Genomic DNA, 120,379 nt, shown 5'->3' with positions numbered 1-120,379 from the left:
GTTTGCTGCAGAATAACCTTTCTGTTGTCACCAAAGAAAATCTCGTTTCACTGACATTGTTAGAGAGACAGTGTGACATTATACTCTTGGTTTGTGGCAGTGTTGTTTTTATGTTGATAGCGCCATTCTCCAATTGAGAGGAAAAATAAAAACTGCATTTACTTAAGCACAGCCAGATAATACCTCTTTTACCATTTTTCCCCACTTTTTATGGACATCACTACTTAGGGTGTATCATATTCTGTGGAAACAAAATTCCATGCAACTATTTGTTATGGCGATAAAGTATTGAACTGGGGACTGTATTGATACTGAACAGTCACTAATAAGTTAAATCAGCCTCTTTCTTTTTGTGAACCCTTTGAAATTATCTGGATTTCTGCATTAATTACTCATAAAAATGTAGTCTGATCTTCAACTAAGTCACAATAATAGACGAACACAATCTGCTTAAACTAATAACACACAAACAATTATACTTCTTGTCAATATTGAACACCTCATTTAAACATTCACAGTCCAGGCTGGAAAAAGTATGTGAACCCTTGTATTTAGTAACTGGTAGAACCTCTTTTAGCAGCAATAACCCCTGCCAAATGTTTCCTGTAGCTGCTGATGAGACTTGCACAACGGTTAGGAGGAATTTTAGATGATTCCTCTTTACAAAATTGTTGCAGTTCATTAATATTTCTAGGATTCCTTGCGTGAACAGCTCTCTTCATCTCAATTGGGTTGAGGCAGGGACTCTGACTTGGCCATTCCAGAACACAAATTTTCATCTGTTTAAGCCATTCTGTTGTTGATTTACTCCTACTGTATATTTTGGGTCATTGTCATGATAATCAATGTCTCAATGTCTCTATGATAGCAATCTGTCCAGGCCCTGAGGCAGCAAAGCAGCCCCAAACCATGATGCTCCCACCACCAGGGAAAAAAAGCACAGCACACCACCATGCTTCACGGTTGGGATGAGGTTTTTTGTGGTGTGCTGTGCTTTTTTTCCCTCCAAACATAGCGTTGCGTGTTTCTGCCAAAGAGTTCAACTTTTGTCTCATCCGTCCACAGAACATTGTCCCAGAAGCGTTGTGAAACATCCAGGTGGTCTTTTGCAAACTTGAGACGTGCAGCAGTGTTTTTTCTGGAGAGCAGTGGTTTCCTCTGTAGTGTCCTTCCATTAACACCATTCGTGTTCAGTGTTTTTCTGATAGTGGACACATGAAGCAGAGACTTTGGCAAGTTCAAGAGATTTCTGGAGGTCCTTTGCTGTTACCCTGGGGTTCTTTTTCACCTCCTTCAGCATTGTACGCTGCGCTCTTGCCGTGATCTTTGCAGGACGCCAACTCCTAGGGAGAGGAGCAACAGCACTGAATTTCCTCCATTTATAGACAATTTGTCTTACTGTGGAATGATGAACGCTCGGGCCTTTAGAAATGCATTTGTAGCCTTTTCCAGCTTTATGCACCTTTACAATTCTTCTAAGGTCCTCTGATATTTCTTTTGATAAGGAAATGGTTCACATGACCAGCTCTCTTGAGAAGAGCTGACTCTGTCAGTAACTAACCTTTGTGTGCCTTTTTTATAGGGCAGGGCATCTACAATCTCATCTCGTTGATTGGAACACCTGACTCCAGTTAGCTTTTGGAGAAGTCATTAGCCTAGAGGTACACATACTTTTTCCAACCTAGACTGTGAATGTTTAAACGATGTGTTCAATACTGACAAGAAGTACAATTGTTTGTGTGTTATTAGTTTAAGCAGATTGTGTTTGTCTATTATTGTGACTTAGCTGACGATCAGACCACATTTTTATGAGTAATTAATACAGAAATCCAGGTAATTCTAAAGGGTTCATGAACTTTTTCTTGCAACTGTAATATGCCTACCTTCAGTCAAGGGAAAGCATGTAATGCTACTGATCCTATTTAAGAGAAGGGTCAAACATTTTTGACTAAATGGGGATTCCTACAGTAAGTGAGCAAACCTAGATGCTCACTCATTTTTACACTCTTGTTGAGACGGATTTGTTCAACATGAAGATTAGGCTGTTTGGGCTTTCTGTTGTGAGAGTGTTGTTGAATCAGGTGCCCAATGACATCTTCAGACGAAGCTGGGAAAACAAGTTTGGGATGAGCTGGACAAAGATGACTCAACTAAATGGGCTACGGCAATGTATAAAAAGCCAAACAGCATTCTTCACTATTTACTGTTTCAGTACAAGCTACACAGGTTTTGTTTAATGGTTTGACTGATGAAAACACAAACATCTCCAGAATAACAGACTTACCTGGAGATCAGTTGAGAGGCTCAAATTGAAATGCCAGAAGACCTTAACAGATGACAGGTGGTGGCATTCAAAATATACAGTGGTATTTTAGTGTTGCAATTGAGATTGTGGATATAAATGACATACTGTGGTTAGCAGTTCTTGCAAGATCCTGTGACTCAGAGCCATGCCATGGAAGAGTATGATGTCTGGAAGCCAAGCATGGGACAACAACAAGTGAAGGTAGAGTCAAAGTTTGTTCATCATTTTCTGGAAAGAGGAATTGACATCGCAATATTATTTTCCGTAACAATGGATGGTGCCCTTGCTATAATCGGAAAACGGAAGAGATTAGTAAAGATCATTGAGGATCAAACTGGTCAGGTGATGTTAGTTTCATTGTGTTATTCACCAAGAAAATCTTTTTGCTTCATTATGTGATGAGTACAGAGGTGAAGATTGTGCTTCAGGAGATGGACCATACATCTTCAAAAACATAACCTGTTACAAGTCCCTGCTTGTGAAATTTGAGTCTTTGAAGAAAGTAGCATTTTCACTGCTTTTAGCCTTTACACCTACATGCCTCTGTGATATTTGAACATACTGTTTGAAATCTGTTTTTTGTCTGTCCCAGGGCTGGTTAAGGACTGAATACTAAGGTTTGTGTGCTGTTTAAAGTATCTAACTTGCAAACCCAAGATTGGAGATCTCAGCAAGGGCAAGAATTACACTAAGCGGTAAGATCAACAACTTTATTAATGAAGCTGCTAAAATGTAAGTAGGACTATTATTGATGTTTAAAAAAGTACTGTATGAATGGCATACAGATTGGGAAATGGGAGTGAATACGTTTACTCTTGGTAAACCACTTCTGAGATGTTGCCAATTCCAGGTCTAGGTTCAAAGGCTGCAGTATTCAATTGATGTACCTCATCTACTTTGCTAAAAAGTAGTACCAACAACATAATCAAGCAAGTAAATATAATAAGTCTGAAGACAGAAGGGAAAGTCTGACTTCACTGGTGTGTGGGAAAAGGTTAAGGAGCTGTACAAGGCATAGATACTGAAACTGATGTGTCATACACAGGAATTTACATTGATCTATGACAGCTATCTGCTTGAACCACATAAATGTCAAACAATATTGTTCAAGCTTCCGAGAGTTAAGTAGTGGTATAATGAAATTACAGATTTGCCTGTAGCAATACACTATTGCATCACACTTGTGGTTTTACTTTCAGTTTCACCTTTGGCATTTAGAAAAATGTGCCTTCTGTTTTGACAGCCATTCAAATAACTTTCACAAGGACATTATTTTCTTAGTCAAGACTAAGCATATTCCGGTATCTAGTGAATACAGAACACTTCCAATCAAGTTAAAGGATTTTCTTCCAACTATATTGGCAAAGTCATACCTTTTTCCTTTAAAACAAGCTTGCTGTAGCTTAGTATTTATTTAAAAATATCTACATCTGAGTCTTGAAAAAGACAGGAAATGCGTCCTAATTTGAGAAAGGGACATTCTATAACATTAAAACTCTATATGGAAAAAGACCATCATTCTAGTTGTTAAAAAATACCCTTTCATTCATAGTACTTTTACATAGTACAGAACAATTACACTTGAGTGTGTGTACAGAAAAGTAAAATAAGTTAATTTTTACATAAATTAACACTAGTAGTCCTGGTGTTTCACACATACTCTACTAGATGAGTATCTGAACAAATGAATCTGAGCATTTATTACTTGTAATGAACAGACAAGGCACTTGCACAATTAACATTTTATTATCATAGATGTTATAAATACAGTACAAAAATAAATAGTTCAAGTTAAGACACAGGTGAAATGTATGTCTGATGATCTTAACATGTTTCATACACAAGTTAGTGCTTTGCTATTACTATAGGTTTTAATTAAATAATTCAATAAATAACAGATTCCATTTGGAAAAACACACACAAGTATCATCTTATAAATAAACAGCAATGATTTCTTTAGCTTATTTTCCTTGACAGCATATGAAAAATAGATGTAAACCGTTGGGAGCAGTCCTGGCCTGTAGTAAGCAGAGCGACTAAGACATTCTGCTCGACTTAATATAACTGAGAACTCGGCTGATAGTCACAATGCGAACTCGGAATGCCTTCAGAACTTTACAGAGCCTCTCTCTGTTCTCAAAGTTATTCTCCAGAGTTGCAGTCTGGGGGGCTGGGGTAAGGGTGAAAGAGTCCTAGAAGAAAAAGAAGTGAAAATAATTTGATATGGTTCTGCTGTTTTCCAGGGTTTGGATTATAGTTCTCATGGAATGAGTATTGTATGTTCTTTGTCTTCTGCCCTGTGCTGCACTTACAATTTGGAATATCAAAATATTTCCAGATGTATTTTACTATCTATACAAAAACATTTAATTTTTCCAAATACCCAATCGACACATCTGTTTGCTGAATGCTATTAAATATTTAGTTTGTGGGGACTTTAAAGTAATCTCAATCTATGAAACACTGAACACTTGACAAATGCATATAAGACTCATTGGATTATAATAAATTAAACAGTAGTAAAGAATTTGTACACATTTTATAGTCATAGAAGCAGACATCTCAGCAAATTCACTTTCATTGCAAAGTAGGCATGAAAAATTAACTTACGTTTGGTGTGGGAGCTGCTGAGGACAAGCACTGTTGTGTAAAAAAGTAAGAGACAGTTGAGCATCTTAGGTTTTCATTTGTAGATTTTAGGGCAAATTGAAGTAATATACATTACAATTATATCCGTAACACATATTGGTCATGTTTATCAGCTTGCTAATTGATATTAAGTTATTTTATTCATCCATACTCTGTACAAAAGAATATGAAAGACCACACAAGCTACTGCACCATCTTCATAGTTGAAAATGATCAAAATTGTATGTGAATCAGGTACCATGCAGACAAGTCTAAATTGAGACCTTTAGGATAGCTCTCTTTCATGCTGTTGAATAGGAACAGTCATTCCTAATGCAGTAATCAAGCAGGATTTATCAATCACTCTCAGATCATCCTTGTCTAAACTCTTGAAACACTTTTGTTTTACCCTTTAAGCAACTAAGCAGTTTAGATGGAACAAGACATGAAAATCCCCACATGCAGTATCACTCAAGGAACACAGTTGGTCACCTTTGACACAAATGGATCAAAATTCTAAGTGGATTAAAACTCACAGGTCTTCCAAGTCATTACAAATTGATGAGCTAAAGGTGATTTAGAAAACAACCTACATGTACAGTGCACAGTCAACAAGCATCTGCTCTGTACTGTTGAGGTACCTCCTACCACAACGGTACCGCCTACTGTATGTTGGGGGCTGAGGTTCAGCTCAGTGAAACTGTCCTGATCAGACATTTTGTTGTTTGTGCAGTGCTGGCCGATGTGCTGCTTTTCGTTTTCCTTTGCAATTTGGTAAACAAAAACTCCCCCTTCGGAAGGGATATTCCTAGAAGTGTATCTGTCTGGCTTCTGTCTGCCTCTGTGCGTGTTTTTAGGGTGTGTGCTGCTTCCCAATCTTTCCATATCTGATGTTTAGTGTGCTTGAGTATTTTATATTACCTTTATCTCTTTACTATACATCCCAAGGAAGACAAAAGTAGCAACAGTGAAAGATTCTAGAAATTGTGTGATTATGCATATGTACTGTATGAGTATATAGCATATGCGCTTTGCAGTACTGTAGGATCTACTGAAGGACCACACTACAAAACCAGTGGGATTGTCCTCTGTGTGTATACATATGCAGTTTTTTGTTTTATGCAGAAAAAAATCTTCTTACCTCCAGTAGTTCATCTACTCTCTTTATTAGGGTGCCCTCCAGGTTTGCATGTTTGTAACTCAGCAACTCATTCTTGTAATCCCATAAATCTATGCTGATATTCCCCAAGCAGGCAGACTGAAGAAAGAAAAAAAAATACTTTACAGTGAGTATCTAACGAGCTGTAAAACCGACAAGTTAATGAATAGACCGATATCTATTAAGGTTACCTTATTAAATGGTGTTTTCCGATGTCCAGAGCATCCTGTGTTCTGTAACAGAAATAACAGTACAAACTATAAAGATGCACAAAGCTATAAAGATTTACACAAGTTTTAAAGTGTAAAGGATTCTGTTGGTCTATTCTTCTGTGTGGCTAGTAGCAGGTTGTATTTGGGACTACCTCACCTCCTCCAGAACACTATACAGTAGTTCAGTATTTTGTATCCTTGGACTTGAAAGAACACTGCATTTATCTGTTTTTTGTTCCAGCTGAGCTCTTAATCACAGGCTTATTAATTTCAGTTTTCACTTTGGGCCTTATCTGTAAATTTGCTTTCAGCTCTTTAAAGGTTAAGTGGAATTTGAATATAATTGTACCATTTTATGAATTTCAGAAGTGCCCTTATACAAGTACAGTATGTTGATTGAACAGTAACCAGTTCAACTTCTGCAGAAGGCACAAAAATGCTAGCTGTGAAAGTGTCATTCCAACCTGTGTCTATTCAGTGTATACTGATTAACTAGCAAGAGCCTTTCAGACAGCAGACTGTTCCTCCAGTAGTAGTTGGGAATCACTCATTGACGAGCGAGCGCTAGTCCTCGTCTTTTTACACAGCAGGTGCTTTGGGTTTAGTTTGCGAGCTAAACAAATAAAAGCATGTGAGCATTTCAGTTAAAAAAGATAAAAAAACAACGCTTTAACAGATCGGCTGTAAGTCACGAACGCGTTCGTACCTCTTCGGTGTCGGGTTCACAGGCTTTCACCGTCATGCCGTTGGTGATATCCAGCGACAGAATTATTTGAGAGCAGTTGAACCCCTCGTAGTTGTCTTTCTACGTGTGGGGTAATTGAAAAGAGTCGAGAATTAAAATATTGTAAAAAACCAACCCAAAACAAGTAAGACATTCTACAAACCCCTTCCGAAAAGAACTGTCGCACGGTACAGACCTGCCCCAGGGCGTTTGTGACGTTGGCCAGCAGTGTTCTGGAGCGCTCCAGGCAGCTCCTCAGGACGTCAGGGCTGCTGGCTCTGTGCTGCTGTCCTCCGGCGCTCCCCTCGCACACAGCGGCTAAGTGAGTCGAGAGCAGCGCCAGAACCAGCCATGCGCTGAAGCCTGGGAATAAAATCAACGTCGAAAATCAAATACTGTAAATGTGCGTTAGGGTTAGGTCGGCTCTCACAGCGCGGGCTATTTCTTAGACGCGAATCGGTGAAACCCGTTGGAGTCACTGAAGATGCACAGCCGATCTGCCCTTACATCATGATAAACCACAACAGCTTTTTGTGATTAGCCTGATTTGCGTATAATAACTTAACGACTGAATGCAGTGGTAGTATATCTAGATTTTAAAACTACTAGACATGTTGCATACCGCAAAAAAAAAAGGACAGGACATTTAAGACTTCTCAGGAATTCTAAGGAAAAGGAGAATATCCCGGTGTTAAAAACTTTACCACACCTCAGTTATTCTTTAAAAACACTTGTTCACTTATTCTTGGACTATTTTTAAACAGATAACTACTAAACCAAATGTTTTTTTATTCTTAGCCAGTTAAACGAAAGCTGACCGTTTGCCTTCTTTCTTTTTCAACAGTAAAGTGGTAAAAGGTGAAAGAAAACTGTATTTATGAACGGAATAAGTTCTGAACAAATGTAACTCCGGAATAAATATAGTTATATATATATATAAAACACAAAATAATAACCATACTGTAGGTGACTGTCAGTAAGTCAGACCACTGATGTGCGGAAACTGATGTGTAAAGAGATGTTGAAAAAATACTCACAGAAATCGAGCTTCTGCAGAGACATTTTTCCTGTGTTGTGTTCAAATATCTCAGACTTTGCCTCTCCTTCCAAAATCTTGGACGATGCATGTTTGCCTTCTGATCGTTGCGCTTTTAAAGAGTGCTCAGGGATTTCCCTGCAGTAAGTTAAACACAAATTGAAACTATAAAACCATTTTATCCCCGTGTAATTTCCTAATCCGATACCATGTCAATAATTAAGAGCGCACTATCCATTTTTTTTGCATAGTTAACAGGAGTGCCCTCATTTTTTAACTTACCTGTACCTGTGGCGCAATATTAGCTCGTGATTTTTGCGATCTTTGCTTCAAAAGACGTAACAAATACAGGTACATAAGTATTCATAAAATTGCACAGCATTTCTTACATAAAATTGATCGAAAATTGTTAGTTTTAGGCATACTGTTAGGGTAAGGATAAAAGGTTCTGTTAGGATCAGGGTCATCATGAATATAAATGTAACATTTACGTGCGTTGAACGAAATAGCCATACTGTAAATGATTGTGTTAATCCGGTGTAGTTACAGAATCCATGTGAATGCGAATAAACTCATAGGACAGCAATCAGAGAAAACTAGATTGTTTTAAATAAAATTAAAGTTTAACTTTATTAGATTGAAGGTAACACGCTTAATAACTAGCCTGTTTTCTACATGAAGAGATTTAAAAAGCGATCATTTTTTGACCATGTCAACATATCGCATTTCGAATTGCAGCTTATTTACCTAATACAGGGATATTTCAAAACTCTGTAACCAGTCTTTTTGACCCTAAGGTGATGCATATAACTGGTTCGTCTAAATAATAGGTGTTGAAAAAATAACAACGCAGAGAAAGCTCTTATTTTAAAAGGTGCTCTTAACAAATCTCAAACTTTTTTTCTAGGAGTAAACGTTTGCTAAAAGGCTAAACTACGGGCTAAAAACTTCACTCATTATAAAGGCTTAAACTCGTGATCACATTTTTTCATTTTTCATTTAAAATATAAGTAAATCCCTAAAAACCATCAGAGCAGGATCAGATGAACTCCAATAATTTGTTCACAGGGAGAGACTTGTCTATTTAAACTAAACTTTATTGTTATACTGAGCATACCCCTAAAGAAATAATAAAATCCAAGAACAGATAATTATTGATAACCACACAGCATTCTAATAAAGTATCAAGTCAGTGCTTGTCAACAATTTCTATAGTTTGCTTAAACCTTTTTATGTACTTGAGGTGTCTTTATAGTATTATTAGAATAGTAAACTGGAAGAAATCATAGTGTTAGTTATCTAATAAACTTCGAAATAGTAGACTATTTTTTCTGATACTTTTTTTTAGAAAATAACTAAAAATCTGTAATATGCAACTCGTTTGTCACATTATCTGAATGTCTGCTTCAAAAGTAGCGTGTTTTAGTTCTTAACTGGGAAGAATAAATGTTTCCCTTCCTTGGTATTTACAAATGTGATGATGCTGTTACACACCACAAGACAAAATCAGTATTAGAATTAGTAATGTTCTCGCAAGGGGAATTTCTACAGTACACATTTCTATTAATTCAAATGTAAAAAGTGATTTTTTTGTGCCTTATTCTCAATACTCAAATTAAGTGAATGTCTATTTTTCTTTACAAACAACCACAGGATGATGGTAAATGTCCATGTAGTCTGAAGTTAAAATGTTTCTTTTTATTTTCTATACTGTAATAAGATCTAATAAGATATTTTTTGATTGAAACCAGAAAGGTTTTAAATAACCATAGGACAGTATGTCTTGGCATCCAGAGTGATTCTTTAGCCAAAGGTACCAGATGATACTCAGAGCAATCACCTCCTGCTTTTCCTATTTAGCAAGCAGCCTTTTCATGGATTATAATTTGCTAATGCTTTACTAATGTACCAATGTTTTATGAAATGACAAAGATTTGGTGTACTGCTGACTTTTTTCAATTTCATTTGAAATGTAAAGGAATCTGGCTTGTATTCTAGTGAAAACAAACGTGAGTTTGTAATTTAAATCTATGAAGACTTTAAAAAAATATTTATTGTAGACTTCTGTGTGATCCTTTATTATTTTTTTTCAATATTTCCTTTTTTAATGCGTTGAATCACAGGAGAGCCCTGAAAGGGACCGAATACCTTACAGAACATGGTTTTTTAGAAATTTCACAGAGGTTGTAGGTTTTTACTATTGAAAATGCACCTGCAAGAGCGTGGGGAATTGCCCAGAAAAGTGAAAAAGAACACCATAACAGAAAAAAAAGATTTTTTAAAGCAAGCCACATTTGTATTTGCACTCTAACTGGGAACAGCCTGAAGACTTTCTCTTCATGGGCCTCTTCTGTTCCTACTGTACATGCAGCTACAACACATGAAATTCAGATTTTTAATATATTGTTATTCCTGATATATTCTTTCCTATTGTGTGTCTTTGGAAGGTGAATATGTTAACTTTATTTTTACTCATGTAAAAACAACAATGAAGAAAAATATACATACAGAAAGGTCATCCAGAAAAAACAAAAACATTAAGGTCAGTGAGGGCTTGATGTTATGACAAATGAAACCCAAAACAAGTCAAATTGCTTCATGACTATGAATACACTTGCAAAATGTCTTCTTGTGTCATATTTAAAGTGTATAATCTGTCCCTAAATGCTATTCTTGCTAATAAATACTTTTTACAAAAATAGAACAGAGCTAAAAATGACTCCTATCATGAAATGGTAAAATGACATTTCAGTCCCCCTTGACTTCTTTCTGTACATCCTGGAGGGTTTAAATTTTTATTACAAGTATGTCTCAGCCTCAAAAAAGATTAATAACACTGCAATTTATTATGTTATTTTTTATTTCTACTGCTCTCTTACACCTCACATTCAGGCTATCCCCAAGGCTGAGGAACTGTAGTTAATACATTGTCCACCACAAAGTAAACTAACTTCAGTCCCTAGTTAAGATCTTACGAGATCTAAAAATTCAAATAAAAACCTAAAACCAATTTTACAAGCATTCAAGACGCATTTTGGTTTTCTGAATTTTATGATGACAGGAGGTGATTTACCCCATCTAGCTGTTAATCTGGCTGTTAATATTTGATCCAAGCATTTAAAAAAAAAGGGCGGAGTGGTGGCCCTGTGGCTAGGGATCTGCGCCTGTGGCTGGGAGGCTCCCGGTTTGTATCCTGTGGCCGGCAGAGGAATCCAACTCCGTTGGGCCCCTGAGCAAGGCCCTTAACCCCAACTGCTCCAGGGGTGCTGTATAAATGGCTGAGCCTGCGCTCTGACCCCAAGCTTCTCTCTCCCTGTCTATGTGTCTCATGGAGAGCAAGCTGGGGTATGCGAAAAGACAAATTCCTAATGCAAGAAATTGTATGTGGCCAATAACGTGATCTTATCTTATCTTGTTTCACCCAGCTGTTTCTTGAAATAAAAGTCAGGATTCCACAACAAGAAAGGGTAGCTTTTTCCAGGCTCTTGCAACCCTTTGAGTAAAGAAGTGCATGCTGTTCTCTGTTTTAAATGGTCTTACTGTTTGTCATCTGGTTTGTGTATCACATTTGATTCTGAAGAAGTCCATGGAATTGATTTTGGCAGTACCTTTGTGGATGCTGGATACTTTAATTGGGATCCTTCATGTATATGACACAACATTTCCTGGTTTAAATTATGCACTTTTAAATATAAATCCAAGCATTGTTTGCTTGTGCATTGTTTTTAAATGTTTTTTTATAAGTCTTTTTTATAAGCATTTTGAATTTTTTCTAGATCTGAAACTACTTTGCCCACTTATAAAATGTTTGTTGATCTTGCAATTTTGGTATCATCTGAGAACTTGTCTAGTTTATTCACTGTACCAGAATCTAGATCATAGATGTATATAAGGAAGAACGGCAGTCTTAATAAAGTCATCACAATTTGAGTATTCACTACTTATCTGTAACCAACAGCAACTGCAGTAGTTAATCTAAATGCATTTCCTTAAATGCATATTGCCAGCAGTATGGCAATTAACCTTTTATGAGGAACTTTACTGAAAGCCTTAGAAATATACCATATGATATGCTCTGTTTGTATCCTTTACAGCTAGTTCTTGTTCAGAGACATCTAATAAATTAGGCAAGGCAGACCTTCAGTAACCTTTTCTTAACGCATGTTGATTATCGTCTAGAATCCCATTGTCCTATTTTAGTTCTAGTTATCATTTCCATATGCTTATGAGCGATGCGGGTAAGACTTTTTGGCTTAAAATCACTTGATTTTGTTATGGTCTTCTGTCTGGGCACTAAATTAGCCATTCTCTTGTCAATGACCTTTGAAAAAAAACCTATTGAGTTCTTAAATATAAGTGGTAGAACACCATCAGGCCCTGGATATCTGTTTACTTTGCTTTCAGTAACTGTAATGCTCATACCTCTTCTGTGTCAATATTAATGAATGTAGAAGATTATGGTTGCTTAACCTGAGACATATTGTTATTTCTTTCTTGGTAAACGTGAAATATTTGTTGTGGAAATTTTGTGGTTTTCATCATCTAAAGGTTTCCTATTTTTCTTCCTATTTTTATACCTGTGACTCTCTACTGTTCTTTTTCTGTTGTAATACTGAAAAATAACTTTCATTTTAGTCCCCATTGCAACATTCTTTCCTCTTGCTGCCTGCTTAATAGCCTACTTGCACATGCTAGTAATTCATTATACTCATTTACTTTAAGAGCATGCTGGACTTTTTTAACCATTTTGTAGAGTGCTTTCTCTGAACACTGATTGAGGAAACAGTTTGTGCCACTGCTTTTTACCCTCTGTGTTCTGTGTTTCTTTATGCCCAATTTTTGTTGCTGTTTGCCTTTGCTCCTCAGCAACACTAACCATGATCAGAAAGGAAAGCCACTTATACCTGGTAGAGACTTCAACAACTTGAAGCGTGCAGTGGACCATTCCAGCACAGGGCAGAGATGCCAACTAATCTAGGAGACACTGCCAGAGCCTTGACCTGAGAAAAACATGCAAACAGTACCAAAAGCACTGTTTCAATTTAATTACCCCAGTTTCTTAAAATCCTTAAAGTGTTTGTATTAGAACACCACTCTGGTTGCACGGAATGATGCCTTTTAACATGGTGGTTTGTGGTTTTCATGTATTTTGCTTTATCTATGCAGTAAAAACCAAGAAATGAATGGCACAGATTGACCTTTTAAACTTCTTTGAATATATGCTTACTGTATGCCCTGCTCAGAAGCACAACTGACAATAATTCCACCTGATTCTCTCAAGTGTACAGGGGCTGTTGAACTGTATGGTTCTGACAGAATTCATAGAAATAAGGTTTCTAGCTAAAAAACAGGGGAACCCATATCAATGTACTTAAAAGTGAAACTAGGTTAAAAGAGCAGTATTATTATGTACAATCTTTTGTACTGGACCTCAAAATCACATTCAATTTAAAGAACTATGTTAAAAAATCTATATTGTAAAGACGATTGTGAATAAACCCAAATTATTAGGGAAAAATAACTAAGTTTCAAATATATTATTTATCATGAGAAAAATTCAATATCATGCCTTCAAGTAAAAAAAGAGGAAACTGAAATACTATGGGTCCAAGCTGCTTGCTTCAAAGAATTTCACTGGACGGATGCCAGCAATTCACCCAAAACCACACAAAAGACACAGCAGAAGCCAGACAAAGACATTCAATGGAGTAAGTAATGTGAGTGTATGAATACTTTTGTTCATTCTTGAAATCAGTCATTGTATTGCACCCATCCATCAGTAGAATGTCACTTCTCCTAGAAAGGCTAGTGGGAAACTGGGCACAAGGCAGGGCTACATACAGGATGGGTTGTAAATTGATTTCTGGGTGCACAGGGACAATTTAGAGATTCCAGTTAACCTCGCCAGCATGTCTTTGGAAGATGAGAAAGGTCAGCTCCTAGTCTTGCCCAGTTCCACTTTTCTACATAATTTATACTGTCTCGTCTCTTGAGCCTGAGCATCCCTTTGCACAACTGTCTTGCATCTCTCCCATTACCCCATCTTCACCCTTGCAGCAGCTCCCTGGTTCATTCCTAGTGAAACTAAAGGGAGGTTCATTCAGCCTCATCCTTCCGGTCAGGCTGCTGTTACCTCAGCCAGGTGAGTTATGCCAAATAACTTCATTTAGTTTCTATATTGCATTAGACACTGCTTGGAGTACTGATTTACTCAATGCAGCAACAACCCAAAAACAGCATAACAACATCTGAAAGGGAGAGTTATTTAACCAGGCAGCAACATCTATACAAATGAGCAATTTGTATACAGTTAGTATATGTGACTGCACCCTTCATGCATTAAACAAATGTTTTTAAAAAATTATCTTAAGGGGACACTGAAACACAATCACTCTTTTTACTGAAAGAAGAAAGCCCAAGGCATGGAATATGAAACAAGGTTTTATTTTTTATTTTACATATCTGTACACAAAATTCCCCCAAATAATATTCGGAATACAATTGGATGAAATGATATTAACACACTTATTGAAAATGACTCGTGTCAGAAAATCAACATTCACAAAATGTTGAGAACTGAGTAAAGTGAACAGATTACCAAAAGCTACAACTTTACTACAAGGCAGGCATGTATCCTTTTGACTCATTTAGCACCTTCAAATAAAAGTTTCTCAGTTGAAAACTACCATTTGTGCAGAATATAAAGAGGCCACCTGTAAAATACTGTCCAACCTTAAATCCAGAAGTTAATTTATTTTTTTACAATGCTTTTATTTACTATCTCACTATTATCGTATAGTCTCCACCAATTTAATATATATATATTTCTCTTATTAAAATGACCATTATTATTTAGTGGCAAATGTAAAAAGTTAAAAAGAAGTTATGAAGAAGCAAGGCCAATCACTGGACAGAAAGCTTCGGACGGTATTGATGACTAACACTGACTTTTTGTTTAACCCCCTCAGGAAGTGCTCCATCTCCAGAACTTGTACAACCACAGAAGCAAAATAAAATCTAGCCTTGTTCTTCCTTGTGTCTCGGTGGTAGTTTTTACTTTGGGGTTTTCTCTGCCATGTGCTTTTGCTGACTTTCAGCGTGCCTGTGACAACAAAATAAAAACAAATGCATCTTTCAGTCAGGTTTTAATATCCCAAACTTTAACAATCCCTTCCCCTCAGGAGAAAGAATTGATAGTACAGTGAAGCAATTACATTTTGAATTGTATTTTTTTTTTAACAAGCACTTTGTGATTTTTTTTTATGTCGCCATTTATAGGTACTAATACTGACACAAACTCAACTTCTTGAAGGTTAAAAGTGTAAGAGGAATGTGGTAGAAATAATTTTCTTAACCATTTGTGTAAATACTACATAAACAGGTTTAACATGAGGTTTTAGGACCACATTTAACCAGATCATGCTCCTAGCTCCTGAGGAAATGCAGGTTCTGTACGTAATGTCCTTGAACAGAGTTACTAGGATGATGAAACATTCAGTGAAACACAAAACAGGGATTAAATAACTGTTACTACCACCTGCTTTCCAAGTATTTATTTCAACAGAACACAAGCAACAATTCAGAAATATTATTTCTGCTCTGTTAAAAGTAAAGTGGACTGCAACATGTCCTAAGAAGCAAAGGAATCAGGGTTCTGCGCAGTGTGGCTGTACCTAGTCAAGTCTTCAATGTCTACCAGCATGGCGTCCTGCTCCATATGTAACTCGTCCCTTATTAGAAGAAGCTGCACAAGTTCTTCATTCAAACCTGCAGTGACAGAAGGAAGGGAAGGTCAGTACATTCTAAAAGGCTGGATTACAGGTATACACTGTAGGTATTCATTAAATAGTAGCCCAATCAAAAAAAAAAATTCATGTCATATTTATCTGCTAATATAGGCAATATAAATAACATAAAAAAAACAATCCCCACAGTTTTGACTGATCTTAATTATGTCTTTGAAGTCTGTGTTTACAGAAGAAAGGAAGGAGAACAACTGATAAAACTCAATAACTTCAATAATACAGAGTTCTTTGGAAGAATGGCAATTCATATCTGTCAATTATGTATTGGTATTAATGAGCCACAGTCGTTTTTCAGAATGCCTTGCCTGCCACGTCTGATAGTTGTTTCCAGTGCACTAATAATCTTAACAAATCAAATTTAGACGGAGTATTAGTCAATAACTCATTCTATATTTAATATGAAATCTTCACTTCTCTAGAAATGAGATATGTTTTTTTTTTCCTTAAGAGTACAAACCAGTTTCTTCTGTTTGTGATAAGAAATAAAACATTTTCCCTGAATTACATAAGTTTGCTCTTATGGTTTCAATTCCAGGCCCAAGGTGCTATCTGTGTGGAATTTGTTATGTTCTTCCCGTGTTCATGTGGGTTTTCACTGTCTGCTCTGGTTTTCTCCCATAGTCCAAAGATAATGTGGTTAGTTAAGAATAGGGATAGATGTTCTTCAGGTTTCATGTCATTTTCAGAAGTCATTAAAGTTTGCTTAGTAAGTACAGTGGTGAACTTGTGTCAGTTACATTGTTCTACAATTGATTATTGCAATAAAATAGTCCATTGTTCTGTATAATTTAACAGGGGAAACAGCCACTGTATCATGAATACTGATCTTAGCTAAATAAATTACACTGTAATTTACAAAATACGACAGAAGATCTTTGTCATTGTTAGATAGCTTCTGGTACCCTGCTGATCTTTGACAAAAATTTAGTGAAATGCATCATGCAGATCGAGAAGAGCTTCAGGCTCTCAGAAGACAGGAGTAACCTCAGCCTGTGTGACTACAGCGGCTCGGCTCGGAGTGTGCTGTTTGACATCCTGTCAGCTGCTCCTCTGTTTCACTGTCTGTTCTCCGTCAGACACATGCCAGCTCTTCAAAAAATACATCACCCAGAAATGGAATATTCTGACTTGCAATTTACTTTGATATCCCACCTCCCCCCACAACCCCCGTTCTTCTATTGATGGAGATGTCAACATAGAGCTTGTCTTCAAACTGATGCTATCAAGGCCTCTTGTCAGTAGACACACATCACTGGTAAGTACCACTGTTTTTAAATTACAAATGTGACAGCTATACGATTTCTGTGCACCTGCGTCTTTTTGTGGAGTAATGCACCTGGTCTTCCAGATAAAGCACATGAAGAGGGGTAACTGAGCGAGTTAGAGAGCTCGACATAAAAAAAGATACCCAGCCATATGCTGGATTTCACTTTTTGTTTTCCAGAAACTGAAAAAAGAAAGGCACGAGATGACTTTTGTGGACTGAGCTACAGTAATCAAACACATGACTACACAGATATGTTGGCAGTCTAGCTTAAATATCAAGGATATTGAGCCAAGACTGCCTCACAAATTACTTAGCGTTACAAAGAACATTGGCTTTTTTACTGCTGGAGGGATGGAAGGAGGAAATTATGCTAGATAGCAGGTTGGAATCAATTATTTTCTCAACGTATGTTCTTTTACAGAGACTTATAGAGTTTCAAATGCACGTTCAGGAGAAGTTCAAAACTTAACCTGGCTCACTTTCACTGACCAATATATAAATATCACACATCACGTCATTCGTCAGATAATGTTGTACCTGTAGTGTACTTACTTTCAATCTGGGAGTGGAGGTCATTGACTATAACTTGTAACTGACCCAGTGTCATATCCCTCAGGTCTGTGGGCTTTAAACTCCGCTTCATGAGGCATTCGCTGATGTGGGGCATGTGAGGCAGCTAGAAAAGAGGAATCCAAAACATTTAATCCAACTGGGATACAAAGACAATTCTACAATGAAGTGTCACATCCTTAGATACATTTAAATGTTTTTTTCCCCTTTCATACAGCAATGTACAAATGCACACAGAGCTGTAGATCTATATCTTGGAGGTTTCTTTTGCAGTGTCTGCCAGGTCCATTTCAACGTGTCATTGTTGTTTTCATGAGCTCCTGGGTTATGATTTCTGGTCTGTGGTCATTGGTCTTTGCACAGATATGTCTAGGTGTGAAGTTGAGCTGATGAATCTAAGTAAATACTACAGTCAAAGTAAAGGATCAAAACTTACAGAAACAAATATATACCTGAAGACTTCTTTATTCATTTAATGATAAGACGTGCTAACGAACCTGACAAATCATGCTGACGCACTACCTACTTGAATATGTTAAACCCAGTTCACTACCTGTATTTCACTCCTGATAATGTCAAATGGATTAAAGACCAGCACCACAGTGTCTCACCAGTAGGTGGCAGACATACAGTACAATACTGTACCTACATATAGCAATCTCCATTATATTCTACAGCAAAAAAACAACAACATTCTACAACATGAAGCAAAAAAAGAGGGGAATAATACACTGGTATTATGTGTATTCATGTACACTGAATACTTACAGAAAAATCCTGAATTAATTCACTTACATTTCTTCAGTGTAGTATTTCATTAGAGTAGATATTTAGATATGAGATTTCTAGAAATTCTAGCTACAGCACAGGCTATTATAAATATCTATACCATATATAGCATTTTTGTTTTTTTCCAGATAACGTCAGGCACCACCACTGTGCTTTGACTTAAGAAAATAATACCTTGTATCTCACTTTAGGGAGACAACAAATATTTAACTTGTATATTTACTGGTGATTTGCTGCGAAAAGGTACAGTACTATTTGTGTCTCAGGAACGATCAATATGAAATACATTTAAAAAATGCATGCAAATATATGTAACAGGGTAAACATAGAAAGTAATATACAATAAATATTTCAGAAACAATAGCTTGAAAAATAAAACATATTCACATCATTAGTTTCTCTGGGCCTTTCTCATCCACAAACTCCAAGAACAAAAAGTGCCTTTTCCAGCTCTGCAGTCTTTAGATGTATTTCTGCTCATTTGATATCATCGTGAGAATTTCTATTTGTCATCATCCAATTGAACTGACTTCTTGGTATTTTTAAGACTTTAAAAGAATTCCCCTGATGTTGCCTGGTTACTGCTCGGATCTGTGCCCGAATGTTGTGCCAAGTTACCGTGGCATCCTTTCCTAGGTCTGTGATTTCCTGTTATTGTTCTAACCATTTTTTTAAAAAAATTTTGCACCTTCAATCAACGGGTTAAGGCAAACACGCCGTAAATTTAGACTGAAGTTGACTGCGCAACTTCCACTTTCATCTTCTGATGTCATCTGACATACAGTTTCTGTTTCAAAAGCCTGTGAAGACTAATAGGCAGCCTTACACTGTGTAATTGTTGTCACGTTCAGGCGAAAGGAGTATCGCACTTTGTGGGCTTTTCTTGTCTCATTGTTAGTCACTCAAAGTTTCTTCAGGTAAGCACAAACGTGGCTTAGTTTCAGAAACCTGGGCCTCAGAGTCACTAAACTCTCTTCTGTTAGTTTCTTTTCCTTTTTTCGGGGAAACGGGGATGCAGCTATGACCAGAGTTTGGAAATCTTCCTTTATATTAAAGCCTGAAACTTATTGGAAAGCCACATGGTTTTGTGAACTAAAACTCGGAGGTTTGCTCCCCACACATTTCTTCGAATGTCTTCTGTACTAGGAATTTCATACCTAACACAATACGAAAATCCATAGTACTTGAAGCGAAAGCCTCGATCAAGTTTGAAGGGTGAAAAAAATCATGTCATGATGATGTCATGTCATGATCATGTCATTGAAAAACAGTAGGAAAATACAAGGACGAGAGAGGGTAGTATTATTTCAGAAAACAGCAGCATTCATTTATTTATATAGCATACACTAACTTCCAGAAGACCTTGGAAATAATTACTCCTCCTTTATGTAAAAGACTTGAAGCTTAGCTATCTGAGCACTTGACGTTTTCATGAGATTCAACTGCTCCTTATCCCTATTTGTTTGCTTTGCTATAATAACCACAATGTTGGAATTATATCATCCTGAATGCTAAAAAAGGTCAGTCTCCTTAAAGTGCGCATATGAACTTCATTATTTTTGACAGCTGGGCACAGCTGCATTTGAAAAGAATTGGCAAAGGCATTGCAGGACCTAAATTATATATTACTTCATCCTGAATAAATAAAGACTTTACCAGGTGAAAATGGAGTTGGTGAGACATGTTCCTGAGCACTGATGTGGATAATTGCATTTTAAAAAACACACACAAGCGGGCACAGGAACCACACAGCTTAAATGTTTATTTTAATGCAATACTGTGGTCGGCTGCTACGCTTCTAAGTTGTGTTGTATCATCAAAGACCCACTCATGTGCACGACAGGAATTTCAAGATGGTCAAGTATTACCGCGCTATGTCACATTAGGGAAAAACAGGTACAGGAACAGAAAACACAGCATTTATCAAAAAAGATTGGTCTGACAAGAAAACCATTTTTAGGAAGCATTTAGATTTGTAAAGCTACAGGACTGCCTATATATCAAACATGAATAACTGGCACACAAGGCGTTTGTGAAATGAACTTCATAGTTTCCATCTTTGCTCAAAGCTCGTTATGCAGGCAGATAGCTATCATGCCTCCCACATAGTTCCATTTTTTAAAGCTCATTTAGCCTGCCATTAGTTATATTGTCAGTAACAAAGATAGGGAAAAGATTAAGGTTTTCTTCTTTTGCCTGAAAAAAAAAACGTACTAGCAAATTGTTTTTGTGGGCAGTCAACCAGTAAAGACTGAAAGTCCATCACAGGGTTATGTTCTGTTATGTACAGTCATTCGGAGTTCAAAAGTTGAAAATACACGATGGGCCAAAGGTGCTACCACAGTGACGTGACCTCAGGTGAAAAGAAGAGGGATGTTTATGAGACCACACCAAACACTCACCAGGTCAGCCACTGGGGACTTCTTTCTATTTTGTTTTTCTACCTCCACCTGCATCTTGGCCATGGGCTTAGCCATTGCTAAAGCCATCTTGGCCTCAGCCTGGAGTTTCTTCTGCCTGCTGAGGAAATCCATGTCCTCCAGGGACTCCGAGTCCTCTTCGGTGGTGTCCCGGTCCGAGTAGGAAGAGCTCTGCTTGCTCTGCAAAACAATCACAACTTTCTTCACTACGCTAGTCTCATGTCAAAGACAGAGCCCGAAATGCCCTTCTTGGCCCTCCCAAGGCCCAGTGATGAATGGTTGGCCTGAATTCTTTGCTTGGATGGACAGTTTCAGAACAGGGATGACAAATATCATGGTACACCATCGCTTAGTTAATAGCAAACCTCTGTCAGTCTTTAAATTGGTTCCATAATTCTTGGGAAGGAGAAAATAGAGTCGGTTCAATAAACCATTGAATTTCAAAACTCATTATTCATATCTCCCAGTCTGGTATTGCCTGAGGAGAGATTACATAAAATTGTATATACTGAAGTTGATTGAACAACATGCTTGAAGAGCATTTTTGAAAGAGGCAGGTATTTTCCAGATTCAAGCCACAACGGTTCATGGGGCCAGAGCTTATTCTGGTTCTCTTGGCATCAAGTGAACAGAGAGCATGTGACTCCCTGGATGGGATGCTAGTCTATCACAGAGCTTACCCCCCAAAAAATGTTGGTCCCCATTCAGACAGCTGGGTGGACAGGAGCAGCTGGGGTAAACTCCCTCACTCTGTCTGCAGTCGTGTCTCGAACCCACACATGATTCCAGAGACTTATCCACTATGTCATGCTGCCCCCACTTTCAAAACTGAGTAAGAATGTTATTTATTTGAAGTAGAGGTTAATTCCATGCTGAAAAGAAACAAAATGACATTTCGGCTGAGAAGTCTGCTTCAGGTGTGTGACACAGGCATGTGAGAAAGATCCACACCTGCACTGTTGTTTTTTCTTCTTTCTACTTTTCAGCGTGGAATGAAACCCCACTTAGTTCTTTGTTGCTTGCACACCAGGGGCAGTTCCACGCTCAAATCCAACGATTGTACTAGCTTTGCACATTAGGGGTAAATGGTTGTACATGTTCTTTTCGGTGGTTTCCTGTTAAGGTGGCTTAGTGGAGTTTGCCTTTGAAGTCTTGTTTTTGTGATGTGATGAAAAATGTCACATACTGTACCTTGTGTGGGTCCACAAACACAAATGTGTGTTTCAGAATCAGGAATATATAAAATGTGGGTCACAGGAGGAGTCTGACTATATTATTTTCCCCCCTATATTATTTACTAATAGCATCAGGGCCAATTATACCCACAATTCTCCTCCAGGATTATTGATAATGGTAAAACACATAAGGTACTACATAAGCACTCTTCCCTCCTGCTGTATGAGTGGCATAAAGGCCGAATTTTAAAGAATAAAACTATTTTTAAGCTCTCATTAGATTTTGTTGAATTTTCTTGAAGATAAGTAGATTTTTAGTTCCGTTTAGCTCAATCTGGTTTATTAAGAATAATATCTGGGCTCATTCAAGTTAGCTGGTGCTGTGTTTTTTTTTTCCTTCAAAAATTCTGATAAGAAGTGGAAAGTATCTCTCCTCACAGCAGAAATACCTGATAAAGCATGATATAAAGTTCTAATTTAAGTCTCAGAGTATCTGACCATATTGAGCATTGTAATTGTCCACACCGAGCAATTTCAGTTTCAAAATGATGGAGTAAGTAGGTAAATATACACTTTTTCATCATTACAACAATTTTTTTTTCAGTTTGAGATGTACCATTGGGGACAGCGGGGTGTCCAGGCTTGTTTCAGTCTTGCTGTCATCTGCATCACTGTCTTTGTCACTGCCGCTGTCGTTCACAAAGCAGATCTGCAGGTTCATCCCACTCTGAAGGCTGTCAAATTAATCAGATTAATTAAAGTCAGCATAATCACATTGATCCCCCATTTTTGTAGAGTCAGTCAGCAAACACCTTAGTAATAAGGAAAAACACATGCAGTGACTCCTAAAACTTAGTAATCAATAAACGTGTGAAGGAGCAGCACAACTTCCTACAGAGTAGTCCTTCCTAACCCTTATCCTAACAATACTTCCATGTCTTCTGTTATTTTTCTGCTCAGTTTTTCATGATGGGCTAATTGATATGAATCGATGCATTTGAGGTGGGTTTTTAAATTTGATTTTGTCCATCTCTCAGAACAGCACAGGATTTGTAAATGGCATCAATCTTGCAACTGGACCTCAGCAGAAAGAAAACAAAGAGCTCATTGAGGGACCGTGTGAGACATTATCATTCCTACTTGTAAATCCTGGATTGGTCATCTATTAAGGATCAAACTCAATTATGAAAATAATTGGAACAGAGACTGGGTGCATTGTTTTTCAATAAGGACTGAGGGCAGAGACAAAAAAAAAAGTGGAAACAAGCAGGTTGATCAATTAAAGGCATCAACAAGTACCAGCGATGAACAAATACAACTCATTTGGAATGAAAACCAACAGACACAAGGCAACCTTTAGATTAAGATGGGGGAACTGCTGTGTAACACGGTGATTGATAAAAATCAATAATTCGACTCTATTTATTATTAATTTTATTTTAAAAAGCTTTGAAATAACTTAGAAATAAGTGGATAACTCATCGGCAGCTATTTTTCTACATCATCAGCTCCACAACACCTTGGTCCTTACATGTCCTGCTGCTTAAACTATGCACGGCCAAGACCACAGCCCAGATTTTCTTTGAAGTTTGCAAAGTAATGTTAAACCTACCACTGTTAAAAGGTGATCTCACCACTATTGAAATGTTATGTATTTTTTTACCATGATTTATTTAACCTCCTACGATTTGCTCCATATGGCTTCATCAAGAAAGACAAAATGATTGATCCCATTCGTTTTGGTGCCAAACTGAGGCAAATACAAGTCTGGTTTATTGGCATACATTCTAATTCAGTGCTCTTGATCCACCTTCAGCCTAGATAGGTAAATGTGAACAGGAACTGAGAAATAATTTTTGAAAATTAGCCAAAGAAACAAGGCAATTGTTCTTCCTGTGATCTTTGCACAAGTCACTGGTAGATGCTTTCTTTCTTTCCTGGAAGATGCAATCGTAAGGTTAGACAATGGATTAACGGGTGCTGTGTTGTCATGGCAGAGGAAATTAAGTCAGTAATTAATCTGCAGTTCTCACCCATGGGATCAACACAGCATTATATATGACAGCCAGAGACTCAGCTGGTACAGACGCTCCTCCAGGCAGTCTGCACGTTAGGGCCTGTAATTAGGAGTGGGCTATTCTGAGGCTGTGTCTGCCATAGATGCAGGCCCATGGCCAGCGGTCTGATGGGTTTTTTTGCCCTACTGCTGGTTAGGGAGAAAAACCAGCTGGGGATGGCTCCCGTCAATTCATCACTGCATCCTGGACTAAACTCAAATTTCCGTGAGCTGTAATCCATCAGGAAAAGCTCAGCTGCATTAAGTGGGGGTTGGGGGGAGGGGTTTGTACAGATAAGAAGGCTTATGTCCTATCATTTTTATAAAGCATCAGAAAGGTTATGAAGCAGGGGAGGACATTTGGCCCATCTGGTCGGTTTGGTAGTTAGTAGCTAACTGACGCAAAAATCTCATCCAGCTGTTTCTTGACGAAGCCAGGGTACTGACAGCGTGTTCCATTCTTCCATTCTTATGTACGGGTGTAAATTTTTTACAAAAAAAAAACCCAACAACAAAAAAGCCCTGACTGTTAAAACAGATTAATGTATTAAACACTGAATTGAATTACACACTGAAAGAACTATAGGTCTCGGAACAGGAGGCTTTTGATCTCCTTTTTAGCCTTTTTTAGTGCAGATCATTGTAAAGGCTTTTGGTAGTAGAATTAGCTCAAGGTTAAGTTAAGAGCAGGTATCGAATTTGGCTTATATATGGGAGTGAATCGAAAACATAATATAACACCAATTTTATCATAAAAACAAGTATGGGGCAGCATGTTGGTTTGTGTCGCTGTCTTGCAGTTCTTGGTGCCTGGGTTCAGATTTGGCCTGGGTTGCCTTCTGTGTGGTGTTTACATGTACCTCATGGCTGCATAGGTTTTTTTCCAAGACCTCTGGTATTTTCCCACAATCCAAAGACCTGCTGTCTAGGTTAAATGAATCAATTTAGAAATCATTGTCACTATATTGTCTCATGTGTGTGTAACTTGTGATGGAATGATTTCCTGAGTGTATCTTGCCTTTCTGGGTTAGTCTCTAGGCCAGTATAATTTACCTGTAATTTACCTGCAGTGCAAGCAATTACTGAAACTGGAGGGTTTAAAAAATATTTGATTTTCGAGGGTCGACTTCCACAAACTTCCTTTCACATTATTTTAAAATAACAGATACAGTAGATTATTTCTATTCTGAAGGTTTCATTTTTTTAGCACCCACTACTATAAAACAATGGTACTATTAAACCCACAGCTAAAAACAACACACTCAAAAAAGAGTAAAAAGATCTAGATCCAATTTCAGAATTTTTCCAAATGAAAGAGGAAAAAAATCACAGCTACTCCAGGTCAAGATCTTGTATCAACATCTCTTTCTCTTCTACATTTAATTTAAAATTCTTAAGGTTCACATTATTCTGCAGAATGAAATTGCTTCAAGTGAAGATACTTCATGTAGGACAGAAACTATTTAGACTGCTTGCGATGTGGAATTAACATGGAGAACTTCCCTAAAAAGCATGGTGTGTTGTTCTCAGTTTAAAATAATCTCCCTGTTTCTCCGAAGCAGAGTCCTGTCTCCAAAAGTTTCTTCCTCATCAGGAGAAACTAACAGGGAGAGCCCTGTGCATGACAGTGATACAATCCATCCAACTGTCTCTCTTACCGTAATTGCTAGACTTTCTTGTAGTAAGACTAAACTGAATAACTGGATTTTTTTATATTATTAAGGCAGAGGGCCCTTTCCAAGATAAACTACCACACGAGCTTGAAAATTAACACAACCATAAAACTAGAAAAGAAAAGCCCCCTATTTCAGGTATATTTTTGTCTTATTTCTAAATTTCCGAAGACGCAGTTTAATGATTTACAGGAAATGACAAACCATAGACTAGATGTAAGCTTTTGTGCCTAACAAAACACAATTGCAAATTTATCATGTTTGGCATACATAAATATTCAAATACTGTATTTGTTCTTTATAAGCTAAAATGCCTTTTTATAGCTGCTTTATTATTCAAATGTTTGTGCAAAGATGTTAGTACATAACCAGGATAAATTTAATAATGCTTGTCATTCTGAACCTTAAGTACAACAAGTTCTATGGGCAAGTCATTAAAGTTAACATTTCTATGGTAATAGTTGTATAGAATATAATCTAAAAAATCTAGATATCACTAAATAAAGATAAAATACCCACAAAGTGTTAAAAACATTGTGGCAATTACTGATACAATAACATTATTCTTAGAAAAGACTGAAATAACAGGAGAGCAAAAGCCATTTTAATGATTTATACCACCTATTACCGTGGTCATTTAACCAGAAAGTACCATTCTGTTCACATATCTTGGGTGACACATCTGTTTCAGCAAAAACGTCCCCATATTCTAAATGTTTTTGTAGCATTACCGCATTTTAAAAGGATACAGGATAAAGCAATAATATTATAATTAACTAAAATATATTTTCTATGTACTATGTCTATTGATACATATATTAAGACTAAAATAAACACATCATTCTTTCTTGTATTGACTGACATACACTTTCACAAATTTAATAAAATATCACATCTACCTAAAAACAAAAGAATTACAATTTGACTGTTAAAGTAGATTTGTTATGAGTGAATTTATTATTATAGTTTTTAAAAATGTTATGGTTCTCCCACATGATTTTGTGCTACATGACAGATACCTTATTAATGTTTAATCAAATTCGAAGTCCTTTTTTTAAATGTCTTACACATAATACAATTTATAAATCATTGTCAATTATTGTTATAAGGGTTAATAAAGTCTAAAGTTTGTCCCTGCTTTAAATGACTGTTTTAGGTAAGACAATCTAGTCAGATGAAATACACTACCTGAAGACGTAAGCTTAGAAAATAATTAACTTACTTCTTGAAAGCAGAATTAAAAAAAAAAGCCTTCTGACAGGCAACAACAGAAACTGTTTTAACTTGTAGTGACATCTACTGTATGTTTTAGGAACTAACAAACCGAACTAAGGGCAGCTGGATTTTTAACAGAATTCCTCAGCTGTGTAAAAATGTTGGAATATTTTATTTTTTTATTTCGCTTACCCTCCTAAAACAATTGCCTGGCAACACATTAGCTTTAATTTCCATGGCAAGCCCAACGGACTTCCGTCTGTTTTTGGGCCTGCACCGAGACGACGTGTGCCCTGCTCTTACCGTGCCGACAGACTTGGCTTCCCACTCTTGCTGCAGCTGGTATAAATGCCAGGGCCATCGTCAAAAAAGCTGCCCAGCGCCAGCTTCTGCCGAATGGATTCTCTCTCATTCTTTTGGGCCTGAAAGAAAGGGAAAGCTATCATAATGTGTGGAATAAAGACACAGAACCCTTTATCTGCTTATGAAAAACAAACAAACAAACAAACAAACAAACAGATGTAAAGCATTCTACTTTTCAGGTTTGAGCGCAAGCAAAGGAACAAGGAAGATATCAACTAGTCAGAGCCTGGTGAGCAAGGCCTGGTGCCTTCTTCTCGACCTAAAGTACAGTAGATGTTCACAGCAGAGATCTGATCATCATATCATAGGTGTGTCAGGGTGGAAAGAAAGCTAGGTTTGAATAAGGCAAAGTTCTCTATGTTTCTGACTCATCATTCCAGGCTGTTTGAAATGCTGCAACTAGTCATTGACCAGTCCAAGTATGACTAGTATGAGGCTGAAAATAGATTTTAAACAGGACTAGTTGTAAAATTAGCCTGACCTCCTAGCCATCTCTGAAGGCTCTAATTATTGGTTTACAGCAGAAAATTATGCTGAAATTTCTGTGCAGGTTATTTTCATAGTCGATGAAGCTTTTTATGAATTCTAAAAAATTAGCATTAGCCTCATAATGTAGTCATAAATCTATTAAATGGATTTTAAAATGCTGCATAAAATATCGTAATGTCTTTTGTGTTTCTGAATTAAGAAGAATTCAAAAACAGCACCCTGCTTCCAAACAATAAGGGCTACATTTGAACACATCAATATGATAGTAAATTATATTGAAATGTGGTCTTGTAATACACTTAATGAAAGGCCAAGGCCAAATTCATGCCTTTTCTCCAAATGACCTTTAACCTCTTCTTTCCTGCTTTTGGTCACATGGTTGAAATCGACTGTTTCAGCGCCTCACCTCTTAAATCAATGCATTAGTCACGTTCCACAGACACAGAGGTAAAAGCAACATTTAGAAACAACTGGATGTTATTCAGCTGTATTTTTTCCCACTGGAGCTTAAAAACAAAAAATTTAGAAATACAAACCTTACAATTGATTTTTAGATTTTTGGCAGAGAAATATTTGGATTAACGCTGCCGCTTTATCCTATTCAGAATGAATAAAGAACCCAGCTGTAATGTGCTGTGCTGAATGCCTAGTGGGAAAAGGAACTAAAAGCCTGTCTTGACCCTGACCTGTGGTGATTCCTGGAGGCAGACACTAATTCAATTGCTTGCTTTCAATCCTTTATTTTAAGAGCTTAGGAAATGAATAGGTCCAAATTGTCTCCATGAGGTGTCTTTTGCCACAGGACATATGAAGTTTAATGTTTCCCCTTTTGCAGATTTATTTTCAGATTCCATTAAGATATGGATTGATAGACCGCTACAAGGTAACCTAATCTTTTTTATTTATTTTTAGTACCTCGAAACCTGATGTACAATTTAGCAGCACAAATCTCTTTTCCGTCTGTAAGGCCGACCAATCTGGAGTCTAAACCCTGTATTCAGCTGAAATAAAAATATTTATATGGGGATAACTTTCTTTTCTAAATTTGCAGTTAGCACCTGACCTGAATTCAGTGGATAAGTTCTTTATATCTTAGGATTAACTAGTAAGTGTGAGTAAATATCAATATTTAATAGTGCTAAATGAGTGAGAGCACATCTTTTAAGATTAACAAAGCATTTTGTGTAACAAAATTTAAAAGTGTTTTGGAGAAACTACGATCATATATACTGTATAACTATGTTTTTGTAAAATATACCATCACAGTCATGTTTAACAACCAAGAGCTGTCACATGATGAAAAACAACTCCTTTGAAATAGCCCAGGATATCATTAGCATAGCTGGGTACATTTAGAATGGAGTTTTCCATCCATATGTCAAGACTATAAATAACATCATATATTCGTTTAACAGGAAATACTGAATTGCTTTCTTCTGATAACATAATTAATGTGCAAAGTGAATGATAATTCAGCACCAGCAGATGGAGATCTCCCAAAAGATCCAAAGTATAAAGATCATGGCATAGGGTGAGGAGAAAAATGATCTCCTGGTCTGAAAGGAAGGCCAGGAGCAGACAGCTCCACTCTGCTGAGACCCACACATTGGAGACCAGGGCAGTGACTGTCTGCAGGAGGTGCCAGCTGTTTCTGCCACGCAAGCCTTCACCGAGATTCAGAAATGATAGTCAACAGACTGAAATGTAACCAAGGTAATCACTGGAGCTCGCTCAGCAACGAACAGCCGTGTCTCACAGTCAAACAGAAAATATTGCTAACATTTTCAGTCCAGAAGTAGTTTATCACTTAAGCAATCTTGCCATCGAGTTCAATGTGTTCATTGATGTGGTCATACATTTAGTCTTTAAAGCTCCAAGAAAAAAGGAGATTACCTGGAAAACGATCAATTTAACTGGGTATTTTAGTGACTGCACTTGCCTACATTCCAGTAAAATAACTACTGGACTAGACCTTCAAAGCTTTTTAAAGCCACAGTTTAAAAAAAAAATCATAGGAAAAAGAATACAGCCTTTAATGGGTAACATCAGTTACATGCAATTATTTCTTGTGTGGTTTACTCAAAACACGGACAGAGACTAAGTTTCAGCTACCTCTGGTGTTGCAAATGTCACAGACAGAATATGAAAACCAATGTCACTGGAATTTTAAAATAGAGCAAACTTAACTGTGTATGTTTATATAATTTAACGTTTGCAAAATTAATGACAAGAGGATCCCTCGATCTGAGGTATACTGAACATCTAGTGAAGCTAATTACTACTTCAAGGCAAAAACAGCTTGCAGGAATATTCAGCTCAATCACCATTTCATGCTCTTCCATACTGCATGTGAAACAGTCTACTCACTTAAGAGAGAACATCAACAGCTGACAAAAATATCTTGATACTGTGGTAGCGCTTGCGTATATTTTTTAACCCTGGTGAACTGGGCTTGTTATTTCTTTCACTGCAGGCACAAATTCCAGAATGAGATTTAGGTGCACATCGATTTTCGGACTGCAAAACTGGAGCATGCCACAGACACAATTACTCAAGACAAATGACTCCGTCCAGAGATTTTAAGGCCATGGTTAAAATATTGACACTCTTTCTGCTTTAATAAAGTGATAATGACCACACACACACATCCATACACACACAGAATCCCACCACTGAACTCTAATTCAGAAGCGCAGATAACAGGCCTTTGGATCAGCTGGACTAGATTGACTACTGGCTGATAAACAATATTTTAAAAAAAATAGGATTACAATTCTGTAGTTGCCTGTAGTGTTTAAAATATTTTATTTAATTTTGCTCTCAACCAATTACCATAATTCTCCCTTCATAAATTAAGTGACATGCAGCTTGCTTATTGATTCCTGTTGGCAAAGTGAGTGGTAACAGTTCACCAGGGAACTGTAGCTTGGCACAGAGCTCTGTGGGTCCCATTTTTACTGCGCAGGCACAGCCTTGGTACTAAGAACACCGACAGCTTCAATCAAACTCTCAGCTCAGCCAGAGTCAATTAACAGTCATATTAATAAGGCACTTCAGGAATACACTAAAAACTCATTCACCACAATTGAAGACAACTAAAATTCTATCAAACTGCTTTCAAATGTTTTTGGTGCTGGCTTGTAACCATGTCTGAATGACCAAGGTGTGTTTTTTTTTCTCCTCCCAGAACAGAAATCTCTAGCATTTTATGATAGATCAATACATTTAAATATGCAGAAAAACAACTGAATTTTTTTTTGAAAAAAAAAGTACTGTACAGTATATGTGGGTGAGTATGTATATAGAAAAAATAAATCATAATAAAAGACTTCACTAGATACCACAAGATATTATAATGCTGTATCACTGAAATTGTCCAGAGTTAACTGGTAATTTCTGTGTTCCTAACTACACCAAGCTCTCAAACATGGAAAGTGTCTTGAGCAAATTTCTACAACACAGAGGAGACCAGGGAACCATAGTTTCCTATCAGTGCTGGGAAGGAAAAGGAGGAGTCAGGAGACAGGTCCCATGTGCTTTCAGATGAACAATTGCTATTCATTTGGTCTCTGTCACTGACTTTCCTACTTGAACACAGTTCTGTGTTTTGTCTATTTTGGTGAAAACATGACTGATCTTTGCAGGTAATTCCTTATATATTCCCTATAAACATTTATGATTTTTTATGAAGGTTAACCTTCAAGGTATTTTTGAACATGCCTTAAATCTTAAATTTGTTTTAAATGATCTCTTTATACATCACCTTATTTTTGTCATGATAGCACTGAGACATACTACACTTTTACCACAGTAAAACCCAGGAAACCACTGTGAGGCGAGGCAAAAGCATGAATCACAAACTGGGACTAGGACTGGGATCATATGGTATCATATAAAATAAATTATCTTAAAATGATCTGAAAACAAATGACACACCTGCAAAATTACAAACAACAACTAAAAGACCAGACAACTGTTAAAATGGAAACTACATTTCAACAAAAGTGCAGCAAGTTAGAACAAATCTTCGTGCTTATGAACTGTGTGCTAACTTCTTGAGTACAAGACATTCAATGGAAGTACAATAAGTTAAATGAAAGAGCTCAGGGACGCTATTAAAATAAAACATAGCTAAGAATATTTTAGGCATACAGCACAAATGCATTTCTGCTACAAATAAGAATAATTGCTTATTATTATTTGTAGCATAGTGCACTAGTATGCTCACCACACACCAACTATTAATGGGGAGGAGAACAGAGTGATGAGCCACGTTCAGACATGGGGATTATTAAGAGGCCATGACTGTTAAAGGCCAATGGGAAATTTGGCCAGGACACTGGGGTAACACCCCTACTCTTTTCGATGAACACCCTGGGATTTTTAATGACCACAGAGTGTCAGGACATTGGTTTTACGTCTCACCCGAAGCACAGCGCCTTTTTACAGTATATTGTCCCCGTCACTATACTGGGGCATTAGGACCCACACAGGCTGCAGGGGGAGCGCCCCCTACTGGCCCCACTAACACCAGTTCCAATAGCAATCTTAGCTTTCAAAGGAAGTCTCCCAACCAGGTACTGACCAGGCTCACACCTGCTTCGTTTCAGTGGGTAGCCAGTTGTGAGTTGCAGGGTGATATGGCTGCTGGCTAATGCATATTGCAGCCAAATGCATATTTCCTGTGATAACTGAAACTCCTCCTTGAAGTCCAACTGTAAATCATCCATGTGTGGTTGACTTGTGCATGACAAGGTGGCCAGTAAGTAGTGGTGACATTGGAATACATGAACATAGAGTCTGTGGGTTTTACTGCAAGATGAATTGTTGGTTTTGTGCATCCTGCTGTACTGTTCTATCGGAAGCCCTCCATGACTCTGAAGATTTCGAGCACACACAAACTTGATGACCCTGTGTGACAGGAAAGTCCCTCAGTAACATTCAGCCCTGCTGCATTTAGCACTTCCTCGGACAGCGTAAGAGTGATACCACTACTTTGAAGGACCAGTTCAGAATTTACTGAAAGTTTACACGAATTATAAAGAAGGAATAAAAAAAATAAACTTTTTTGCCCCTTGGCCAATAACGTCGAATATGTTTATGTCTCATAATTTGAACTACTATTTTGAGAAGTGACACTGATGAGAACAAAAGTTCTCGGTATTACAGTATGTCATTCTCTGTCTAGATCAGTCTGTCTTGCGAAATTTTTGATCCATACTGGACATTGAAAATGAGGCAAGATTCTTTCTAACTCTCTTTGTTGTCTCTCATTAATGCTTGAAATGTACACCTCTAGGCAGACTTAATTGTATATTTATAAACCATTCATAACTAAGCTCAGGAATGTGTAAACCATTTCAACTAATGTGGCATTAAGAAAGCAAAGGAGAAATCTGGAATGTAACGAACGAAATTTAAGTGTGACTAAGTCTTTTTTGTACGTTTATTCAATGTGTGTTAAAACTATTTTCATCTGATGTTTCCAAGTTGCAATGTGCTTCCTAAGCCCAAGATACAATTCCATGTGATGTTTTAAAAATTTCATTTATTATTTTTTATGCATTAGAACTTATCTTTCAAATGGAGGGTCACGAAGACTCTTGTTCTTTTAAAAAAGTTGCTCTGTGAATTATAAACTCAAAAAGACAGTGAATGATATATTCCATCCATTGGAAGCGTGTTCAAAAGCATCAGCACTCATGATGATACACTGACTTTATTAATGTAGGTTATTCTTTCAATGATGCAGATTGTGTCACCTTTCTCAAACATGAAAGCCCACAGCTCTAGATGTTTTCATTTACTGCTCAACAGAAAACTAAATTAAATTCAATGCTACAAGGCCTAATATGAAGAACACAGAGCTACATTACAGATAAATACCTGAGAACAATTGAGTATTGCATTGCTTTTTTTTAGATATGAGAAGCTCTTTCTCTTAATGAAAACAAGCATTCATCTTTTTCTTTTTTCAGCCCCCACGATCTACAAAAGAACCCTTTCAGTGACTTCAAATTTTCATCAGCCCCTCACACTAAGCAGTGAAGAGTCTCAGACAGACTCCAGTGTCTTAGGAGAATGGTGTGATATTATGTCATTACGCTGATAAGTCAGAGTGCCAGGGAAATGAACCGCAGCACGCTTTTCCCCTTGGCGGATCAGAAGGGGGAAAGCAGGTCAAATTGTAAGTCTTCAGACTTTTCAATCCCGATGACAATTTACAGAAAACAATTGTACTGTCCTCTGCAGGAAATCAGATAATCTACAAGTCTACAAATCATTTCTTGTCTACAAGTTGCCTGCCTGTTCTTTTCTTTTGTGCAAAATATTCTTATACAATATATACATTTCCTATGGGGTTCAACTGGGTTCAGCTTTTTAAAGACAAGGAATGGGGAAGGGCCTGGCTTCCTGGTAAGGATGTTGACTTTTGACCCCAGGAGTTTAAATAAAGCTCAGAGAGGAATGTACTGCAAGATGGATCTGTGGCTTTCCCTGGGCCTTCAGTGACAGTCGTCAATGAGCAATCCCACTTAAAAAAAACCAAAATCTAGGACTATGAACTACCAACTGATCATTTTATGTTTATGAATTTTTTCTGCAATTTGCTACTATCTGGTCTTTTTAAACTTGTTATTATTTACAATACTGTAGACCTTTCACTTGCATTGCCTTGTTCTAAATGTATTTTGAATTCATGATGCAGGCTGGGCCAGGAAATGGAGATCATTCTTCTTTGTGAAATAAATAGAATTATCACTACTTACTATTCTACCAGTGGTTGAAATGCCACTTATCTACTTCCAACAGTGGCTAGACAAAGCAATTACTCTCTTTTTGGATCTGATATGCATAATTAAATGTTGTACCTTACCTATAACACTGAGGTGGATTTATTGCTGTTGAACACAAATTTAAATGTCATCCTTATAAAGAAGTGTGGCTATTCTTCTGACATTCCCATATTAGTTAATAATAATAATCATCATCATCATCATCATCATCTCAAGGCACTATACAGTAAAACTGTTAAACAGAAGAGACAAGGATGCACAAATTGAAAAACTAAATAAAACAGAATTAATTGCTTGTGTACAAAAATGAGTTTTAGGACAGGATTTAGAAGTGCTGACTGACCTGCAAGATCTGAAATGGGCTAGGACATTATATACTGTATGACAACGTTACAAATCATGCATGTGTACTGTGTCCACACACGCAGGAAAAACTACTGATATGTGTTTTGATGTCCCTGTCTTAAAAAAAACAGACTGTAAAATACATATCTTGTTATTTATTTTTCATCTAGCTTGATCCAAATGTGTTGAGAAATATGATTTGGAAAAGTTTATAGCAGACAAAAGGTCTTCTGTATATAAACGGTATTTTTGTATATATGCAAAAAAAAAAAGGAAATGTCCTGAGCTCTCTCCTAAGCAATGAACTATTGCTTAAAAATCGTTCTGTGAATCATACTGAAATGAAAAAAATGTTAGCAAATCTGCACAGCGAAATGAGAATTTACCACTCTCACAGTCATTAGGTAATTTAACATAATGGTTATACTGAGGACAAAAAGGCATTTTAATCCCGTCCCCCACAAACAACTAAATCACACAGAATTAAAAATGAAAAGAATGAATTTTGGTTTGCTTTCTCGCTTACCTCTTTGTAATTATCCACTAGGTAGAGGGAAGATGCCTTACTGATGACATCACTTATCCCATCACAGTCCATATTCACAATCCGGCTCTGCACTACGCCACATGAAATCTGGGCTCACGTGGGTGTGAGAGGCAACTCCTCCAGCACGATTTTTTAAAAAAACAAGAGCTCCTTCACATATTCCCAGGTCCTTGCTGACTCGGGCAGTTTGGGGAGCCTTTCTGTGAAAAGCGGAGCGCTCAGACCCTCCACTGACACTCGGGAACTGGCCCCGAGCCTGCTGTGCCGAGTGGGAGAGCGCCCTTCCACTCTCTGCTCTCCTGATTTTTCTCACACCCCAACGTGAGGACAGCTGCTTCTCCGGCCAGTTAGAGAAGGACGCCCCCCAGGTCGGGCTCGTCGGGGCCTGTCTTCTTGCTGTCACCTCACGGCTCCGCTGTGACAAAATCAGTCAAAATCTCTGCCTCAACCCACTCCAAGGAATGCTCTTTTTTCCTAATAAAGGAAAAAGACTCTTCTTGAGCCCCTGCCAGCTGATTACACCCAAAATTCATTGCTAGGGGCTGGCAGGCTGGGCAGGCAAGCAGTTTATGAGTTTCTGCTACACGAGAAAGGGCTGTTTTTCCTTTCTGTGTCACTGTAGCTGGGGCTGGGGAGTAAAAATAGACCAACAACTGTTTAATACTCAGCCAGGTGGCACAGACCTGTCTCATATGACCGAGGGGAAAAATAAATGACCGGATGACAAAGACAAAGCAGCCTAAATGTAAAGCACCTGCCTATGTGACCAAAAGGAAGCTGCTGCACAAATAGCACTGACATTTCACAATGCGCGAAATGACTGCTTTTCCCAAGGGGTCCAGAAAGAACATAATCACGTCTGGAGCCATGCTGCCTTATCTCAAACAGACCACGCCACATTTCCTTCAGAGGAAAAGACGCCTTACAATAAAATCAGAATAGTTTTGTCTGTTTTCCTTGGAAAACTACTTGACACAGGCTCTAGGTTTAGCACATTTATTTGAAACAATCAAAGCAGAGCATATGCTTGCTTGTCTTATTGCTTTTGCTCAAAGAGAAAGTCTGCAACCCTGCACAACACAAGCAGTCATGGGATGATGGATAGATTATATTTTTGCAATGCAAAATGGTTTAATCATTTCTGCTGGAATTCCCAGGATAATTAAAAAAAGAAAGTAGGTGACATGCTTCTTGTGTTAATTTTACTTAATTTGTCTGTACATGGATCAGGTATGAGGCGGTGCCACATTTATTAAAGATGATTTGAAGAGACAGATTAAATCTGCTGGACTGCAAATTTGAGGACATCATTTTACATGCTATTACATTACTGGGTCTAAATTTCCTTAACATAGTGCCCTAAACCTTTTTGTTCTAAAGATTTTTGAATTTTTTAAATTACAGTAAATGGATGGCCCCCAAAAAACTGTGCAGTGCTGTTGAATGAATACCGAGCACTGTGTCCATCAAGTCATCTTTTTTACCGTATAGTCTACTTCAACAGAATTCCAGTTTTTAAACAGTGGTATATAGTGTATTTATAACCTGTCCCACCAGAAATGTGTAATTTGGCTGCTTGATGTGTGATGTGTGCCACTACTGTCATCATCTTAGAAATATAAATGACCTCAAGCTTCTTTTTTAAGATACAGTAAGTGGGTGATAGGAAACGTGTACCATTGTGTACTGTCTAACATACACTGCTTATGTGCAGAAAAGCACTTTTACATACAACCAAATGTACTTATATTTCCATAAACAGGGACCACTGCATACTGAAATTTTTGGGGTAACACCCAAAGAACAAATTGCAGCATTACATTCACTTGAAGCTGAAAAGACAATCCAGTCTTCAAGTTAAATGAAAAGATTTGATATTCTTAATCATGAATTAATTGTCAATGTATCACAAGCAGGGATCTTGGCTTAGGGAGACAGGATACATTCTACTTAAGACATTGGTTTTGTATTATGCTAATACAATTGTGCAGTGTTTGGCAGCAAAGCAATGAAAGCTTTCAACTAATATTACTTTATAAAGGATTTAAAGGTTCTTGCTGTCCATACAGTATCCCTTTGATATTTTTGTTTGATAATTTTAATTTTTTAATAACAGCATTTGGAGAAGCACAGAGTTTTGCTGTCGGACGGATGTACAGTACCTGAATATATTCTGTGAGACAGCAATAAGAGTGCTTTGGGCATTTTTAGAGGCTTTCTGCTGGGCTTCCTCAACTGAATGTCAATGCCCCAGTCTAGTCTCTAAACTGCACATGCACTTCATATACTATTGAAAAAAATCACTGTTCCTGCTGTTTTAAATATTATAGTTAGTGAATTATGATTTTATTCATCTTGTTATCTCCACAGAACTGCAGCTAATAAAATAAGAGGCAAAGTAGATATCAGAATGAAAAATACACCATTAATTAAAACAAAGGAAGTCCTAAAAAAACATTGACATAACCTTGCACTACAAAACTTAAGAGGAGCAAAATCTGTCCTTTTCATCTGAGTTTGTTTAAACTAGTGGAACGACAAACAAATCACAGCCAATGACTGTTTTAATATAATGCATTCATTGACTGAAATTACTCTTTTGTAACTAATGGCTTGGTTTTTGGCTCACTGTGGCTGCTCTGAGCTGCCCTCAGGGAAGTAAAACTTTTCAGTGGGGACCAGAGCAGAAAGACAAAGGCCAACAGTGGGGGGAAACAGGTGAAAAAACCCAAAGGAGGACTAATGAACGGCAGCAAAAAGCTAGGATGCAGTAAACCGATTCTGGTGAGGAGTCCTTTCAGCAGCGTCTTAAAAAACATCTTAGAAAACCTTCACGTATGGGTGGGAAATGATGGATCCACTTCCTATTAAATTAAACACGAGAGGCAGTAGATAATGAAGAAAGAAAAAGAAAAAAAATGTGAATATTTGGAAATACAGCTCTGTAAATCAAAACATAAAACAATTCTGGTTTTAAAAATTGTTTGGGATAAACCGTTGTATTAACCACAGAATGCGAAGCAAGGTACAACTGTCCGAAGTTTTTTTGAAAGAAACAAAAAAAAGGCTTTGTTAGCCGAAAATAAACAACCCACAGATACGCAAGGACTAGGACGTCCAGCTGTATTTACAGCTGATCCCAGCGGATTATTCGGAATGCAGATGGACTTATCTGTCCATCGACACTCCGACAGTGCAAGCCAGGACTCTGTAAATGAAAGGCACAGAGGAGATTGGCACTGACAGGCTGGCAGAATGGGGGCTGATGCATCACAACAAATTCCGCTTCAGATTATCAGATCAGACCTTAACAGATTTGCCGTCTGCAGAGGAAAAGATGAGAGTCTCTGGAATCGATTCGAAATTTAGGATGCTGTCATTATGTGCCGTTCAATTAATATGCATCTCCATGACCAGGCCGCGCCGTGTGCGAAGTTTTGGTGGCGACATTGCCCACACACACCAGTGAGCAAGCACCACTTTGCCCTGTCAGAATGTATTTCCACCCCACCAGGTTGAAGACCTATTTTCCTTTTCCCATCGGAAAAACGTACGTTGGTACAGTATAATGAAGTCTGACTTCATCTTAAGGTGAAATCATTGGTGACTCAATGAGCAGGGGCGTAGGAAGAAGAGCCACCTGTGAACTGCATTAGTCACTCGAAACACAACAAAAAAAAGAATCGTACTGCCAGGGTTTGTCAGTCCTGCGAGTAAAAAGGCAAAAGGCTTATTCCTTTGTACATACTGTACAGCAGAGCTCCTTCAACAGTTACCAAACAATACAGAACACTACTGGAGCTTTCCACATGAGGTTCTTAATTTGCAATGAAACAATAGATAAAGTAACGCATCTACAAGAATAAAAATGCCATTTCTGAAGCACTTCTAGAATGCCCCAAAAATAAAATCAAGAAAGATTCAAGACAATAGCAGCACCAATATATCAGCTTCTACACTTACAGTATTAATCGACTAGCTAAATGCTGTGTGCACAAACACTACAATGAAAGAGTTGTCTGTAATGCCATAATTATTAAAGGTAAAAGAAATGTAAAGAGTCCTGGTCTACTCTTCAGTCCTGGTCTAAGGAGAAATGTTTTCTGACATCGAGTACAGAATGTTTTTCAATCTATTACACAGAACATTGTTCGATGCACAAAATAAAATCAGCACAAAATCAGTCTTAACTCCCATGTCACATGACATAGAGTAAATGCAAAGATGGGTATCAATTTCTCAAAATGTATGCAGCTACCAAACATACTGTGCTCTTTTTAACACCACTGGTAATTCTGCAATACAAACGTTTCAGACAAAACAGCAGAGAGAACAGAATATTTGAAAACGTTAAAAAAAATCTATTTACAGATAGATTACTACTCTGTATGTTGACAATTTCCACTTCTTTCACCAACATTTAACAATAATAGTCATACATTTTTATTTACAAAATCAAGTTGGAAGGACAGGACAATCTCTGACAGATCTCCATCCAGAACACACTGTGCTGAATTCTGTCTCTCCTAAGAGTTACATACTGTATATTTTATTTGAATCCATACCCGAAGTTTTAATTCAAAATAAATCTGAGCCACAAATACAGCATAAAGATAGATTAAATCCTAATGCTTTCTATTTTACCCATTTGCATAATTTAAAAAAAACGTTTCAGTCTTAAACACTAGAATCTCTTTTCTAGCCCACAGTTGTGTACACAATGAACCAGCTGTAGCCTGAAATAATGTCTCTCTGTGCCTTACAAGTCAGTAGTGTTCTCTGTTATAAAATGTTACTGGCACCCTCATACTTTCAAGGTTCCAGGTTCAGAACAGGCAATAAAAAAGCCAAGCAGTGTGTTTTATTTTGAACCCCCTATATGAGACTGAAATAAAACAAAAACCAGCAAGTATAAAAATGGACTTGTCATTTCAGCTTTATTTTAGTGAAACAGCAGTCAAAAAGCAAAATAACGACAAAACTAAAAATAACAATTGTTGCTGACAGCCTGGATGGCAGCCAAATTACCTCAAGAACTCAAAAATGCCTGTTATTTTCGGTTGCCTGGATAAGAAACAAATGAATTACTTTTCTGTGCAACTAGGTGTGCTCTGCTGTGATAACTCCTTCTGACTCATACATTCAAACACATGAGGTCACAGCTTTGCAGCAGGACATCTGAGGTTAAATGTGGCACAATACACTCCCAAGCCCAGCCTTCACTGTGAACAACAGACTATGATGTGAGCTGACAGCCACAGTCCACAACAGGTTGAATGTGGCTCATTGGGAAAAAAAGACACAACAATGGGATTTCAAACATCAAAGATAAAAGATGCTGCCAGAAAATCCGCTCCGGTCTTACAGAATACCATCGAAGCACTGAAGATCGATTGACATGGCTGAAGCAATTACAAATATCTCTGATTGCCGTTTACAAAGCACACAATGCTTAAACCTTCTATATAACGTCTGATAACTTGAATACTGCTGTCTTAATAGCAACTGTTCTAACGCATCTTTTGACAGGTGAAGTGTTTTTTAGCTAGCAATCTGAAATCCATCTACAGTAGCTAGAAAAATGTATACTACAGCTCTAGCTAGCCCCACTGAGACAAACGTTTTTTTTCATGCCTCCTGCAGGATTATATATCCCTCCCATAAGTCATAAGGACTATTAAACATATTGATCAAAGGGCTATGTCTCGAATAATCACTCACGTGGCTTATTCTGCCCCTGCTGAACAAACCAGGGGTGTATTTAGTTACACAAAGTGGACAGGATTCTAGCTTCATGATGCTAATGGCGGGACAGGTGATAAATTTCCCATTACCCTTCCCCTCCAGCCTCATGAAATATGGCGTGTGCTCAGGCAATCCATTTTCCCAGTATCTAGAGACTTCTACTGTATTGTACATTTTGCCTTCACTGTGATCTGAGGAAGATTAGGACTGGCTTCTTTTAAATAATTAAAATCCAGAGAATGATCTGTCTTCTACTGAGACCTGTAGTGCAGCAGTAGAACTGCAATCATTTCTGCTTGGTTGGCTATAAAAGAGTCTCTTAATGGATACCTGAAGTCCATTATGTTATTACACCAGCAGAACCGTTGGATGTGAACCTTGGTGTCATAAGAGCCAATAATAGATATAGAAATAACTGAGAGGTAACGTTGTCATGATGAGACTGTCTCTTCCACACGCAGCAACATCTGAAATTTAAAGACTCTAGTCTCTAGGTGTTTGTTAAAGGACCAAAAAGCAAGTCTGTCTGCAAACAACCTGACACCAACTCGGTGGATTAAAATAGTATTAAACTCAATTGCTGTTGCCTGGATACCAGCCTAATTGAAGGGGCCCTTAGAGAGTTACAGTTATCTGGCAGTGGCCTTCTTTTTCACTTGTTTTCTCCCCCCTGTCATCCCTTTCAGATGCTTTCTTTCCCAAAGTAACCTGGCAACAGCAAACATTTTGTGTTTCACTGTCTCCCACAGAGAGGAAATCTACATCCAATTATGCCATTTCTTTCCTGCAAAGTTGTCACAAGGTAAGAAGAAAGACAGATGAAGAACAGGCAGAGAAAAATGATAAATCGGCATCGGAATAACCAAAATACAGTTCAAACTCGTTTTATTGTTTCCCTGCAACATTTTCAAAGTCCATTAAAAATTTAGCCAAATACCCCTGTATTATTAAAAAAAACTTTCAGCAGCAAAAGTGATTTATGTAATTGGAATTCTTGCCAAAACTAATCCCAAAGAAAAGGTCTAATCCTTTTCTTGAGGCATAAAAGTGGCATACATAATTTAAATCTTTTATATAATTGTTTTTTTTTACATTCCCAGTCCCTGTATTATAAAATACTGTAAAATATGACCTCTATGATGCTTTTTTAATATGGCACTGATCCTAAGTCAGACTCATTAGAACACCACGGCTGTCACCTGACAGAATGCCCTTTTCATCACCATTCCCCTTCAGTGCCACTTCTCTGTCCCATTTTTCAAGGTGTTCCAAGCGCAGACACCTGTATTGCAGTTTACTATATTCGTTTTCAACCCGGATTGTAAAGGTTTGTGGGTAACGCTCAACAGTTCTTTAACTTACTGAAGCCTGACTGCGAGACAGCAGACACTTGTCAACAGTCCCGATCCTCTGTCTAGCTTACGTAAAAGACAGACACGCACGAGAAACCAACAGGAAATGGCAACCACCAGACCCAGTCAGGTCTGGGGCTGTAATAAAATAAAGCACAGACGCCTATCTTTGGAGAAAAAAGAACACCGATCAAGTTGTCATGCAGAGATTCCTTACCTGATATGCACAGTTTTCCTGGTGTACCATCTCAGTGCATCATAGAGGGAGTAGACAGCCCTGTCTGAAATTATTAGAGACACTGCTCAATGCTGCGATTTACTGAGTCTAAAGAGAGAAGCAGTGAGAAGGACGCAGGCAGGCAGGCTGGCTGTAAGGCAAGATTCTCTGCAGATTAAAATGGATGCTGCTACTGCTGCTGCTCCTGCTTTTGCTGTTACAACCTGCGCAATGGCACTTCGTCTGCGAGGGGAGAAGCTCTAAAGCAATCGTTCTCGGGCAGCCAGCAGTAAGAGAGAGAGGGAGGGAAGGAGGGGGCGAGAGAGGGAAAAAAAGAGCGAGGGAGAGATGAGAGGAGAGTGGTTCAACATCTATTTGGCCCAGTGAAGGGGGGGAGGGGGAGACCAGCTCATCGCAAACACAATCAGCCAATTATATTATAGTCAGTGAGGGAGTGCATGGCGATCAAGTCTGAGGCGGGTGTGACCTTCTGGTGCTCAAAAGAGGCAGCCCGCGGTGGAAATATCCCACTGCAAGTGAAAGAGGGTGAGGGGGGAGGTTGGGAATGGCTTGTCAGGGGAAGAAACACCAGTCAATTTTACACAGCCGAGGAAGTTCTGGCTTCTGATTCCCAGGAATCAAAAAACTGATTATTTACTATCTATCTGCCAAGTTTAATACACCACACCCCGCCTGCGTGACCCCAAAACCTGATGCTTATATTGTATTTTGCCTTCAAGGTATAGAATTTCTGCAGAACAGAACTTCAATTTCATAACGGATACCCTAGCAGTTTTAAACTAATGGGAATTGTTTTTGGTGTCTTGGGCTTTTACGTACCATATATTCTAATATGACATTATTATAAATTACAAAACGGGTAAGTAAAGTCAGTTTGATTTAGCAAAGACCGAAGGTTGCAGATTGTACTACATGAGCCTGCCTTAATGTCCCCCTTTCTTTCAGCTTTCACCCAGAGAGTAATAATCTAACAGGTGGCATCGCACTCAGCCAGTTCTGGTCTACCCTCTTCTGGATTACAATTTATTAGTCTCCCAGTTTATTTCAGTTTGCTCCACACTTCCAGACCACAATCCTGCATATGCCTCGGTTTATGGAAGGGGGCAAAACACATTCTAGCTTGCCCAAACAATTGTTTTGCAAGGAAGAAGGAACCAAAGATCAGTCACTTCACTGTAATTATGGGAAATAACTGATTCCTTAGAGCACTGGCTGTAGATGGGCATCTCCATTTGGTATTAGGTAAGCAGAGGCCTTCTAAAGGCCCCTTTTATGTGAGTGAGTGCCCCATCCACCCACCCGTAACATTTACTCAACCTGACCATTTCAAAAGAGCCAACTCTTTTGTATGAATGAATATGAATGAGTATGAATATGAGAAGATAATCCAGCGGCAACTTGATATCATGTGGTTTTATTCTGGCAAATTCCCCATCGCAAGTCTAGCAATATGCTTCCAAGAAAGGCATTCTCCTCTGCAACCCCAGACCCCCAGGAGAGCCTGCGTGCAAGCCTGGCAGGTCAGTGTCTGCCTTTTAAGCAGCTGCAGGCATGCTCCGCAGGCCTTCACTGGGAGGTGTCTGTTCCAGGTCACAACACAGCAGAGCGGAGACCGAGGGACAGCTTCGCCCTTTGCTCACAATTCATTAAGATAATTGGAAAAGCCATCAAAAAATTCCTCTCCAGACATGCTCCCCGCTATTGCACAGTAACATCTAAGCCTTAGCCTGAGGATTAGTGCAGAATAACAAAGTGACAAGAGCACTACTTCTATTCCAATTAATGTGTAATAGATGCATATCATAAACTACGTACATTATTTGTGTTATGTGCAGTATTAATGCAATGGCTACTATATAATTGCTGATTTTAAGGATCAAAAAGATCTGATGTATCTTTGCTGGGTGCCATTGACCAAAAATAGAATATCAATCAATCAAAAGTACCAGCAGATAGTGCTCAGACACACATTGATTTCAGTTACATAATTTTGTCTTTCCGATAATTTGCAGTACAGAGTTTAATGAACTAGAAACTGATCAATGCTTTCCCAGAAGAATCTTTCAATTTAATACAGATATAATGGTCTGTGGATTAGTAGCGTTCAGTATATTTCAACATATGTGTTGCATAACTTAAAGTGAAGTGCTGCTCTTTGTGTAGATTTCATTGTACTCTTCAATTTTCCTCACATTCAGAGGAAGGTGGAGACCTTTTTTCTAGACTTGTTTTCTTGGTGGTTGTTTCACTGACAGAACGTGAAGACTAAATGTCTGGCTGCAGACATAAATACTGACACCCTTTTTCATAAACAAGGTCAACGGAACATTTGAGCTAGGATGACTGAGTGCCTAATAATCCCAGAAGAGGTATCATTAAAAAGTTTGACAATATATATTACTGTATATTTAATACAAGAGTGAATCACCTCATTTCATACACAGTGTTCCAGAATTTATGTGTGTAACACCTTTGAAGATGTACATACAGTATCAGGAATTGCAGAAATGAGGTTTCATAGCCCACAGCACATTGTGGCAAATAAACTAATGTATAACAGTGGTATTCCCCCTGAAAAAGCCCTGATTTTGTGATACAAATGCACTTAAACCTGGCAACATACTAAGAGACTGAACAGAATGAGAATGGAAGGTTTTATTTTTCCAGTGCAAAACCGACTCTATAACTTACATACAGTATGAAATCAACAACAATGTTTAGTATAATTTGCCTGGGGCTCTATATAGCAGTTTGGAAAATGAAAACTATATTCTCTAATATCTCTCTTTATTATTAATACTCTCTTATTATTAATAAATAGAGAACGACAACTTCATCTCTTTGTGTTTAGAAAATTGAATAAACATATGGGCATAAACTGTCATCATTTTGTAACTGCAGGAAATCAGAATAGGCACCTATCGGTACCATGTACACTACAGAATGCCCTGAGGTTTACTACAGCAGGTTACTAAGACATCCAAAGCATTCAAGGACCAGGGCATATGTTGAGTGGGGTTTAAATGTTTAAATTTTGCATTCTGTCTGAAAGACTGTTTTCATCCCAATCCCATGGGGGAGAAATGCAAATGATGATGCCTGGAAAGCAAATCTGAAATGACTATCAGAGAATAGTGAAATAGGCAGGGGGATAAACTTCATAATCAAGGTATTCTGCTTCAGTGCTCAGGATCACACCAAGCCAGTATGCAAACTGCACCCCCTGCGAAGGACAGAACCATACCATGTACTGTAGCACAAAAATGAAATGGTTTTAAAAGACGGTGGCTTGGTAAAGGTCAAACATCACGTGAAAAATCCGGTTATACAGGATGATTCAAGCACATTAGAATCTCTGACTAAAAAAACCCACAAATTGCATAAATTTAAAAAAACCTTGAATTATGAATCCCCAAACAGCTTAGTATTTAACTGAGTGTAAGAAGATCTTTTTTGTAGAACTGTAGGCTCAGTATCTTCAGGTCCAGATGCCTAAATTCAGATTGATTTATAGGAAAAACGTTATTATGTTTTCCTATAAATGACTTTACATTTAGCATCGTTTAAAGGATCTTACCATAATGATCACGATCCACACTTGCTCTGGACTTAATGTACAGGGGAATCTGAAAGGGTAAACTTCAGATTTGAATAAAGCAGCTTGGCTGAGATGATTTAAACTCTAGGTTAAACTTCTTGTAGAAGGGCATGCCCCAGAAAATGAACCTTAGGTGCAATTCAGTAGCACTGCGCAGCAGAAGGAAAATAAGAAAGAGCACGTGCCATGAATTTATGCTTCCTATAATGTAAATTGATCACATTCTTCAAAATGCAGCCATCCATTATTCCTGGCAAGGGTCACTGTAACCTAGAGCCAACCCCAGAAGTACAGGGAGAAGGTGGGAATAGATCCAGGATGTGAAGCCAGTCCATCGCAGGGAATGGAAACACACACACACCTACGTGCACACATACATTCATGCAGTTAAAAAAGGGACCAGTTAATCTACCCAGCACATCTCTGGAAGGTGTGCGGAAACTGGAGCACCCAGCGAAACCCCACAGAAACCTTGGGAGAGCAAGGCAACTCTACATAGAGGACACCGCATTCTGGAACTGAACCCAGCACCTGAGAGCTGTGAGGCACCAGTACTAACTTCAACAGCAGTGTGCCATCCAAATGCAGGTAGATATATGAAAATAAACCCAATGGATACAATTTCTTTTAGATGCATTGTTAAAAGGTTCTTTTCTATTAGCACAAGTGCAAATGTAGTCTTGGAACAGCATTCAACAAAAAGTATAATAAGCCTACATCTTGATCTCATACACTCATTTACAAGAATTTTCACCCTGGTATTACAGATTCTATTTAAATATACAGAGCATACATAAGCTGTAAATCTCCAATGACCATACTAATAGGTCGACACAATTAAAGCAACTATTACAATAAAAGAAAAAACACAGGTGTTTTTCAGGGTATCCTTCAGATATGGTTCCATTAACTTAGTTATAAAACACGTTAATGTCTACATGTTGTCTACACAGTCACTGATGGACATACAGTACATACAAAACTAGAAGAAATTAACTCTAAAAAAAGGGAACTAAAAATCTACTCAGGAAAAAAATACCAACAGAAGTAAATGATTTTTATACTATATTCAAGTCTTCTCTTTAAGTTTTACCACAGATATAACCCTAAATTTAGGGTGTGAAGATCCAGTCACCTACAGCATAGAATACAGAAAAGTCTAATCGCTCATCTACATGCGTGTTTCTTCTTGGATGCTGTAAAATTAGAAATGAACACCAACTGTTAATCCTTGAGTGGGTGTAGTACAGGGTATGAGAAACTAGTTCTGGAGGCTCTCCAGGGATATACGCTTGAATAAAAATGGGCACTGCTTGTTCTGTTTCAGCTCAACAAAAACAGCATCTTGATGTCAATACAAACCTTCTAAATATAGACCCTGTACGTCAAACTTTGTGCTGTCTTGATGTTTTTGGGGAGAGATACAGTACAAACAGTTGTAAAATACCAAATATGGGCATGGAGTATGTGAACCAACCGTGAATTTAAACAAAACTAAACTGAAAAAAGATGGTTTTCTCAGTTAAGGGACACTGACTATATCTCGGCTTGTGTTATTACTGAAATAACCAGTCCATGAAAACTAGAAGATTAATACCTCGTCTTGTCAAAATCTAAAGGGAACATAGAAGTGAGAATGGTAGGAGAGACGGTATTCTTAAATTTCCCAATCAAACTGCAATATGAAACTTAAACGTCCAGTTTTAAGTGCTGCCAAACTTAATAAGCCTCAATGGTTCTTTTATTTTAATATTTTGTGTCTTCTAAAATATGAAACTTTACTTTCACAAGTCAGTAAAGGCACTCCTAATGGACCTTTATTAATCTTGTTTTTTAAAAGCACCCATTTAAATGGCTCCATTAAAAATGCATCCCATAACTTTTTAGAGGTTATGTACTATTTTAAAGACAAGGTCAACCAACTTGAAAAGAATACCCACTGCAGGAGAGAAATGTCCTGATATTGTTACCAGATTAATTTTCTTTTAGTATTCTGCAAGGCGGGCTGCCACAGACTTCAGTCATGCAATCTGAGGGAGAATTAGATGAAACTTGAAGATAGTGCCAAACCTTTTTTAACCACATCCTTTAAAGAAATGATTATGTGCTAGTTTGTTTGAACCACTGTACCACATATTAATCACATCCTGATATGATTTATGTACAAATGAGCTATGTATCTTGCTAAATGTTTATTACAGGGCCATCCAACCACTGAAAAGTCAATCTCCATTCAAAGCTGGTTTATTACATTAATTCTACAGTCCTGGCTCAGTGTTCACAGTTAAATTCACAAGTTTTATCAGCACCCAAACTGGTATTTTCCTCCCTGACAATGATAAATCCTTAAAGCTTCCACACCTGTTCTCTTCTATTTCCCATAATCAGGTACTAAAGAGAAGCAGATCTAAGAAATACATAAACGTCAGACATATACCACTATACCCAACCGTGGCGTCTTATTTGATCTTTTAAAACGTGTTCACTGCCTCAGAATTCAGCACAGCCTATATAAAAGCAGGACACATTCTCAGAAGAGCTGCTATGCAAACATCCATTTCCCTAACCCAGTAGTTTTTTTCATGGGTTGGTGCAATAGATAAAACATCAGATTCCTGGCTGAATTCCTAACTGCACTAGACTCAATCATTTAGAAGCATGCGTTGACAACAAACATGGCTTATAAACAAGGAACAGCAATAGAAGAAGTTAAAAAATAGGTTATTAAAGGACACATACTGTAAGCAGCACTGCTATTCATAACTGTGACATTAATGAACACTTAACCTATGTTTTTTATGGATGGATTCAGCAACAATACAATTAAGGTGAAAGAAACAGTCTCTTTAAACCTGGAGCACTGCAGCGATGTGGCAATGACAGAAATGAAAAGGCATATTTTTAGAATCATGCTATAAACAGGCATTAAGAGACCCGCCCAGTAATGTAGGGTTCTAGAAATAGGTACCTACTGTATAATTCAACATTTACAAACCAACAATTAATTTGCACTGCGGGTATAACCAATAGTTTAAGTTACAACTGGCTATGATAACAAACATGGCTAACAGTGGGAAGAATAAAAGGCAGACTTATGTGCCACTCTTGTCTCAAACTGAGTAAGGACATAAAGAAATCATACAGGAATAACGGAGCCTACAACTATACAAGCTTTCCTTTCCTCACTGATGTTCTACCTGTTTTTCGAATTATGTCTTGACTGCAATGGGAGAATATACCCACAGCCTTTTTTGACATCTGTGGGAAGCTGTCTGGCAGCAAGAAACAGTGCAAGAGTCTTTAAGTGTAGCTTCAGGGTGATATCAGGCTATTTCACTCACATTCTCAGCCTAAGCTGTTGACACAATTAAAGTTAACTCTGTAGAGGAGCAGAATATGGGCTTGCTTTAAGCCCACCTATGTACAGCTTTAAGGATTTCAATGGTACTTTTAAATCCCAAATTTGCTTGGGATTCATTTCAACAATAATGTTGCTTTCAACAACATTCTATCTCTTGAAATCCTTAGAATGCCTAGAGCCTTTTTATCACATTTACAATCCCTAGAAAAGTCCACATTTTCTTTGGATGCCGAAATAAAAGCTGTGACGTATAGTAGATAAAGTGAGAAGACTTGATACCAACTCAGAAAGACAGCTGTGTCTGAGAGATGGGAGAAGCACCAAACCTTGAAGAACCTGCAGAATTGTTACGACAGACTTTTTGAGGCTCTAAATGATGACTGGCTGGCAGACATCGCGTTGCAGGAGGCTTGAGTGGGTAGCTGAATGTTAGGTCACCGTGAATCATGTGTTGCTCGCAGTTTGTATGAATAGACTCAGCTAACATGACACATAATGGGGAGAGATGCAAAGCAGACAGTGATGGAATTCTTAGCTGCAGGCTATCTTTCTACCAGCACAAACAATGTTGTCTAGATCGGCCTTTTCATGAACTACAGCTCAATGGTAGAAAAGCAATTGTTTTGAGCCATTCTTAGAAAAGTTTTCTGTCTAGTCCAAATCATTTATTTGTCTAAGCCCAGGTGTACAGAGAAAAGGATTTCAAAAAACCTCAAACACAGTTTAAACACTTCGCTCACTGATTTACATTTCCCGTTCTCTAAAGTAAATTAATGCAAGCAGTAACTTGTATACTAGAAGATCTTTTTACACACCACTCAGTAAGTAGGACCCTAGTAAAGTACTAGGTCTTCTACAGTCTTCTAACATCTTCTCTGCACAAATGTAGTTTTTGTCAGGTTAAATAATTGATTCACGAGAATTTTTTTAATTGGCAGAATACAATTAAAATTAATATTGTTAGAGAATGAACCGAGCAGCAGTCTTAAGCCTGAATATTTGTTTTCCTTTCAAAACGTATACATCCCCACACATAGACAGACATTTCTAAACCTTTAGTTGATATCTTTGCATCATTTTTCTTATTCACTCAAGGTATAAACAAACAGCTCAGCTCTTCTTGTGAGGAGCATTTAATTTATAACCTAGGTTGTTGCCCAGTTTAAGTGAGGGATGTCTTAAATATATAAGACCATGACTAAAAAAGGCTTCGACATCAAATTGAAATGTTTAAATCAGCTATGCCACATGATAAGTTTTTGATTTTGCTAACCACGTATAAACCTGTCAGCCCAAATCCCCCTAATAACACACTCTTGTCTCAAGAATTTAGGAAAGCAGCCAACACTTAGGAGAGTCGAGCAAAAAAACTGTTTCAAATTAACCACAAGATGTGAGCAGGTCATCTACTGTTCCCCTCCGGCAAACAGTAGTACAGCTGTACAACAGTGCGCTGTCCACAGCAACCGCAACTAGAGGTCTGTGCCACTTGGCCAGCAATGCCTTTCTAAAAGCAAGTGGAATAAAAAAGTTTCATTTTCAGACTTTCTTCCCCTCAGAAGCCCACAGTGCAGATTATAAATGGAACAGATGAACAAAAAAAAACCTTTGAGCAAAACTTCTTTTACATTAATCAAACATTTGAGGCAAAAATGATTGTGTTTTAGAATAAAGTTTTGTCTAACAAAAAAAACCCCAACAGAACCAATTTTTGAACTATTCTAATCTGATATATAAATCCCGATTTTTACCTGTGTTATTTTCCCAAGTTGGAGTAAAGAATCCAAGGTTGGTCACAAAGACACACAAACAAACACAGTAAAATCAAAGGCAAACGGAATCAAAGCTCAGAGAGCTGAGTGATGAGGAAACAGGAAATTCCAGAGAGAGGCAGGTCTGTGCCGGGCTCAGTGGTCAGCACTGGAGTGTGAGCACCACACAGCAGCACACGGTCTGTATCCGAGGGAACAAACAGTCTGCCACAGCTAGGAAATGGAGGCTTGTCCTACTACAGAACTCTGGGAGACATAACACAGACTGCACACCTGGAAAGCCCTGCCTTCCCTGCTTTGGCCTCCACACAGAATACCTCTCTCTCTTCTGACTGACGTGGCACAGACCAGATTTGAAGTTTGAAGGGATAACTATTCTGCCCTGAAATCAACTTAAATTAAACACTGTAAACAGCAGCGTGCTGGTTGTACCATTTCAGGCTCTTTCCTGAAAGCCTTCCCCAGCTTTCTTTCTTTCTCCAGTTATTATATTAAAAAATCTCAATTTAGCTGCAGCTTTTTAGCTTTAATTTTGATTAGCAGTTTACCTATTATTTTATTCTACATATCTATAATTCTAGAATTCTATTATCTATAATACCATAATTCTTACTGCACCACACTTTGCCCTTTTATTTTAAAATTACGATTTTATTCATTTCTTCTAAGGAGTTGCACATGCTTCCATTGAACACAATGGGGTAGGTACTGTAGCTGGGATTCATGTGGAAATCTGCATACTGTCTGTCATGGGATAAACTACTGTACATTTTCAATCTACTCAGTTTGCTGAAAAGTAAAAATAAATAAATAAACAAAACACTGCTAAAATATAATCAATGGAAAATGCACACACACCAGTTTAAAACTCCATTTAAATTCCAGGTTGATGAACAGGCTTGCTACAGGGAACTATGAAGAAGAAAGGGTGCCATTGCACAGGTTACAACACATCTTAATTGCTGTAATCTGAGTCTATCTCCAGGGCACAGAGAGTGTGTGTCAGTGGTTTTTCAAGTGAGCACCGCCCCTTTGAAACTGCACACCCTGCAGGATCATATTCTGCTTGAGTGAAACTAGTCATGTATGCAAACTGCACGGAAATTGCTGAAAGCCAGCGACAGCACAGCACAGGCGAAGTATGTGGTTTTCCAAAATCCAAAATTAAGAGTCAGACAAGAGCCAATAGGCTTTTTGCCCATTTTTCAGTGCCTGCTTATTTTTTATAATTATTATCATCAGCAGGATCATTGAAGGGGCCCTTGACTTATTTCTGAAGCATCTACTTTAAAACTTCCAGTAGAGCTGTACGCACTTAGAATTAAATTAGAAGTAAAACTCAGTAAGAATGACAGCAGCCTTATGAATGAAAGGAGAACAAAATAAAAAAAATGAATATATCACTACTACATTCTAAACGACAATTATTCTAGAAACCACATAACCCTGTGTGTTGCAGGTATTATTAATAATATAACTACAGGAATTCATAAATAGATTATATCAGTTAAATATAATATAACCTATAAATGTTTTAGAATATAACTTATAAATATAATATAATCATTAAAGACCTGATGTCTAAATATTGGGAGCTCTAATATAATATATTCTTGTGTTACAGCCTCAGGTCATATGAGTCAATGTAAAATCCTCAAATAAGCCTGTGAATGAGGTGTCTATATCTGTGAAATGTGCGCTGGGTTTAAATTATTTTACAGAAGTAGGAAGCCTAACCTATATCACAAAAACCCCCACACAACCCAAGGCCAGTTTAAACATAATTTTTAACAACAAAACTCTGAAGAGGCTATCATTTTCTCTTGCGTCGAGTCTTTTAGAAACCACACCATTGAGGAGCAAGCAAGTTTGTGTTTGAAATAGTGAAGAGGGGATTAGACGGTTATCGAGCAAAGGACACAAAAGCTCAGAAGCATACAGTATGCAGTGTCATCCACTAAAATGAACACACCCCAAAATCACAGGACTATCTCTCTGCACGTCCATCTCCCCCATGTGCTTAAGATGGAAAAAGGCCAAACTACCAGACTACCAGCTGTGTTTACGCCTGGTCCATTTTGTGACTAAATGTTATTCATCATTCAATTTGTTCCATTTCAGAGGATGCACAGTTTTGAAATGTGTCTCTTTTACTACAGACCTCCAAAGAGGGTACTACTACTCATTGCAGAGATGTTCAAAGAGCAAAAACAACAAAATGTAATGTTAAATGCTGCCTAAGGCAGAGGGAACAGATGCAGTGTGATGTCTCCAGGCTCCCTGGTGTCAGCAAGGTCAGTCTCCCAGGTAACTACTCCCATGCCTCATCACGAGGCAGAGCCAATTACTGTAGGAGTCTCTGATGAAAAAAGAAACACAAAGACAGGCCCAGCCCAGCAGAGCAGAGCGCAGCAAGCACAGGCTAGGGTGAGCAGAGATGGCTCTTTCAAGGTGGCTCGTAATCCTATTACACGCATGAGCAAGCGCCTGGGCGGTTCTCGCTTTTGGCTGAATTTTAGAACAGGAACTTAAAACAGAGCATCGAGGAGAAAGCTAAGATCACAGCATTTCAACTGATTGGCAGCAACAGGCTTGCTTTCAGCTGCATCCATTTTAAAAAAGGTAAAGCAAAATAACAGGTACCTTTTTATCCATAGGCTTCTGAGCTAAATAATTAGGATACCACATTGGGTTACTCTATAAAGTCACCATCCTACACTTCACACAAGATAATTGTGTAAATAAACTGTAGTGTCATTATCAGTCCATTCACCTATTATTAGAAGGCTGTTCATTCCTGGTAAAGGTTGTGGCAACCCTGAGTCTATTCCAGAAGTACTGTATCGTGCACAAGGCAGGGCTACATCCTAAACAGAACACTTGTCATGCCATAGTCTAACTCGGTGCATATCCTATGTTTGTTTGTTTTACCTCACTCCTAAATTAAATAAATAAATTGACACAAAATACAATTTATATACAGCACTTACATTAATTGCACCCGTTTACCAAGGTGTCTCCCCACATCATTCCAGCAAAAGAAGCTTTTTGTGATGCATGGAGCATGGGCATTTCATGACTTTAGTGAACTGTAAAGCTTACAATAAGCAATCTCACTTATTCTACTGGTCCTTTAACACATGGAGGAAATGAGTTTAACTCAGGAATATTCTGACAATCATTTGACAACCAAAAAAGAATTTGGATACATCTTGCCGTATTATACAAAAAGCTGAACAAACCATCAAGCTTGCTGTGGACAATTCTATGATCTGTCAAGATTACTAAGCTGATTACTAAGCAAACATATTCCTCTCATTTGCATTGTCACCGACATTCGAATTTAATGTCTGAAGGTGAAAGTGTACTATGATGGACTGGAGTCCCGTCCGGCGTGTATTCTGACTCGTGCCTATTGCTAGCTGGGATATGTTCGGGCTCCTCTGAGACCCTCAATAGGATAAAGTGGTTAGAAAATGGATGGATGGATAATGCTTGCAGTGCTACATACAGATGTATAAGACAAATTAGACTGCCACCATCCACAGAATTGCAATGCATGCCCACCCCTTTTCAAAAGAAATCGGGGTGTACATAACATCAGATGATAAAGATTCTATACCTCAGACTTCTGACACAGACTTCTGCTTCTGTCCAGAGGACTCGTTCTTCTTGATGATGGAAAGGAATGCAAGGCCTAATTCTGCTTTGGAATACTTAAGAATCATCACTGATGAGGGAAACCATTATATGTTTATGAATCAGTCAATATAGTCACAGTGATTCAGGCTTATCCTAACCTTAATGACCACCATTCCTTACTTGTGATCTTAGGCTACAGAATAAGAGTCTGTTTCAGAGCTGGCCAAGTGCACAGTATGTATCTGTTGGGCACTTACAATTGAGTGCCCAGATGAGCTACATACAATAAGATCATATACATCTGGGGGAAGCTTTCTGGAATAGTACTATATAATTTCCATGAATATATTCCTCTGAAAACCATAAATATTGCATTTTCTCTTTCTTTACAGCCATCCTTGTATGCTTCTGCTAAGCATTGGCATGTCAAAGGCATTTTGTTTCTTCAGGGCAAATAGTTTGAATCTTTAGAAAAATACACTATCAATCATCTCAAAAACACAGGATATTCAACACAGTGAATAAAAGGATGTTTTTCACCCAAAACGTCTCTTACCTAAGGACAACGTAATGTGAGGAAATTACATTTTCTATGGTGCTTATTTCAAGCATAAGCAGTAATATTTTATTAACATAAATGCATCAACAGGTTTTGCCAAGCCCTGTTAAATTCTTATATGTGTAAAGAACAAGTCCATTTTGAGAATATAAGCCATAAATCAAAAAAATTAAATAATGTTCCACATCAGTACTCTATAGTTCAGGTGGGTAGCTGCGTCAGCATGCATACTGTAGGCTGCAAAGGAACAAGTAATAGGTTTATTCCATGCTGAAAAGAGAAAAAAAAAAACACAACGTTTCGGCCGTGGAGCCTTCTTCGGGTGTGAGGTCTCACACCTGAAGAAGGTTCCACGGCCGAAACATTGTGTTTTCTTTCTTGGAATAAATGGAATAAATGTAATGGAATAAACCTATTACTTCTTCCTCAGTCAGTATGCTTCAGTAAGTAATAGGCACGGAGTAAAAGTAAAGATTATGTTGATCGAGATATTTTCATAACATTCTTATGTTCCCTAAAGGAAAGGAAGCGATTTTCCTTCTTACACATAGTACTATATTGCCTCAATGTGAGACCATTCACTTCCAAAATAGTCAGTGAGAGAGTCTCATTCAGAACGAGGTCACTGAGGTATGATTTAGATGGACGTTAAGCATGTGTTTCAATTCGTACTCATGCACACCTGAAGCAGACTCAACAGTCGAATATAGAATAATCTGTTCAATTTTGTCAGCTTATTTCTTTCAAGCAACATCTGGATAAGATCCTGAATCCATTAGTTCCTGGCAAGCGGACTAAATTTGTTGAATGGTCAACTCTCATTTGTATGCTGTTTTACATTTTTCTTCCTTTCACCTGAACAATTCAGCAGAACAAGCATTCTAGTAGTCTGAAAACATCTACTGCCATACCACACACAATTTCAGCCCACACTGGAGAGAAATGTCAAGATTTCACTGTTGTCAATCTTGTGCCTGAAGAAAGATATGATTAATCACCAAGCTAATTAAATTTGACACATTTACAATTTTAAATCATTAATCACAGTTTCGCGTTGGAATACTTTTTCAGTGGTTGTCATGGAGGTTTAGAATACTGTAGCAGAACAATGTAAAAGGCTTCGTAAACTCTTGCAGTCTTCCGTAGGTGTTGGAAGGCAGTTCTAATCATCCAAGCGCAGAATCTGAAAAAGATGTTGCATAGCTTCTGGGATCAACTTATTTTTTTCATCCAGAAGAGAACATGGGAGAAGACCTGTGCAGTTTTTAATGCTAACAGTTTTCAGGCAGCGGGCTACGCTGTCTAAGCATTTTTAACTGTCTTGTTATGACAACATGAAAAAATCCAGGAGCACAATTCTGATAAATACCAGAGATTTGGGACCACTTACTGTACATACTTGTTTACTTCCATGACAGGACTGATTTCAGCAAGCTGGCTAAGTAGCTTCTCAAAATCAAATTAGAAAAACCCGGTTTTGTTGACCAATCCCATGTCTTACGTTTCTAAAGAGCACATCTTGTAACAGATTTTTTACCGGAGTGCAGCAGGAAGAATGTAGTTTGGCGAAAAATCTGAAGAGTATTTTTTCTCAGGATCCTGATGCATTTCACAAGACATCTTCAGCACAAGCCCTGATGCTACTATCAGTGTGAAATTTAAATATTTAAACCCACTTTAAAAGCTTTTCTCTCCCAGAGGACTAGCACAACATGAAAAAGTGTGATGTGGGAATGAAAATCCTTTCTGAGTTATATAATGGTGTACCCATTCTTTCAATTAAAAAATATGAAACCCAGAGTCTCACATAATGCAATTCATTTTAAACACTTTCAAGCTACAATAAATCTTGGGGATCCCTTTTTTCATTTTAAATGTAGACATTCATAAAGAGCTTTAGCCAATCCCCCGTTTGAAGAATTAGCCTTTCTTTAAAAACTGACATTAAATGGCTATGCGTTTACTGTACTGATCTAGGATTATATTAAAAGTACAAATTGTGATGATAAAGATGCTCTTGTTAATTTTAGAGTGCTCACTAGGGGCACTCTAAACAAGCAAACACCAACTTTAACCGTGGATTAGACAGCTCTTCACTTATTGATCAATAGTTAACCTTATTATTTCAGATATTTACCATGAACGAGTAAGCATTCCAATACACTGGTTGTATATGGCAAATAAAAAATCTTAAATCTTGAAGAAGGTGACAGTGTTAATCCAATATCTATGGATATAAACATAAAAATATATTTTTGCTTATTCCATATGGCTTCATGAGCGGGATTTAGAGTATTTCAATTTTATTGACTATTTTGGACTAAATTGAATGGTAAAATTAATATTAATGGTAAATACAGGTAAATTATGAAGGTGTACATTTCCTAACAATTATCCTGTTATGCCACACAGTGTTAGTGCACAATTCACAATGCCAGTTGACAGAGAATGAAGGAACGCTAAATTTGTGCATTACAATTTATGGACTACCCTCCACTGTTGCACCAATATTTGCACTAAGAAATATTTCAGCACAGCAAATCCAATCCAATTCCAAACCCCCTACTGCCTCCAGTTCCATTACATACTGAGCCTGTCGTGTCTTCATCTTTCTGCAGCCTCCCAAGCAAAAGTAAACAGCCTGCACACTTAAAACACCTGCTGCAGCAAGCAAGCCCATCTAGTACATCTCCAAATAAAACCATGAAATGACAAGGAAAGATCACAGCTGTGTTCAATGTGTTGGTGTGAACTGAACAAACCTGGGAATAAAACGATTTACGAGGGTTTTTTCTCTGACTGCAGAGTAGATTTCACTTAGCGTGAAAAACCAAGAGGGAAAATCCGATATGCAAATGCAGGCTTTTTTTCCAAGCAACTTTCACAATTACAAAAGCATTTATGTGGCAGATGGATGCTAATTGATTAGTGGTACTTACTGTATATTCCTGTGTATATGCACAAAACCCGGGTTTGTAAATGACCTTTTTACATGGAATAAATGTCCTGACATGTAGCACCTCTAACTGTGCAGTGCCACTGGGCGGTGCACATTGCTTACAAAGAACATTAAACTGCGGCTTCAGCTATCAGCTGAGGAATTCCCTGTTGTGTGGGAAGGAACAAGAAATACTTTTAAATTCCTGAAATACTTAGTGCTGTCTCTCCTGGTTTGTCCTGGGATGAAAGAATTGCTACACAAGCATTGTTTCACAGTTGTATGGAGACACTGTACTGTATGATGAAACAAACTCTCAGGAACACAAATGAAAAGTAAGAGGTGGCACTTTAAAAGCACAAGACCCTTTTTTTTTTGCAGAGGGTGTGAGGTGTCTGGAAAAAACCTGCCAAGACATGATGTGGAAGTTGATTTTATTGGCTTCTTCAAGAAATGGATGGGTAAGATCCTAAAATCAATTAGCTCCTTGGAACCGGACAAACAAGATAGGCTGAACAGACTCTCACTACCAAAATCCATGTGTAGAGACTACAGAATTATCCTTCCCTAGGCAAAATACTGTTCTACTGTAATAACTGAGAATTTCGTAAGAGACGTCTTTGGTAAGACAACTGAAAAATTGTCAACAAAATGAACTGGATTTGAATTATTTTACTGATTTTTGCAACTTGCACATGGATCCTCGAATTTGAGAAAAAGCTTCATTTACAGACAAAATTATTCAGAACACACTGACTGTTGTTTGTTTTTCAGAGTTCTACAAAGGATTTAACGTTATTTCCAGCAAATTAACTTTCCTACACTCATCTCTGCTTATCATAATTTATCTTAAATTTCCTGAAGTTGAGCTGTTTGGAGTGTTTTGTCAAAAACAGTGAAAAAGAAACAACATGCTGTTGACATACATGAATATACAAAGGAAATAAGAACATTGTATTTTTAATACTAAGATCTGTCCTCGATATTTATGAGGCCCTGAAACCACTTGTAGGGATAGGCAATAACACAGCTCTCGTAAATGAGAGTTCATGATAATCTATGTACTTTGTGGCCAACCAAGAGTGAAAGAATCGTCATTTTGCTCATACTGCATTCAAATTCAGTGGAAAGATCAGGGATGGGAGTCTGGAATAACAAAAAACTCTACATTCCAAGCATACCGTGTCAGATTTTACAGCTGTTAAAATCAAGTTCCTGAGCTCTGTGGAACATCAGGCAGTGCCTGACTCACTCATAGAAAAGGCAAGTGTTCTTATCTCTTTTCCCCACAATAAAGAAACCAAAGACTAGAGAAACAATTCACTCAAGAGCACACAAAAAACATGTTTTCATGATTTCAATAATTAACGGGCAAAATTTCGTCTCTGTATTTAAAACGTCACAATATCTCACTTAGCAGATAAACGCGTTTTTAAATGGAATCACTTTTCCATAATTGCTAAGATAATGGACTTTAACCTTAAGTCTCGTACTGACATGATATAAAGCAGCTTCCACCAATAAGTCTACAAATGATGCAAAAGGCAATCACCAATGCAGGCCTGATAACAGGACTTATCAATACTAGGACTGTGTTATCTGAGTTTTGAACCAAGAACCTATTCCCTAAACATGGTGCTATCTAGAGTACAAGGTGGATCAGCATTTGTGAGGACAATGTTTATTAGTCAAGGTCGCCTGTGAAACAAACACAGAACAGTGTGATACTTGTAGGCATTAAAAAACAAAGTGTACCGTGGCTCTTGGGCTGAAATGTAGAAAACGTGCCTATAAATCAAGATACCCGGGTAGGGAAAAAAGTAAAAAAACAACAAAATTTTAAAAAACCGTACCGTATTTTATGCATTCACATTTTTTACTGATGAATGCTCACAAGCATAAAGACGACTGTGGCTCTCTATAAAAATGTGACGCAATCATAGTGACACCAAGATGAATTTTGAAAGGATGCTTTACCTTGGCCCAGACGAAAACAGCCAAAACCAGCAAGTCAGCACCGTTAGCTGCATCCCGCATTGCAATAGCGCCCTCTAGTGCGCTCCAGTTTTAATACAAATAATTCCAGATCATCATTTTTCATCTTTAGCTGCCCAAGAGGGTTCAATACGTTTACATTCACATTTACCCATTTAGCGGAGGCGTTTATACAAGGCGACTTAGACTCGCAGTCAAGATACAAAGAATACCTGTTGAGTAGATTACTGTAAATACGTTCCACGTTATTGTGTCAAAAAAAAGTATAAAATCAACGTGAATTATGCTTAGTTACTTGCAACTCGGTTTCTGTGCATTATAATCTATATACTGTATAATAACACTGAACGTTCAGCATCTTTAGAGGTTCCACAAAAGCAACACATGACATTAAAATGTGTTTATGTGCTGTATATATATTTATAGATTTTTAGCAATACGACTAATAAGATAAACAATTCGCTTGTTTGCAGATAAGGAGATATGATTTATTTACCTGTTACCATAATGACCAATCAGACACTACTATTACTGGCCCTGTATGTTAACTCTGCAAATAAAGGAAAATACTTGTCCACTGGCATGAACAGAACACCTGTGGCAATAACAGCTTTGAACCTCATTAAAAGAACTACTGGTAGCAGCTGAGTGTTCAAAACTGCCATTTCTGCTGCTTACTTGCAAAACTAACCTCTATCCACAGCACAGACCACAAAGCTAGAGCGGATCTCCACAGCAAATTGCAACTGCAAACAGAAATAAAATCAATAGATCAAACAACTGTTCTTCTGAGAAGCAGTAGGCTACAAAGAGCTTAACACTGCACCTGAATCCACATTTCCACTGGCCTAACATTTTGGCTCTCTGAAACAGATAACAGATGGGACTAAAACACGATGGACTCTTACACAGATACAAATGGGCAACACTGGACAGGAATGGCACTGCACAGAACACAAGTCAGCTCCGTTTACACATGCCGGATACTGGAGCAGGAGCTCAAAGACATCAGGAGGCAAGGACTCACTGAGGTGTAATTGGTTTTTCCCTGGCTCTGGTTTTGGTTACGCATCTCCTGTTCCCGGAACTGCAGGCCAGCCAGATGCTTCTCTAGTGCTTCCCAGTCCATGGTGGGTAGCTGAGGTTCCTCTGCGGTGTTAGTTCCCGAGCTCTCCTGCCTGGGGGAGCCCACACCCCCTCCTGTTATCCTCAGGGGCTGGCTGGGCTGCTGAAGTGGTTTGTTTGCTTTAGCTCCCGAGTGACTTGGAACAATATTGCCATTCTGCTTCAGTTCCTCAGGAGCAGGGTCAAGGGGAGGAGGAGGGGTGGGGCTTTTAACATCTTGGAACTCCTCAGCTAAACTCCTGCTGTTCACCGTTTTTCTGTAGCCCTCGTTGTCTGCGTAATCCCCATACTCGCTTTCCCACTCCTCGATCACCTTCTTCTTGTACTCCTGATAGTCCTCATCTTCCTCGTAGTCTTCTAAGGTGGCCAGGTCCAGGCTGGGAGAAGACTTGTACTCCGAACAGGGCGTTACTTTGTTGGAGTTTGATTCAGAGCTGGAGCGACTGCCGGCATCACTTCCCAAGTCCATACCATCCTCTCTGTAATCCTGAAGAAGGAAACGAAAGAAGAGGGAAAGGGACGTTACCAAACGGGGTTTAACAGAACAGCGGACCCGAAACGTTTACACCTCTCACGTGTCAGTGAACACCCAGCGGACTCAAGAAAACCACGACTGTTTTGCACAGCTGGGGATAAGAAGTTCAGAACCCTTCCAAAGCAAAATTACATGGATAGCATGCAAGCTGCTTATGCTTTTCTGGTGAGCAGCTTAGGAAAAAAATGCATTTAGTTTCCACATTAGAATGCAATATCTCAGAACAGGTCCTGCAACAGGCATTCATTCTGATGTTGCTCAAGCCTACGCTGTTTCTGCTCCACTGAAGACTTGCCTCAGCTTAGACGGCAGGTCACACCTCCAGGTAGCTGCGACCAGAAGGCCATGGAGTAACAGAATGCACGGCAGAAGCATAAACATCCGAGTTTAAACTAGGTCTGCCCAGTACAGGACAACCTGGTCCTGTGGTTTGCTTTACACCAAAAAATATAACTGCATATTGCATCTCAGACTTAAATAATAAGAACCCACTCCATGTTATAAAAGATGTTTGATCATTTCAGACCACTTGTACTGATTGACTAATGCCTACTGTACATCTGAGACATAACAAATAGTAAGTCTGTTACAGCAGTATCTCCAATGCAGGATGGTCGTACTTAGTAATTTGGTGGAAGTGAGCAGAAAATGCCCATGGCTCTGAATATTTTGATGTTAACCATTAACTGCAGTGGTTTTCCACCTCGAGTGAAGTCAAAGGACAGCCAATCACACGTGCTCTATACATGCTCAGAGGAGGCAGAAGGGGACAGTAGATAACCAGCTGTAGTGATGGTAAAATGGGGTGCAGGTGTCCACAGGAGTCATCAGACATTTTCTCCACAGCCTGGGGAACTATGGAAGACGAACTAAATCCGAAATGTTTCTCACCCTGCTGCAGAGTTGGTTACAGGCTACAACAGGCCATTATCTCCTGTCTGTTTTTTTTTTACTGCTCTAGGTTTTCACAGTTCTTTGCTAACAGTGATGTATAGGAAACCCGAGAAAGGATTTAATGGAACAGTGACCCTCAACAAAATGTGATGATCTGCCGTGGTGCACAGTGAGATCTGGGCCACTGGATGGCCACAGGTGGTGATCTGTAAAGGAACTGTGTGTTTGCTTTATCATGATTTACAAGGCAGGATGCTTGCATACAGCAGCCATTGGGAATCTATATGGCCAACTGGTGCATACGGCCATCTGTCTATGGAGGACAGCACTTTGGGGAAAATGGTATCCCCAATACTATTTTAATATGGATAAAGGGAGAAGGCAAATTTACTTTCACAGCCTTGGCAAACAGTAGTCATGGCCCTATTGAACAAATCAAGTTGAGATCATCTGCCAGAAAAGTGGTTGAAGACTACGATGGTACCAAAAATAACTGAGGAAAGACAAAGTGAAGACACATTTTATCCTACGGAAATTACGCAATTAATTGGTGTTTTTCAATAGATCTTAGTATTTTTTGTAATCGTATTACTGTACAGTACTGAACTATAATAGAAAAAAATAAAATCATTTAAAGCACTAAAGGACGTTTATTTATACTGCAATGGATTAAAGACTTTGTGCTTAATTTCCTTAAACCTCGGACACCACGCTGATTATGCACCAGTATATCCTTACGCCGTCTATTTTTGTACTCTAAGCCTGAAACTAAACACGGTGGACTGTATTTTAGGGGAATGACATTAGTTCACGTACTTTGCATGCAATAGTTTGCAAAAAACGGGCATTAAGGGCTTGAACCCAGCCTAGAAGCATTCACAATTACAAACCTGTATTTGCCTTTCCGTACTAAGTACATTTCGGTTGTGTAGTTTATCACAAGGGGAAAATAAAAAGAAATGATTACAATTCAGATCTCATTCTAAACAAGTTTCAAAATCCATCGTACTTAAACATAGCTACTTGTTATAACTTTATAACACGTCTCAAGTTAATATTTTTCTATTGAATTAAAAAATAAAACCTTGAATCCAAAGGCAATGCTAGAAAGGTACAACAGAAGCAAACCGATCTGCCAAGCACATTAAAACGCATTACGCACAGGACGAGAAGAGGCGCGGCAACACCAAGAATAGCTCTATCTTTCATCGGATTCCATAAATCTCTCTCTCTGCAATGTTTGTTTCTAAGCAGTAGGATTACAGGGCAAGAGATAGAACCATAACAAAATCGCTGTATACTGCGTAAAAAAAATGACATTTTAAACATTCGATACTGTTTCTTCAAGGGGCTGGGTATTCACTGCTTACGCTACATTTCCATTACCAAATCCCCGAGTCGCCGGTTTCTAAGGAAGTGGAAATAGCGCAATCAGGTCATGATCCAGACAAAACAATCTCCACGAAGAATGGATAGACTCCGGGAAGTATATTCTCAGAAGTTTGCTTTTTTACCCCCTCCTAATCGATCCCAACCCCCGCTCCTTGGATTAGTCACACTTCCCCGGGATATGTTGGCTACATCATAACCTCACGAAGACGAAAACTTCGCAGCACTGCCACCCAGACAAATATTTTACTCAGCACAACCTCCCTCGTTGTCTTAGATCCCACTGTCAAAAGCCTTCTGATATTTGTAACGGAGGAAATCGAAAGCAAGTTTCAACAACAAAAAAGACCAACGCATCGGATGTAATCGGGAAAAGACTTTGATCATTGCAACAAAATCACAACACAACCTGAATTACAGTGCAGTTTTGCTACTTTCATTCACATTCTCGTCCTAAACGTGAACATGTCGGAGGGTCTTACCACAGAGCACATCGGTTTACAACGTCCCCTTCCCGAATCTGTGAATGAAGTTACTGCCTTTATGGTATAACTGCGGTGTGCCCATTGCGGTGTACCGAAGAAAGATTCAACTCTGAACTATTAATAGGACCTTACGAATGGAATCGTGTTTTCATAGGCGACTAGCTACCCACCAGAGCTGGAAGTTATTGAAAGGGAAAACCGTGGGAATCCTGTTTAAACCCGCACTTGCTCTCCTCTTAAAAGGGCAACGACTCCACGAAGGATGCATTTATGCCGGCGGTACACGATCTATCACAGAACGATCACGAGATGAAATGAACACACGCTATCAATATTTAGAATCTTTTTTTATATAGAGATAACATCAAAGCAGTGTGATCCTTACGGGATTAAGATACTGTGGACCTGCTTTAGTTTTTTCCAAGGAATGAACTACCCCTCCCCCTATAGAAAGAGATTTTGCATACAATACTGTACATGCACAATTAGCTCAAAATAATTGTTTTGACAATCGAAGGAAACGGGAGTGTAAATGTTTTGATGTTTCGAGTGGGAAAGCACCTATTGTCGCCTTCTCCTTTTTTATGTGTAACACTTTTAATGCCAAACACGAATTTTCACGGTGACCCTGCTTATTCTCAATTTTCATTCTAATGCTTTCCTTTCTGACGGTAGTAACCGGTCCCCAGTAGAACACAAACCCCAACAACTAACCAGCAAGCCAGACCGGGTCTATCCTTTAACCCAAGGCAACTACTGATGGTGTTAACCTCTTTCTGGATTCGGAAAAAAAAAGTGGAATCAAGGTCTGTGTAATGCAAAGTCATTCGCTGCATCCCAAAAAGATGGAACGACCCAAAAAGAAGTCGTTTGTGAGCTAGTGCAATAATAACAAAAACAACAGAAACAACCACAGTAGTCATAGAAGTAGTAATAATAATGCTTTCTGATCACAAATTGTAGGCTTGAGGTGATACATGGATTTTAACACGATGCAGACTTGACTTATGTTGACATGCCCAATATGCAAAACACCAGAGGATAAACAAAGCGTAGCTCAAGTAAATTACATTAACAAGAGAAATATGTTTCGAGGCAGATATTCTATGCAAACTGATTAGGCTAAGTTAAAAAAAACCAACATTTATCACTAAGTACTGTACTTACAGTCATCTTCGAAAGGTTCCTCTTCTCAAGACATTTTCACTGTGTTCTAAAATGATTTCAGTAAATTAAATAGGCCTTTAATAAAAACGCACAAGTAACACCAGCTGCTACCAAATCACACAATATAAAGTCGGCACGATGTCATGAACGTCTGAGATATTTTTCATCGCCTTCCCCTTTGCAACCCAACCCTCAAGTACTCTAGAGATTGAGTTCACAAATAGATTTAAAATCGCCGGCTTCCAAGCATTTAGTGTTTTTTCATTTCCCGGCTGAAGCCAGATCCCGGCATAACAAGAAGTAGTGGCAATGTATTTCAATTCCCCTGCAAAGCGCTCGTTCTTCTAGAGCCTGGGACTACCCCTCTCAGCACACACGTAGCGAAGCATCCTTTGAACCGGCTTTTAACCCTCCAAATTCGCTGCCTTCGACTCCAAGCAGCAGTGAACGCAAGGGAGCCAATCCCTCTGTCAAAAGCCCAGCCTTCTGCACTCGCTGACCTTGCGAGAGAGAGAGAGAAAGTCTGCTAAACTGAATTATTCATTGCACATCCGCGTCCTAATACTTTCGATGCAGTTTTTAAACTATTAATATTATATGATTTTTTTTTCATTGCGTAATTCTTGTACTTTTTGTGTGCTAATCCGGCCACTAAAACTGGTTAGTTCGTTTGATATGTACAGTAGATCTTGTGTTATTTCTGGAAGGCAGCTCTCAGAGGTGTCCCTTACTACGTGAGCCTCCAGCCGCCAGTGCCAATACAATTAGTCACGGCAGCAGTGCAATACGAAAATCGCTTGTACTTCGTTTCTTGAGACGCTTATTTTGCAGGTGTCTCTAACCGATATTACTGTGGTACTTCAAACGTTTTGAATAGCATGTCAAAACAGTAGCAAAAAACAAACCCAAAACGAGCACACACACAGAGATAAACAGAGCAAGGTGAGAAGCTCTCAAAATGCCTGTTTTCTACTGATCTGAAAATTGTCCTCTGTCCCTCTTTTCAAAACTGCAGCAGCACTAGGTAAAATGTATCCATTAGTTGCTCTTGATATGATATTGATCTATATTGTTTGCTTTAGGCTTTGTAATGAACACTTTCTGCATTCCAGCTCATAATATATTAGGCTGGCACAAGCCAAAAACCAAGGTGATCTCATAGCTGCTCAGATCAGTTCAATCAATGCTGGTGAATGTTCTGAAACATTAACAGAACTGCTTGAAAAAGTTTAATTCTTCCCAATACCCAGCCACTCTTCCACATGAGCAATGTACAGTATGTCCCCTCATTTTAGATTGCTGTTAACCAAGTATGAAAGTATTTTATTAGCAAATATCTCTCTCCATATCTCCAGAATTGGTATTTTCTGTACTTTAAACATACAGTGCATGGTTACTTTACAGTTGCTCTACCTGGTTAAGAGGAAACTGTTATTTTTAATTTAGAAATTGACAACTGATTCATCACACCAGCATGATAACAGACAGTCTGGAGATACCTGCAGGCATTCTTTTACTTTAATTTAAAATACAATTTATTCACACAGAAATCATTTTTATTTTTCAGTTATTTTCTTCCAATTACATTTACCTCTCCTTGTCCCTTCTACCTGTTCCATAACAGAAAAAATATAATTGGTGGTAGTAAATAATATGAAAAAGAAATCCCTGTAAAAAGATGGGAACAGATAAAAGCATAAATAAAACATTTACTGTGTGGTTTCAGGTTATTCAATGTGTCTGTAGTGTCGGCAGAAACTTTAAAATCTCGCAGGTAATTTCAGGATGCCTGCTGTGAAGCTTTTGCACTTTGTGGTGTACAAAAGCCCATTTACTGTACTTGCAGAAACCTGTCTCCTACCTGCAGTGTAGACCATTCTACAGTACCTACAGTACATCATACCCAATGTTTTTCCTGTCACTGTCCCTGTCAATGTATTTCCTGTCACAAAGCAATGTCATAGCGGCAGGAAGGGGAAACAAATATTGAGATTTCAAAACTTCAGTGTTGTATGGAAGTGGTGGAAAAGGTAACACATTTTAGTGTAATTACAGTATTTTCCTCTGGATAATCTTTGATTTAAAGTGATGTTTTTGTACCTATGGGGGGGGGGGGGGGGGGGGCAAGACACACAATTTTACATTTCATCACTGCAAAGAAATGATCTCGGCAACAATGCAAATCGTGTGGCCTCCCTCTGCTTTAAATAAGGTTAAATAAGGAAGAAACAAAGCACACAAAAGCACACAACATGTGAGCTATTGCTAACACGTAATTTAACATACTGTACAAGTCACTTGTAATGTTCCAAAGACGTACTTCTGAACCAGTGAATTCTTAATTTGCGGATGTAAAACCCATCACATCACCATGGGATGAGAATGGTTCCTGCTAAGAGCAACATTAGATACCCATGGTTTTTCTTGGATAATTAATCCATCACCAGGGCAACTACTTCCTCACAATATTTCTAGGAGGTCCCCGACACTTTCAAGTCTCGCTCATGTGAATGTGACATTTATTAATTCAGAATCAGACCTAGCAATTAGCTTGTCTACAGGAGGCTAATGCATTTTTTTAGTCCCACTGTTTCCTCATGAACACGTGCTTCGATAACCTCAGGTGCACTCACGTAAAAGGCCACCTGAGATCCTTACTCTGTTCTTTTGTTAATTTCTGAGAATGAATAGTGTTTTCATCAGTGTTTCTTAGTCATTCTTTCATACAGTGGTTAAAACTCAACTAGAGATTTTGGTGCCAGTGGTGAAACACTTCTCCACACAATGGTGAACAATTGGCTACATGCTGCTGAGGATGGGTAGGCTTTACTTATTCAGGGTACCATGACTTACTGTACCAGTGCCTCTGAGCTCTCTGTGTTGTCAGCTCGAGCTGGAGTCCTATCCTCCAATTGATTCTAACTACACCAAGGACTTGTAGTGTTGAAAACAGTGGATGGGTGGTGCAACATGTGGAGAAACTCTCACATAGGCTCTGTCATTGCTGTGCTGCTATGAGGGTCATAGTGGTAAGCTGAGGTGCTGTGAAGTTTCCAGTTGTGGAGGTTCAAAACAAAAAAGTTGCCAATTCCAAACAAAAAAACAAACATTTTATAGCCTTTTAGGCTGCTTTAATAATCAGATTGAGCATTGTTCGATCAAGGACAGCACAAATAGACTGTAAAGACATACATCATGACCATTCTCCTGGAAAGTATGGTTTTGGAAAATCTGGTTGCCTATGAAATGATTGTAAAGGACAAGATTTCAGTGAGCGCTGATCAGAGGTTCTTGACTCAAAGGAACTAAGTGTTAAACTGTGTTAAACTGCAAAATACTTAAATTTGCAGCTATTTCTTTAAACATCTGAACATGAGAGATTCAGCTGTTATGTTTGGCTTTTGACCACTCACACTACAATCACGACACCTGATGCCAAAAAAAGGAAATGGTTTAATTGAAACAAATTTGTTAGCAGGATTTACAATCTAAAAATTAAGTTTAGAAACTGTATCGTGCATCACTTTTCAATAGAAATACCCTCAAGCAGGTTACATTTGAAAAAGTAAACCTGCATATTAATTGTCCTCCAATGGATTTTCCATCATTTCAGGGTTTCTGAATTCTTGTTACCTTCTTTGAAGTGTTTCGAAATGCTGCTAATTCTATAGCAATAGACAAAATGCTGCACTGAGGAAAAAAGTCTATTTGAACAAGTACTTTTCTAGTACACAGCAGATTCAGTGTATGTATTGTTAAGTCACACATAAACTATCTCATGCATATAGCTATTTCTGTATGAGCTGAACATTTCAACATTGTCACCTTTTTCTATTATGGGTTGCATTATTTTTCACTCCTGGGATAGCTAAAATATCAGCCATATAGGTATTCTGTGTATTACATTAGCTTTACTGTAATAAAACATTTTTTTATTTTAACATATCGACATCAGGCATGATGACATCTTGACGATTTTAAATCTGACACCTCCATATTTACAGTTGATACACGTGGAGACTTAATATTGTCTGCATGGATGATAGGATTGTCAATCATTGAGTCCTAGCTGGAACAGACATAGAGCAGATTGAACTCTGCTGCACATTGACCGATACAAAAATCCTTCTAAGATAAAACAGACATATTTTAGCTTATCCCTTAAGCAAGCTTTTTTTAGCTTTTCAACAGAAATAAGCAATTGAATCACCCTGAGAAAAACGATTTCTTGCAGGTGATGAAATAGCACAGAGATATACTAAGAGCCTTGGCTAAATTTATCTCAAGAACATCTGTTTTCCTTTTTGTTAAAAAAGGGCAGTTTTGAAAAGCATGTAGCATTTTTCTTTTTAGTATCAGCCTTACCCTCAAAGTTGTTAAACTGAGAATACCATCAATGGAAAAAACAGTTTAAAATGGTCTTATCGCTGTTGATTAATTTTCCTAAAGTGCATTTTGTAACCAAATAAATTTTGGAAACAAAAAAAATTGATTAGAAGTCACAAAACATAATAAAACAGAAGTGTTAAACTCTTAATGCCTACAGAGGCCACATAAGAGATAAACTGCCTTCTAACTAAATACAATGCAACCTGCAGGTAAATCCCTCTCTCTGCACACCCGATGCCACAAAAAAAAATGTCCCTATCCATAAAAATGCACCCTAAGCAGGAAAGATGTTTTTAACTGAGGCATTTTTTACCCAGGAAACCCAAGTTCCCTAAAAACACAGAATAGCAAGCTCTCGCTAGCAAGGTTCAAATACTTAGCTCCAGTCAGGTTTGGTTTGGATGATCATGAAGTAGGAGCTCTCGCCTGGTGCAAGCTTGAAGTCCCAACTCCTCCGGACTCCTCTCTCTTCTCTCTATTCCTGCTTCTTATTTCTTCTATCTTGTTCTCTCTCTGTGCTCTTAATGTGATCTTATATTGTGTGTTTCTGTACTGCTCCTTGACAATCATTAACCCACAATTTACCTATGTATACAGTACCAAGGTAAACTTTACACTTGTTTCTGCTCAAGGTACCCCCCAAGACCTCAGCAAACATTCTCTCTCCTTTGAAGCTAGAAGTGTTTACTCTGCCAAGTGTCACAAACTCTATCTAATATCTAAGAGACACCTCTCAGTTACCTAAAGCTGTAACAATACACACTATTGCACAGAAGTATTAGACATTTGATATTATTCTATTCTTGTCACTCAGTGTTTTTCCTTCTTGATCAGAAGCAGAATTCTGTAATGATCCTCCCCTGCAAATCTAGCCATTTTGTTTTGAGTTATCATAATTGTAATAGGTCTGTATTGTTTAGTACAAGCTGCCTTGTAGCAGTATGGATGTATAGAATGATGTCAATGATGAGGAATACCTGATACAGTGTTAATTAGATTTAATTGGTAAATGTGTATATCTTATACCACAAAATGTCATATTGGCTGTACAAATATAGTTCTTCTTGTATTGCTGTGGCCTACCTATGCTATATTAAAAGTGGTCAAAGTTGTTATAATTGCATAAAGTACTATGCATATAAATTTATGTACTTGGCTGAGGAGCCAGTGGTGTGAAACTTCCATCTGTTGGATTCTGACTGAACACCTCTAAGTCAGAATCCTCCCTAAAAGTTGGATGAGTAAATTGTTCAAGCTTATAACATTAATGTAATCTGACTGTCACGATCATAATCCCTCCTCTCAAGGGCGCTCTGGCTTTTTCCCGTTTTAGTTGATTTTGTGCACCTGCCTCCTATCCAGCCCATCCCTATTTAAGCCAGACGCTCCTACCATTCTGGGCTCAGCTTTGGGAGATGGACGCCCGGAACCCCGCGTACCAGCGGGTCCAGGAGAGACCCGACGGCACAGGCTTCACCACAGCATCCTGACCGTCTGTGTCCGGGGCTGGGAGCGCCCGGCCCCATTAACCCACTTTTATTCCCCGTCCCTGCACCGGATCCCGCTCCGGTTTTTAAACCTTGTCTTGTCTGTCCTGGATGGATCACCCAGCTCTGGACTCTTGGACTTCGCCCTGGATTTTCTCTTTGGACTCCCTTGGACTTGTATGCCTGGACCACGCCCCCCTCCCCCCCAAGCACCAGTGCACAGTCGTCACGCCCCCCTGTTCGTCAGCCTGCCCAGCTCCTCGTCGTCTCCTCCCCATGTCTGTTTCACTCCCTTCCAGATTCTGCAGTCTGCACAGGGTCCTGATCTACGCTCCGTGACACTGACTGAGATGATTTTGTCTGCTAAAATCAAAAAATATTTCATAGTTACGTATATAGGTTCAGTATGGCTATGTATGAAACTGTCAAAACAAATAAAAACATAGTACTAATAATTCTAAAATAAAAAAATGCTTAGATCTTTATTATGCAAACATACAGTATATGAAAGAAAACCACACAGTGTTTTTTTCAAAGTGTCCACACTTAGAAACTGTACACAAACTAAAATATTTTTATTTGAAACTGGGTTTCAAAGGCTAAAGAATGTGATTTTCCCTCTCTAATGCATCGCCCAGGACATGAAAGATATGCATTTTTCATAGAACTGAAAATTGAAAAATTCAAATCTGGAGAAAGTGTTGTTTTTCATTTTCTAATTCATAGTTCCTGTCTTGATAGGAAATTGTTTAAGTTCTGAATCACAGATTAATTAATCTGAAGTTGCAGGATATATTGTTCTCTTGTGATAAAAATATAACAGATTTTCCATATCACAGACTCTTGGAGGTATATTAACCTTTTTATACCTTCACTCACTACACATACTAATAACCAAGGCAAAGACACAAAATATAATCACTATCTGAGTGATTGAACAGAAAATAGTTTTGTGTGCATTTCAAACCTTCTTAAAATCCATTTGCCTACTAGTGTTCTTTTTTGTATTTTCAAATTTTATATCACTGTATGAGTTTATCTTCACATTTTATTAATTCATTTCTTAGTGCCAGTGATTAAAAATACAAAGAAGCTAACTTACAAAGGTTGGAATGAAAAATATCAGATTCATTACATTAGCCCCAGTGAAAATCAAATAAGATTTAAAATCTGTCTATAAATTGTGTGCTGGGCAAAGTGTAATTAACACTCTGTGAAACGATTTATTGGTATCACACATTTTCACATCGTAGCACAAGATCATTATCGGGCAGCCTTTTGAGGCACACAACGGTTTTATTCCCACAAAATATTCATTATACTGATAACAGAACTAAGTGAGTAACTGATGTCCATATCTATTATGATGGTGCAGTACAACATATTTATTTCAGTGAGTGTATAGTAAAGAAGTATAATATACAAAAATTAGACAAGAATTTGAAATTTTGTGCCATATGTAACCGGTACATGTACTGGTACAATGGAATTCTTACTTACAGAAAGTCTCTCGATTGTTACAAAAAAGTGTAAAACACAAAGTGCAGACAGTGCATCAAGACAATATACAAACAAACAGTAGACAATGTACAAGTAACCAAGTACTGTACATAGTAAGATCTACCATCTTGAGTAAGATTCAGGTTTGCAGAAAACACTGGTGGAAACTCAGATTGACAACCAGCATATTTCACCTATATCGTTTGAGCTAAACGCCTGGTAAAAGATGCTTTAATACGACAAGGAAAACAGCTCTGGCTATAAATGAATAACCTTCCTTCAGGTTTAAATAACATATTCATCAATTTACCTCTAAATGCATCCATTTTAACTTTAATGCAGATTACAGGAAACCTCACAATGTTAATCAATTAAATTAACCTCAAATAGCCTTTTTGTGAGACATATATACAAATGATGCAGTGCCAGACGGAGCAGCCTTTCAGGCTAAATTTTGAAGTCTGTGGGGGCATCTCATTAACAATGTCATTTACTATGCTGGCATTTATTGCTTCGCATCATATCCAGCAGTTGTGGCATTTATTGAGTCACATATAATTATTAAAGGACGTTTACTTTAATTATAAAAAAATAGAATTGAAACTGATAGTTCTTTTTAAAAAATACTCATGAGGAACTACAGAGTGGATTCTCATAACATGCAAGTCTTCTGCTATAGTAAAGGAAGAATCATCATCGCAGGTTTTCAGAACCTTGAAGCTAAATCTCAGTTTGATCCAGCTGGCAACATCTAATGGCCATTTCTGCATTATACAAACAGTTTGGAAGAAAAAGGATGTGGTGCCTATCGAACACTTTATGTTAGAAATACAAGTCAGCTAAATATCTAATACTTTGAAAATAGAAGACCTAGCTGCCTCTAAATAACTGCATACTTGGTGACTTGGCTTTTAGGATGATAAAAAAGAATTGCAGAGTGTGCATTTGTTAAACTTGCAATCATATAACATCTCTTTCAAAAAGTATTAAAAACAAAATTTATTCTAGGAAAATCAGCTTTGTTTTCTTCTGTTATTGCATCTTACTGTATGTGTATAATGTAATAAATGTAAGAATCCTACAGTATATGCCATTATAAATGTTGTTATCTATAATGCTTTACTTGAACAACTGTCTTAACTCCTTCATAAACCATACACAACACAATATAACCACTTCTGTAAATGAATAATTTGTAATGGTTAAGAACAAAACTTACTTTCAGTAAGTAAGAAAGTACAGGTTTTTTATGCCTGTTGTTTTGTTATAGTGTGTCTTGTTTATGAAGGAGTTGTATATATACTAACAAACCATTACTGCTTTTTCCTCATCATTCAAATTTCTGCTGAACACCTGGCTTAATAAACAATAAATACAGAACATCAACAATAAATATAAAGTACACTACCATAGACATTTCCTATTTTTTAAGAGATTGGGACTATTTTGCAATAATCTAGAACACATTACATCCCTGGGTGTTATTCATAAATGTAAGAATAAATGTGAAATGTAAAAGTCATACAAGATAATAATAATAATGATAATAATGATAATAATAATATAATATCCGAGTGAATTTGAAATGGACTGACCTGTATGTGAAAAGTATTTTTCCATGGAAAGAAAAAAAACATTGTGAAGGAGTAATGTCATCATTAAAATGTTGATTTATGGATATACGGTGGGATCCATAAGACTAAAGTGCTTGGAATTGCTGTCACTGGACGTTGACACACTGCACTTATCCCCATGTGGGCTGTTTATGGTGTTAAAAACCGGTCCAGATTGATCATTTCCTTTGCACTGCTGCCTGACTCGTTCACTTTATCCTCCCTTTCCCTGAGCTGATGTGCACAAAAGAGTCACACGATGAAGAGCTTCCTCACATTTGAATTTCTTGGCAACTTCGGGATGTCATGAAGAAGCCAGTTTTCATTCCCTTCCCTACTGTCGTGGGGGTCAAAGCAAGGTTAGAAACAAGTGGATGCCATCGAGCCTGTTTGGTAGTTAGCAATTAGCATTTGATCCAGGGATCTCATGTAGCTGGTTCTTGAAAAAAAGCCCAGGTATTGGCTTTAACAACATTGCTGGGTAGAGTGTTCGATACTGTTTCAGCCCTTTGTGTAACTGTTCACAGTATTGAATGCACTTGTACATAGAGTAGCATCTATAAATAACAGCCATCAATACTAGACAATGGTTCTGATTCTATAAATTGTGGCAACAGACAAACTGCCTGTAGGGAGACATACCAACATATATACAGTATACTGTACCTGACTCTGTGCAGGTTTCTGACAACAACACTTAAAATGAATCCTGGCCAGCAAAACAGTGAAAAATGAAGATGATAGGGAATAAGGCTGCCAGTTGTAGAAATCCATTGAACATAGGATTAAGACACTCTCTATGTGTTGCTCAGATGAGCTATTAAAAAAAACACATACATTGTGATAACAGCAGAAAGTAAACCTTATTTTAGCTTGAAAGGAAATTGGTGGAGCTACCTACAGTATATCATGGCCCATGGCTTTCAATATGATTTCTCTCAAGTGCTGTTGCTTTTAAGGGACATATTTTTTTTCTCAGAAATTACTTTTTATTTTTTTATTCCCATTTCCCACGGAATACTTACAGAAATTCTAAGAGAATGATCTGCATTATGTACTGTATAAACGTACTGAAGAAAACCTGTTAAACACCTTAATTTAAATTCCAGATAACCAGCATATACTGCATACACCCCTGTAGTTTGTATTTTGTAAATTCTCCTCTGGCAGGAAATGCACTGCCACCTCCTGTTGTGTGCGGTGGGGCTCTGACACTAGTGAGGAGTGATTTTTGTTCCTCCTCCAAACAATTTGGTTTAATTTGTGAATCTTCTATTATGCCAACAGCCATATCACCCTGCAGCTCTCAACTGGCTACACCCTTAAGCTAAGCAAGGGTGAGCCTGGTCAGTACCTGGATGGGAGACCTTGGGGGAAGCTCTGGTTGCTGCTGGAAGAGGTGTTAGTGGGACCAGTGGGGGTGTCCCCCCTGTGGTCTGTGTGGGTCCTAATGCCCTGGTATAGTGGTGGGGACACTATATTGTAGTGGGCACCATCTTTTGGAAGAGATGTTTAACCGAGGTCCTGACTCTCAGTGGTCATTAAAGATCCCCGGGCATTTCTCGAGAAGAGTAGGGAGTTATACCGGTGTCCGGGTCAAATTTCCCCCCCTGCCTTTACTGTGGTCTCCAAATTGTCCCCATGTATGATTGGCTTGCACTTGCCCTGTGATGGACTGGTGCCATGTCCAGGGTGTACCCTGCCTTGCGCTTGTTGCTTGCCCGGTAGGCTCCGGCTTCCCGTGACACTGTATGGTATAAAGCGGTTTGGTGAATGACATGGCCTTCTGTTATATGATGGTTTTATCTTCCTGTTTCATCTGGTGTATGAATGTATCTGAGAGCGTTATGCAAAAAACCCAGTAATTATTACATGGATAACATTTTCTTTGAGGTGAGAGGTTTAGAAATGGAGGGTGTCATATGCTCTGCTTTAATAGCAGAACCGAAGTACTTCAGTCAAACAAGTCTCAGCCTTGTACTGTTTTGACACAGTGTATCTCTAATTGAATTACCATCTGGAAGAGTTCTTAAGACGTCACATTGTTTGTTAAAGACATTTGTATTCTTTAGTCTTTTAAATGTGATGTAATTACCTGAAAATATAGGAAAAGGTATTTATAATCTAAGAGCACCGTGAATTAATAGCAATGCAATCAATAGCCATAAATGTTAACAGGAAGGTAATAACCAGTGCGTCTGCTTAACATAGAATAAGTCCATTACACTTTAATACAAACACATACTAACAACAATGTTTCCTTGAAACGCAATTACTTGAAAAGTCAGAAATGCTGCTTTAAAGTAAAAAAGCCAGACATTTCAAAGGGCTAATTAAAGGATCAAGGAGAAGAATTCAACAAATAAAGGTATTTCTGTAATAAGGCTATTCATGGTACTCTATAATCAATGTGTGTGTGGACTCTCAAAAATGAAAAATCTCCATGTAATTGGCGAGCTACAGTATGTTACAGAAGACCCTCTTCTCGCAGATACTATCTACTTGACCAGTGATTCTGCCTGCTTGTTGACACATGCACGAGTCGTCAAGACTCATTTTCTAAATTGTCAGGGGGTTATTTGCATCTGAAATCCAGTCTTTCTGGTATTTCATTGGCTGCCTACTGAATGAAACAGACCAGAATCACTGTAAGGCTTTTAGAAACTGGCAATGACCAAATCACTGATATTTTTGTTCATTGTGTGTAGACAATTGTAATGGTAACCATATATATTTTTTTTTACAGTGGCAATTTCACAAATGGCATACTGCATATTTGAAATTTGCATTCTCTGTGCTCTAAGACAGCTCTTAGATCTTGGTTAAATAATGCTGCTCAGAAGTCCTTTTGGCAGTAAAGCTGTGCTTCTGGTTGCAGGCTCTTCTTCAGCATTCACCTTGTATAAACATTGTGAAATTTTAATGGATGCTAACATGTGGGATACTGCCCTAGCTGAAAGTGTGGGAGTGTGAGCAAATGTGCAGCTCTTGTGGAATATTTTATACTTTTTCCTTGACTCCTTTTTATCTCCTTGCACATTTTGCACATGCCACTCGTACCTATGATGTTCCAGCTCTCCAGGCTCTCACTGGCTCCCAGAACAGTAGTAGCAATGGTACTCCGTTAACTGCTTCTTGAAAGGTGCACTCTAAGCAGAATAGTGTTGAAAATTGCCATTTATAACAGAGATACATTCAGCCCTTCACCAAGAAGTCAGTACTTAATAGCTCTTTTAGAATGTGTGCACAGATTTCTGGTACTGACCACCATCTGACAAGATGTTTGCCTAAGCATGTTCCTTTAATGAATAGTCAAGCAGGTACCATTCAAGTTTATTGTTTCTCAAAATGTTGTAGCTTCAAAATCAGTTCTTTAGAGAGATTCTTACAGTGAAAAACATAGCCATCCTGATCAATGGAGCTTGAATTGCTTTCTGTAGCAATTTGTTACTGGAGTATTTATGAACACTCATTCGCTCCATTTGTTATTGGTTAGGTTAAAAGACATTAACATCAAGATTCACAGCAATACATGATGAAAAGATAGTAAAATTAAAAAATGTTTGTACAGGTTACTCTTTAACAAGCTATAGCTTGCTAAAACAAAAGCCTGTATAAAGAATGAATAAACAAACAGCAAAAAGGGTTAAACAATTATTAAACAACAAACAGCCTGGGTAAGCAGATCTTAATTAACGTCATGTTTGTTTACAATAATTATCTGAAGATCATAAGTTAACTTAGCTACTGCTTTAAAACACAAAACAGTGCAACCATTTCAAATATCATTTTGCTTTCCTTGATCAAAAATAACAGCCCGAAATTTGGAAGACTTAGATCTTAAAAACATGACACATCAGGTAAAAGGTGTTTATACAGTATCATGACATTTTATTTTTTGTGCCTCACTTTTTATATCAACAGCATTGCAGATATGGTAATAATCAATATCTTCCACCATCACCAGCATCTTGATATTAACCTATGTGTTGAGCAATTAAATTATCAAAAATATCAGTGTTACTTCTGAGAAATAGTTATAATATTATTTATATAACTCATTATGCTATGTTCATACTGACCAAGTAAAGAGAGGCACTTTTCAGGACTATCAATATTCACTTTGATCTTTTTCTCTATCCACTGAACTCGAGAGCAGATCTTAGGTCACACATTGAATCTCCAGTGTATTCAAACTCACAAGGTCTCTCTGATTCACTGTGACAGTTTACAATGGAACAGCTGTGCAATGAACGTCTTTATATAATAAGAGACAAACACTCAAAAAGTACATTACAAAGAGAAAACAAACCAAAAACTACAAAAAGAACAGGAAACAAACTGTCCATTGGGCTAACAAAGATTGCAGATTGCTGCTGTGACAGGTGGCAATTCAGCCAATGAAAAATTAAAGGAAAAACAAAAGCAAATTAAGGAAACACATTTTCAAGTACAACTGAAACCATGGCTTTCTTTTAAAGCACCGTCTTCCAAACCAGTGGTCCTCAGAGGTGACTCTGTTAAACACTTCCACACAGCAGATGAGCTCTGATAGCAATTATCTTGTGAATCTTGTGAAGTGTATTTCATTTCTGAACATTTTGTAGTCAACATCATCTTTATTTATAGCAATTATATCATTAAATTTAATTTTATTGCATTTCAGTATAAGGGGGTCCTTATTTAACCGGACCAAAAGGGGGTTTTGTTCTCAACAACATTGTGAAATTATAAGAAATGTTTCATAATTATTTACCAGTAAGAAACAGGATTGAAGGCAGTTGCTTAGCCGATTTCAGTGGCTGGCTTATGCAAGAGGTACAACTTGATTAGAGAGCTTGAGAGACAGCACAGTAAATAGCCCCTGATGAGCAGATACTCAAGATGTTTCTTCTGAAGCCCGGAAATCCCTTTCATCACATACTGTAGTTCGCACCGGGCAAGCAGTTACTGAGTCTCTTTAGGCACAGAATTTAGAAACATTTAGAAAATGTAAGAGTAAAAGAGGATTGAGTAAGATAAGTGCCAGAGTATGCTCATCAACCATCAACCTTTCGGCCTCTCATCACATTGCCAGGCAATACAGACCTTTCTTCAGTTATTACAGCAGGATAAACAGCACCCCTGGTGGCAGAGATGTCTTTCAGCTGTTACCACTACCTCATTACTTTGCAAGTAAAAAATGCACTACTGTAATCACACATAGTATGGTTTTACCATATGTGTAAAGCATTTGATCTGTTTTGTCATTATTTCTCACAGGTTGTATCATGCTTCACCACATTGCTATATTTTACCTTCTTCTGCTATTATGCTACTGTGATTTACTGCATTTTATTGTGCTTTTGTAAGTGCGGTCTTCTGTCTTTTTTTCGGCTTTAGCTGTTTCATCTGTTACCACACAAACCCTCACAAACACACAAGCACACATAGAGATGGATAGATTCACAGGTGCGATTGGGAAAACGAGAGGGAGGGAGAGAGGAGAATGAACCAATGCAGACACAGTGATAGATCACTAAGTCTGTTAATCCTTTCCTCCTCATGAAGGTATCAGATACTTGCAGTAGTTTGTGCGTGCGATGTACATAAAGCAAAATAAATCAAAGGCAACACACACACAAGGGGTGTAAACAGAAAAAAGAAAAAAATAGTCTAACAGGAAGGAATAGATTATTTTCTCAAGCAAATTGCAAGCACTATAAAAGATCAAACTGTGTGGCAGGATGTGAAGGTGTTGATGAAATGTTTGAAGAATCTTTTTTCTCAGTGTTTGAATATTCAGAAATTATGAAGCATGTAAAGAAAGCATTTACCACTAAGATGCTGTATCGTTTACATGTTCTGGCTAACATTAGGACAGAATTATTAGTTTCATTTTGAAGACAAATGTCTCTAATTTTAGAAAAGAAAACACTATAGAAAAAAACAGCAAGATTAGATAGAAAAAAGCAGCAAGATTATAACACCACTACAGTATAAACATCTATTGGAGTTTGGTTATATCCTTGTCTCAGGAACATTTCTAATCTTCCTATTGCTGCTGAGCTGTCAGGCTGTTAAAATATAATGTCATCTGTTGGCTACATTTTCACAGTGGTTCAGGGTAACAAATCAGACACCTGACAAGAATTTCCATTAAAACCCCAACTCTTGCTCAGTGCATCCACCTGGACATGAACCCCGAAGGTAGACAATACTGCTATCACTGAACTTTGTTAAGGTGACATATGACAATTGTGAGGGTTCTGACTTTTCTTCTAAACACTGACTTTTATCACAATTGGCAGATTGCATGTTCATTTTTTAGATTTGTTTGCTTTTTGTAGAAAATATAATAAAGCAAAGAACTGCATACTTATTTTGTTTGCAATACTATAGCCATAATGTAATTTAACCCAAATGTTGATCAACATTGTGTTTGTATTAAATTAAGGATTTTGTTCATTGTACTAAATCAAAAGAAGGGTTCATGCAGTTTGAACTTTAAACAGCATTTTGGAGCTTATAAGCATTTTGATGTGCCCATTGCAACTTTATAACAAGTGAAGTGAACATTTTTGAAATTCCCATTTATGGAAATGTCCTTTTCCCAATGTTAATCCACAACAAGGCAGTTACTGCAAGTTCAGATACTGATTTTGTTCACATGGGCTTTCCACAGAAAAGTCATGATTGTTGGATTCATGGCATATTTAGCTCATCAACCAAGACCAGACACCCACTAAGGACAGTGACCAAATTTCACTAGGGACAACAACTTTCAAGAACTAATTGCTTTGTGAATGTTTGGAATACTTGCTGAGATAAGTTTGGTTTAACCAACTTGGTTAATAGACAGCCTCTTGGCCACAGGGCGAGGAGACTCGAACCCAATTCAATTCAAGTAGTGAACCAAGAAGCTGCTGTAAAGTGGAGATGGGGTGGAGGGGAGATACCTCAGATGAATGTGAAGGGAGGTGTTTGTGTTCAATATGGAGAGCTAATTTCATACTCTCTATAAGATTACATACAGCTGTGTGTTAATAACCTTTATGTCTTCAGCTGCTTAGCATGAGCAGTACTACAATAGTCCATTTTCAGCAGGGTAAAACCCATCTCTTCCCCTGTAGGCCACACATATACATTTCTCTGTCACTGTGCAGGTAAACGAAGAGTAAAGAGGTACTGTAAATAACAGGTGCTTGACAAGATTGCATGCAAACAAGATCTGCAGAAAAAAAAAACTTGTGTCCAACAAGCGTTCACCACCTGCAGTACACAAAAGAAGCAAGTACATTGTTTATACTCCCTAGCATCATTGGACAGAAGAAAGGAGGATTTCAAACATCTTAACCACTCAACTAGCTTGATCCATCAGTTATCATTATCAGTTAGTCACTTGTTTCTAGGTAGGTTTATGACAACCCAGAGCCTATCCCAGAAGCAGAGGGCAATAGCAGGTGCTTAGACCAGTCCATTGCAGGGCTCACACATAAGCACACGGAGAAATTAGACACACCAGTTAACACAGTTATCATGTCTGTGGGAGGTGGGAGGAAACCAAGTCACCAAGATCACCGGGAGAAAACCCACTCATGCAAGTAAACCTGCTAGCTATACACACTACATGACCTAGTCAAATATTGAACTCGGGATTCAAGACCTGCTTTGCTTATGACTGTGCTACACCTAATTAGCTTCAGTGTTTTTAAAATGTTCTTATGGTTTAGTGTTTGTAATGGTGTATGGCCATTAGATACAGCTAATAAAATGCCACATGTGATCTCTGATGTAATCTTTAATAAACATTTCAGGTGGGAGCACACATTAATAAACAGGTGGGCACTGCAGGTAGAGGGAAGGGGGGTGGGTGGGTCTGTAGGGGGGCAGGTAGGTGGTTCTTCAACAGGTGGTTAATTGAAGTTCATAGTTTTCCCCCAGGTGAAGACAGCTGCCAGGAAAAAAAAACACTAAATTGCTAGAAATACCTAGATAAATGTTTCTAGAACCCCACATTAAAAATGAATAATCATTAATACTTATTTAATGTGCTCCCCCAGCAACAAAGCATATCAAAGCATTTTGCAGAGTCAGCAGTGCTGTGATTTAAAGAGACTCCCATAACAAAGGACTAGTATTTAGAAACAGCTGCAAGCAGAGTTGGACATGAAGCACTTACATACTGTTTTTCAGATCTCCTATGTGCACTCTTGTATACTCTTACCATATCAATATATCTAAATATGAGTAATTGTGATAACAAAAATAAATATGGCTTATAGCTCATTAAATATGAAATCCATCTTTGCTTGTGGAAATGAATTTAAAAACTGGGAACAGAAGACACTTCTTTGCCTCTGGATGAGATCCTTGGATCAGTTGTCAGAATGGACTATATGGGTCAAATGTCCTCCTTTCATTTCTAACTACTATGTTCTTATTATTTAATGTTAGAATTCCAAGCGCATCAAGGAAAACTACACTTCCTATACTCAATCAATACTTATGTCTGAAACCAGATTATCAGATTATATCACAGTAACAGTGAATGTGATATAAAGCAGAATAAGGAACATGAAAGCACAATGCAGCAGTAAGATGGAGATACTTGGTGATATTTATTTCAAATAATGAAGAAAAACTAAGCCTGCTAAATACAGTACATACCTTAATCAGTGCTTGAAAAGGGCTGAATAAAACCATAAATTCTAGCTTAATAGATGAAAATGCAGCACGCAATAAAGTGCTCAACAATCTTTCCAGATTTCTCTGGCTCAGTACATGAATGTGTAATTGGGCAGTTGTTAAAGGTCTCTTGCAGTCTAGTTTGTGGGTGTTCTTATCGTATTCTAGCATGCCAAACACAAAATGGCAGCAGAAAATATGAGACAGCAAGTGAAGATACTGTAAGGGCAGGTATCGATGGATGAGGGGAGCTTTTCAAGTGTGGGAAAAATGTTTCTCACATACAGTACTGTAGATATTGACTCAAACTACAACTACAACTTGTGAACCAAAAAAAAAAAGATTTCAAACAGCCGAAAACTAAAACTAAAAACACAAAGACAAAATATATATATATTTTTTATAAAACCCACTTAGTCATGCTCTTTAGATCATTGCAATTCAGAGAATTAATTTCCTTCAGATCATTTAATTTATCATTACACTGTCCCTTCATATTTGTATTCCAATAATGTCTGTTTTTAGGTTATTGGATTGTGTTACATTTTTGTGATAATTGATTTTTTGTTCACCATTTTAATGATGCATTTTTGCACCATTATGTTCCAATAAATTATTTAAAATGTATGTTATCTTGATGAAAGTATCTGTTAAACAAACTCAGAGATCATTTTTGAATTAAAACAGTCTAGCATGTAAAAGAGTGCTTGCAGATAAACCAATCAGTTCTCTGTGAAAGTGAGTAAGCATATACAGCAATAAGACAGATGGACTGCTATTCAAATGACATCATTTATATATTTGGAAAAATTATCTGTGAACTGTTATTCTATTGTTCGATCCTCTCACTTAGCCTGTCTTTCACACAAAATCATTATCACTATAGATTATCACCAGTGTTCAGAAAGTTACCAAAATGACACAGCACAGTACCATGATGTAGTGATTCATAGGTTCCACTATACTGTAGATCTTAAGAAGCCATCATTCTATTTTATAATTGATCTAATTTACAAAACACTTGCATTTTCGAAATGGTTTTCATCAAGCTACTCTGCAGTTTGTATCATACAATGCTAACCATACAATCTGACATTGTCAGCCCCTATTACAGAATTATTTATTTGGCTAAATTTACAAATGTACCCATTTATACAGCAAGGCATTTCACTGAAGTGCTTCCTCATTCATTGCTAAAGTAAAGTTTTTATGAGTACATACTGTAGTTGGGAACATTTTTTACAAAACCTTGGTCTATAAAGATGTAGTTTTTTATTTCAACATAAATGACAGGCTTCATTATATTATGTCAACTCTACACAATAAACATGATGTATTATGATAACAATGTTATTTCATCTAAAATCCACATTTCATTGATATGATCTCAGGAAAACAGGACACTTAATTAATCCTATAGAACCTTAACACGATGGGCCCAGATTTCACCTTGCCTCTTATGTGAAGTTCAAAGTTTTGAATCTAGTTTTAGTTCATTAATATTGCCTAGACATTGACTCCAGGAACTCTATATATTCATGCAATTCTGCAAAATTCTTTGATGCTGGCATTTTTAAAAATAATATTTGCTAATCTTGTATAATCCAGGGAAAGAAAGACTGACTAAGACAAATTATCCAAGCATGTGTGATGTGCTAATAAAATTTCTGGGGATCTCTATTAGAATATAGCACATTTTTCATCCAATTATTTCCCACATCAATTCAATTTAAAATGGATTATAGCACAAAATCCAGAGTAAACTATAACTATAGAATGTTCCGGTTTGCTTAAATCTCTTCCAGAATAATTATAATGAAAAGAATAAAAACGAAAGAAATAAGTCTGAAAATGTAAAAATTGAGAAGCACATTACTTTCGCAAATAAATTGTTATAAGACGGTAAACAATTTTAGTTTTATTTTGTTCTGCTAATTTGCCTCAATATTATCTTCACTTTAAATGTATTCCCTTATACCCTTGCACCTTTTCTGTGCCCAGTATTCATTGTAGGATTTGCTCAGGTTTCTTACACTGTACATGTGAGAATACTTTTGTCCAGCATTTTGTTTTTTCTATTTAGCTTCTTAGACCAAGTGCATGTTTATTTCATATTGATGTAACGCTGAAATAATTGCGTGTTTTTGCATCCATTAAAGAAAGCAGTGATTTAGTACGCTAATATCTAAGGGAGTGAGAATTATCTTGTTCGTGTATGTCAGACTAATGAGGCCAGGAGAAAAAGCCCCTTGGACCCTTAAAAGTAAATACTGTGCATGCTCATATTATACTTTATGAGTGTTCCAAACTCCTTAAAGAAAATGACACCTTCACTAGACTGATCTACATGCAGGGAAAGTGGTTTGACTTTTAATCAAAGGTTTTTGCTTTTGTTTCCAGTCATTTTCTGACTGTAATGAAAGAGACATCGTCAACTAATATAATCTATTGCATGAGCAGTATTATTTGCTTCTCTGTTACCTGAATTGTCTTAGCATTCTGTGCTTCTTGTGCACTTTTTTGCTTTCTGTAGTTAGATTTTTAGAAATGTATAAATATGCAAAATGTCAAGGGAAACTACAGCATGTCAAGTTACATAGCTGACTGAAATACATTGGACTCACACTATCAGCCCTTTCTGTGAGAGTCACCATGACAAGTGTAAGACAAGGAAATGCACAGTTTTAAGCTCATAAGAAAGGTTACAAATACAATGAGAGAAAGTCTATCAGTCCATCCAGGTCATTTGGTTGTGCAGTTCTGCTTGAGATGCTTGCATCTATATACATATGAATAAGCTCACAAAACTGAGCTCTAGAACATGATATGACAGCAAACAAGGAAAATTATATGTATTTCTGCTTATTTTAGTTTTGATGTGACCAGAAGCCACATAATCCATAAAAAATCCAACTGCCCCGCTAACCCATTACATTCTGGCATCTTTGTGTGAGGTTGTAGCTTGGCTGTATTTCAGATTTGACAAACAAGGCATGAGAGGATTTACTGAAATGTATTAACCTGAACACACAATGTCGCTGGAACACTTTGTGAATATGCTAATGTATTTTTTCCCTGATTGCGGCACAGTAACATTCTATGCACACTTCATAGGTCTATCTCTGGAATTGTAGTATTAATCATGCACAATTCTTGTGGTGCAAATTATTTTGCATAAAATTTAAGTGGCAAGTGGCTGGTACAAAATGGAGGTATTGATCACGTTATTATCAAGTTAGTAAAATCAACTAGTGAGAATCTACAAGGACAAATCTTAGGTTCCACGAGCCTGCCATGCAGAAAAAGAATATCCTTGGTATCATTGGATTCTAACGATAATGTTATAGCATTCTTATATGGCAGTTTCTGCTTTTCATTTTGTTGTGCATGTGACCTTACATGACCTCCCGAATGTCATTCTGTAGATCACTGTATATTTTCAACCGCAATTTGATAGTTATATGTAGTATACATGGCTATCTCAAGGCTCTCCCCAGTAAGTAGTGTATCACTGGAAGGATAATAAATTACATAGCAAAAGCCAATTACAAAAAGAATCAACTGCAAAATGACAACAATCAAAAAGATACTTTTTAGTTTATCTCCTGGCTATGAAGTTCTTTTGTTACAAAATGTTCCTTTTTTTTTTTTACAAAGCTGAGGAAACCAATTGACAATGTGTCTGAGCAAAATGACAATATAACGTTTTTTATGCTAAAGTATTTCTTATTGTGTAAGGACTTCACCACCAAAAGAAGAACATAGGAATGTTTGTGTTTTTGAGGGGGCGTTTTTAATTTTGGTGAATGCAAGTGAACAACAAAATAAGGACAAAACACAATAAATAAAAAAAAAATTGCAAAGTGTCAGAAGAGAGCTGCATTGTTGGACGACTGATGAATTAAGAGTTACAGATCTGACCGATAGAAACCCGAACTGCATGAGAAAACAGCCCCAGAGACTTAACGGCTTGGCGGTTGTCAGGGCTCCAAGCTTGGGAGGCGACCCATCATGCCCTAGAGAGATGAGGCTCCTCCAAAGTAGCAAAGAGACAGAGGAACCACAACAACTGTGCTCCTTCATTTTCTTATTGTGTTGTTTGCTGTTTGTTTATTTTTCCCAACATACTAAAAATCAGTATGTTTTCTGCAAGTTAGAGTTACAGTTCAAAACACAGAGAGATGAGGTGAGGAAAATTGAAGCAAGAAACGTTGTTTTATTTCGAAATTTAAATTTCGAATTACATTTTCGAGTGTGCTTCAGAAAATTAGGGGTTGTGGCTTCGAAAACAACAACAATAATAATATCGAGCAAACAGAGACGAATGAAAGTAAATAGAAAAATAAGCTTTTCTGCAGGGAGTTAACACCTAGTTGCTGATTTTGCAGCCTAAAATTCGAGGCAGCTCCCGATTTAACCTCTTCATCATCATCACCATCATCATCACTATCATAACAGAAAGCAGACAGTCTCAGTACAATATCTCTCTTTGATGATTTATATGTTAGTTAAACAAGATGGGATATTTCTATGGAATATCTATTATTATTAGTTTAAGTGTTTACTTAATAGTATGTACTGTATCTCTATATATGTTGATTAGCTGTCTTCACTGATTAATGATTGCAAACAGCCGATACACATTGGTATTACTTTGCAAATGTCACACTTTAGCCTTAGTCAATTATTTATTATGTATATTAAAAACACAGAAACCAGGGCTTTATCTGCCTGTTAAACTCAATTATTTTTTGATTTGCAGACACAAAATCCCCCATGGATTCTGTGGACGAGACCGATAAGGCTTGGGATGGACACTTACAGCATGTGCCTCCCTTGTCATAGGTATGGATTATAATATTCATCATTAATCAGGCAGAGATGGGAGCATTTTCTCAGAATTCATGTATTCCTTCTTCTAATATTTATATTACCAAGACACGGCTGGGGGCATGTAGGCCATAGTAGAAATATTTTCGTATCTGTAATATGTACCAACCAGATTATTATATTACTGTATGTTTTTATACCAAAAGAGATGGATGGGATGAAGATCTCTTCTTGTTTGTAATCTTTTTGATGCTCTTATGTTTATACAGTAGATATACTGTATAAGGTCGAGAAATATGGCTCGCCGACATTCTAATTCGCTGTAATGTTTAATTAATTCCTTTGCTTTTTGCATAGTACTGCTGTTCAAGTCATTTCACCCTCACAAAGGAAACCTAGAAAATGCCTTTAAAGAAAATTTGAACACGTCCATGCGCTCCTGGCATTTTATGTAGAAAGACTGGGTCTTGCCTAACAGTGTTTTATTTGTTCTGGATTAGCCAACTAACAAAAGCAACATTTTCTGCCACACTTTGTGATTTGGCTCACGAAAAAAGATAATACTTTCACTTCTGGGTGCATCTGTTTTGCGCTAGCTGAGGGTGAAGTAGCTACAGCACTGGCATATTAACACAAAGAGTTTAATTCTGCACATTTGGCTCGAGTGATGGAGGAGCCCAGAGACTTGATTCTTGAAAACTTTTTATGGATGTTGTAGCACACATTTTCGACAGCAGCTGCCAATCTGATTAATCTTCTTATTTAATTATTCTCAGAAGGTATTTCTCATTCACTGTCCTTCACTTAGACTTGGTTGATTATTTCAGCTGGGCAAACATGGTAATTTAATTACTGCTCTTGCTGTATTAATTTAATTTGGCCCAGAGTAATACATTCCAGATGATAACTTATTTATAACTTTTTATGCTGGTAAACAGCAATAAAATAGTCCCAACTGCAATGTGGCAGCTATAGTACATCAAGTAGGGTCATCTCAAGGACATTGGCTGAGGTTTAATAATTTATTAAAAATGGCACCGACTGTAAAGCCAGAAACCAGAGTGAGAATCTTAGTTGTCATCAGGATATACTGTACCAAATAGGAGACTTACTTATTATTCACAAATTTTATTTCCAGTATCTCACAAAGCATTACTTCACTACAGAGGCTTAATGTTCCCAGTTAATGTGTCATATGGCCTATTGTTTCAAAGTCACTTAACATTTGGCACACTGAAGGATCACAGTTATGGATACCTTAACATGTGAACTTGCCTGGGGTAAAATTAGGCAGTGATATGGAATGAGCTGTTTTAAGTCAAATCTCTCTGTCTTTTTTCCTAAAAGACTGTGCACATTAATTGAAGAACATTCATAAAATTAATTAAGATTCTAGTCGTTGAATTTACAGTAGGTATAAATTACACATATTTGGAGACAACAAACAGCATTCCAGAGATTACAAGAGGATGTGCTTTGTGTGTGAAATCAAAAGATAGAACAGTTGCTGCTTGTTTATATGGACAACTAGTTTATGAGACAAAACTCAGCAAAATCATTGCCACTATCTGTAAAACAACTTCTTTCCAGGAAAACCAAGAAATATATACAGTACGCAAAATCTAACTAATCCACAAAGTTATCAGAAAAAAACAGATAATCTTTTTTTATTAGTAGCAGGTGCGCTCATATTTTATTGAATAAACATGACTGGAAAATTAATTATTGTAATTAACGTTTGTCATCAACAAAGTGGGTAGAGAGGGGATCTGTTGTGAAAGTCACAGGCTAGTAGCATATATGGCCACCACTGGAAGCAATACAAGCTGTACATCTGCGACACGTTTTGCACCAGGGTGTAGACGCTGTCTCGTGAGGTTCTATCACATTCCTTCTGTACACCCAATACAGGAAGCTCAGCAACTGAGGTCCCAGGACTTATTCAATGTACTATGACACCATGCAGTCAGGTAGAGTAGTCACTCCTGTCCAGACAATCATACAGCATCTGGACCCTTCAATTGCTGCGTTTGTACCAGTATCAGTCTCAGAGTGCACCACACCCACTGAACTCCATCAGAGCCATCTATATAAAACCCCCATTCTTCTGTAAAGAGGGCTCTTTCCCAATGCTGCCAAGTCCACCTGAGGTGTCACTCCATCATATTGATGACATGCATCTGTTGTTCTCGTGATAAGAAGGGCATACTAGATCCTTGTTGTGTTTTTCTTTATTTATTTTCACTATTCAGCAGGTTAAATGACATCATCCCTGTGCCCAATGAAATAATGAGAGAACTGTATGGTATGGTTCAAGTTAACCCACCCTGTCAACACTGATCCATGGACCCCTGGGTGAACTTGGTTTGTAAACTCTCAATGTTTGCACGTCACAAGCCAGAACATGCAGTATCAGACAGCCCCAGAATACTCATAATGTTTTCAAGTCAATGTACAGCACACATTAGTCTTGCCAAAATATATAGAAATTCAACAGTTAATTAAGATTTATACAGATGCAGAAATATAGAATATATCAAAGGACGCGTTCCCTGTAATAACCCCATGATATACTGTACGTTGAAGATTTTCCTGATAGTATGATGTGTTCTAAAAGATGAAAGCATGTTAAAGCAATTTGAGAAGTTCTATTTTTATATACAGAATTTGCAGTCTAATTACATGCACCAAGTTGCATGAAACATTTTAGGCATAATGCTATTAGCACGATTTAAGAGTACAATCAAGGCTACCCATCAGCAATGAGAACAAGCAGTGAATCTCATTTATGTTTTTTAAAGTACCAACAGATTTCATTTTGCTAGTTTCAATTACATAAGTGAAATGATTAAATTACTCTCTAAAACCTTGATCCTCCACGTCTTCATTGTAATGAAAGTTTAATCAAGCAAACTCAAGGTCGATACAGCTGTTCACAATGCCTCTGTCTATAAAGCAAAATGGTCTGTGAGAGAACGGCTGGCAGCCTTCACGATTATACAATCTATTCACTGTGAGAAAGATGCTTTTAAAAAGGGTAGTAATATGTCGCATCCTTTGGCCAGGAAAACACCGAAAGTGTGTAAACAACAAAATATAAGGCAATGATCAAAGGGCGTCTGTTTAACATACTGTATAGTTCCAACTTTTTAAAAGAATGTTCTGGTCTCTAACTGCTTTGTCATTAGTTCATTTTCATTTACAGTAGGTCTGGAAAGAAACTAATTATGAATCCTTACACTGGTTTAATTACATTTTCAGTCTGGGATGATCTGACTTGTTAGATATAGTTATCAGAGTTGCGTGAACATTTAATGAGGAAACAATAGCTGGCTCTGAATGATGAATGAAAGTGTTCTCATAAAAAGTCAGGGCTGATGAGAGACAAGAGAGCAAAAATAAAGCTGCATAATCCCCAGTTTTCAGTGTTAGTTCAGTGGTAAGTCTGCTGGCTAAATCATTGATTTTTAAAATGTTCTTTTTGTTATTAGAACATCTTTTATTTTTGCATTGAAGCACACTCATTTTGCAACACAAACACTGTGCAGATTGGTTAATGTTTCCTGAAGAAGAGGAGTGAGTACTGTGAGGTTTTATAGGGCTTGCTAGTTGTACTGTATATACAACTGTATATGTGAAAAAGCTAGAAAAAAAATCGGAGGCTGAAAAGCCCCTGTCAACCCAATTATTGAACTCAAATAGGGTTCCAAAACCCTGCAGTGAGTGACAAGCATGCTCTGTTGATTTCCATGGGGCTCTTCCGACTTACTTATGGAGCCTGGATTAGTTTTATTCACACCTCAGAAATTCAATGTTTCGCAAAACTGACATTCCAGCTTATCTTCGCTTTAAACAGAGAGGCACGGCTACCATTTGCATGGCTTCTCCTGCCAAGTATCAGCAAATTAAGCTTTAGGTGTGATGTTCTGCTACAGCCAATGTTGCCTTAAGGCACTGGGTGCAATTCATATTTCTGGCTTGACGACGTTGTGTAACACAATTAACAGTGATTACTGACTTCATACTGTACGTCTCTATTTGCCTTTGAAAAAAAGGTTTTCTGTTTTTAAGTTAAAAATGCTTATTCTTTCTCTTTTGTAAACTAGCTTCTATTAATTAAAAAATGACAAACACAAATACAAAATGAGAACAGAACAGCATAGCACAACAACATTTTGCCCTACCAGCGCTCTTAGGTATCTCTCCCCAATTGGCCTTTTAAAGCAATAATTCCTGCTCACAACATTTTTCCCCCGAAACTTTAATTGAGAAACAAGTGCTATTAATTTTACATTTATTTCCAGCTCTTATTTATTTTAAGAACTAATTTAATTCCACTGCTTTCACAGTTCAGCCACAGAAATCCTCTTTTCTGAATAATCACACTACCTCCTCTAAAAAAAATCACTTTCAGAATTCATTCTTTTTCACGTTTTGAATACAAAATGCAATTTCAGCCTTGCATTAAGCATAAATTATATCTGCTGTCCTAAAAGGCTTCTTGGTTATTTCACTTTTCATTTTTTACCATATTTTGGATATTTTTTTCATTGTTTTTGCTGGGGAGCCATATAAATCCTTTAATGCAGTGTAACCCTAGTAATGCATTTCAGAATAGTTTCATGGCCCAGAATAGTTCAGGTAAAGTCTAATGTGCCATCTGGAAGGAAAAAAAAAACAAATTCACAGGGGATTCTTACAGGTAAGAGTTGCAGGCTAGTGAATGTGATGCCTGCTCAGTAGGGTCAGTCATTTAGACCTATTAATGTAAAGAAATAAATTCTATCACAAAAGCTTAACTGCACAATGATTTGAAGAGCCAAGAAAATCTTACACACGTCATTGAAAAGCAGAGAAAAGCACTCCTTCTCATTAAACAGTCGAAAAAAGCATGTTAGATAAGGAAAATAATTCATCAAGGAGATCTATAGCTGATTTAATTCAAAGCTGCTGCCCCTAGTAGTATGGGGATTCTTAGGGACTCACACAATTTTACTAAACACCTCTTCTAGTCCAGAAAGGAAAATTATACAATATTGATTCTCTTCTGACATCCTCTGCTGAGCAAGAGAGTGAAAACTGTGGCCATCAAAATTGTGCAAATAGGATTTAATTCAACATTTCCTAAGTTTAAAACCTGCGTACTTGTTAAGGTGGATAAATACAACTGCACCTAGCAAAACTCTGTTATTTTGAGCACAGGGATATGATTAGAAAGCTAAGCTTTACTTTACAGGCACCAGAACATAAGAACAGGAGGAACTTTTTTACACGTAAGATTATCAGAATCTGGAACAAGCTACTCACCCATGTTGCTTAAGTTGATACCCTGTCCTCTTTCAGAAGCCTAATACTATAGATGGGCCAAAATGCTTCCTTTTATTTGTAAACGTTTTTATATTGTTACATTCATTAGCTTTGAATAGTGGGTTGACACACTCTTCCATAATAAATATTAAATTTCCCATTATGTACGGTATATACAACATATGTAAGGAAAACATATATTATACAGTATATGAAAAGGGAAGTCTACATTGTCATAATTTTTAACCCCATAACCTATACTGTCTTCTTCTTATAATGCCAGAGGAGGAACTCCTAGCTTCTGATACCCTATAAATCAGACAGTTCTATAATGGCCCATAAAAGCACATTGGCAGAATGACTCCTGATAGTTCTTTACTGTCATTGGGTAGAAATAGATCTTGAAACGGGAGTTTTGCTGTTGCAGTGATTCTCCAAGGGAGAATGGTTGCAGATTTGCAGTTTTTGCTGATACTATGCTTCATAGGAAAACTTTATGTTACAGTACTGTGCTTATCTGATATGTTTGCAAACCAAAATTAAATATTACTGAAAAACATTTTAAAAACATATGTGCATATGCATGCTCGATTCACAATACTGTATCAAAGCCATTATATAAGGAACATACACACATTGATATGTACTTCTTTTGTGCCTCATACGATTTATGTTTAATTGTATTATATCGAACAATCTATAGGATTTTTCATAAATAATTATTCAGATCTTATTGCTATTAATATCAGCTATGTAGTAAACAGATTATTATATTATTGGCAGAAAATAGAAATAGTATCACTGTTTGCATTCTTAAAATAATAATATTAAAATTATTAACTGCAAGCTAATTTCTGCAAATGTATTAAAATAAATTCAGCACAAGTTCTTTACTCCTGAATAAACACAGTGACTGAATAAACACAGCCAAAACAGCCCCTGGATGATATGCTGTATGGCTATTGTATGAGTTAATTGTGACTTTGTGTCATTAATGGTAATGCCTGTTAACCCCTTCAGAGGATTTACAGGACCCCACAATTCTTAACACACCACTGCACAGCTGTGAGACCCCCACAATGATAAATTATACAATTTTCAAGGGTAGACCAACAGACTTGACAGGTAGGTTCTGGTAAGTACCCATGTAAAAATTGTAGGCCATTTATGATTATGTGAGTTACACATATTCAGAAGTCACTGCAAAAAAGATCTTTTCATTTCATTTCTTTGTGGGAAGATAGAGAAGTTGAAATAAAATACATGACCTGTCACTATGCAGTCATGTACTATACACGTACCTTCTCCCATAGTTATTCAATTAATAGATAACTACACAAAAAAGTTTAAACATTGTAAAATACTCTTCGGGATTCCTGAACTAATCAACATTCACTGCATACAGACTTAAATTCCTGTGTTGTTAGTGTCCCTGATTTATGGTCTATTACGAGATTGTACTGCCCAGTACTGCATCTCAGATCTTGGCCAAGCACAAAAGAATCTGAAAAGTGTATTTTACCCTTTGATCTTTGTGAGCATCATTTATATTCACTATGCAGTAACCTTCTTCTCTCTATCACCAAACTATAGAGCAAATATCATTCATCTTTGCTGAGGTATCATCTGGACAAAACAAACACTTTCATAATGTAAACATGGAACAGTGACTTATTTCAATATCAAAGTTGTTGTACCCATGGTTATTATTTTTTTTTAACACAGAGCAGCTGTAATGAATATTTTCAAAAGATTGCCTTGAAAATCCAGTCACTTATGTCTATTAGAACAGCTGAGCAATATAATCTTCTGGATTGAAGTTACTGTGCTCTGTTAAACGTGTACTTCAGCTTTTTGTTTACAAGGCCCTGAGCACCTTCTGGATCTGACTTCAGACTAGACGGGTATCATCAATATTAATTATTACATTAAAAGTGCTTTGTAATTGTGAAGGAAGTCTGTTGTGTAAACAAAGGCGCACTGTCAATACTGTAAAACAAATCATGAATTCAATCACCAGCTGTGGGCTTTACTTCTTAAAGTTTAGACCTTTGGCTGAAAGTCAAAAAAGCTCATTGCCAATATTAAACAAAAAAAAAAAACAATAAAACAAAAATTTCATGGCAGCAGCTGATGGAATTCGGATTGCCATGAGCTGTTACAGGCTTTGCACTTGTACAAAAGATTATTTGACCCTGTGTATAATTATACAGAAGGAGAAAAGAGCAAAGTGGTTACTGTTCTCCTTGACATTGGCAAAGATTATTTGTACAGAATATTCCCAGCTGTAGTGATCCATTTCTTATCCTTCTAAATTCATGTTTAGCCCAAGGCCTTCATTTGCCACAAGTTTTAAAGCAGAAAACATTAAGGGATAACACTTAAAGAAAATCACTTTATTATTCCTCATTATTCAAATCATTTCTGTAGAAGGCACATTTGTATTTATTTCTTTAATATGGCATATACCTGTACAGCCCCCACCTTCCCACCCAAAAAAGAAAAGACACATCACATCTTTAGGTCTTAGTGAATGGAAAGGATTCTTAAGAGAGAAAATTGAAGCCAGGATTGAAACAGTATTGTCTAGGTCTCAGCACAAAGGATTTGGAGCAGCAGGGTGTCTAAATTGCTATTGAGGCTCTGGCCCTGACTTCCTGTGATCCCAGCCAATGTCTTTGACCTATGTCTCTAGCTTCAGGTTCTTCTGCAGCTGGACCACTTCTGCATATCAAAGGTAAGGTCAAAGGGACACAGTCCTCATGACAGGAAGGGAAATGACTGGAAGCACACATCAGTGTGGTCAACCAGGGATGCCGAAGAGGATCCGAACAATATCGCAAACCCTGCACAGCTGTGATGGCTTCCATGAAGCGTCACTGCACTACATTTATGGGAGATTTACAAAGAGCTGCTGTCACTGCCACCACAGCTTCAATACAAATGATATGACTGCTGTGATACATAGCTCCATACAGCAGTAAGATGAAAACACTACCAGGAAAAGGTCTAGACTGAATGAATTGTATTTTTTTTAACTTTTCACAGACAGAGAGTTTCAAATCAGATAAAAGGCATTTATATTTCTGAATGTCTACAATTAGAGGCAATTTCCTAGATACTCACAAAGCAATATCTTTTATTGCACATGCAATAGACTGGGACACTGGATGCACTGATTAAGGTAACATACAAATGACAATTTAGGTCTTTATAGGAATAAATTGTGCCTGAATATTACTTTTGTGTTTGTAAGGTAGAATAATACAATTTTCTCTGATAGCGCCATTGTGTTTTACTCATTATTAGCTTTTCTTTGTCACTTACTGTATGTAATGTCCTATAAAGTAATACCCTTGAAAGGTTTCTGACAGAGACATATCCTGGAAGAACTTCATATGCCTGGCCATTCAGATTGGCATTGTGTTGACTTTCTTTCTTTGCCAAACTAATTTTGATTTTAAAAAAAGGTCATAATTTGGAAGACTTCACTAGTTAGACTCCATTAAGCCTTCATGACTTGATTAGTTACAAATATTTCAGACATATTCAGTTTTTGTACCAAGGACACAAACAATCTTTTTCATTAAAGGAGGGCGGTCAAGGGGTTCTGTCTTTTAAACCAGATATATTTCACTTTGCTCAGCACAATTTTACCTCTTCTGTATATGGACTTCAGTGTTACCGGAGGCACATGTCTGATGACAGACACAAGCCAAGTCGATCTTTCTCATGTCTGCTGCCTGAGTAAGATCACCCATACCCTTTTCAAGAAATGCCATAGGATTTTTAATGATCATGGAAAGTCAGGACCTCGGTTTTATGTCTACTCCAAACGGCCCCACTAAAACCTCTTCCAGCAACCTCAGCTTTCCCAGGAGGTCTCTCATCCAGGCATCGGCCAGGCAGATACCTGTTGAGCTTCAGTGGGTTTCCAGGTTGAGTTGCGGGATCCTATGACTATGGTTAATGTGCTGTAAGAATTGGAGCATACTGTATATCTGAACACCAGCAGGTTTTGGATACAATTATAGCGTGGTGCAACTCGCCATCCAGACCCCAGAGATTTTCCCCCAAAAAAATTCAGAAAGGAGCAAAATATCACTGGTTGTAAACTTGACTTGGGCTCCAAAACCCAGCACTTAGCTTAACAATTGTCTAAATAGTGTGTGAATGCTAACCCTAACCCTACCTGGGGTGTCAATTGAGCATTTCCGGGATCTACTGTATATCTGAACCTCTCTGGGCATGCTCCCCAAACCATTAAGGTATGAGTGGGAAACAATTGAGACCATTGATCAAAGATCTTGCAAGTGAATGAGATTCAATCATGCTTGGTTACAAATCTTGATCCGACCGACTCAGTTTTGGGATACAATTATAGCGCGGTGAACCACGCCATCCAGGCCCCTGAGAGTTACTGATCATATTTTTTTTAGATAGGAGCAAAAGTTCACTCATCCTAAACCTGACTTGGGCCCCAAAATTCAGCACTTAGCTTAAAAATGGTCTAAGTAGTGCGTGAATGTTAACCCTAACACTACCTGGGGTGTCAACTGAGCATTTCCGCAATTTATATCTGAACCTCTCTGGGCATCGGATTTTGACATGTTCCTCAAACGTAAAAGTATGAGTGGGAAATAATCAAAACCATTGATCAAAGCTCTTGCAAGTGAATGAGATTCAAGAATTCATGGTTACAAATTATGATTCGACTGACTCAGTTTTGGGATACAATTATGCACCGCGCAGTCCAGACCCTAGAGAGTTTCAGGAAAACAAAATTCAGATAGGAGCAAAAAGTCATTCGTCCTAAACTAGACTTGGGCCCCAAAATCCAGCGCTGAGCTTAAACATTGTCTAAATAGTGCGTGAATGCTAACCCTAATCCTAGCTGGGGTGTCAACTGAGCATTTCCACGATCTACTGTATGAATAAGATTGATAACAGAATGCCTGGTCATAAATATATTATACAGAGCTGACGAAGGACAGATTTACAATGGTCTTTGGTCTCGGTGAACACAATAAGACTTTGCTGTTCATCTTTGTCCTGTGCGTTGATAAAGATTGTTTGTAAACATAATGTATTAAAGCAGGCATAATATTATAATGTAAGGGAAAGAAAAAGTACAAGGTGAGATGACATTCCATTCCAAACCTCTCTGGCTTGCATTTATAATTAAACCCGAGTCCTTGCTTCTTTGATTTCAGACCTGTTTTTTTTTCCTCAGAGCTGTCAGTGCTGGCCTCTACAGGTACTGTACATGATCTTGTTTCAGCTGAGAAGTCATTTGGTCTAGAGATGAAGGAGTTTAGTGTAGGATTATCCATCAAACCACAAGTGATGTCTTACTATCAAAGCAATTATTGGGCACTTCACCCATTAGTTATGGTCAATGAAAAAAAAAGATTTTTATAAATTGTCCCAGAGAATGCCTCTTTAGAAGCCATTTGGGAATCATGTAACCATATCCTTATGAACTAGATTAATGGAGCATCCAAACAAATGGGGGATTTATAACTGTTATTATTATTTACTGTACCTACAGGAAATTAATTGATCATTTATGTACCATATACTGTAATTGCTAGCTCATAATTAAAGGCAAGCTCCTCGCTGGGTTCCCCAATGTCATTTTCTTTAAAGGAGGATCCCCTAGCTTTTTAATGAGTAATTTCTCTTCCTTTCATTAACAGTGTAATGGAATGATGTGATTGAAGGTCGTTTTGTACGAAGACAAAGAATTTAATTTCAGTCATGCTTCAGGCTGTTGAAATTAGTGAGAAAAATGTAAGCCTTAAGTGAAAACTGACACCCTTTTTAGGAAGAATTATGAAAAGCACTTTTTAGCATTATGCACCTTTTTTTTTGCCAGTTTGTTTAGTTTAAGGATTACAGTGTATCTACAAACAATTTAATTGCATCTCCTAGAAAATCCACGATGAGGGCAGTGACACTAGCTCTCAGGCACTTATTATAAAGTATTCTCTTGTATGTGCTTTTAAATGGGTATAAATAATGGCAGAACAAACACTGTCAGATGCCTGCCGCTGACAGCTTTATCACAAGGTGTGGGAGTGAAGAGAAGACAGGATTTTATTACGCCTGCAATTAAGCCATTTGGGACATGATGGGTAAGATGCATTGTTCAAACGCTCACTGGGGGAATCCTGTAATTGAATCTCTGGGTGCTCCAAATGTTTCTTCTGCGATCCTCTCCCTTGCATGATATTAGTTTGAGTACATTTAAAGACGGTTCTCAGAATTAGATCGCCGGTCTAATCATTAGGGATGCATAAATTTTGTCTTTCTTTGCAAAATCAGAGACCTATGGAATCAGGGCAATCCGAACATATTAAGAGGAAGTAACAGAGTTTTATCAAAAGCTTTCTGTAAGTTACTTAGAAGATAAGGAATATTTGCTGTTTACTTTTACCTCCATTCAGATGGCGTATGCAGTACATATTTTCAAAACCTTTCGGTCTTTCTAAGCCAGCCTTTCGCTAGTATTGATGATTTAGTGTGAGAGTGATGGAGATACTAATTTGGTTGAAGGAGTGCTACAAGGTGGCCTGGTGAGAAAGATGAGTCAGCTGAAACCCCCCTCCTCCCCTTCGGTTGCATTGGTGCTGCAAATGAAAAAAAAAGGGAATAAAAACAATCCTTTACTTGTAAGCCTTGTAAGAGTCTGAGATCAACTTAAACAATAAACCTGCTGTTTTGGAAAACCCTTCCCCTTCAACCAAAATAAAACGAGCAGAACAATGCCTTCTAATATCACAAATGGACTACAGTCAGTATTGAAGAGCATCCGGCTCACCCTTTCCTATTCTTTCATACAAAAAACGCAAGGGTTCATAAGGCATTTTTCAACTTCTAAAAACTCTAAAAATGGAACAATTAATATTCCAAACAGTTAAGGGCACTCTTAAGGTTAAGGAATCTAAAACCAGGGCTGATCATAATCAGAGAATAAACGGCAGTAAATTTGGAAGAGATTTCTGAAATAGAACCCAAGCTGTCAAATGCAGACATCTTTAAAAGAAATAAGAAGGCAGAATTAGGACTTCTCACTTAGGATAAGGCCACTGAATACACACAGGTTCATGGTGAGTATTAAATGGTGGGTATTGTTGGTGGGTTCATGGTGGGATTAAGTAATGTGTAAAGGGAAGAAAACACATCAGCAAGAGGCAATTATTTAAAGTAGGTGAAATTTATATAGGAAACAACCAAGTATCCAACTTAATTTTCTCCAGTTCTTCAGTGAGTTTGCAATGACAGGGTCCATTGGGAGGGAGACAGTCTTGGTTTTGGTTGACTTGGAATTCTTAATACCATTAATTCTGCTATGCTGTATTAGTTTCAGTCCACATAAAAAAGCAAATGTGCAAGATCACATTGGGCCAATTTGGCAGTGGTTTATTATTGTGAGTAATGGAAGACTATGGATAAGACTAGGATCTAGCTTCACAATGGCACATGTTTGATACCAGACACCTTTCACAGGGGATCGCCACCAGATGCAGTGATAATTTGTAGAACAGCAGCCAGTAACAGATGTCTGGTGACTATGCTTTTTTATACCTACTTTGTCACCTTTTCCTTTTGACTTTATCTTTTCCAAAGGGAAAAGGAACATTTCTAGGGCAGAGAAAAGTGAGATTTCCTAGGAAACAGTGTAGCTGGTCATTGTCTTAATAGCAGCTGGTTCGCCTGGGAATTGATCATTTTCATTTCCAATTCTGGTAAAATATGCACTCCTCCACTCCTTTCCTCTCTCGATTCACCCAAAGTAAAGAGCCATCTCTTGAGTCCTTCTCAGGCAATGGTAATGAATTTAAAACTGAAATAATCCCGGGGTGGATAAATTCTAAATGATCAATGCTGCAAATGAGAATCCAGTCCACCATCTACATAGCTCCTCACATATCTGTGGAGTGAAAATTTGGAGAAATATAAATGCCAACAAGTCTGTAGACCTTAATGTGCTTTAGTAATTTAAAGTCTGATCAACACACTACACATCAGCCTAAGAAAGTATAAATAAAGGTTAAGTAAAATCTAGGAATTTAAATGTACTCTAAAGTAAAATAGAAAACTGTTTTCCTTCGATGTAAACTATAATTGCGTTTAAGGGTTAAATCTTTGCTAAACATGCTTATTGTCACGATTATAGTTCCCCCTCCTTAAGGGTGCTCCAGCCCTTTCACTAGACTTTATTCTCTGCACCTGTTCCCTATTCCCAGCCCACCTTAAAAGCCAGGCGCTGACGCTCATCCGGGCTCTGCATCTGATTTCCATATCGTGCGAGTCCGGGACCTGGAAGCGCCTGGTCCCGTTAAGGTTTTAACCTCCGTTCCCGTTCCCGTTCCCCGTCCGCCGGTTCCGACCCGGCCTTCGTGGTTTTTAATTCCTTCCTCTGATGGATCTCCTGGTTTTGGATTTACCTTCATGTTTTGGATACTCTATGGATTACTCTTTGGGATTGTTCGCCTCGGCCACGCCACGCCTCCCCCGTGCACCAGCGCACCTTGGACACGCCCCCTTGTCTTCAGCCCCGTTTTCCTGCATGACATTTCCCTAGTGTTTCCCCCACTCCGTCGGACTGTGTCGTCCGCATAGGGTCCGGAAAGAACTGTTCGTTACACTTATGTCTTGCATTTTATAAAACAAGAGCTTCATGTATAGTATCTTAGATTTTTGACTGGGTGATAAAATATAATTAGTGCAAGGACCTTGGAAAAACAATGTCACTACTTATAAGCAAAAGTAATGTCTTCTGTATGGTTTTCTTTCTAATCTTTTAAGAAAAGATGAAAACACCTCGGGCATCTTAGGTTCATGGCATTTAAGGTTTTTATTTTAGATAACAAGAAGACAGAATTGTACTGAGATGTGTTCTAAGGCAATTCAGAAAATAACAAAGAATATTCTGGTCTGTTGCAGGGGTAGGCTTGTATTGTGTACACGGGTCAATGGTGAACGTAACAGTGAACTACTGTCAAAGCTATTTTATGGTGTCCCAGATTGATAATAGGAACGAAAGTGTGTTTCTCTTTTATTTTGTTCATTTCGCTTGCCCAATGCATTTTGATAAAATGCATAGAAGTAGCTTACTTATCTTCATTCCTATACCATTCAGATCTTTCAGGCTATGAATAAAATGTTCCGAACCCATACAGGGTAGTATATCTCTATTACGCAAACAGTAACAAGCCCACCCATCTATATTAAATTAAAATATCTATGAAGATTTCGGTTTTCTGAAAAGCTGTGCCCATATGTGAGCCTAAATTACAACCTTAAATCTCACTGGACATGACAGAGAGCCAGCTACATGTTATCTCACACAAGCAAGCAAAGGAAAGATTTGACTACGTTTCACAAGGTTTTGGTCTGCCTTTAAAGCACTGTATGATTAAGGTTTAAAATGACACACAGTGAAAAACATGACAATGATTACACGATAATTTCAAAAACATCATATGATTACCTAATACTATACTGAGAACTGATAATGTGTCGGGGGACATGGTCTTAAAAATGCTGGAGGGAAATACCACAGAGACCTGAAAGCAGAGATTTTTTTTTTTAAAAAAGGCTTCTATAACATATTTACTCTGCTGTAAAGATATGACATACAGAAAAGCAATTTGAATGTGCATTATTTATGATATGTCTTTCAATTACACTATTTCACCTCAAGTAGTTAAAAGGTTTTTCTGTCAGATTTGTTAACAAAAGTCCTCTAACAGTAGTGTAGCGCCACGCGGGGCGTTTAAGCCATGCACACGCAAAGTGGGCTGAGAACAGCGCCTGGGGGCGGAATACCGGTCTGTATTTAGTGGGACGGAGGCTGGGAGACAGTATCTTCCCTTCGTGTGTGTTAGCGTACGTAGGTATAGCGCTGTAATCCCTGTCCCTGTGTGTGTGCGCCTTTCCCCGGTTCTGATTAATAAATGTATTGGTTACCCCCTTTTTCCTGAGTCCTATGCCTGCTCCATTTCATACCGAACCCCTCAGTCGTTACAGTATCTTCCTGTTAACTTGTGATTAGCTTATTAGAATTTACCAGAAAGTATTCATACTTTTGCTTTTAATAAATTCTCCACCTACTTTACTGTCAAATTGATAACCCCTGCTTAACCATCTGTGCATGTTGAAGTAATGTAAGAAATGTATTTTGAAACAATCGCATAATGATGGTTAAAAATGGACACAGCTCCAGTACCTACACACATTAGACAAGCTTCTTTCATTAATCATAATAAGGTTTAGAGCAAATATCATATTGTATTTAGTAGATGAGCGATTTCCATACAGTAACTTATGAATAATGTATAATTTGCTTACAGGCATGGTCACAACAATCTAAATCTGCATATGAATTATGGCTCAGTAATGAATGCAGAGACACTAGTAAACTAGTATTATTTCTGACCATGACCCTAATTATAAACATATATCAACTGTGGTCAGTGCCTGGAGAAAATAACATCTTTATGATATTGTAAATAATTAAGAATGCATTTTTTTTAATTCCATAGATTTCTGTTTTTTCTCTTTCTCTCAATATCATCTGCAAATTTCACTTTTCACAAGGAAAGGCTGATTCTGATGTTGTGTGCTGTTCAATTGCTTTAATCTATATGAAAACCAATCCAAAAAAACTGTATATTGTGCCAGGTGGATTTTCATCTTTATACAGAAATATTTATTTTATTACTACATTTCCTTATTTACTACTGATACGTGTTTTATAGGATTTAAATATTAATATATACAGCATATTGAGTACCAACAGTATACTGTATGCGCACTGTAAATGAAAATGACTTCAGTGAAGCATAAATATGCTGTTTAAACAATGTCACTACAAAGCTGAAAAAATTGATATTAGCAAAAGTCATGAGTCCAAGAAAACAAGACCTCTAGCAGTTTACCTGTATGACAGGAATTACAAATATGCTTTTACAGCTCATTGTATGTGTATCAGACCATACAGGAAATACTGTACTGTATAAAGTATAGACACAATTCATATGGTGCACCACGAACTGTATGTGGGAAATTCTTATTTGAACCAACCTGTGCTATAAATATTTTAGAACACTGAAAGAACCCGGATAAGTAAAATTGATACCATTTTAATGATTGTAGTAAATTACTAACTTCTTGTAAAACATTTAGGAAAATATAGAGCAAGACAGAGACATTTGCCTGTACCTTTTTATATCTAATTCATAATTTCAGCAATCAGAATGTTTTTTTTTATTTGGCCAGTCTGCAGTGTTTACTTTTTAAACATTCCGCTGTAATATTTATACACTCAGCTCTGCTTTTGGTGGGTACCCCAAAGGTGCTATAATTTAAACTGAGTTCATTTTAAACAATATTATCAATCACAAATTGACAGTTTTGTCAGCTCTAACTCAGTTTTAGTATATTCAAAATGTACTGCAGCTACTTTAAAGACACTGGAAATTTTGTAAAGATTTTCATAGAGTAATCTTTTCTGAAAGATCCAGAACATCTTCAATTTTCATGTTTTTCTAGCTGATGCGTTTTGTCCAAAGCAAGTTACAGTAGATTTTTTTCCCCATTTGTACAGATTTTTGCTAGAACCTTCCATGAGAATTGTTCATGGGAATAACCCAGTAGTGGAAACTCACAACCTTTTACTGATGAATCTACAGGCACAACAACTACTGTACTCTGCACAGTTGCCTCACTATGTCTGGTGGAACTCATGCCCAGTGATTGAAAAGTGAAGCCTTTTTAAAAAAAAACCTTAACCAAGTGAGCTGAAATTGATTTGAAAAGGTCTAATGAAGTCTTGGCTTGCCATGAGCAGTGCGCAAAAACAGCTCAATGGAATAAAATGGAAACTGCTGTAGGTAATCACCTAGAGGTTCTGCAAAACAGGCTTCCACAAACTTCTTCAGGGTACTTAGTAAATGATCATAACAGATTGTGGAGAGGATTGATTTTAAGAAGTCAACCATTTCAGGTATAATGACCTAGTGTCTTCAAAGTGTAAATCCTGGATTGTATAATTGCATTCGGAGAATTCCTTAAAAGAATGATAAAGGGAAAAAAAACCATCTATGATTCATGATGAACAGTACATGTGACTTCTACTTCAACCCCCAGATGTTACCTACTGTAGAACAAACTTTGAAGATGTCAATTCTTCAGATGTCACTTTGCGGACCACAGCAGAACTGAGAAAGAACTCTGAAAGAGCTGCAATATGCTAAACCCGTGATTTTGTCAACAATGTAATATTGCCTGACACGTTTTTAATTCAGGTCACATGATGCCTCTTGAGTGGTTAGAATGTTAAGACTGAACAAAGATCAGAAAAACCCTTCAGGCAGAACTCTACTCTGTTTACGAAATGCAAGCTCCAAATCAGTGTTCTTGTGAAACTGTCAGCCTGAGCTCAGGCACTTGTGAAGAGCCTATGTCAATAATTGCTTGACTCAAGTACAGTTGGCTCTAAGAGGATTTAGGCTAGTCACTAGTGAAATAGCAGGAAGCAAAGCAGAGCCATAAAATTGACTGAAGTAGAGAAAGGAAAAATCAACTGCTTTGGGAAAGAATCTCTCCTCCTTTATTGAAGTAACCAGAGGCCCCAAGGTCAAGAGATGTTCACAAAAACATAACAAGCCTCTTACATTTTTGGAATTACAAAAATATAAGTATTATTTCAGTTACCTCTATAAAAATTAACTCTCCAGTAAAAAAATTGCATGCAAACCCGATGAGTCTATATTAAGATTATGAATGTGGAAACTAAATTGTTCCTTAAAACTAACCCCCTTTAAGTGCAGCAGAAAATGTAAAGTTAATACTGTATCCATATACTGTAAACTGTATCCTGTAAATATGAATTATACTTTGAATATCAGTATTTGATAAAATATACACAATTTAATTGCTTTTTTACTATACTGTTTATATTCTTCTCCTTATTATTATTATTCTCGATTGTAGAATGTATACTGTATATTGCTATAAATTATATCTGTCCCCTAGCAACAATTTTGGTCCTAAGTATACTGATCAATCTATAAAAAGTACAGAAGGGTTATCGCAGCTGTTTCCTATGGTTATATTTACAGTGTCCCAAAATCACTTCAGTAAGGACATTCTTCCTCAGTAAATGTATTTAAGGTGATTGAATTTCTAAATAAAATACGGTCTAAAAGCCATTTCACTTAGTTCATGTCACAAAATAATTCTATTTCTGAAGTTTATCTGATTTCACATTTTATGTGATGCATGGAGCCATCTCATGTCTTAAGTAGAATAAAAGAAAGACATTCTGAGTTTAAAGTAAAGAAGAAATCACACACAAATTTATTTATCCTTTTAGTCACATAAAGCACCAAATTTCAGTCAGAAATCAGTATTAAACTGAGTATTTCTGAAGGCTATATCAATTCTTGATGTTCCGCATGTGCTATAGCTATGATATGAGTCACAGTAATTGGTACATTCAAGCAAAAGATTATAAAAGCCGAAGAGCTACCTGGTATAGCTTTTAAATAAAACTCAGAAATACCCTTCATCATTCTAGAGAACGGAATCTGCTTTCTAAAATTATGGCATTTTTTTTGATAAACAATAAAGACAAGCCAGCTTGAATCCAAAATAAAGATATACATTTTTGCAGACCTTACGTAATGGGTTTCTGAAGCATATTGAATGATTTATTGAAAAAAATAAATGCAATTTGAAGAAATGACAAAACATACGTAAACTATTCATTCTTCATTTCACAGTATATGTTCCTGGGCTTGTCTCACTGCCCAAGGTGATCATAAGTCTGCAAGATGTTTATATCAGTTTTGATGTGACTTATAATAACACTTAATGAGCAATTCAGGAGGAAGTTGATTATAAGTAATAACTAGGATGGCAAGACTCCAACAAAACATACACAGAGCAAGAAGTCATGCAGAAAATACTTCCTCCAATATATCTGATTGATACATTCTTAAAACTGAGCAAGTACTGTAAATATCCACAGATAAGGGTGCTTTATCGAATCTTCAGGAACCTGGTTCACTATGAAGAAGACGGATGGGGCAGCAGAAAATTGGTGCTGGGGCTCTGACTGCATGTGTCTGAGCCGGGCTGGAGCAGCACAGAGAGAACAGAAGCATTATTCTTTTCTAGCCCTTAAACTGCCACTGTATGGGTCTGCAAAGCCATTTTGCTACACATGGACACAACAGCATCACCCAGGTGCTGAAAGCAGCTGGTCGAAACTGAAATGTGTTTAAATTGTTGTGAGTCATTTAGTGATTATAACTGTTCTGAGCTAAATTATTTAATTGACAAAAGAGGAAATTAAAACAAATCAATGATCCACTGCACCATTGATTGACTGAGCATTGGACAGTATAAAATTTGTCAAACTGGAAAGACAGGAAGTTAAACAGAATATCTAGGAATAACAGATAACCAAAAACATTTTTTTTTATTTTGGCAACCGCATGTGATAGGCAGTAGGGTTCTGGACTCCAGATTTTTTAAAGAAACCTAGTTCTGTTTTTTTTTCAACTTTTAGATCAAGCTGGTGTGATCCTTCCAGATCTGCAAGACTTTTGGAATACAAACATACAGTATCTTTTGGTGTATTAATACAAAGCACATCAAGAAAAACCTATTCAAGATCATTAGAAAACCGTGAATATGTTAAGAGGCAGCAGTGAAGAGCAGTGATAATGGGCTTTGAACCAGAGGGTTGAGTGTTCAAATCCTTTGTGGAACGCTGCTGTTCTGCCCCATAAGAAGGGTACTTCACTCAAATTGCTTCCGGAAATGTTCTGCTGTATCAGTGGGTCTCCAAATCATCATTGTTTTCAATAGACCTACTGTATCTGATAAAATGAAGAATGTAAGAACAACAACAGTGGAACCCTTGTGAACTGGCAGACGACAAAGAAATCACTGGATTAAATTCATCTCCCAGATAATAAAGACAGTGAAGTCTTACATTACAGTGTGAATGGCTATTTCCATGTACCTACTGTAAGTAAAGGCCTTGCTTTTTCTCATTCTCATCTCATGCCAAAATAGCTGGAAAAGCAGTTATTGAGAACTATTTTCACCCGGAGACTCGCTATTTCATGCCACAACTCTGTGCCATGGTGCTGACATGCACAACTGCTTGTCAAACAAAAAAGTGGTACGATGTCTACTTGAAGGCTAATAAATCCCACCTGATTCCCACATAATACGGAAGCATTAATAAATCATTAATAAGTTCAGGACTTTAGAACTGTTAACTTCAGATTCTGTAAACTGAAATACTCCGTCACCGTTGTAGTGACTGAAATGATGGCATCTCTTGAAAACTGGAAATGTACAGGAGCCTTGTACAGATTCCGTGCTCTTACACATTGTAGTTTTGAGTGAAGGCCTTCACTGATACAACGAACACTGCCTCATTTAGAAGTGTGTGTTTAGAGGCAATGTGCGGTTTCACAGTTGTGAAAGCTAAGTGCAGTGCTGTTTGTTCCAATTGGAGCTAAGACAAGCTAATGACCATGGGCTCAAGCACCTTCTTCTTGGCATGTTAGTATGCGTTTACCATCTCATTAACTTTCCCAACAGCATGATTATAAATATATTTTAATTCCGGTTCAAAAATAATTTGGCAACCTGCTACTCAGTAGAAGGCTTCCACAACAAAAATGGCCCTTGGGCTGTGGCCTTTTATCATAGGATAGATGATTAGACATTATAATTAATTATGCAAGGTTTCACCCCCTTCGTTCTGCTATACAAGTACACTGGTAATTGGATTTTAAATATCTTGTTTTTTAAGGTGCCTTGGATTGCCAAGGTTTTTCATGTCTCAGTTGTTTCATGTCCTTGTTAAATCGTTCATGAGCCTTAAATGACCAAATTTAGCAACAGTAAAATTCAACAGATTGTTCACATGATTAATTGTGTAGCTCAGGAAAATTCCCCCTTTTTTTTTAAAAGGGAATTGAAATCGCTGGGGGTGGGATATCCATGTGGGAAAGTGAGAGAGCCTCAATAACGATCAGGACAGACAAACTAAACCACCTGCATTTTCCCTTGTTAAGAACTGGCATCCTGGTTATGAATACAAGAATACCCTCTAGCTAGTGATGAGGGAGGGGAGAACACATTTCTGTCAAACTGCCTGCTTGCTTTGAATTGCCTCGTACTGTGCATCTGATATATTCAATTCCTCTCAAATTTTCATTCATGAATATTTTATTTCTCTTGATAGCTAGCCAGAAGATTGCATTTAGAAATTAAGCATACCATCTGGAGTTAATAGAACAGTTTGTCATGGAGAATGTGGTGGCCTCACAATTGCAGACCTGTATACTCATGCTGTGGAGCAGGTGGAGTTTGCTCCTAGTGCATGGGAGGACAAATGTCAGAGCTGCTGAACTCTGTCAGCTTGTCAACACTGTATACTCTCCGTGCTGAATGACGAACCGCCCTCTTCTGCTAAGCAACATCTATGGTGGCAAGCAAAATCTGTTGCTGGAATAGCACAGGAGTTAAACTTACCCATGGACAAATCGTACCATCAAAGTATCAGTGCGCTGTCGTGATTCTTTTGTTTTTCTTGTCCATTGCTATCATAGGTGCTGAAACTCTTATTGTTTATGCTCAAGTGGGTCTTTGTTTACTGTTGAATTGGAGGCCTTTAAGGTTTAAGAAAGCTCAGATGGGTTTGATATTTTTTTAAATCCTCCACAATGTCTAAAACCGCTTAGTTTATAGCTGTTATTATAACATTCACTGTATTTAAAATACACTGGGAAAATAATTTGATTTTCTGGATGCCTTGCTTTGATAAAACAATTCAGGATGATCTTTAGAAAGGTATTACTATAAACAAAGACATAAACACTGCATATATATTTCTAAAAAACTGCTCCCCCCAAAACAAAAGTGCAAGTGGGCATTATTAAATGCTCCACGACAGTTGTTGTCCAGATGAAAAATTTCTGAAGGAATAAGACCCAGTATGCATTAGGGTTCTCTTCCTTTAAACAAAATTCAAAGCAATCTAGTCTGTTCTGTCCCTCAGACCATATGTATGAGACTCATTTGTCTGGTGACATTCCTACAGAGAAAATAATATTAAGATTCACCAGGAAGATCCACACAAACGTCGAAGAAGACTAAACCATAAAAACGTACATTCGATTGAAAGGAGCCATTTGTTAATGTGGAAAGCAATGTCTGTAATAAAGAGATTCTATTTTTCATTCACTTGCATTCACGACTTATAAATTTGTCACTCCACAGCAGTAACAGAAAATTGTAGCACCACTGCTCCAGCAAATTGAAACCGACTTATTTATTTAAGTGACCCGCACTGAATTCCCCCAAGAAGAGCCTGAGTAAGAAATAATAGGGCTGGAATATGTTTCAACTCCAAGGTCTATTAAGCATTTTTTTTAAAAACAAACAAGTGCATCTGCATGAAGGAGAGGGCAGGAATCCAAGCAAATGCTTCAAGAATGCTCAGTGATTCAGTGAAACAGAGAAGGCCATTGGGGAGTTAATTAAACCCCTCTCTCAAAGCCACTTTGAGCTTTACCCCATCACTCTGTCTGAAGGGAGAAGTCTCAGCACATAGTCTATGGATTCATGACCAAAACCTCGCTGCCCAGGGCTTCTCATACTGCCCATTGCAGTTGATGGACAGTGAAATGACAGGAGTGTTTCCGGCAGATGCCACACAGATAAATAATTTGATCCTGTTCATGTCGAAAGAATTAGCCTAAAAGGGAGTTGTGTAAAACTACAAGAAAAAGGAAACGGACACAGACTGGCACTTGGCAGTCCGTCGGAAGTAATGGTTTCCCCAGGTCAACATTCAGGCACTTTCGCAAGTCTCCACGAGAAGCATGTGACCTAATTTCTCTGTTCCCAAAACTGATCTTTTCTAGCTAACAGAATTATTTTTGTGCATCTTCCCTATTACTGCGGCCTATTCCTTTCAGTTTGCACACAGAACAGTCTTATAATGTACCGTATGGTGGATGCGGGGATAATATTGCAATGTGCACGTGTGGCAATTACAGAAGTGGTGTCACCCCCCCCCCTTAAATCAAGACAGTGTAACACTCTTCTGTGTTGGAGGACTGTTCTTCGTGTGTGGCAAAGTCATCCACTGTCCCAGGAGTGGCGCTGTACGTGCTCTGAGTTCGCGAGATACTGGGATCAAGTCCCAGCAGGGGCAGTGGAGAGCTTGAGGCTCTGTGCCATTTGCAAAGTCCGAGACCAGATTGGCGTTGCTGCTACAGGCGCATGTCAGAGAGCCCAGTCCATAATCCAGACAAGGGCCAACACACTGCATGGAAAGCCTGTAGGGAGGCAGAACACTCTTGAAAGTCCTGGGAATTGTTGTGTCCCTAACAGTCTCTTTGTTTTATACTGCTCAGTTCCTAGGATGCTCATAGCAGGTGGTACGCTCTTGCCAGGCAGTCATATATAGGTGTCAGAGTGGGATGGATGGCTTTGTGTTTGGCCACCTGTGCTGAAGATGAGAGGGGGTCAGTCTTATGCCCTTGAGTACAGTTCCAAGGATGCACACAGCCGCCCATCTTTATTCCACCAGCCCGACATACATTTCACTCACGCATTGGGATATAAATAGGTCCTGATGCATCATGAAAAAACAGTAGGGCATACTGTAGCTAAGAATATTTTCATTTTTTTTAAAGAATTAAAACCCTGAAATCTGTTTAATGTAGGCAACAATTGACTTCATACAATACATGTTCATAAGAGGTACTATGAGAAAAAAAATCAATTCTTTTACGGTCAGTAAAAAAAAAGATTATTATATGAAATGAAAAATAGGATTCGTTTCTCATCTCTCGCTTTGTAATTTTACATAGTCCACCCTTAGCTTTAAGCACAAACACAACTTTAATTGAAAGAAATAAATCCTTTTTCAGAAGCACTAAGAATAGCGACAATAGGTATGTGCAGTAAATTTATGATTTACAGAGGAGTCCGAAAATATTTTCTCTATCATTTGTTTTATTTACTTAGAATTGCCTGTCTCTTCCCTTAAATTAGTCAAAAAAGAGCATCTATTGTGTAGGCTTGTGAAGGGTTCGAACACAATAGCTTTGTGACACATTAAAAAAATACAAAAACCAAGAAGATGGATTGCACTTAGTTATAGAGTATTTTCTTTCCAGTTAAATACATTACTTCTTGCTACATTAGTGGTTCTGTAGCTCTGGACTTTTTCTACACTGGAGGTTGTAGGATGAGTTTCATGCATGCTCCCCTATTAAAACCAACTAATTTGTCATTCGGAGTCCTGAAGGGACCCCTCTGATTTACTTAGAGCTTTAAAAATAGTAACTTTTAGCAGGTCAACTTTTAGCAGGAAGGATTACTCTATTTTAAGGCACAACCAAACATTTCATGGTTTCCTTCATAAATCTGTTTTCAAAATATAAAAAAGTAGCTTACACTTCTAATTCAAAATTAGATATTCTTATTTTTACTGTGCAATGAGAGAAAGCATTCTATTTGTGTATAGTTTCACTCCAAGTCTCAAGGCCTGTCACTTTCACTTTAACGTAATTTTCTTTCTTAAAAGACATTTGGAAAAATATTTTTTCTAGCATTTTTTTAAATAGAAGTCATTTACAATTGAAATTGAAATTGAAAACAAAATTGTATGTTTGCCCGTTATTAAAATACCTATCAGAGGAGAGTTTATTTTCCTGTTACAGTGCACATGCTCAAAAAGACACAAGATTCTTCTAAATGAATAGAATGAACAGGTCTCACCTTATGTAGATGACTCCATGAAATGCATTACTGGCTAAAGATGAATTTTGTACACCATTAATCATATATTTTCTGCTTTTAAGTCCCTGGTTTTATATCAGATTTAAAACAGAGTGAAATGGGCCTTGGTTCATGGTGAAGTCAAAGAAAATACTAAAGAGTAATAAACATCTATCTCCTCTCTTCTACACCCCAGTACTCACAGATCAGATGACCAGGATAAACCAGAAAAAGGTATCACATTTTATTGCCTGGCATAACAAATGTTCCCCGTCATCGCTATTGCATTTTGGAAATCCAGCTGTTTGCTGGATTTCTGAGGGCCACCCATGCAGTAATGTGTAAAAAGACATTCGCTGCTTCATTTCCTCAGGGTTAACAAAAAAATCCATAACTCAGTTTGTCTGTGGCTTTAGTTCTGGTAGACCCTTTTATTACAAGGTCATATGTATCTTGTCTGCACAGTGCAGGCATTACTGTGCCAGCCTGCACTGTGCAGACAAGATATTCACCATTCACCAGCCTTAATTCTTAGAAACACATTTTCTCCCACCTCATGTATACTGTGTGCTTTAGATGTATTGTCAAGAAAATTAGCAAAGGAGTGCACTCAGTGACTGCAAACCATTGTGAAGGACCAGCTATGATCACGAACTGTGCAGGTTTTCAGAAGAATACATATCAGTACTATGAGTAATATTCAGATTATTGTCATGTTTATTGATTGATACATAAAAAAATCAATTTACAAAATATGACTAGTAGGAAGAATTTTACCAATATTTGTAGCTGTAGCAAGGTCAGTAACCTTTAGACCCTACTTACTGTACAGTAAATCAAGGTTGCATCTCTGAATGCAATGCCATTGTAGGAGAATGCAATTAATTCACAGAATTTCAGGAGACTCTCAGGCCTTTACTTTTCCCTATGCTTACACACATCAACATGCATGTTGGAGACATCCTTAGCCCAAGAGAAAAGTGTGCAACATACAGTATGTATATTTCTCACTGACACCTGAACTACTGCAGAGATCAACCAATGTTGTACTGACCACAGCAAACATGGTCCAGCTGGTGCAGAGAGTGCAGTGGTCAGGTGGTAGGGACTCTAGTCACGAGCGCATGTTCAGGTAAAGCTTGCAGCATTTACAGATTTACATGTTTACATTCACATGCAGAGAGGAAAAGCATATTTGTTGTCTCCCACCAGTTAAGGCATGTTAAAATAAATTACGACGACAACCTGTTCTTGTACTTTTAATTTAATTGGTAGCATAAAATAAAGCATCGTTTAGACTCAAATTAACGGTATTGAGTAGAAGAGCCAAAAGCCCAATTCACAGCTCCCAGCCAGCTCCTTGAGTTAATAACTATTCTGATATGCCAATTAACACATTGATGTTGACTGGGAAATGTATCAAGGAATGATCCATTTTCCCCCCCTGTTTATTTCAGAATCCACATTATCTGATTTTTCATACATTTCAAAAGGAGGTGCCATGCAGAGAGATATTGACTATTTATCTAGTACAGGGTATGATGTAAATGTTGTTCATGCTGCTTTTAATTTTAATAAATCAAGTCCACTAGCCATGGGACAAATGACAGTAATTCTACGCACAGACCAAGTTGTAACTGAGATTGCAAGACTGTAGCTATGCATCTGTTGCAGTTAAACAATGCAGAAATAGTGAACAGTACTGAAGTAAAGTGCTTACAATAGAAGAGACAGTTATTTGCTCTACATACTTTGAACTGTGCATAAAATTGTAAGTTTACATTCCAGATTAGTCTGGCAAGATACTCTAAATAGAGATCAGACATATAATAGTCCAATGAGCTGAATACACTATTAAACTATAGAATATTGTACTGTACTTCAGACTCTGACATGACAATTCTGTTTCATTCTTTTCCCTTCCTCCTTGCAGAAAATGATTAAACAATTCACCCTCCGGCACACAAATAAGGAAAAATAAATCCTACTAAAAGACAAATCGTGTTATATTTAATAAAAAGAACCGAGACGTAAAAACAAAAAAAAACCCTTTCTGTTTATTCAAAGTTTTTCAATAAAAGCACATTTTTAAAATGCCTATTTTTAAAAAATATACTGTATATAAAACAAAAAACATTGTTAAACCCCCAGGAGTACAGCTTCCCTTTCTCATTCTTTAATACTTAATACCAATATTAAACTGGTAAATGCACTGTGCAGTGTCACACATAAAGAATGGCTAATGCCCAGGTATTTTCTCTGCTTCATTTTTACTGCAGTTCTTGCCTCAAGGCTCTGGCAGAGTCCCAGAAATGAGCTGTACTATGGGCTAAAATGTGTTCACTGTCAGAGCAGTATCCAAGGCCTCAGAAGAGAACTGGAGCTGAGAGGCACATCGTTATACTCCCTTTTAGTAAGAGCAGAAAGAGAACAGAAAACAGAGTTTTACAAACTGAGCAATAAACTCTGTGCGAACCTTTCATTTTCATTTTGATCTTCATTCCAAAGGTGTCAAGTGTTACCTGATTTCCATAAATGTGATACAGCTTACACACTTAGCCAAGATGTGCTTTACATACGTTTCTGAGTCAGAGACAAGATTACTGTATTGATATTAGTACTTAGGAATAAAATGGCCCTGTGTCTTTTTTCTTTAAAATCAGACTATAAATAAATATGTAGACTTGAAAACGTACAATACGTGTGCAATGATTTTGTTTCATCCACAACATCAGCATCACTTATACATACATTATCAGTCCATTTACAAGCTGAGATGTCTTTTTTATTATCTGCTTAAGTGGCAATTTATTATCATTAGCATTGAACATTTGGATGCAGGATGCGGAAACATAATAAATATAAGATGAAAAATACAAAGATTGAAGAAGCTGTTTCTGAAAAAGGCTTCATGTGAACACACCATGTTTCTCCATATAACAATGCGGATACAAAAAAGCAAAACAGTGCTAGGAAATATGGTTAAAATGAATGATTTAAAATATGAGACCTTATCTGGGAATTATTTCTTATTTCCCTTATCTAAGACATTTTGTACATGGTTTGTCATCAGTTAGGTTACTGCTTCTCTGAAATGAGACCAAAAAGAACTGATGAGAAGCATAATTCCTGGGATTAAACAAGTGACTTAAACCTAACAATTTAAAATGTCTAAATGGGTTTTAATTGAGAACGTTAATTCGAAGTGTTCAACTAAACCCAATGAACTCCCATCAATACCAACAGTGAGACATGAACCGAAAGACACAAGTAGGAATTATGGAGTGACGTGTCCCAGTGAAATGCATTAAGGACATACTGTACCACTGTAAGTACATTCTTTCAAAACACAGGTCTGTGAAAGCTGGAAGGAGTTTTCCAGACATGTTGCTGAATCTGAAATTCTGATCTCTTTCAAAAAACACCTGGGATGATATCCTGAGATCAATTCGCTACCAGTAAGCACACAAGCTCATTGAGTCCAATGGCCTCTTTGTTTGTGACCTGTCTTCTGTTCTTTTTTCTATTTCTGACAGAGGATTATCTGAGGCTAATTCTTGATTGGATTATCAAAAAAGACAGGACTGGCATTACAATCTGTCTTTAGTGAATCTTTCACTCTCTTCTGTTATTTACTAGCGTGCACCTCTGAGACATACTTCCAGAGGATATTGAACTGAAAACAGGACGGATTGCAAACATCTCTATTCCACTGCAAAATCTGCTACATTTTACATAACTGCAGATAACCACTAGACATTTTTTCCAAAACAAGGTTTAAGTGGAAAGAAAAACTGTTCATTTCATATTTCATTTTCATGCCTATGGAGTCAGTAAGTTGATTAAGCTTTTAAATTAAAATTTTCAGCCCTGAAACAAAATCCTTGGAAAATAACCTTAACAGAAAAACAGAAAAACAATAATTGAAAAAAATCAAAAATTGAAAAAATAAAAGAAAACGAAATGCAGAAACTATGAACTAATTGTTTATGAACGTAATGGTGTGTCACATAATGTTGTTGTGAATCATTAATAAAAATATTTTGCAGATCATTTTTTGAAGCTGAGAAGACAACTGTATTTTTCAGAATTAACATCTAAAGAGAAGTCTCTCCTAAGATATCTACAAATTAAACTTGTGCACTGCTTTGAAAACAATATTTCAAGTGTTTATCACAAGATATGAATTGACACTCCATAGATCCTGTTTCTACAAAGCCATGAAGGGATTCATGATAATCTTTTTTCTATGTGACACATACAGTACATGCCATTTCAGAACTTGTGGAAGAATGAGTGCAATAAGATTCCATTCCCCACATCCTAGCATTTTTCATAGAAATATTGGAATAAGCCTAGCTTTTTTACTGACATCAAGTAAAATTATCTATCTCATCAATAGCTGAGAAGATAGAATGAAAGATTACCAATGAGTTTTAGCATGAAATATTCCTTCATTATGTGATTGTTCTTTCACTGAATTGTACTGTAGATAATTCAATAGAGTGTAACTTGATTATTGAGCTTCAGCAGCCATTACGTATTGGGATTTAATAGGTCATTTGATCACATCTACTGCAATCCACATCGCTGCCGCTATTATGTCAATCTGGAAAATCAATATATGTAAAAAAACATTAATTCCTACGTTTTGTGAATTGTTGCAGAGCACATTGTGCAATGCAATCATGAGACCTCATTTAGTATACTTTGTACAATTTTTATTGTCATGTTACAAAAAATATATTGTGCTCTGGAATTAATTCAAAGGAGAAAAGACAGGAGCATTGCAATGATTTAAAGGAATCTCCTAGACTGATAGGGTAAAAATAATTATTTTCAGTCTTGAACAGAGATGACTACAGTATGACGGGACCTGAATGAAGTATTCAAAAATACTCAAAGGCATTGGCAAAATTAACACACTGAACTTCTTCTTCTTCAATTGTGAATCTTAAGCCAGACGACAAGTGCCAGCTACAGGGATGTGCATTTAAAACTGTGAACAGGAAGCACTTCTTTATACAAACTATACAAACTGTCTAAAATGAGCTACACAGCCATGTTCTTGAAGCTGAGAACCACCAATTTCTTTCAAGAAATGGCAGGAGAAGAACCTCAGATTAATTCACTACTTGCCATCAAATGAGTTACAGTATATGGGCCGATTGGCTTCCTCTCATTTGTAAACTTTCATATATATGTTATATATATACTGTATGTCATATTTTGCATTCTTAAGATTGTTTATGTGAGGTTTTTGAAATATAAATCCCAAGATATCTAGAAAACGTCTCATTTAATTCCTAAACCATGTCATACACTACTTCATATGCTTTTGAAATGAAAACGTCAAATTCCCTCTTCATTTTTTAGATATTCAAAAATATGTTACACAAGTACTTTAGTACTTTACGTTTTTTTCATTTTCGGATATTCACTCAAGATAATTGCTGTGTTGAATATTAGTTGGTTTGTATAAAAGCTCCTGGAAATCTTCTCCCATCAGGACTGTGGAGCCTTTGTTGTACTTGTGCATATTCTTCATGGCCTGCCTGTTCTTCCACATGGGCTCCCAAAAAATCACCCGGGAAAGGTGGTGCAATACGGTATAACAACACAGGCTTGGCTGTCATAATACCCTTCATTCAAGAGTTAATTCCGACAAACATCCATTTCATTTTTGTGTTTGGTTCAAACTATTAAAAAAGTTCTTTTGAATATCTTTATTATTTTCCTAGCAATAAATTGCAAGATTGTGGGTTTAAAACTTAAGGTACAGTAGGTCATTTAAAGAAAATTAGGCCAGCACAATTATAAGAGTCTTGGTACAGCACATGCAGTGAAGCACTCTCGTTGCACAATTATCTAGGTAGTCTATCCTTCCACTAAGCTCATGTTCTTCATTGCATGGAAAAAAATACAGAGAATAACACTAACATCTACAGAAGACTGTTGATGAATGCATGTGATGGTCTTCACAGATGATTCTGCCACAGGAAAAGTTCCTTTTTCGGGAGGGGTGGAGATTATTCTCAAAGACTGATTACAAACCATGAGATAAGAACAGTAAAAAAAAACAAGTGTCCTAATCACGCAGAGAAGCTGAAAATGACAGTAAATATCCCTGTAACTATAGATTGCATGAATCTGCAAGACAATCAGAAGATTGACTGCACACACACACAAGCACGCGCAGAAAAATTCACTCAAATCAAAAAAAGTACTAATCTCGAAATCACGTGTGCTGCTGGCCTTACGTTTCTTTAATAGTTAACCTAATTCCCACCACTAACATCCTCCCTGATGTTCTTCTAGTCCTACATAAATCACAGCTTTTTATATTTGACTGAATATACAGTCTAAAGCCATGACATGGT

General features: G+C 37.5%; 2 protein-coding genes across 3 annotated transcripts in view; both read right to left on the bottom strand.

Annotated features, from left to right (window-relative positions):
* Positions 1–14,493: 14,493 nt before the first annotated feature.
* Positions 14,494–66,681, bottom strand: schip1 (schwannomin interacting protein 1). Of its 2 annotated transcripts, none has more exons than XM_088914947.1 (8): positions 66,371–66,681; positions 61,803–62,387; positions 27,338–27,456; positions 22,707–22,824; positions 20,898–21,095; positions 17,689–17,812; positions 15,738–15,831; positions 14,494–15,166 (listed from the first exon to the last, which is right to left on the bottom strand). In XM_088914947.1, the coding sequence occupies exons 1-8, from the start codon at positions 66,374–66,376 to the stop codon at positions 15,118–15,120; spliced, it is 1,293 nt and encodes a 430-aa protein (XP_088771073.1). In that variant the 5' UTR covers positions 66,377–66,681; the 3' UTR covers positions 14,494–15,117. The 2 variants fall into 2 exon arrangements, with proteins under 2 accessions (XP_088771073.1, XP_088771072.1); XM_088914946.1 differs by lacking the exon at positions 66,371–66,681 and adding an exon at positions 65,201–65,364.
* A 45,607-nt stretch (positions 66,682–112,288) lies between these two features.
* LOC148836945 (uncharacterized) overlaps positions 112,289–120,379 on the bottom strand; it is a 150,624-nt gene continuing 142,533 nt past the window's right edge. Inside the window, exon 8 of the mRNA XM_088914217.1 lies at positions 112,289–112,483. Coding sequence (XP_088770343.1) covers positions 112,289–112,483 — 195 coding nt within the window. The remainder of the gene's footprint in view (positions 112,484–120,379) is intronic.

This window comes from Atractosteus spatula, chromosome 4 (assembly GCF_055471065.1).
Source record: "Atractosteus spatula isolate fAtrSpa1 chromosome 4, fAtrSpa1.hap1, whole genome shotgun sequence".
In the NCBI taxonomy this organism is placed as follows: Eukaryota; Metazoa; Chordata; class Actinopteri; order Semionotiformes; family Lepisosteidae; genus Atractosteus; species Atractosteus spatula.
The sequence above is the reverse complement of the archived record's forward strand: the minus strand, read 5'-3'. Positions and strand labels throughout refer to the sequence as shown.

Coding starts and splice junctions, on each gene's coding strand:
- schip1 (XM_088914946.1), bottom strand. Junction 27,457..61,802: donor GAAAAACCAATTACACCTCA/GTGAGTCCTTGC, acceptor CCTTTCTTTCAG/GCCCAAAAGAATGAGAGAGA. Junction 17,813..20,897: donor AGTCCCCAGTGGCTGACCTG/GTGAGTGTTTGG, acceptor CCTCTTTTCTAG/CTGCCTCACATGCCCCACAT.